Raw genomic sequence first — 144179 nt, forward strand, 5'->3', positions numbered from 1 at the left:
TTTTTTACAGGGTTAGGGCTTCAAAATTCAGTGAAGGTTGGCTAGTAATTACTTGAAAAAAAAAAAAAAAAAAGATTTTTCAGGGCCAAAAAAGTCAATGTGGGACCAATTTTAAAATATTTAAGTTTTACAAAAGTTAGACTTTAAAAAAATAAAAAGTTGATAAACTACAACTTTTAGGAAGCATGCTTAGAATTCTTACGGCTAGATTTAGAGTTTTTCGGCCAAAGGGGTGCGTTAGCTACGCGTGTTTTTTTTCCCCTGCACCTTTTAAACGCTGGTATTTAGAGTTCTCTGAAGGGCTGCGTTAGGCTCCAAAAAGGGAGCGTAGAGCATAATTTACCGCCACTTCAACTCTAAATACCAGCGTTGCTTACGGACGCGGCCATCTTAAAAAACGTGCTCGTGCACGATTCCCCCATAGGAAACAATGGGGCAGTTTGAGCTTGAAAAAAACCTAACACCTGCAAAAAAGCAGCGTTCAGCTCCTAACGCAGCCCCATTGTTTCCTATGGGGAAACACTTCCTAAGTCTGCACCTAACACCCTAACATGTAACCCGAGTCTAAACACCCCTAACCTTACACTTATTAACCCCTAATCTGCCGCCCCCGCTATCGCTGACCCCTGCATTTTATTATTAACCCCTAATCTGCCGCTCCGTACACCGCCGCAACCTACATTATAGCTATGTACCCCTAATCTGCTGCCCCTAACATCGCCGACCCCTATATTATATTTATTAACCCCTAATCTGCCCCCCCAACATCGCCACTACCTTACCTACACTTATTAACCCCTAATCTGCCGACCAGACCTCGCCACAACTATAATAAAAGTATTAACCCCTAAACCGCCTCACTCCCGCCTCAAAAACCCTATAATAAATAGTATTAACCCCTAATCTGCCCTCCCTAACATCGCCGACACCTAACTTAAAGTATTAACCCCTGATCTGCCGACCGGACCTCACCGCTACTCTAATAAATGTATTAACCCCTAAAGCTAAGTCTAACCCTAACCCTAACACCTCCCTAAGTTAAATATAATTTAAATCTAACGAAATAAAATAAATCTTATTAAATAAATTAATCCTATTTAAAGCTAAATACTTACCTGTAAAATAAACCCTAATATAGCTACAATATAACTAATAATTATATTGTATCTATTTTAGGATTTATATTTATTTTACAGGCAACTTTGTATTTATTTTAACTAGGTACAATAGCTATTAAATAGTTATTTACTATTTAATAGCTACCTAGTTAAAATAATTACAAAATTACCTGTAAAATAAATCCTAACCTAAGTTACAATTAAACCTAACACTACACTATCAATAAATTAATTAAATAAACTACCTACAATTATCTACAATTAAATCAACTAAACTAAATTACAAAAAAAAACAAACACTAAATTACAAAAAATAAAAAAAGATTACAAGAATTTTAAACTAATTACACCTACTCTAAGCCCCCTAAAAAAATAACAAAGCCCCCCAAAATAAAAAAATGCCCTACCCTATTCTAAAATAAAAAGTAAACAGCTCTTTTGCCTTACCAGCCCTTAAAAGGGCCTTTTGCGGGGCATGCCCCAAAGTAAACAGCTCTTTTGCATTTAAAAAAAATCATACAATACCCCCCCCAACATTACAACCCACCACCCACATACCCCTAATCTAACCCAAACCCCCCGTAAATAAACCTAACACTAAGCCCCTGAAGATCTCCCTACCTTATCTTCACCACGCCGGGTATCACCAATCCGTCCAGAAGAGGGTCCGAAGTCTTCATCCTATCCGGCAAGAAGAGGTCCAGAAGAGGCTCTGAAGTCTTCATCCTATCCGGCAAGAAGAGGACATCCGGACCAGCAGACATCTTCATCCAGGCGGCGTCTTCTATCTTCATCCATCCGGCTCAGAGCGGGACCATCTTGAAGCAGCCGATGCGGATCCATCCTCTTCTTCCGGCGACTCCCGACGAATGAAGGTTCCTTTAAGTGATGTCATCCAAGATGGCGTCCCTCGAATTCCGATTGGCTGATTGGATTCTATCAGCCAATCGGAATTAAGGTAGGAAAAATCTGATTGGCTGATTGAATCAGCCAATCAGATTCAAGTTCAATCCGATTGGCTGATCCAATCAGCCAATCAGATTGAGCAAGCATTCTATTGGCTGATCGGAACAGGTGTCGGCGATGTTAGGGGTAGCAGATTAGGGGTACATAGGGAGGTTGCAGCGGTGTGCGGTCGGCAGATTAGGGGTTAAAAAATTTAATTATAGTGGCGGCGATGTGGGGGGACCTCGGTTTAGGGGTACGTAGGTAGTTTATGGGTGTTAGTGTACTTTAGAGCACAGTAGTTAAGAGCTTTATGAACTGGCGTTAGCCTATAAAGCTCTTAACTCCTGAGTTTTTTCTGCGGCTGGAGTTTTGTCGTTAGAGTTCTAACGCTCACTTCAGCCAAGACTCTAAATACCAGCGTTAGAAAGATCCCATTGAAAAGATAGGATACGCAATTGGCGTAAGGGGATCTGCGGTATGGAAAAGTCGCGGCTGGAAAGTGAGCGTTAGACCCTTTCCTGACTGACTCTAAATACCAGCGGGCGGCCAAAACCAGCGTTAGGACCCCTTAACGCTGGTTTGGACGGCTAACGCAAAACTCTAAATCTAGGCATTAGTTTTTTTTTTGTAGTTTTTAATTTTTCTTTAAAGGGACATAAAACCCATTTTAATTTCTTTCATGATTTAGATAGAACATAAAATTTTAAACAACTTTCTAATTTACTTCTATTATCCTATTTTCTTCGTTTTCTTGTTATCCATTTTTGAAAACCAAAAATGTAAGCGCAAGAGTGTGCACGTGTCTGCAGCACTATATGGCAACAATGTTATACATTAGCAGGAGCACTAGATGGCAGCACTATTTCCTGTCATGTGGTGCTTCAGGCATGTGCACGAAACCTACCTAGGTATCTCTTCAACAATGAATAACATGAGAATGAAATAAATTTGATAATATAAGTAAATTGAAAACTTTTTTTAAAAATTGTATTCTCTATCTGAATCATGAAAGAAAAATTTGGGGTTTAATGTCCCTTTAAGTTCCTGAATAAGGGTCAGATTACAAATGGAGCACAAATGTTTGTGCCCGAGTGATACGGGGTTTATCGCGGGTGTTTGCACTCATCGGGCTTACTGCTGGTATTACAAGTTGAAAGAAAATGTGATCGCTAGAGCACAGTCACGATTTACACTAGAATGATGATCGCGTCTTCAGAGCTCTGGTTAACTGTTTCGCGAAACATAAAAGTTACACAAAACACATAAAAAATGCATTACAAAGTACACTTACATTTAAAATAACACTGTCTAATAAAAATGATTAAAAAAATTATTGCACACAAAAGATATAAAGGCTCAAAAATATGAGATCTCAGGTTTTAGAAAAAAAAGGCTGCAAAGGGTTTTAAAGGGGCATGAAACCCCAAAAATGTGTTTTGTGATTCAGACAACTTTCCAATTTGCTTCTATTATCTAAATTGCTTCAATCTCTTGGTATCCTTTGTTGAAGAAAATCATATATAGGTAGGCTCAAGAGCAGCAATGCATTACAGGGAGCTAGTTGCTGATTGGCGGCTGCACAAAAATGCCTCTTTTCGGTAGTTCACAAGATGTCTTCAGAATGCTCCCAGTAGTGCATAGCTGCTCCTTCACAAAAGGATACAAAGAGAATGAAGCAAATTGGATAAATTAAGTAAATTGAAAAGTTGTTGCATTTGAATAATGAAAAATAAGAAAAAGAAAAATGTTGGTTCCATGTCCCTTTAACATAGACAAACATACATTTACATGTCTAAAGATGTATACGTATGTGTGTATATTATTATTAATATATATATATATATATATATATATATATATATATATGTGTGTGTGTGTGTGTGTGTGTGTGTGTATACATATGTATTCATATGTGTATATATGTATTTACATATACACACATATAAACACATAAATACATATGTATAGACATATTTGTGCATTGGAGCCCTTTGCAGTTAAGCAGATGAATACATGTAAAAGCATATTAATGCAATATTCAGTTCCAGGAGCCCAGCCAGCCTAGAAGAGTTTTCCTGGTCACAGATCAGCTCTTCTCTTACAACATACAACATAGCAAAACAACTAAGATACAACATAGCAAAACAACATATAGCAAGAGTCAGTGAGATCCCATAAGCCATGAAATGGCCAAATCTGATGTAAAAAGGAGTCAGCCAGTCAGTAGGGGGGCTGGGGGTAGCCTTGGCTGTCTGGTATCAGTGACGCTGCATTTTTCGCTTGTTAGGTTAGTGTGATAGCGAAAACCATTTATTTTCCACTCGGAATTTGAGCGCAACCCGACAAGCTCCAAAAGCTTACTTCTAGCGCAATAAACACTTGAGCAGAAGCTTTAATTTGCACTTCACTCGTAATCTGGCCCGAAATGTTTAATTTTTCTCACCTAAACTATGTATCCTTTGATTTTAATTAACGTTTAACTATGACTTTTATGGGTTTTTACTATGATGATGATTGGTAATACAGGGTTCAGATTTCACATGACCAGAAATCTGAATCTGTTTGCATAAACAATTTAACATAAAAATAAATAAAGTGTGTGTGTGTATATATATATATATATATATATATATATGTGTGTGTGTGTATATATATAAACTTTCTCTGTTCCTATAGCATTGATTTACCTCAGATAATTTTCTATAAGAGGTACATCAATGACATTTTTCTGATTTGGAGAGGGGACATGGATAGTCTACAACAGTGGTACCACAGATTTAACAACACAGACACAACAGTTAGGTTCAAGATGACAAGTAGTGATTAGCAAATAGAGTTTTTGGACCTTTTGATCACCAAAGACGTAATGGGATTACAGACATCACTGTATTCAAAGCCGAGTGACTGTAATTCTTTGTTAATGGCTCATAGTTGTCATCCCCCCTCATTGTTGAGGGGTATCATCAAGTCCCAGTACGTTAGGGCTATTAGGAACAATTCTAATAGAGAGAAGGGGTGTCACAGGTATGTGAGATGCAGCATAGATTTGCCCAAAGGGGGTATCCAGCTGGTACCCTGGATGAAGTCAAGACACAGAAAAAGAAAGGTGAAAAACAGCAGGACCCTGTAACCAAAATTATTTTTACAACCACCTTTGCCCCCAACACCTCTTAAGTTGGACAGACACTAAGAGAGAAAATTGGCACATCATGCTCTCAGACCCAAAACTGAAGTTTGTACAGAATGCACGTCCGTTGGTTGTGTACAGACGCAACACGAATTTAAGGGATCTTTTGGTCATCTTGGATCCAATACAAATACACAGACAGTGATCGGTTTCACACAAAGAAGGGATGTTACCGATGCCCGAATTGCACCACATATAATGCTATAATAGCAACCAAGAAATTCAACCATCCACATGGAAATAAAGTGTATACAATCAACTTCCCCATAACATGTACCACGACGTTCGTGGTTTATTTGATCATCTGTCCGTTTGGACTACATTATGTGGGAAAGACCCAAGGCACCATACAGGAGAGGATGGCGAACCACCGTTCAGCCATCAGAGCAGCTTTAAAGAAAGGAGAAGCGGATCAACCGGTGGCACGCCACTGGGAAACAGCGAAACATACAATAACTGCAATAAGATTGATCTTGATCGACCATATCCCCAAACTAACAAGAGGAGGGGATAGAAACAAACTACTGCTGAGGCGGGAGGCTCAGTGGATGTTCCGATTGGGGACTTTACATCCGAAAGGACTGAACTCTCCACCGGACTATAGTGCTTTGATATAATGTGATGGTGTTATTGGGATTGAGAGGGCTGTGGTTCTCTATTTGTGTTGGTGGTGTCTGTCACCTGTAGGTTGTGTACGGGGACCACCGTGTACACACTCCCACCGGAGGGTGGGGCTGTGTGCTAGTGTGGATTGAAGGGTACGTGGGAGACGACAGGGATCACATTGTGGTTCATGCCGTTCCCTAGTGTCTCTCTGCCTGAGACCTGCGTGTAGGGTGACGGTCATTAACTGTGCACATGGGGACAGCCTGGATATTCTCATCTCTAGCAACATTGAATTACAGTGATAGTAAGATATAAGAGCAATCGGGTTAATGAAACATTTAAAATATAAAACATATGGTTTTAATATATATGTTTGTTAAACATATGTAACATTATGTGAAAAACAATACTTAAGTGCATCATGTAGACTAAGGTAGAGAAAAATGTACACATCGTGTCACAGAGACACAGGCAGATGTGTAATTGTACATAGTGGATATACAATTCACATGTTATGGGCTGACAAGGGTTCCTATTTATAGATAGGCTGTTTGCTTTTTGCTATGTTTTATCACCATGGTTGTATTATTGACACATAACACCCTGTTTGTATGAGTGGAGTTTTAGGGTACCTGTTCAGGCTATGACAAAACAAATTAACACTACACGGCATGCTTGGCACTGAAACACGAGTGATGCTTAGTCACCGGAACCGGAAGTGATGTAACTTCCGGTGGCGGTCTTAGGACACGTAAGCGTTGGAGAGCACGGAGGTAGGCATGAACGATGTGAGCGTGGTCTATTACAATGATCATGACTCTATGGACACATGGATTAGATTACATTAAGGCACCATATTGGATTAATATATTAAGTAGAAGAGTGGCACAGTGTATGTTTGTTACGGCATACCGGAAGTGGTTGTTTAACTTCCGGGGGTGGTTGAACACACAGCGTTATGATGGACACTATGTTTGATGATGTCTATATGTGGTGAGGATGTCTATATGTGTTGAAGATACAATGAAATGACACAGAGTATATACACAATGCGATAATGTGTGGGTGTTTATATGTAGGGTACTATTGGTACTGGAAATGTATATTGAAAATTTTGATTAAAGCACTTCCGGGTCACGCATGTTAAACTGGAAGTAGTGTGATTTTGGCGCTTTTTCTGAACAGGAAGTGGGAGGTGTTCTTGTATATGTTTGCTTATTTAAGGTGCAGTGTGTTTGTACACTTTATGTTCTGAGGAAGGGGAGGTTTACTCCCCGAAACGTCAATAAATTTGACCCCTGTTTTTAAAAAAATCCTGGCTGGTTCCTGCTTTGTTGAAGATTGTTTATTACACAGAACCTTCAGGTGGTTGGCTCATGGAGGGCGGATTCACATTGTGTGTTATGTATATGTATATATATATATATATATATATATATATATATATATATATATGTGTGTATATATATATGTATGTGTGTATATATGTATAATTAAGCAATTGCAATTATATTCTCAAAGTGTATCTTGTCACTTTAACAGGGGACACACTTATTTCTGAATATACTGTACTTCATATCTAACTTATACTCATTTAATTGTTTTTTTTTCCATTACAGAAACTTGTCGAAAGGTCTTTTAAAGATATCACCGAACATAAAATGAAAAAAATCATTGTAGATTGGCTTAAACAAGCACACACAAGAATTGTTTGTTGTCCTAGGTGGGTAGTATTGTTTATTCTTGTTTAATTCACCTGAGTCATGTATTTTCAAATTATTTTATTTCTGTTTATACAACAGGTTTATATGGATATTATACAGCAGAAGAGTTTTTTTTTTTTTCACTTCCCGAATGCTCCTCGTGATGTGTGATATGTTTGTCTTTTTACATAAAAACATATTGTTTAATTTGTAGATGCTTTTTGCTACAGCACTGGAGAGCATAAAGAGAGCAGCCATGTTGGAGTTATCTCTGTGCTTGGATATGGCTGACCTTTTGACAAGAATGTTCCATCTAAACAGGGGTGCTTCTTTGTGACATAATTGATCCTGGTGGATGGTTGGATTTTATGGCATTATCAAGTAATGTCAATTCAAATTTTAATGAATAAGAAATCCTGTCAAAAAAGAGCCATCCCTGTCATAAGAACAATAAGTTATCCACCCATATTTAAGCTCCAACAGGACTGCTCCATTTGGTATTTTCAGTTCTTCAGTAACATGCAACTAATGGTTAAACAATTAAGGCTAGATTATAAGTGGAGCACTAAATTAGTGCTCCACTTGGTAATACCAGCGCACAATATTATCATATGCTGGTATTACAAGTTAATTGAACACGTTCCCATTGTTAGGAAGCATTGCACTCACGAGACCGCGCTTCCATAGGCTCCTATGGGAGCCTCGTTTTGTTGCTCTCATATCAGAACCTCGCTCAACGAAGGGGATAAGTAGCGCAGCATTTTTAAATATATATGTGTATGCTTATATACACATTTATATTAACACATAAATATGTATACATTATAAGCATATACAGTATATATATATTTACATTGCTGTCTGTGAGAACACACAGTTCCCATAGGCCACAATGTAAAGGCACTTTTCAGTGCCTTTTTTTCTAATACTACGCTCCCACCAAATTTAAAGCCCCAAAACTGCCTAGTGAAGTTGTTATTTTTTTATTTTATAAAAATCCTAGACTTTTAGAAAATTAACCAGAGATCGGATCTCCGCTTAATTTACTGAACGCTAATTGCTATCCACTTGTAATGGCTGTTTAATTTTTCGCTCTCCCGCAAATGGGCAATAATTTATTGCCCCACTTGTTATCTAGCCCTATATGTTTCTTTAAATAAGCAAACACTTCACATTGTATTATGGCATTGTGGACGTGAATAAAACACTCCCTTCGAAAATGGTTCTCTAATATATCAGATCCCTTTAGGAAGGACCTCTGCTCCTTAACTTCTGCTGCTCTATAACTTCTTTGCCACCTTTTAGGTGGCGGACTGCAATTATCCCGATCCGATCTGGATGTTTGACACCCTCTGCTAGCGGCCGATTTTACCGCGAATGTGCAGGGGGCAGCATTGCACAAGCATTTCAATAGAAATGCTTGTGCAATGTTAAATGCAGACAGCGTATGCGTAACGATGTCAGGTGGACATGATTCACTACAGCGAATCATGTCTGCCCGGCATTTGATAAATTTATCCCCATATATGTATGATAAGGACTGTGGAAAATTAAATTAATGTGAGAAATTAATCTGACCATATATATATATAAAAAAAATATTTTGTATTCTTCACAACCTTGAAGTTGAAATACTGCTATGTGTTAAACCATCTGTCAAATTCACTTTTTTTAGATCTAGAAATTATAGTTCTGCTTTAGGCTAAACAATTGAGACAAGGTGCTCACATTTATATACATTTTTTTAATTTACAGGCCGGTGCCAAATTTAACATCATAGCAGAGGACATCATCTTATATTTTGATTTCTGTTAAAATTATTGTTTGTCTTGTAACTTAGGCCGTTATTTTTTAACAATGCCATGTTTAAAATGTTATAATCACTGGAAAATTTGCAACTAATACAAGTTTGAATTACTTGTGTAAGAGTTAATGCTGTTTTTGAGTGATTTTTAAAACCCTTTTTAATTAATATTTTTTATATATTCATATAGTATTGAGGTTAACCCCTCACATTAACCATAAAGGCAAAAATGAATTCAGTTCTGTAAATGTATGAAATCAAGAAAAAATTTATATGATTGTCAAAGTTTACATTCAGGCTTGGTGATTTCCACACAACTTCAGTTAGTTGTATACAATTATAATTGTTATTATATAACTAACAGAAATAGATAAGGTAATAATTGTAAAACTAATATTCAGAAACAATTAAAAAATAATCAAGTAAAAACATTATTTTCCAAGTTTTAATATATTAAAGCAGGGCCCAATTCATACAGCGGGTTAGATTCCAGACCCCCACCAAAATTGCTGTAAGTAGAAGAAAGAAACATAAACTTCTTTATTTGTAAATGCATATAAAAACATAATGAGATGTTTACATTTTCATATAATATGTGCACAATAAAACTAGGCCTTATACATATCAGTACACACAATGCTGTCAAAAAACACTGAAATAGAGGTAGAAGCATTAAACATATCGAACATGGGCAGAACTGACAATCGCTGTATAAGCAGAATGCCTTAAAGCCTGTCCTACTGTAACTGAGATAATGATATTTGTGTTATAACACTAATATTAGAATACTTCAAGTAATATATTACCTGACATAGTATATTCTCTCAGATAATATATAGCTACAACTCTGAAATTAATTAAATTCATACAAATAACTTACATAAACTAACTTTTAAAGAAAAAAAACGTTAATATTAACAAATTATTAATTTGTAATTATTTACACATATAACAGTAAACTTGCAGTGCTCTTATGGCAGACACTTGTGACAGACACTGCACTTAATTGTGACATACATGTCAGAGATTTGCCACAGACTTAAAGCACTCTTACTATTGAGTTGTCTGAGATTTGCAACAGAATTGCAGAGCCCTTGCTATCAACTTGTCAGCATATTAAAGGAGACTTGCAGAGCTCTTGCTGCTGACTTGTCAGAAAATTGCAGGAGACTTGAAGAGCTCTTGCTGTTGACTTGTCAGAAAATTGCTGCAAACCTGCAGAGCTCTTGCTGTTGACTTGCCAGAAAATTGCTGCAAACCTGCAGAGCTCTTGCTGTTGACTTAACAAATATTTGCAGGAGACTTGCAGAATGCAGAGCTCTTGCTGTTGACTTGTCAAACATTTGCAGGAGACTTGCAAAGCTCTTGCTGTTGACTTGCCAGAAAATTGCTGCAAACCTGCAGAGCTCTTGCTGTTGACTTGCCAGAAAATTGCTGCAAACCTACATAGCTCTTGCTGTTGACTTAACAAATATTTGCAGGAGACTTGTAGAGCTCTTGCTGCTGACTTGTCTCAAAATTACAAATTACCTCTTGCTAGAGACTTGCCATGCAAAATTGCTGCAAGTTGAAAAAGCGTCAACTAGAACTTGTGCAGCAATTATGCTGCAAGTAAACACACTTGCCAGTTCAAACTTGCAGCAAGTTAAGCAGACTTAAAGTGAAAATTTGCTACAAGTTTGTGGCAAGTTATCCTTGCTATCTGTGAGAGGGTCTACCGCTCACTTTTTGGCAGACTCGTAATACCGGCGCTATGCAAGTCCCATTGAAAAAAGAGGATACGCAGTTTACGCAAGTGGATTTGCGGTATTTCCAAGTCTGGCCAAAAAAGTGAGCGGTACACCTGTACATGCAAGACTCGTAATACCAGCGGGCGTTAAAAAGCAGCGTTAGGACCTCTTAACGCTGCTTTTTAAACCTAACGCTCAACTCGTAATCTAGCCGTTAGCTTTTTTTTTTTTTTTAAAGTACTGTTAGGATTTTTTTATTTGAATTGTAATGTAGTATTTTATTATTTTATGTAATTAAGGAGTTAATTTAGGGGGTGTTAGGCTAGGGGGCTTAGTTATTAAATTAGTTATTTGTGTTGTGGGAGGTTGGCAGTTTAGGAGTTAATGGGTAAATTAGGTTTAATGCGTTGTGGGGAGTTGGCAGATTAGGGGTTAATATGTTAATTAAATTTATTGCGTTGGTGGTGGATGGCGGTTTAGGGGTTAATAATAATTTAATTTTCAATGTGAGGGAATGGCGGATTAGGGGTTAATAGATGTATTAGGTAGTTTGCGATGTTGGGGTTGATAATTTTATTAAGTTTTTTTTTTTTTCCTTCCGAATACTTCGTGCGGGCGGTTACATTTTTTTTTAATACTTATTGCGGGCGGTTAGGTTTTTTTTTGTAATACTTATTGCGGTCGGCAAGGTTTATTTTTTTAATACTTATTATGGGCGGTTAGGTTTTTTTTTGTGTAATGCTCCACTTGCCTTTGGTGCATCCCGGTGGATTCCGAAAATGGCAGGGTGGTGAAAGAATCCACCTGTGGTGGATTTTTTCACCACCCTGCCATTTTCGGAATCCACCGGGATGCAGCTTTGCTGCATCCAGGTGAATTCTTTTGGCTGCGCGTGCAGCCAACATTCTTTTGGCTGCCTCGCGCAGCCATCATTACTTTGAGGATGCGTGCGCAACTGGCAACGGTGACGAATGCGTTAAACACGATAATAGTATAGATTGGTTGAACCAAACTGTTATAGCCTTTTGATAATGCCGGGATCCGGCAAACATGTTAAGGAGGGGAGCGGGCTGGTGGGAGCTCTTAATTGTTTTATATACTTGCAGCATAAATCTGCTTTCAATGACTATATGTTCACGGAATTAGTTTTGTTTTACAGCCGTATGGATCAACTAGCATTTACCTTTGATCAGTAATATATAGCAATATATTGCGTATAACTGCAGAGTCTCATAGAGTGAATCACTATTTATTCGCTGGTGTATATAAGCACGATGGTACAACCTAGCTCAGCAATACCACATTTGATAATAGTTGACTGGTAGAGATTATCGCAATGCTAAATCCAGCTTTAAGTTACTACTAAGGGAAGGAAAATTAGCACTAAATCCTCCTTTTTGCAATCGACAATAATGCCCAGAACTGCATGGTAATATAGCAGGCAACAACTCAGCTACCTTCCAATAGCATTTTAATTCAGCATAATAAGCTTAAAGGGATACTAAACCCACAGTTTTTTCTTTAATGATTCAGATAGAGCATGCAATTTTAAGCAACTTTCTAATTTACTCCTACTATCAATTTGTCTGCGCTCTCTTGCTATCTTTATTTGAAAAGCAGGAATTTAAAGCTTAGGAGCCAGCCTATTTTAGGTTCAGAACCCTGGATAGCACTTGCTTATTGGTGGCTACCTTTAGCAAACCAATAAGCAAGCGTAACTGAGGTTCTTAAACAAAAATGGGCCAACTCTTAAGCTTTACATTCCTGCTTTTTAAATAAAGATAGCAAGAGAACGAAGAAAATTGATAATAGGAGTAAATTAGAAAGTTGCTTAAAATTGCATGTGCTATCTGAACATTAGAGAAAAAAAATTAGTTTAGTGTCACTTTAACAGCAAGCTATAACAGTTTGGTTCAACCAATATTTTCATAAAATATCAAAGCTTGAGACGATTAGTCTATTAATTAATGTGAAAAATAGACACAATAACATCTTAAGTTGTAATGAGAACCGATTGAATTATCTTAGAACTGCAATTTTATTTATCTTTCTAAGCACCTTTAACGTTCAAAATGTAACAATATCAAAATTACATAATTGCAATATGTACTCTACAATTTATATACTGGGCAGATTGCCAAAATTGGAAAAGATACTATAATACATTTGCTCAAATATATTAAAGCAGTTGTTTATAAACCTGTAGATACTATCAAGCAAGAGGATAAAACCATATTGTAACATTCAATCATCTCTCACTGTTATGTTCATTTAAAGTTGGGATTACTTATTATTAGCTGCTTTATAAAATTAGAACAGGGGCTTCATAGTACTGGCAACATTTCTTACAGAATCTCACAAGCACAGAGAGCTTTATAGAATCGGTCCTATATCTTTCAGGGCCCAAATCTTAACAACTTTCAGAATGTAGAGAAATCATCAGCTTAGTACTTAGTGCCCGATTCTCAAAAACTCACCAGCATGGAGAAAAATAATCCTCTTATTTTACTGAACATTATATTATATTTATGCTTCACATAAAGAATATTAGTGTACACAGTTCCCAAGGTAAAAAAATACCATTAGAACAATCTCTGAGGGACCTTTTAATTCTAACAAGTGTTCTGCAGGTCCCGAGTGGTACTTTAACTGTGTGTTTAACTACATTACTGGTAAACTATTGTGATACGCACACACACACACACACATATATATATATATATATATATATATATATATATATATATACTGTGTGTGTGTGTGTATATATATATATATTAGTTTGATCTAGTGTTGTATGTACTGTTTTTTAAGTATCATTGAATGTCCGAATTTGGTTTTGCAATGTGTGGCAGTTAAGTAGTCATTTACATGTATCTATCTATTAAAAACTAGGGATATTAAATGCAAAAATTATGTTCATACTTAGCCCTAAGCTTAGGGTCTTTTATAAGGTGTAAACTTTCCCATTACAGACAGTAACAACTTAACCAACCATAACCTATATAACCTTTAACTAAATGAAAATACACACAGAGAAATGGAGGTAGCACCAACGTGATCACATTTATTAAATAACATAAACTGCCTAACTCTAAACTTCTCTTTCAACTTGATAAGCTGAACACAAAATAACTTTCTGCAAAGCCTTGAGAGTGGTATTCTAATGCTTGTAATGTCAACTACCCAATCTCTAAATATCCTCATTAAACCAGCTTGAACTGATGTGCTATTAGCCGTCCCTATCCAGATAAATGTAGAGCAATACAATGATCATCCAACCCAGCAGCAGCCACCCCTCAGTTTAAAACCCTACAAACCTGAAACTTCAAAGGGGCCATACCATCCTTGTGAATCTAAAATTGTGATGACCCTTGCATATGCACCCTTAGAAATGACAAAATTAACTCCACAAATCACATCTCCTTAACCCTAGGAAGGAGCTGGCCACCTCGGTGAACAAATGAATATATTGTCTTGACCTAGGTGTATCCCCCCACAGCAGGATTCCATTGGAATCCCTCAAAAACAATTCCTAAACATGTAGATTGGTGTTCAAGTTTCTGTTATCGTGACATCTGCACCCTGACTCAAGTGTCCCTTTTAGTCAACTTCCTATTAAAAACCATACCCATCGGGATAACCTTACAAGCAAAGTTTAACAGGCCAAGTAAAGACTGAAGCTCACGCAATGCCAGCATATTGACAGCACCCGCACGCCTAACAGCTACTAGCATCCACTGCACCTCATCACTGGGAAGCCTACACAAACCCACTGTATCAATCTCAATACCTAAATATGTCAAGCAAATACAGGGGCTCTGTGTCTTCTCCTCAGCTAAGGCCACTCAAAATGTAACAAAAAAGAATGCATGATCTCTATAAGCCGCTCATATTCAGACGAATCAGGGGGGACTTACCAGCAGCAATGTAGGAAAGAGCTAAACTCCTCAAAGAAAGCACAAGACACAGAGCACACCTTGGGCAGACATGATCTATTGTACAATAGAACCAACCCCCCACCCCAAAAAAAAAATTAAAAATTTTTTGCAGCCCATTAGCCAGAAGGACTCTGAGGGAATAGGCAGCAAGCAAAAACCTATGCAATGTCAATTTCCTTCTCAAGTAACTGATAGTAAACCAAGCTGATGTCCGGATCAATCGCATCATTCACCGACCTTCCCTTAGTATAGTATAGGTGTTAAATCAAGGGAAATTTCCCCTTCTCCTTCTTTGGCACCACCCCAAGAGAGGAGATCACTAAATCTAGAATGGAGGGCACCGAAATTGGCCTCAAATTTACCCTGATCCTTCTTTGGGACCACCCCAAGAGGGGAGACCACCAAATCTAAAACAGGAGGGCGCAGAAATTGACCTACTTTCCTGCCTAATGCTAATTCCTTCTATAATTTCTTCTGCACTATCTGTGTGAACTTATAGGCTGACTTAAGATTCCTATGTTTGACAGAATTTACCCCCCTACCAACAATGGGAATTGTGAACCCCTCTTCAATCCCAGATAAAATAAGCTTTCCTATTAGGATATGATCCCAACCACAGCCTAAGGGTGTCCACTCTCAGGGGGGTGGGTGTCCTTTGATGCAGCAGCTCCCTTTGTGCATCCTTTGCCTCTTGATCCATCCTTCTTATGGGGACAACCAACCCTAGGAAGTGTCCAGTGCAGAAAACTCACCACCACTTGATGCTGGCACTGAGTCTCCCGACATAGAGGGAACCACATCTTGCTGCACCGCTGCTGCTTTACTTTGATGACTGCCATGCCACCTCCACTCACATAGGGAAACACATCATGCTGCTCTGCTGCAGCTCCACCTACATGCGCCACCAGGCTACCTCTACAGGAACCCTGAAATTGAATAACAAAAGGGGGAGCATCAGGTTTAGAAGGGATTGGGAGACCCCCCCCCACATGTTGCAACATTCTCCCACTGTTGCAGAATTACTGCAGATAATCCCAAGTGAGCCCCCCAACAACAGTTTAACCTACTGCAGAAACCCCTTGCCTTATATACTGGCACCCACTTGACATGTGCAATACGTTTCGTCAGAATTTAGTTTTCATCAGAATTTCGGCTGATTTGGAGATTCGGATCAATCTGAATTTCCGAATCGGCAACATAATGAAATTAACGAATCTAATAAATTAATTAACGAATTTTCGCATCTATTCATTATTTCGGATCCATTTGCATTCAGATTCATTGGCTGGATTGTGAAACATATTTGTAAACTTGAACATAACCCTGATCCTTATAGTTACATGATTCAAATGAAGTATACAGTTTACCTTTATTATTAAGCATGCATCTTTCTCTTAGTATCATTTGTTGAAACTTTCCCTGAGAGCATATCTATGTAGGTTCGGGAGTGTGCAATGTATGGCAGCAGTTTTTGCAACAATACTCCTGTTATAGAAAGGAGTTAGGCTTCAACTAAGAATACTAATAGAAATAAGTAAATATAATAGATAGATAGATAGATAGATAGATAGATAGATAGATAGATAGATAGATATGTTGGAGTTCTCTTTTTCTTGCACTCTGTAACTGAATTATGAAATGTAAGTATTACTTCTGTGCTACTGGATACAAATAGAAACACATTTATATCAGTGTTTGAAGCTGCAGGTGAAAGGTCACTAATGTATCCAAACCATAGAGAGATTCTTAATGGAAAAATCCAAGGTGCCATTATATTTGTTTAAAATAAAACAGGTAAAAGGGATGAACGCAAACTTACATGCAAAATGTTTATTTTTTTCTGACTAAAACACAAAATTCTTTACAGATCAAATTTTAAAGAAAAATGTCCATTCAAAAGTAGGCAAAAAATGCATGTATGAAGTGTTTATTTAAACATCAAGTGCATTAAGTTATTTAAATATGCCATAAGCAAACATTTCCAAGCAAACTTAACTGAGTTTCATTCTCCAGATTCATTAAAGGGACATTAAAATTCCATAAAGCAGTCATAGTATAAGCATACCATTTTAGAGCACTATATGGGAGCAGTATTTGCAACAATACTGTATATATCGTCGTTGAAACGTGCATGCTCCTGAGCCTACCCATGTATGCTACAGTGTAAATAAGCAAAGTATATCTATAGACATAATTAAATCTGACAACAGAAGTACATTTTATTTATTTTTAATTGTATGATAGGTCTGAATTCTGAAAGTTTAATTTTGAATTCCATGAGCATATAATAGTTGTTCTAAAATGGGTCTCAACAAAAAAAAATGTTTTTTAATAAAAGAAAGGCAGACAAAATAAAAAAGGATGATTCAGATTCTTATCACCAGCTTCTCAATTTATTTTAATTATTAACCAGTGAAATAGGGTGCAGAAATTGGCATCACAATTCCACTCATTGCTGGAAGAATCTACAGACGGTGCTTATGATAATAGTTTTTATAAGTATATATGAGGTGTGTCTAGTGATACAAACATAAAAACTTACACTGTACCCAGTACTGAGTCACAGAACTTTCCCAGCCTTAAACCCCTCCTCTCTCATCTCACAAAATCTCCAGAATGAGAGCTGTGATGATCACTGCAATAGAGAAGCAACAGGATAAAAGATCTGCCAGCACAGGGCAACAGGATGGGATAACAGCTGCGCCTGGAGGGACAAACACTTCCTATTGTGGAGAATATTAAAGGCAGTAATAATAAACAAAGCAAAAAAAAAAACAGCTTTATAAAAAATAAAAAAAACAGCAATGGATTTTCTAATGAACAACATGGATAATATTGTAATATCGGATGTTATGTGGATCAATCAGACTGTGGAGGATGAGTGGCGTTGGGTAAGAGCCTGTGACTATAAAAAGGTGTCAAAAATACCATCCAATTATCTCTATGAGGGGATGTTTTATCTGTTAAAAATGTCAGTATACTGCTTTTAACATATTTACTTGTTTAATGAGAGCAAAGCATTTGTTTGAATAGCTAATTTATATGTCCATGCTTGTACAGAAATAATGCTTATTATACACCAGCATAATATTTATTCTAATGTGACAATTGCATGTTTGCACAGTTGGAAAAAACATATCTGAGGTCAATAAAAAATACAGGTTAATATTTCTATAATGTTTTTCTCTTTTTAAGCCAAAATAAAAATGTATTGACGAGTGGAAATGTCAAGGTCTGGAATGCACCAAAAACCTCTTTAAAAATAATATTCTGAAGACCAAAGGGGGTACACATAGCCCTCATCAGACCACTGTTCTACACTGAATCAAAATAACAACAGTTACAGCACTGACAGCATAAATCTATAACACAAACATAAGAAAATGACACATTGCACTTTACCTGAGCTCTCTTCAAAGGACAAATTAACAGTAATACATAAATTACTGAAACTGCGCAAGAATAATTATTTATTTATTTGCACAGGCATTAGAGAGACTGTCTACTTAAATAGATAGTATTTTTATATTTTTAGTGTATTAGGTTGAATACATATTTTATATTTTAAAGTTTATTTACAGTTTGCAAAGTTATACAGCTAACAGTTTTAGATTTTTTTTATAGAAAAGCAAAAGGTGTGCATGTTTTCATTTAGCACCAGATTGTAGAACATTTATTTGCTACTAATATGTGCAGCTCAGATTTAATTATTTGTACTTGTGCTCAAGTAGATTATGCTGACAAACTTTACAAAAAAGTAGATCCACTCCAAATAAAATCTAGGCACTGCTGTATTGTTGAGGATCATTGTTAAAGTGACATTCTCAGCTAAAATGTCAGTTTATTTTCCAAGTTGTTTGTGAGGGATTGTGTACCATAGAGGTAAAATAAAATTACAAAACGTATATGATTTGTTAACTATTGCTTTAGATTACATTTAAGTTAATGATTAGTGAAAAAAAGTCTCATTTTGGTTGTGATACACCTGCAGCACATTGTAAGGCCTTTTTGTGCCAATGAATGTAACAGAAATGGGTCAGAGGCAAAGCAAAAACTTCTAGATAAATAGCGAGAGAAATGACCTAACACATCTCTCTAACCTCTGCAACCCACAACATTTTCAACAATTCCTGTTATATAGTGGAATCACTAAGAAAGTACTGGGGAGATTATTTAGAAGGTGCATAGAGGTAAAGGGACTGAAGAAGCCATGTATCTAATATAGTTCACTGGGCCAGATTCACTAACAGTCCTCTCTACAGCCTCTTCAAATCTAGTATTTCCAGTTTATACTGTTGGCCTTTCACAAACATCAACTCTCTGTAAAATAACATGGGAACTACAGAGATTGGCCTGATAGTGAACATTCTACAATATTCTAAGAGATAAACATTATATACATGTTCTCTGCTCAGTCTCACCAATATCTATGTCATTTCATGCAATAGATTAAACAAATAATTGAGATATCTGTACGTCTAGCTGCATAGAATAACAATGTAACTGGTAAAACTGAAAAGAACTGGGAAACTGGTGATGCTGGAAATATTTGTGCCCATATGAGTTTGCAGCCAGCCTAACTAAAGAGAAGACTGGGGGAGAATGACAAACAGCCTCTATATACAGTGTGGCCAGTACTATAGAAATATATGTAACAGGGCTCAGTATATTTTCATTACACTTCTATTTTACATGTTAATAATTTAAGATATTTTTTGTCTCCAAAGTCTCTCGTTAAACGTTGGAATCTCGGGGATCCTAAAAGAATATTTAACCCTAAAACGTCTTACAAAGCATTGCTTGATTAAACTTGTGTCCATGTTATCTATTGTCTTTCTGAAAGAAAAAAATATGCTTCACAAATTGAATATTGATCCCTTTCTCACAGCCCTCCCCTGATAAGAAGCATTTTTTTCCACAAATCCGCCAATCTTATGTTGTGGGATTAGGTTAAAACCGAGCTATATACACGCAATGCAAACAGTTCTAGCGAGAAAAGCCCTTTTAATATTCCCAGAAGTTCACAGAAGTTCACAGAAGTTCACGTTCACCTGCTGCATTCCTGCAAATGACTGGTTGCTAAAAAAGCTTTCTTGTGCAATTTCTTCACTCTCAATTTTTCTTTTCCAGATATATATTAAAGTCAAGTGGATACAGTTTGCTACAGCTATACTAAGGTATAATCATATAAAAGCATTTTAGTTTTTTCTTTTCAATCATGTCTTTTATACACTGCTCATATAGATTTCAGCTTATTACTATTATTATTATTTTTTAGCTACTTTACTCATGTATTTATAATTTCACACTAGTGAGTGTTTAGTAAATGTAAGTTTAATCCTAGGGGTCAGAGAAAAAGGGGATTTTTTTCATCTAAGGTCTGAAATGAACGAGTTTGCTGCTCAGGGGAGGGGCTTATTCTGTCTATATATGAACACTATTTTATGTCTTCTGGCTTGTGGAGATTTATTAACTTTGAATGCATAAAAAAAATAGAACCTTGTTTTTAGAAATGGGGATAACTGAATTTACTTCGACGTTGTTAATAAATATGGATCCTCCAGCTGCTAAATTTTAAATTGACATTTACAACAAATGCCCCTAATCATGCGTAACCGCCGTAACGTTGCTACTTTTTTTTTTTTTTTAACCCAATGCTGTAATAAATAAAGGTATTTTTATAATTTGAAAGCTGCAGGATCCAATTTTTTTCATGATTTATATATAGCGCTTGGTCAGCATCCTCCGAGTCCTGCAACAATACAGTGTTGTCTCCATATTGTCATTTCTCTGAAGTTGTAAAGACTTTCCTTTTACTTCTTTGTAGTGGTAATAGTATATGAACTTTTTTGGTTCTGTTTAATTTTTATGGCATATTTGTTGCAAATACTAATGCAAAGTGACCTTATACATAGATTGCATTTCGCAACAACAACAATGAAGTTCTTTAAAACTGATTATTGATTCAGTATATTGAGGACAATATATTACATTATAACTATATATATATATATATATATATATATATATATATATATATATATATATATACACACACACACACACATATATATATATATATATATATATATACACACACACACACATACATACACTATATACATACACTGACTATATACATCATACACTCAAATAATGTGCTATTTCAGAGAGTAAAGTAGATTATAGATCATGTCCATGTTACACAGTAGGATGACTAGAAAGGCAGAGAGATAAGTAGCTGATCAATATAAAAAGTCAGTCTAATCTGATTATATGGTCTCTAAAGATGACATTACTCACTCTGTAGAGAGCCTAAAGAATGTGTTAATAATGATAAAGTATTTATAATATTAGAAGTAGAACGTCAGAAGAGAGAAGCCATTGAGAATTAGCAGCTCTGAAGAAGTGGGAGGTGGTTAAAGTTTTTTTCTTCAACAATAAATCTGTAGTAAGGATCAACCAGCACTGTATTTATTATTATTATTATTATTATTATTATCATCAGGTATTTGTAGAGCGCCAACAGATTCCGCAGCGCTATAAACATAGGCGGAATACAGGATACATTTATGGGGATCAAATGGGTAGAGGGCCCTGCTGAGTGTTGCACTGTTGTAGTTGGCTCTTGTGAGGGTGATCTACAAACAGCTGGGCTCATAGGCTTACATGCTAAGGGGTTCGAGGAGATAGTTATGGAGTTAGAAAGGTTAGTGTAGGTTGTATGCGTCCCTGAATAGTAGAGTCTTTAGAGAGCCGAGCGTTTGAAGCTTTAAAAACTAGGGGAGAGTCTTGTGGAGCGAGGCTGTAAAATAAACACTTGTGTGATGTCACTATGAAGTAGAAACATGCTGTACAGTATATCAAGAGCTGTGCTAGTTTAGGGAATATAGCAACTGACACTTGTTGTTAGTGTCTTGTTTCAAGTTATATTAAAGGGAAATGAAACACAAACATTTTGTTCATGATTCAGATACAGCATACCATTTCAATCAGCTTTCATTCTCTTCGTATCCTTTTGTTAAAGCATCATCAATGCACCACTAGGAGCTTGCTGAACACATTAGGTAAGCCAATGAAAAGAGGAATATATGAGCAAGCACCAATCATCAGTTAGCTCTCAGTAGTCCACTGCTGCTCCTAAGACTGCTAGATATGCCTTTCAGCAAAGGATACCAAAAGAACAAAGCAAATTAGATAATAGATATAAACTGGAGAGTTGTTTAAAATTGCATGCTCTATATGAATCATGAATCTTTCATTTTGACTTCAATGTCCTCTTAAATATGTCAAATGACATTTTTTCTTAGTCTCAGACCTTATACTGAAATGAAGTAGGAAAATTGCTGCTGTGCGCCTGGCTTGTGACTATAAGCTTGTTTTTTCATTGGCTGTGTGCTGTATTACACAACCTTGGGATTAAGCAAGTTTTTATTTCCCATTAATGTGTTTTAAAAATACTATCAAAATAAATGGCAAAAATATTTATTCAAGACAGATTATAAATTCTGACTGAGACTTGCAGTAAGGAAACAGGAAACTTTTCCAGTGACAAAAAATAAAATAGTATCAAATACGACACAGATACAAGATAGCCTGCAACATTGATGTGTTTGCTTAAGAGTGTATTGAGTTTTTGTTTCCTTTATCTATTGTCATTTTGTTGAAAACAAGTTGAACAAATATATTGTTAGACTTGAAATTCAAAACTGACACGTCACACATAGCCCAAGACAACCTGCTAGGGAGTCTATCACTGATGCAGCAAAGCGTAACGTTCCAGGCACCTGTCATGACACTAATATATAGTGATTATGAGGCAAACTGCAGGGGTGACTTCGGTTCATTCCTATTACAAAAGTTCATGATCCACCCCAGTCTTCATAGTGGTTTTAGAATTGGAATAACCCTGGGCAATTGTAAATGGACGTCAATGACCAGTTTTTCTATTGATGACTATAATTATGATTACAATGATAACTCTGCACACTTTGCCTTTGTAAACCTCAATTTGTCATAAATCAACCTTAATTCAGAAACAATGCAGAGGAATACGTTTAACATATTAATGTATCTAATTCATTTATAGTTAGAATGACCTGCTAGCATTATTAAATTACATGAACTAAATGATTAGACCCTGCTTTTGTTCTGTCTCAGCTGAGTGCATCTCTGTCTCTTTTTATATTTATGCAAATTGCTCTTGGGTCTCCCTAAGAGTAAAAGGGGAAACCAGACGTGGACTCCTTGCACACATGCCCTTAGAGAGATGCGACTGCACCTCACTGACGAGGCCCACAGAAGGCCGAAACGATTGTCTGGGGTTGTTGTTTCTCTTGTTCAGAGAAGAATTGCCTGGTATTTTGGTGCTGGACTGTCATTTGGCAGGGTCAGACTGATATGCTACAGGATATTTTTTCTCTGTGAAGGGGCATAGTGTGCTAAAAGAGTATGCACCCTGAGTGGCACCCTAAAATAAAATGAACAGGCACGGAAGTTTTTCTAGCTTTTGTTCTGTCTCAGCTGAGTGCATCTCTCTCTCTTTTTATATCATGTGACAGCCATCAGCCAATCACAAAATGCATATACATATATACTGTGCACTTTTGCATATTAGGAGCTGGAGCCTCAGAAAGTAGTGTTTATTTAAAAAGAATGCACACGTTTTGATAATGGAAGTATATTGGATTTTAAATTTTTTATTGTATGCTTTATCTGAATAACTCAAATTATTACTTTTGTGTCTCTGGGAAACTTCACTAAGGAGAGAGAAGTTAGCAGGGAGTGTGCTTTTAAAATGATTGATAACATTATTGCAGCCAAAACAACAGATTATTCTGCTTTAAGCACATAGTACCTTACAGTCACCCTTATTTTCTAATGCAGGTGTTTTTCTTTTAGGGTAAAAAGAGTTTTGCATATTTTCACAATCTTGTCACCTTTTTGTTTGTGAGAATTCCCCCCCAAAAATACAGTTGTTGCAGAACAATTTTGTTATCATTTTTATTGCAATTAAACAATACATTTTTTTTATGGAGTATTGTTATTTCAATATTAAAATGATTAATTTTATACAATTTTAAAATGAAGTTTTTTTTTGTTAGCTCTTTTATAATGTATGCATCGCCTTCACATACTTAAAAGCATGAACACGCTTTAATGAGATCCACTTTTCTCAAGGTAAAAACAGACATTATAGACTTGGGAGAGGGGCTTCATAATACTGACTAGATTTATTAGAAAATCTCACAAACCCAGAGAGCTTTAGATAATTTAATCCCCCAGAAAGGGATTAATCACATAGTTAAATTACTGCTAGTTAGCTGCAGAGAACAGCTGGTCCTCGACAGACACAGCCAGTGATCCAATCTGCAGTGGCAGTTACACAAATTATAGCATGTCGTTTTTGCACTTAAATGTCCCTTTAAAGCATTACCTTGCGTTATGGCCCTAAACTTTCTTCACTTTGTACAACATTATATATAATATATGTATGCCCTCTAGTAAAGCATCTACAGTATCTGCTTTAGTGTACCAGCATATAAATCTTGTTTGATGTATGTCCTAAACTCAGGCTTGCTCATGCTCAGTATCTAAAATGTAACTGCAGACTTTACAACAATTAATATATCAGAGAACATTATTATGTATTTACAAGATTCTTTTTTTTCCTAGTATTATAGGTTCTGTAGCAATTATTGGCTATGCAGTATTTCAGAATGCTGTGAGATCTCCAGAGGTAAGTACTATATGTATTATGAAAGCGTAAAACATATTTTTGTTGTTGGGATTTAACTAAACAATATGCAGCATCCTGTGCCCAGTATTAAAAGACTTACATACAATGCCAAATTGTGCATTCCCCCCTATAAACTGATGTCCCTGTGTTGAAAATAAATAAATAAATAAATAAATAAATAAATAAATGTGTGCTTCTTGGGCAGTGGCACAGTGGATGTGTCATGCAGAAACTTTGACTAACTATAGTTTTAAAATAAATGTTTACAAATGTAACATTTCTCATTCAAAACATATTAGCATATTTAACTGTGTTCTTTAATATGTAATAATACATCATAATCAATCAATTTATATATACTGTAGTTTAATGATCCTGTTGGATTTAAAAAAAAAAAAAAAATAGAGCCACTTACAACTTCCCAAACCTCCCAACCTTCCTATGTGTTAAGAGTATGGCTGCTGTTCCTGCTGCAGCTTCCCCCTGCTTGGTTCCTAGGGACTACCTGACTCCACCCCCAAAATATATTCCAAACCGAACCTTTGAAAGCCCCACCCAATCCTCCTATTGTAGCTCTACCTCCACTAAATACAAATCCCCTATACAGGGGTGTAACTACAGGGGTCTCAGAGGTCTCATCTGATACTGGGACCACATTCCTTGACGGCCCATCTTACTAAACAGAGGTGACCCCTTGCAAAACAGGGCTCACAGTGTATGAAAAGTGTATAGATTTGCCTTTACAAATATGGGGGTAGAGATTCCTGTCACCATATTTGTACACAAATGCTGCGCAAGTGCATACTCTGGTGTAGACGTAACCGACAGAGAAGCATCTCAAATTCTGTGAAATATGGGCGTCTGCTATTATTATTAATGAAGTATGCTGCAGAATTACTATTAGGAGTTTGTAGTGCTTTGGAATGGTACTGTTGAAATGGGGGTCCCTGTCACAGCTTTTGATCTGGGGCCAAAATGAGGTCTAGTTATGCCCCTGCTCCCAAAGTTCCCTGCTGGTAGGACTGCCCTTCTGTAAGATCCTGACTAGTAGCAGCTACAACATCGCAGACTGAGAAAATCTGTGCTTTATAACGCAAGATGAAAAATAAATATTGACATTATTATATTATTATACGGAAATATCTGAGATAAAGTGACCTAAACATCAGGCTGGGGTTTAATAATAGTGTCATGTGGATGCACACATGAGGTGCTGATTGCTGCACTAACACAAATGATGAAGTTTACTTAAAGTGACTGTAAAGTTTCATGAATGAGTGCACCTTTTTTAAAAAAAATACTGTTAAAAACAGGGGCACTTTTATTCATGAAACTTTACATTGCAGCTTTTTTTTTAAAGTACCTTTTTCTTCAGCAAAGCTGGACTGGCGATCCCGTGCCCAGAGCTTAGGGTTGCCACCTGTCCCTTAAAATACAGAACACTTATAAATTACACATGCTGCAGGGTTTGTAGGGAGGAATATGAATAGTGCTGTCCAGAACCACAATACATGTTCCTCCCAGCACACCCTGCAGCATGTGAAACTCATAAGTGTCCAGGAAAACATGGCTGAGGTGGCAACCCTACCACAGCTCCTCTGTACTTACGTCAGCAATGACAAAACCGGCTTCCTCTGATCATGGCGGTCTATCTCGTGAGGCCATGCCGTGATTGGAGGAAGCCGGTTTCCTCATTGCTGTGCTAAGTACAGCATTAGTACCGGGTGGGGGATCGCTGGTCCAGTTTTGCTGAAGAAAAAGGTATTTAAAAAACGCTGCAATGTAAATATTCATGAATGAAAGTGCCCCTGTTTTTAATAGTATTTTTAAAAAATGGGCACTCATTCATAAAACTTTACATTTACTTTAAAGGGGCAGTCAACACCAGAATTTTTGTTGTTTAAAAAGAAAGATAATCCCTTTATTACCCATTCCCCAGTTTTGCATAACCAACACAGTTATAATAATACACATTTTACCTCTATAATTACCTTGTATCTAAGCTTCTGCTGACTGCCTCCTTATTTCATTTATTTTGACAGACATGCATTTTAGCCAATCAGTGCTCACTCCTAGGTCACTTCACATGCATGAGCTCAATGTTATCTATATGAAACACATGAACTAATGCTCTCTAGTGGTCAAAATGCATTCAGATTAGAGGCAGTCTTCAAGGTCTAAGAAATTAGCATATGAACCTCCTAGGTTTAGCTTTCAACTAAGAATACCAAGAGTACAAAGCAAAATTGGTGATAAAAGTAAATTGGGAAGTTGTTTAAAACTACATGCCCTATTTAAATCATGAAAGTTCTTTTTGGACTTGACTGTCCCTTTAATATTGTGCACAGAGGACAGCTACTAATCAGTGTACTGGGTGCCAATAAAAACAAGATAAAGAAGCTTCTATTTGTGCACTTTGCTTGGTATGTTGTCTTGCAATAGTATATGTTTAAGCAGAAAGCTTAAACCTAATCTGTATGCTTATTCAAAATAATATAAAACCGCACATAAATATAATAAAGCAGCATAGTTTCATTATGTATCCATGTAAAGATCTATATTATAATGTGTCAAGTCTGTAATCTGTTTGCTAACAAATGATTGATATTAACAGCAGAGTAGACACACAGCTAGTATATATTGCAGCTTATCTAGGGTAACTCCGTATTCTTCTGGGAAGTGTAAGTGACATAAAAAGCAAAATAAATATTTCAAAAGGCAGCTCTATTACATTTGAGGATTTTTTTCTTTTCTTAAAGATGTCATTTAATTTTGGTTAATGCTACATAGTTAACCATATAAAGCACCTCCATCAGAGGTAAAACCTTAAAGGGACACTGAACCCAATTTTTTTCTTTTGTGATTCAGATAGAGCATGCAATTTTAAGCAACTTTCTAATGTACTCCTATTATCAATTTTTCATCATTCTCTTGCTATCTTTATTTGAAGAAGAAGGCATCTAAGGGTTTTTTTGGTTCAGTACTTTGGGCAGCACTTTTTTATTGGTGGATCAATTTATCCACCAATCAGCAAGAACAACTCAGGTTGTTCACCAAAAATGGGCTGGCATCTAAACTTGCATTCTTGCATTTCAAATAAAGATACCAAGAGAATGAAGAAAATTTGATAATATTAGAAAGTTGCTTAAAATGTAATGCTCTATCTGAATCACAAAAGAAAAAAATTGGGTTCAGTGTCCCTTTAAGTGTATCTTGCAGTACTTTGCAAATTCTATGGAGAGATTTAATTGTATATTGCTCGTCTCCTTATGGAGTTAAAAGGGTCAATAAACACCTTGAGCTTTTTATATATAATGATTAGTTATGTATAATGAAACAACTTTGCCACTTTTTTTCATTATTTATTTTAGCTCAGAAAATTGAGAAATCTCTAATCATCCAAACTTGCAATGCACCCTGCTGACTTCTCAAGGCAATATCCATAGATATGAGCATGCAATTTTAAGCAACTTCCTAATTTACTCAGATTATCAATTTTTCTTCATTCTCTTGCTCTCTTTATTTTAAAAAGCAGGAATGTAAAGTTTAGGAGCCGGCCCCTGGATAGCACTTGCTTATTGGTGGCTACATTTAGCCACCAATCAGCAAGCGCTACACAGGTGTTAAACAAAAAATGGTCCAGCTCCTAAGCATACATTTTTCAAATAAAGATACCAAGAGAACAAAGAAAAATTGATAATAGGAGTCAAATAGAAAGTTGCTTATAATTGCATGCTCTATCTGTATCATGAAATAAAAAAATTGGGTTTCATATCCCATTAATACTAACTTTATGACCATGGCTAGCCTTGTCTGCACACTAAAGCTCAGATTGACTCCTCCAAATAAGGCAAATTATGGATGGAGTTTGGCTTTGTGCAGTAACAATGATATTAATTTGTTTTAAAAAATTTAAGACATGGCTAATATGCTATTCAATGGCAACTCAACAGAAATGTCTTGTAAATACAATCTGTTTACTGTTCCTTTAAAGATGTTTATATATAATGTTTAGTTATCCATAAGGAAACAACTCTGCAATAGATTGTCTTTATTTATTTTGCCCTGTTGGTTGTTTCATGTAATTAAGCTCTAAAATTGGATCAATTTCTAATTTTTAGAATTTGAAAATGTATCCTGCTTACTTCTCAAGGCTAACTCTGCTACATATCTTTCCCGAATCGGATTTATCAGATAACAACTGCAAAACAGTTAATTTTATACTAACTGTATGACTGTGGCTTGCCTTGTTTTTGGACTAAAGCCCAGGTTGCTTCCTCCAAATAGGGCAAATGGTGGGTTGAGTTTGGCTGTTGCAAAGTACAAGTTATTTACTGTTCCTTTAATCCTTAAAGGGGTAAATCAACCTCAAAGTCTTACTCTTTAGCCATAAATCTTAATCACATATTTTAAATCAGCACCATACCTGCAATGCTTTCCTTGTCCTGAGCTAAATATAGCTGCTAAACCAATCATAATGAGCATATAAGTGTAGCTGGTGGTCACTGGGTGGGTTCAGTTCTTGAACAGCAGAACCTTTCTGCTACAGAGCTGATCAAGCAGTATACATATATATATATATATATATATATATATATATATACACAGACACACAGTTCACACACATATATATAGTGCTAAAGTTTTAGGCAGGTGTAAAAAAATGCTGTAAAGTAAGAATGTTTTCACAAATACAGAAGAACCTAATTCAAAACAATGTTTGGTATGACCATCCTTTGCCTACAAAATAGCATTAATTCTTCTAGGTGCACTTGCACAAAGTCAGGGACATTTTTAGGCATATGCTCAGGTGCATGATTAAACAATTCTACCAAACAGATGCTAATGATCATCAATTTAATATGTAGATTAACACACAATCAGTAACTGAAACAGACGAATACAACTGGGTGAGGAACAGCGGGACTCTGTTAATAGGGTGATGTTGCTGAAGACAGTTTAAAGGGGCAGTGTACTTGAAAATGTTTATTGTTAAAAAAGATAGATAATCCCTTTATTACACATTTTCCCATAATGCATAATCAACACTGTTATATTAACCCTTTGAGTGCTAATGACGGCTCTGAGCCGTCGCAAATTTTCCCACTCAGGTGCTAACGATGGCTCAGAGCCGTCATTAGCACTCCTCTACCTTGATGGAGGTCTGAGGACCCCCATCCACTCCTACGCTGGGGCTTCCCTCCCGGTGATGTCATATGCAATGATGTGATGATGTCATTGCACAACTTTATTTAAAACTGACAAAGGAGATGGGGGCATGCTGCTTAGATGCCTGTAATTGTCTACCCTTCCAATAGTATAAGTCTTTGGGGTGTAGAGTAAAAAAAAAAGGTAAAAAAGTAATAAAAAAAAAAAAAGGATTTGGGGGTCTCTAAATAAATAATGAGCAAAATTGCCTAGGGACCCCCAAAATACATTTTATACAAATAAACTTGTTTATTTTTGAAAAATAAATACCGGTTTAAGTATTGACTAAATAATCACCATGGTAACGAGCATTACCACAGTGATCACCTAGCTGAGAAATGTCGCATTCCCTTTTACAAAACGTACTGATATTATATTTGTAATCCCATGATCACCTGGATAATGTGGTTTCAAATTCATAAATGGTAGATGAATGCTATTTAAAAAAAATAAAAAAATAATAATAATAATATTTTTAAAATCCAGTTTTTTAGCATGAGTGGAAAATGAATAAAACACCCTCTTTATGCAGCTCTCTCCATCTTTCAAAACTTCTGTATTCTTACTGCAAAGAAGCTTATTTTTTTGCAATAAAAATGATATATTTTCTAGCTACATCATTTATAATTTATTTTGTAAAGAGAATTTTGGCTAAGGGTCTCAGTGCTGAGGTAGCAGCTGAGTTCTCTATGAACTCAGGCTCTGATTTCTTCACTGATGATGCATATGGTATAAAAACTAAATATTTCTAGAAAATACACACCAAGCTGCATCAAATGAAGGGCCACATGTATTGCTAGCACAAAAATAGACAATTTAAAGGGCCATAATACCCAAATGTTTAAACACTTGAAAGTGATGCAGTATAGCTGTAAAAAGCTGACTAGAAAATATCACCTGAATATCTCTATGTAAAAAAGAAAGATATTTTACCTCAAAAGTTCCTCAGTAGCCACCTCCCATTGTAAAGGATTTCTAAGCAGCATTTTAGCGTGTCTGTCCTGGGACATCTTAGGGGATGAGCCTTGTGCACTCTCATGTTATTTCCCTATTCAGCTTACTATGAAATCTCATGTCTCATGAGATCACAGTAAAATAGTGAGGAACAGGGAACAGCTGAGTATAACTTTTTACACAGAACTTACTCTGCTGAGCTGAGGAGATTGTGAGGTAAAATATCTTCCTTTTTTACATAGAGATGCTCAGGGGATATTTTCCTGTCAGCTTTTTACAGTTATACTGCATCAGTTTCAAGTGATTTAGCATATGACTATTATGTCCCTTTAATAATAATTGGAATATGGCTGCTAAAAAAATAATTTTTTATGCAAAGCACCATATTGCATTAATTGTTGCACACCTCAGTTATGTGCTAGAGATACATGAAGCCCCTCATTTGATGCACCAAAGAGTGTACTTTCTACAAATGTTTGCTTTGTTTACCATATTTTAATTTTCCAGTGGCTAGAACTGTTTAATTGCAGACATGGCAATCTTAAAATCGTCTAAAAAAAAAAAAAAAAATCAACTTTTATGGGTTATGTCTGCAATTAGACAGCTGTAGAAAACTGGAAAACTAAGATACATTAAATAAAGTACACATTTTTGGAAAGTACACCCCTTGGCACATCAAATGAGGGGCTACATGTATTGCTAACGCAAAAATAGACAATGTAATAATAAGTGGAATACGGCTCTTTGCTTAGAATTTGTTTTTTAAGCAATGCAACGTATTACATTGCTGCACACCCCAAATTCATACAAGAAATACTTGTAGCCCCTCATTTGACGCACCAAGGGCTGTACTTTCTGAAAATATTTGCTTTGTGTACCCCATTTTAATTTTTCAGGTGGCTAAAACTGTTTAATTGCTGAAAACAGTACAATAAATTTGAAGATGCTGTTTTTGATAATTTATCAAATTGACATGCCTGCAATAAAACAGTGAAATGTTCTTAATTTCTCCTATTTCAGACAGGTTACTTACTACAAATATTTATCAACACAGGTTTTGATGATAAAGCTTAGAAAAATAAAATTACATTCTATTATTTATTGAGTCAGGAGTAAAAAATACACTTTTTTCACATTTTATGCACTATTTTTTAAACCTGATGACACATACACATATAATAATGATGTATTTTGAATCTGCTGGGTCTGCTGAAAAAAAACAATATATAGTTTGTACACACAAACTTTACTTCTAAAAGTGTTTAAACGTGAACTGCAACAAAAAGCTCAAAACCAACTTAGCACGCAGGTGGGAAATGGCTTAGCAGCCAAAGGGTTAATGTACTTTTACCTATGTGATTATCTTGTATGTAAGCCTCTGCAGACTCCCCCCCTTAGCTCAGTGCTTTTTACAAACATGCATGTTTGCCAATTAGTGCTGGTTCCTGCATAACTTCATGGGAGTGAGCACAATGTTATCTATATTGCAAACATGAACTATTATTGTCTGGCTGTGAAAGGCTAATGAAATGCACTGAAAGGCAGCCTGCAGGGAGGTTTAGAGTTTATAAAGTATATTAATATATTCTTGGTTGTGCAAATCTTGGGAATGAATAGTAAAGGCGTTATCCTTCTTTTTAAATAATAAAAAAGTAGCCTGTCCCTTTAATGGCACACTAGACACAAATTATAAACTACGTGATTATAAACCTTCATATATATAAGAATACTTTTGCAATGAAAACTGCAGCTTTATTTTGTCAAATGAGTATACTGTTTTATGTTTATTCTTTTCACTGATTTCCCTGTCCCCCGGAACAAAACCCCCCTGCTAACCAATTACTAACTAGAATTCATATATTGCATATGTTTGCCTTTCATAATTGATGATGTGACTCCATAGAAGCTTAGGGAGGGAAAAGTAAACAAAAGTTTGCATAAATTGCCTTGAAGTATTAACCCAAGCCTCCCTGGGAGAAAGAGAAACAAACACAATTTTCAGATGTATTTTACAACAAAAGGTGCAAAATAAATAATGAATGTACAGTATATTGTAATAATGTTTCACTTGCAATAATGAAACATTTTATGCATTGATGAAATGTCATCCTTTAATGTCAAAAGTCTTACACCATAGCAAGACTGAGCACAGCAACAAGACACAAGCTAGTTATACTGTATCAGCAAGGTCTCTCCCATACAGAACTTTTAAGGGAGACAGTGGTTTCCAGATGTGCTGTCCAAGCTCTTCTGAAAAAGCCCAATGAAACAGGCAAAGAAACAGGAAACTTAGTGCAACAGATAAAAGACACATCATGCTTACTCAGAAGATGTCCAGCAGTGCCATTAGCTCAGAATTGGCAGAAACCAGTGGGGCCCTGATACACCCATCTACTGTCCAGAGAAGTCTGGTCAGAAGTCGTCTTTATGGAAAGCTTGCCGCCAAAAGTCATACTTCTAACATGGAAACAAGGCCAAGTGGCTCAACTATGCACAAAAACACAGGAACTGGGGTGCAGAAAATGGAAGCAGGTGCCCTGGATTGATGAGTAAAATGTTGAAGTATTTGGCTGTAGCAGAAGGCAGTTTGTTTGCTGAAGGTCTGAGAGCAGTAGTAGAATGAGTGTCTGCAGGCAACAGTGAGGCCACATGGTTCAGGTTCCTTGCAAGTTTGGGACTCTTTTTCTGCAAATGGAGTAGGGGCTTTGGTCAGAATTAATAGTCTCCTCAATTATGAGAAGTACAGACAGATACTTATCCATCATGCAGTACCATCAGGGAGGCATTTGGCCTCATATTTATTCTGCAGCATGACAACGACCCCAAACAAATAACCAAAGTCAGGGAGGCATTTGGCCCCATATTTATTCTGCAGCATGACAACGACCCCAAACAAATAACCAAAGTCATTAAGAACTATCTTCACCATAAAGTAGAACAAAAAAATCTGTCTGGGATTACATGAAGAGACTGAGGCAACTGATGCTGCGTAATTCTATAGAACTGTGGTTAGCTATCCAAGATGTTTGGAACAACCTACCTGCCGAGTTCCTTAAAAAACTGTGTGCTAGTGTACCTAGAAGAATTGATACTGTTTTGAAGGCAAAGGGTGATCACAACAAATATTGATTTGATTGTTTTTACTTTTTTCACTCAATTTGCAGTTTGTTAATTGATAAAAATTAAACTATTAACATTTCTTTTTTTGAAATCATTCTTACTTTACAGTAGTTTTTCTCACCTGACTGAGAGTTAGATTACAAATGAAGCACTAATTTATTGTGCGCCCACAAACAGGCAAATTTGCCTGTTTGCTGGCGTGCAATAAATAACCAGCCATTACAAGTAGGCTTATGGTACATAATACTATACTAGGCAGATTTAAGGTGATAAAGATTGGCGGATGTGGGGTGTTAGAAAAAAAAACGGCACTGAAAAGTGCCTTTACTTTGTCGTCTATGGGAATTGTGTGTTCCCTGTAAATGTATATGCTTATTTACATATATATTTATGTGTCAATATGTGTATATACACTGCGCTTAGGTTCTGTGCCATGTCTGACGGCATCAGAACGAGGCTCCCATTGGAGCCTATGGAAGCCCTCTCTTGTGAGTGCAATGCTTCCGTGCAATAGGAAAGCCAGGTCACGTTCGCATTGCACCTAACTCATATTAGCGTGCGCTGGTATTAGTTGAAAGCAAATATCACTGTAGCGTAAGCGATATTTTGTCCTCAACTGGTAATCTGGCCCTAAAACCTTTACATACAGTACTGTATGTATATACGGTATGTATATATTTACGAGAGAGAGAGAGAGAGAGAGAGAGAGAGAGAGAGAGAGAGAGAGAGAGAGAGAAAAAAGAAGAAGAAGAAAAAAAAAAAATATATAAATAATTAATTTCCAACAAGTGCACTCTCATTTCATCTAGTTGTATCTAAATAAGTACAGCTACCCAGCACTCACTCTAACAATCACTCTTTATTGTGTGCCTTTTCGTGGAGAGATGAGGAAGGGGAACATCTCTCCCGAATAAAGAGGGATTATTGGAGTGAGTGCTGAGTAGTTTTACTTGAAAGTGAAAATGCAGTTAAGGTCACATGAGCTGAACGAAACAAGGGAGGAAACAAGACAGAAAATACCCAACCAGAGAGTTAAAGGTACATTATTTACTAAAACATTTCTGTCACGCAACTAAAGAAGAGCAACAATAAAACAGGTGAAAACATTTTTTTGCACTTGAAAAAGGTTATTTGAAGGTTATTTAAACTTCAATTAATTCCAGCATCAAATACGTGCTGCATAGCAAGTTAATCATGATCATTTGTATTTTCTTTGTTATTTATGTAAGTTATTAGTTACATCAAAGCACATTGGTTGCTAGTGTTAGTTTATATTATTTAGTAATGTTTTCTTTTAAAAAGGAATGTGACATTCTGTTCCACAGTGATTAAGATAATCTCTAACTTAGTGCTGAAGTAAAAAAAAATATTCTAAAAATATGGGAAATATTAATTACATCAAAGTAGTTTGAAAAAAGCCTGTAGGCCATCTCTTTGAAAATGTCCACAGCAATTGAAAAAACCCCCAAAAAAACGCATTTCATTAATAGATATTGATACTGAGTTCTTCACTTCATCTCCTTGTAATACTGAAGTTATTTACGTTAATATATGGGACAGATGATCTCAAAAAATCATATTTATTTATTTTAAATATCAGATACATTTATTTTTGCGTAAAAAACTGTTTAACCAATTGTTTTCTTCTTAACATACCGGTGCTTATCATTTTGCCATCTCTGATGAATTTGGTTTTGTGAACCTTTAAAACTCTCTATATTGAGCAAAAAAGCAATATTTTAATTTCCATTAAAATTCAAGTGTCCTTGATATCAGAAGTGTTATTTATTTATTTTTTATGATACACTTGCTAGAAAATGTGCTTTTGAGTTCTGAAACTGTAAATATTTATTGAATATGTTTGTATGCAGCACATTCATATAAAGTTAAGCGCTGAACAGTTTGCATCCTTGAAATGCCTTAAAATATCTTTTGTAGATCAAAACATCCTATTTCCTTACAACACAAACTACTTTAATGTTTAAAACATATTTTCTAAAATAATAACTAGTTTTTTTGTACATTTTATATTTATATGCTTTTTTTAGTATGTTTTTATTTTTATAAATCGCGCTATTCTAAAGTGAGCATCTTCCAAAACATTTAGTCAGCATGAGAGAATGCTGGCATGACAATAAAAGCTTTATTTTGATGCCAGGGTTTTCTGCGCTGAGGGGCTATGGTTTTGTCTTTTCTGTGGTATGCACTGCCAACTGGTGTGTTCTGCAGCTGTCCTGCTAGTTGCTTTGTTTTGCATTAAATGGGGGAAAAATATTGTGCCGTATCAATAAAGATTGTTTTTTTCAAAGAAGTTGCGTAGATGAGGTATGGGCAACCATTCATTTATGCATAGGAATAAGGGACATGAAACCCAAAATTTTTCTTTTGTGGTTCAGACACGACATACAATTTTTAGCAACTTTCCATATTGATTTTATTATCAAATTTGCTTCGTTCTCACGGCATTCGTTATTGAAGAGATACCTAGATAGGTAGAGTGCACATGTTTGTTGTACTTTATGGCAAGAAAAACTGCTGCCACCTAGCTCTCTTGCAGATGTATAACATTCTTGCTGCAATAAAGACTGCTAACTGCTGCAATAAAGTGCATGCTCCTGAGCACACCTCCCTGTTTTACTACAAAGGATACCAAGCGAAAATGTGATAATAAAAGTAAATTGGAAAGTTGATTTAAATTGTATTCCCTTGCCCTGACTGAATCATGTAAGAAAAAATGAGGGTTCATGTCCCTTTAATCTCTGCTTTATAAATGTAAAACAAATTCATATTGTTAAGATTATTCCCAATTTGTATCCCCCATTCCTCTCGCTGCTCCCTGCTTGTGTCCTAGTTTCACAAAGTGTTTTTTTTTCCATTTTTTATTTTAACTTTTTAAGTTTAATATAAATCTGAACATTGTAGTTTTCTGATTACTCCCAGAGAAGCTGAAGTTACATGGAATTCATAGCCCTAACCCCCCTACATGTTGCCCAGTGATTGCTTGATATCAATCACTAATTAGCCACAATATAGTATGTAAGATAAAAATCACTCTCAAAGTCCCTGGACTACAAAACCATGCACCATTTTTTCTAAAATATAAATATTACATGAAGACTTTTTGCAATGCACCAGATCATGTCTGGTGCACATATAAAAAATGTTCCTTTATTAAAGACAGTTATATTAAAAAAAATCATTATACAAATGAACATTTGATTTAATTAGCATACCCATATATTGTTCTAAAACCAAAAAATACTCTCAATAGTTACTTAACAAAGTATCTTTATTGTCTCCTCATCTAGGTTCGGCCTCTGTTCTACCTCAGCATGTCCGATCTGTTGCTGGGTCTCTGCTGGCTTATTGGGTCTGTTATGTACCGAACGTCAACCACCAATAAGTCATGCTACAATCTTCAGGTGGTTGGAGAGGTGAGAGACTCCTCCAGTTGTAAAGTAAAATGTAAAAAAGATTAAGCAATATAGATGTTCCCTTATCTCAGATTAAATACATAGAAATTTTTGAAGTGGAAGAGCAAGACATGCTGATTGTGGGCTATATCATATTACAGTTGTAAACTTAGCAACTGCTAATGACAAAACAAATCTTGCAGTCTATTAAACTAAACTAAACAAATGCTAAATAGAATGATGCAAGATTAGTCTGAGAATATCATGCAGATGTATTTTGTAAAGTTTCATCAGCTGTTTACATTTTGACAAAATAAGTGTAAAGTTATAGTGTCTATAAAAACTGGGAGCTGCCATGTTGTAATTAAGGTTACCTTCTCTGCTGTGGCCAATTAGGGACAGTTATAAATAGGTCAATAGAGTGTGCAGCCAATGGCTGTGTTCTACACTTCCATTTCTAACAGGAACTGAAAAGCTCACAATTACAGAATGGAATTACAGGAAAAGGGGGCAAAATAAATAATAAAAGTATATTGCAGAGTTTTTTTTTATGATTTATCATTTTATATTACCATCTCAAAGTGTTTAATGTCCCTTTAAGCTTTGTGTTGTGACTACCACTTGCTAATGTTACAAATAAAGTGTTATCTAGCCCTGTGATTCTAATCTAATATAGACACATTTTAATTTTTTTTTTTACAGATCTTTAAAATATTATATCAGATTTTGATGAAAACTTACTAATGCATTATTATTATTATTAATAATATTAATAATAATAATAATAATAATAATACAAAACATTATAGGGACACTAAACACAATTTTTTTCTTTAATTATTCAGATAGAGCATGCAATTTTAAGCAACTTTCTAATTTACTCCTATTATCAAATTTTCTTCGTTCTCTTGCTATATTTATTTAAAAATCAGGAATGTGATGCATAGGAGCCGGCCAATTTTTGGTTGAGAACCTGGGTTATGCTTGCTTATTGGTGGGTAAATATGATTTTCAAATAAGGATAGCAAGAGAACAAAGAAATATTGATAATATGAGTAAATTAGAAAGTTGATTGAAAATGCATGCTCTATCTGAATCATAAAAGAAAAAATTTGGGTTCAGTGTCACTTTAAGGTATTAGAAATAGGACCACACAATTTTAAATAATAATACAAAAATTAAGGGAGTAGAAATAGGACCACACAATTTTTAAGGGAAAATAAAATAGGGCCACACAAAAATCAGAAATTCTTAACATTACGCTACCACAACAAACTTTTCAAATGCTATCTAACATTTGCCCTCTCAAATTACAAACAAAAACACTAAAAAACCTGGACATCAATCTCTCCCCGAACAAAACTACTCTATTCAAAAACAGCTATATCACCCTCCTACACTCTATAAAATGGGACCTACACGCATGGATGACTAAACCAATCTCTTGGTGGGGGAGAATCCAGTGTATCAAAATGACCACACTTCCAAGAATACTATACATTTTACAAACACTCCTCCTGCCTCTCCTAAAATGGTACCCGGACAGGTTGCAAAAACACATCAATGCATTCATCTGAGGACAGAGTAGACCTAGGATAAACAAAGGTGCCAAGGGTGGGAGCGTTGTGTTAGACACCAACAAATCGGACACCCCCACACTGTCACAACTTAGACATACACAAGCATATCTTTGACTCCTGGGATACAATAGTTTCCTGTAGACCCCATATCACAGGCACTAAATCCCCCCTTTTCCCTATTCCCACTAATGTAGAAATAATAGGAGGCCTTGACAAAGGCCATTAACGACTGACAGAATGGGATACACATCACCACTAAAAGACTTTATTACTATCGGAAAATTTAAAGACAGAGAGGAAATTAGGGAAGTAGCTAATGGCAACTACACTGGCTGGCTTAAAGGGACAGTTTACCATAGAATTGTTATTGTTTTAAAAGATAGATAATCCCTTTATTACCCATTCCCCAGTTTTGCAGAACCAACACTGTTTTATTAATGTACTTTTTACCTCTGTGATTACCTTGTATCTAGGAACCTTCTTCCAGCCCCCTGATGACATGACTGTGACTGTTTATTATCTATTGTCTTAAATTTAGCATTGTTTTGTGCTAAATTTTAAATAACCCCCTGTGCCTGAACACAGTGTTATTTATATGGCCCACGTGTACTTTGTGTTGAAAAGAGATTTAAAAAGCATGTGATAAGAGGCAGCCCTCAAAGGCTTAGAAATTAGAATATGAGCATACCTATGTTTAGTTTAAACTAAGAATACCAAGGAAAAAAAAGCAAATTTGATGATAAAAGTAAATTGGAAAGTTGATTAAAATTAAAAGTACTATCGGAATAATGAAAGTTTAATTTATACTAGACTGTCCCTTTAAATACTTCCAATTGTCCCACTTCATCCTCACCTCCCTGCACAAAGTGGACTACCTAAGAAGTCTAACCCCATTTGAACAATTATGTGCCCAAAATGAGACAGTCCCACACTCCCTTTCAATATCTAGGAAACTGATACAAATGAACCAAGCCACACAACTCCCCACATTTACAACTAGATGGCAAGACAACCTAGGATCCCTAACAGATATAGATGACTGGGAAAAAAAATTCAAAGATACAAAATAATCGTCCACATCACAACAAATGTTAGAGGTTAACTTTAAAGTAATGATGCGATTGATGCGATGGTACCTTACTCCCACTAGACTACATTCCATATATCCAGGGGAGAGTGACAAATGCTGGAGAGGATGTAAAAATAGAGGCAAATACACACACATGTGGTGGAACTGCAACAAACTGAAACCACTATGGGAAGGGGTGGAAGCACACTTTAAAACCATCCTGACAAACAGTTTTATACTAACCCCTAAAATTGCCCTGCTTAAGGACCTGCCAAAATTCCCTTGCAGACTGAGACTAACACTATTTCAAATAGGTATAAACAGAATCAAATCATTAATCGCACACAAATGGAAGACCCCAGACATTCCAACACCACATTTATGGAAAATAAAAGTTACAGATCTACTGTCCCTAGAAGAATATGGTTATCTCAAAAGATAGAAACTAAATACCATACTAGATATAAAATTCATTTGGGAGGAATCCATTCAGGCAACTCAATCTATTGGGGGAAATGGAGGAAACGAGGTGGACTGACAAAACAGCTGAGGAGGTCCCGAGAGTTCCAACATACAAGCCTTGAACACTTTCTGGCTATTTTCACTTCCTCTTTGTTACTTACCGATCTCTCATATCAGTCTCCCATCTGGGTATGGAACCTTAGAAGAGCTTAAAAAAGTAGGAAGTTTGTTAATAGAAGTCTTTCATACATAAGCTAAAAGTAAACTGAAACCGACTTGAGCGAAATCCAGAAGTGGTACACCCCACACAATGGTGTCATGAAGGACTCTCTAGCATGCAGATAGGATATCAGACATGTTTAACTGTTAATGGTACAAAGTATACACTGAAAACAAGTGAGTACGAACCAACTTATTAATGTTATGTTTAGTTAATTAAAATAATCATCAGTTTAGTATGTTTCGAACAGGCAAAAAGCTATTACCTTAAAACCAATGTATGGAATGTTTAAACAAGTCTGTAATCTTTAAGAATTTCAATAAAAAGATGAATAATAGTAATAATAACAAAATTAATAATATTATTATTAAATGTACATGGAAGTCAAAATATTATTATTATTATCATTTATTTGTATAGCGCCGCCAAATTCCGTAGCGCTGGGTACAATGATAGGGGTATACAATGACAAAGATTTGTGATAAAATACAAAACATAACAAAACTAAACAAATCTAGCACAAGAGGAAGAGGGCCCTGCTCCGGAGAGCTCACAGTCTATAGGTTTAGGGTGCAGAGACATAAGGTTGGGCTAGTTTGTTACATCGGTTGTATTTGCAGCATTGAGTCAGGCAGTTCATGTACATGTATTAGTTTGGTTCGGATGCGGGATGGAGGAGAGATGGTAAGCCTCTCTGAATCGGTGGGTTTTCAAGGATCGTCTGAAGCTATACAAGGTTGGAGACAGTCTAATGGAGCGAGGTAGAGAGTTCCAGAGGACAGGAGCAGCACGGTCAAAGTCTTGGAGTGGGACATAGAGATAACAGGAGTGTAGAGACGTAGGTCAGAGGTTGATCGAAGAGGACGGGATGGGGAATATTTCACGATGAGAGAGGAAATATAGTTGGGAGTTAGACTGTTGAGTGCTTTGTAGGTTAGGGCTAATACTTTAAATTGTATTCTGGAGTGTATGGGGAGCCAGTGTAGAGACTGGCAGAGCGGAGCAGCTGATGTAGATCGTCGACTTAGGTGGATGAGTCTAGCAGAAGCATTCTTAATAGATTGGAGGGAGGAGAGGCAGTGTTTTGGAAGGCCATTTAGGAGTAGATTGCAATAATCAATGCGTGACAGGATGAGGGAATGAATAAGTATTTTTGTAGTTTTTTGAGTAAGGAAGGGACGAATTCTGGAAATGTTGCTTAGGTGTGAACAGCAGGATTTAGTAAGCGTTTGTATATGTGGGTTGAATGTGAGTTCTGAGTCTAGTGTGACCCCAAGGCAGAGGACCTGGGGTGAGGTGTTGAGAATAGAGTCTCCAACCATCAGAGAAATGTCAGGTGTCGGATGTCTCGAAGAGGGGGGGATAAGAAGCAGCTCAGTTTTGGACAGATTGAGTTGGAGGTAGTGTGAAGACATCCAAGAGAAAATTGCAGAGAGGCAGTCAGAAATCTGGTTGAGTAAAGAGGGAGAGATATCAGGAGAGGAAAGATAGATTTGGGTATCATCAGCATATAGGTGGTACTGGAATCCAAAGGAGGCTATAAGTTTTCCAAGGCAGGATGTATAAAGAGAGAAAAGCAAGGGGCCCAAGACAGAGCCTTGCGGTACTACAAATGAGAGAGGCATAGGATCCCAAGATATGTTGTTAAAGGAAACTGAAAACGAGCGGTTTGAAAGATATGATGTAAACCAGGAGAGGGCTGTGTCTCGGATGCCAAATGAATGTAGTATTTTTAGGAGGAGAGGATGGTCACCTGTGTCAAAAGCTGCGGACAGGTCAAGCAGAATTAGTAAGGAGTAATGGCCTTTTGCTTTAGCTGATAACAGGTCATTTGTTACTTTAGCTAAAGCGGTTTCTGTTGAGTGTTTAGGGCGGAAACCAGATTGTAGTGGATCAAGTAAGGAGTTAGTTGTGAGAAATTGAGTTAGCCGATTATAGACTAGTCGTTCCAATAATTTTGAAGCAAAGGGAAGTAAGGAGACCGGTCGATAGTTAGAAGGTGTGGAGGGTTTTTTAGGATTGGTATGATTGACGCATGCTTGAATGTGTCAGGAAATGTGCCAGCAGTGAGAGATTGGTTAAAGAGATGATTTAGGGTAGGGGTTAGTGAAGCAGAGAGAGAGGGAATAAGTCGTGAAGCAATAGGGTCAAGTGGGCAGGTTGTGAGATGAGCCAAGGATAGGAGTGCAGAGACTTCTTCCTCTGTTACAGGAGGGAAGTAGCATTGATTTTTGTTAATAGAAGGGGTGGGTAGGATCGCTGGGTTTGCGGGGTGCGAGGTGCAGATCTCTTTTCTAATGGTGTCAATTTTATTTTTGAAGTGATCAGCAATAATTTGAGCAGTGAGGTTGGTAGTGGGCGGGGGGGCAGGCGGACGTTGAAGGGAGTTAAAGGTTGAGAACAGTTTTCTGGGGTTGGATGCGTGAGATGACACAAGGGAGGAGAAATAGACTTGTTTGGCCAGACTGAGCGCAGAGTTGTAGGACTTAAGGATGAATTTATAATGTTGGAAATCAGCAAAGGTGCGTGATTTCCTCCACTGCCGTTGAGCAGCCCGTGAGCATCGCTGAAGATATCTGGTCTGTTTAGTGTGCCACGGTTGCCGTCGAGTGATTGATGTACGTCGAAGAGTGGAGGGTGCAGTTTTGTCAAGTGTTGATTTTAGTGCCGAATTATACTGTAGAGTCACGAGGTTTGGACAAGAGAGGGATGAAATGTCAGAGAGCAGAGGACTCAGTTGAGTGGAAAAGTCTGTGAGATCCAAGTCATTTAAATTCCTGTAAGGTATCAGTTTTTTGGGGGCTTGCAAAGATGTAGCAGGTAGAGTAAGAGAGTAAATTAATAGATGGTGGTCAGAGAGAGGAAAGGGGAAGTTAAGGGAGTTGGAAACAGCACAGAGATTTGTGAAGACCAGGTCTATGGAGTTGCCTTCACAGTGTGTGGGAGATGTTGTCCACTGGGACAGGCCTAAAAAGGGGGTAAGGGATAGAAGTTTAGAGGCAGCAGGCGTGTTAGGCTTATCAAGGGGTATGTTGAAGTCCCCTAAGATGAGAGAAGGGACATTAGAAGAGAGAAAATGTGGAAGCCAGGCTTCAAAGTGGTCCAGAAATTTTGATGCTGGGCCAGGGGGCCGATAGATAACTGCAATACGAAGAGCTATAGGGGAGAAGAGGCGGATAGCGTGAACTTCAAAAGATGAGAAGGAAAGAGAGGGGGTGAAGGAATGCAGTGAAAGGTACTGTGTGGAGACAGGAAAATTCCTACTCCTCCTCCTTGTTTGTCTCCAGGCCTGGGAGTGTGACTGAAGTGCAGGCCGCCATAGGACAGAGAGGCTACAGCAGTTGTGTTAGAGGAGGAAAGCCAAGTTTCAGTGAGGGCAAACAGGTTAAGTGAACGTGAAATAAATAGGTCGTGAATAGATGTAAGCTTATTGCATACCGAGCGTGCATTCCAAAGAGCCCACGAGAATTGGGGTGTACTAATAGAGGTGCAGTTAATGAGGTTTAGAGGGTTACGTGTGCAAGGTGTATGAGGTGTCATTTGAGGTAGTGATCTGAGGGAAGCAGAGGGTGGACCTGGGTTAGGCGAGACATCCCCAGCTGCAAGAAGAAGAAAGATGGTGATTGAAAGGAGATGAGAATGTGTCTTATAAAGACGAAAATAGTTTTTTTCATGATTCAGTTAGAGCAATACAATAATAATAATAAAAAAAAAAAATCAAATGAATCTTTATTCCTTGGCATCATTGGTTGAAACTTATTTCCATGAGAGCATACTGAGTAGTTTCATGAGCATGTAAGTGTCTTGAGCCCCTCATATATATAGCATTGTTGCAAACACTGCTGCTATATAGAGCTCATACATGTGCCTGCTCCTGAGTCTACCTCAGTATTCTCCTATAGAAAAGAGCTGAGTTTCAACAAAGGATACCTAGAGAAATAAGTACATTTGACAATAAATTAAAATTAAAAGTTTATTTAGCTAAAACAGGATTTTACCATAGTTCCCAATTATTCCTTCACCATAATTCCTTATGATTTACCAGATGCCATGGCAATAAATGGAAAATACCCCTCATTAATGTTAGCTCTAAATTGTAAACATCTTGGACTTGTTATTGAATTTAGCATGTGAGTTGTGTTGAATGTCGTCCAAATAAGCTATTTACACAGAATTTGTTATCGTCATGTTTATATCTAGTGCTTTAGATTCTCTGCAAGATTGTGTGTCATACAAGGTGTGCCGTAGGGGTATTGTCTTTCAAGTTCTAAATATATTTTGTTAACAGTTCTTAATACAAAGACAAATATTTGAGGTTTAACTGCCTGGAGAGAAACACCATTAGTTGATCTGACAATTCGTGATTTATGTCTACTTTACACTAGGTTTTATCCTGGAGGGCAATTTTTTTTTACATGTGTATAGAAATGATCAATGTCGGAAAATACACTTTCGTCTTTAGATGAACCTTACATTTTCCTTTACTGACCTGCACCACAATTTCTGAGTGATTATACCATGAACACAGTTCACTTGCTGACTGCTATTATCTCAACTGCACCCTCTGCGATCCAATACATCTATACATAATTCATACATTATATTTTATAAAGTGTAACCTGCTTGTGTGCACATTGGCATTTTTTGCTAAATTAGTTTCCAGTACATAAAACTTCCGTGGTGCCCACCCTGCTGGTCTGAGCTGTTTGCCTGAGGTCGCTTCTGAGCTAACTAGGCCTGTTGCATGCTCTCCAGTGGACTGGAAATATCATCATGACAGTTTTTAATGTGGTTGGGTGCAGCTACAAGGCAAAACAAAAGAAGGGAGCTGTCAGTTTCCTGTAGATGCTAAAATCTGTCATGTTTTAACTTGTAGAGTATTAAAGGGAGAGCAAGGTCAAAATTGAAATGTGCATGAATGCATTGAAATTGTAAATCTTATCTTATTTGTAATATATGTCCACTAGCAAAAATGCTCCTAGTAAATGTTATTACTGATTGTCAGACACATACACACGTATGCTGTGAGGGCTCGTGCACCACTCCTTGTCAGAGAGTCAGCAGTGGCTTGTATGACACCAATTAAAGGGACACGAAACCCAACATTTTTCTTTCATGATTCAGACACAGCATGCAACTTTCTAATTTACTTCTATTCTCAATTTTTCTTTTTTCTTGGTATCTTTTGTTGAAAAATCCCAGCATGCAACTGTCTGGAGCACTAGATATCAGCAGTTTTGTAAGAATGTTATTCATTTGCAAGAACACTAGAGGGCAGCACTACTTCCTGTCATCTATTGCTCCAAATGCCTACCTAGGTATCTCTTTAACAGGGAATACCATGGGAACAAAGCACATTTGATAATGTAAGTAAATTGGAAACTTTTTCAAACTTGTATGCTCTGTCTCAGGGCCTGATATTGAAAACCTTGCCGGCATGGAGAGAAATCACACAGAATCTTTGGTGTTTTTTTAGACCTTGTATTGTAACGTAGGAGTCTCTGTTTCACATAAAGGACACGGCATAGCAACATAAACGTTTCTCAAGATAACATTTGCGTTTCTAATTTTTTTTTAAGGCACTCGCTGTACCGACAGACTTCTTAGAATATCTTGCCTGAGCGGTGAATTTTTAAATATCAGGCCCTCTGCCCCAAATGAACATTTTTGGGTTTCATATCCCTTTAAGACTTCAAAGACACAATACACACCACTGCCAACTCTCTGAGTCTGAATGCTGGTGCACAGGCCTACACAGCATATGTGCGTATGCCACTGAAAAACAAAAATCTTTTACTAGAAACATGTCTGATAATGAAAGTATATTGCAAACTATTTAAAATGTAAATGCACCCACACACAGTGTAATCTTTACCTTTCTATCCATAATGATAGCAATAACACACTAAGAATGGACACAATGATTATTCTTAAAATGTACTGTTTAAAGTGCAAAAATGTGCAAAATAAAAAGTGCAATAGCAAAATACATTAAAGGGACAGCAAACTCAAAAGTAAACTTTCATAGATCAGACAGAACACACGATTCTATTTTAAATTACTTTCCAATTTACTTGTATTATCTGACTTGGTTCATTCTCTTGGTATTCTTTGTTGGAAACCATAACTAGGTAGGTTCAGAAGCAGAAATATACTGCTGATTGGTGGCTGCACAGATATGCCTCTTGTCATTGGCTCACTGTATGTGTGTTCAGCTAGCTACCAGTAATGCATTGTTGCTCTTTCAACAAAGGATAACAAGACAAAGAAGCAAAGTTAATAACAGAAGTAAATTAAAAGTTGTTTAAAATGATATGCCTCTTTAATGCAATATGATGTTAGCTAACCCAAATTTTTTCTTTCGTGATTCAGATAGAGCATGCAATTTTAAGCAACTTTCTAATTTACTCCTATTATCACATTTTCTTCATTCTCTTGGTATCTTTATTTGAAATGTAAGAATGTAAGTTTAGATGCCGGCCCATTTTTGGTGAACAACCTGGGTTGTCCTTGCTGATTGGACAGCACCAATAAATAAGTGCTGTCCATGGTTCTGAACCAAATATTTGCTGGCTCCTTAGCTTAGACCCTTATCATACTTTTATGACCATATGGGTGTACTCTGTGAATGTTTGTATAAGTCAGTTTAAAGGGACAGTCTACACTAGAATTGTTATTGTTTTAAAAGATAGCTAATCCCTTTATTGCCCATTCCCCAGTTTTGCATAACCAACACAGTTATATTAATATACTTTTTATCTCTGTGATTACCTTGTATCTAATCCTCTTCTGACAGCCCCCTGATCACATGGTTTTGTATTAATTATCTTTTGACTTGCATTTAGTACTGTGTTGTGCTAAATCTTAAATAACTCAACGGGGAAGAAGACACAATGTTATCTATATGGCCCACATGAATGTGATAAGAGGATGTATCCAATAGTTACATAATATGTATTGCACTGTATATACTGCAATTAACGCGATTACTAAACCTTACCATTTCATTATGTATTGTATGCTATATTAAGGGGAGCTTAAAGGGACAGTCTAGTATAAATTAAACACCAACGAAGAAGAAATCCCTTGTATGTTACGGTTCCCAGACCAAAAGAAATGTCCATTGAGTTAGGCACAATATAAGCACTGTAGTCAAAGATGCATATAACATTTCATACCTTTATTCGTGGTGTGTGAACAAACACTCTCTTCATACATATACGAGGTGACTACCAGGAGACACTGGCACTTGTGACATCTTTGACAAAGCGCCAGAAGGGCGTGAAACGCGTCAGATGACGTCACACTCCACCTACACCTGTGTCTCCTGGTAGTCACCTCGTATATGTATGCAGAGTGTTTGTTCACACACCACGAATAAAGGTATGAACTGTTATATGCATCTTTGACTACAGTGCTTATATTATGCCTAACTCAATGGACATTTCTTTTGGTCTGGGAACCGTAACATACAAGGGATTTCTTCTTCGTTGGTGTTTGTACCTGGGAGTGAGCAGCCTGGTCTGCAGGCCCAGGTTTGTGTCGGGAGAGGCGCCGACACAGTCTCCCTTTCTCGGCTCCAATCTTCAGACCTAACCGCTCATAGTTTTAAACTCTCAACCCATCATTATATATAGTATAAATTAAACTTTCATTATTCAGATAGGACTTTTAATTTTAATCAACTTTCAAATTTACTTTTATTGTCAAATTTCCATTTTTCTCTTGGTATTCTTAGTTTAAACTAAACAACATAGGTAGGCTCATAAGCTCATTTCTAAGCCTTTGAGGGCTGCCTCTTATCACATGCTTTTTAAATCTCTTTTCAACACAAAGAGACAGAAAGTTATTTAAGATCTAGCACAAAACAATGCTAAATTTAAGACAATAGATAATAAACAGTCACAGTCATGTGATCAGGGGGCTGGAAGAAGGTTCCTAGATACAAGGTAATCACAGAGGTAAAAACGATATTAATATAACTGTGTTGGTTATGCAAAACTGGGGAATGGGTAATAAAGGGATTATCTATCTTTTAAAACAATAACAATTCTATGGTAGACTGTCCCTTTAAAGGCACAGTCTACTTGACAATTGTTATTGTTTAAAAAGATAAACAATCCTTTTATTACCAATTCCCCAGTTTTGCATTATTAATACACTTTTTACATCTGTGATTGCCTGTATCTAAATCACTGCAGACTGTCCCTTATCTCAGGGCTTTTTACAATCTTGAATTTTTGCTCATCAGTGCTGGTTCTTGCATAACCATTTTCATTCTCCACACACGATAACCTATTCCCCCTTAGAAGTCAATGTAGCAAAAAAGTGGGGGAAAAACACCCAACTCGCCCGCAAACCCGAATGCATATTCTCACGTGTGCTAACCTGACATGAAAATATGAATATTTTCCCCTAAGGATATACATATCAAACTCCCAATTGTTTTTATGAGGGAATCTCAAAATATAAGACACTGTCTAAAACAATAGAAAAATTAACCTATTTTGTTTTGCAAGGTCATATACTCCTCATAGGGGTCCATTTATTAATGTGCGGACGGACGGACATGATCTGATATAGCGGATTATGTCCGCCGCACATCAATGTGAACTACTGGTGCAATACCACCCCCTGCAGATTCGCGGCCAATCAGTCGCTAGCAGGGGGTGTCAATCAGCCCGATTGTAATAGATCGGGCGGATTGCTGTCCGCCATTTAGAGGTGGCAGACAAGTTAAGGAGCAGCAGTCTGCTTCTTAACTTCCGCTTCAGCCGGAAGTGAAGCGGAATGGGTCGGAAGCAGCATCCGCTGCTTCTTAAATAGACCCCTTCGTGTGTGAGTCCTGACTATGACATGTAGTGATATCATATGACCCCCTATTTAAAATGAGGGCATTTGCCCTATATGAATTGTCTGAAATAATAGAAAAAATAACCTCTTTTTTTTCAGGGTCCAATCCTCCTCATTATACATCAAATGAGTGATGAGATATGTGGTGATATCATGTGACCCCCTTATTCAAATAAGAGAATTCCCCTCAATCAATTGTTATACATCTAGGCATTAGAGTATAGGAATTAGTATATTTAATAAAACGCAATAGTTTTTGCAAACCTTGCTGAGGAACTTGTCAATAGAAGTCATGAACACTTTTCACTGCTGAGCCATTTTATATATTCGTTTATATTTTTTATATTTATTTTAACAATTGTGCTGTGAATTAAATTAGTTATATCTGGGTATCATAGCTATACCTTTATTGTGCCACCCTAGGTAGGTTACTTGAAACACATTCTTTTAATAATGTATTGAACCACCATTACTTTGTTATAACAGAAGTAAGAAGATCTTTATATAGAGAAGACATACTACACTCAGGGGAAGTAACGTAGAGGATGATAAGTTCTCCTCCACACTGAGGGGTCGATTTAACAAATGTCAGATCATGTCCGCCCAACATCTCTAAATGCCGACAGCATACACTGTTGGTATTTAACATTTCACAAGCATTTCTAGTGAAATGCTTGTGCAATGCCACCCCCTGCACATTGGCCGCTAGCAGGGGGTGTCAATCATCCCAATCGTATATGATCACAATGATTGCTGTCTGCCAGCTCATAGGTGGCGGACGAGTTAAAGGGACATTGAACTCAAGTTTTTTCTTTCGTGATTCAGTATGTAATTTTAAGCAACTTTATAATTTACTCCTATTATCAAATTTTCTTTATTCTCTTGGTATCTTTATTTGAAATACAAGAATGTAAGTTTAGATGCTGGCCCATTTTTAGTGAACAACCTGGGTTGTCCTTGCTGATTGGTGGATAAATTCATCCACCAATAAAAAAAAGTGCGGTCCAGAGTTCTGAACCAAAAAAAAAAAGCTTAGATGCCTTCTTTTTCAAATAAAGATAGCAAGAGAACGAAGAAAAATTGATAATAGGAGTAAATTAGAAAGTTGCTTAAAATTGCATGCTCTATCTGAATCACAAAAGAAAAAAATGGGTTCAGTGTCCCTTTAAGGAGCAGCTGTCTTAAGAACGCTGCTTTTTAACGTACATTTCCGGCGAGCCGGAAGGCTCGCACGGAATAAGCAGCATCCGCTGCTTCTTAAATATACCCTGAGAATGTAAAGGAAGCGTTACTGATTAAAGCTTTCCATTTGAAGTGAATTTAATTAAAACTGCAGTGCTGTTATAGTTTAACTTATATTGAACTTTAACTTTTGTATACTAAAATTGTTTTCAGATATTTTAAGACTCACAGACATTGACAATCAGACAAAGGGCTTTTTGAATATTATGAGTAATTGATTGTAGACTCTCCTCACCTGTTTGAAAGAAACCCAAAAGTATAAAACAAATAAAGCTCACATTTATAGAGTAGCATATTGGGCTGTATTTTTTTTTCCTCATTGCTGGCTATGCAAAAAAACCTGTCAGTGATTAACACAGCTTTTAGGGCCATTTTTCCCATTAAGAATCATGCAAAGAACCTGATATTTCACACTGATCTCTCTATTATGTCTATGCAGCGCCAAAAAAAAAAATGTAAATTTCTGTGTGTGCAGAGCACTGAATCATCATCACGCACTGTGCAAGCTAGTCATGGATTGTGGGATCTGTCCCACTTCTTTATTTATATCTAGGTTTTCCTAGTTAAATTGGAACATTAAAGAGATATTTACATAGAATGTACTATAAAATAATTAATTATATGTAGTAAAATAACAGCAATATGCTTTTCATTTTTTATTTTGCCTTCTTTTCCTGTAATTTAATTCTGAAAATGGTGGGCTTTCTAGTTCCTTTCACAAATGCAAATGAAAACTCTGGACTTAGCACTGTTGTATTCCATACAGTCATTAGTTTCACACTGTACTGACTCACTCATAGGCTAGATGTCCCTAATAGGCGTCAGCAGATAAGGAATCCTAGGTTACAATATGGTAGCAACCAATGTTTATGGACACTAAAACTTTAGACTTATTTTTTCGATATTTAAGCAACTAGTAACTTTGAAGAGCACACCTGCATATTATTTTCATGCTAAGTTTTGCTTTGAATTCATTATTCTGTCTAGCATTTATTTAGTGTTTAATGTCACTATAAAGCCTCACACAGAACTCTGCCCCAAACCACCAGACTTGTAAACACCATTCCTATGAGCCTCAGCTACACTTAATGACAGCCAGATCTAGCCATCCTCGAACCTCTCTGACTCTGCTCTCGGAATACGAGTCTAAATTCTCCACGCCATTACATTTTTGGGAGTAGTGTGTTTACATACGTGTCCAGGAATGTGTGCATGCTTGCGTGATTGTATGTGTGTGTGCTTGCGTGATTGTATGTGTGTATGCTTGTATGATTGTATTTGTGCATACTTGTGTGATTGTATGTGTGTATGCTTGCGTGATTGTATTTGTGCATGCTTGCGTGATTGTATGTGTGTATGCTTGCGTGATTGTATGTGTGTGTGCTTGCGTGATTGTATGTGTGTGTGCTTGTGTGATTGTGTGTGTGTGTGCTTGCGTGATTGTATGTGTGTGTGCTTGCGTGATTGTATGTGTGTGTGTATGCTTGTGTGATTGTATGTGTGCATGCTTGCGTGATTGTATGTGTGTGTGCTTGCGTGATTGTATGTGTGTGTGTATGCTTGTGTGATTGTATGTGTGCATGCTTGCGTGATTGTATGTGTGTGTGCTTGTGTGATTGTATGTGTGCGTGCTTGTGTGATTGTGTGCGTGCTTTCGTGATTGTATGTGTGAGTGCTTGCGTGATTGTATGTGTGTGTGCTTGCGTGATTGTATATGTGATTGCATGTGTCTGTGCTTGTGTGATTGTATGTGTGCGTGATTGTATGTGTGTGTTTGTGTGATTGTATGTGTGTGTGCTTGCATGATTGTATGTGTGTGTGCTTGCATGATTGTATATGTGTGTGCTAGTGTGATTGTATGTGTGTATGCTTGTGTGATTGTATGTGTGCATGCTTGCGTGATTGTATGTGTGTGTGCTTGCGTTATTGTATGTGTGTGTGCTTGCGTAATTGTATGTGTGTGTTTGTGTGATTGTATGTGTGTGTGCTTGCATGATTGTGTGTGTGTGTACTTGCGTGAGTGTATGTGTGCATGCTTGTGTGATTGTATGTGTGTGTGCTTGCGTGATTGTATGTGCGCATGCTTGCGTGATTGTATGTGTGTGTGCTTGCGTGATTGTATGTGTGTGTGCTTGTGTGATTGTATGTGTGTGTGCTTGTGTGATTGTATGTGTGTTCTTGCGTGATTGTATGTGTGTGTGCTTGCATGATTGTATGTGTGTGCTTGCGTGATTGTATGTGTGTATGCTTGTGTGATTGTATGTGTGCATGCTTGCGTGATTGTAAGTGTGTGTGCTTGCGTGATTGTATGTGTGTATGCTTGCGTGATTGTATGTGTGTGTGCTTGTGTGATTGTATGTGTGTATGCTTGCGTGATTGTATGTGTGTGTGCTTGTGTGATTGTATGTGTGCGTGCTTGTGTGATTGTGTGCGTGCTTTCGTGATTGTATGTGTGAGTGCTTGCGTGATTGTATGTGTGTGTGCTTGCGTGATTGTATATGTGATTGCATGTGTCTGTGCTTGTGTGATTGTATGTGTGCGTGATTGTATGTGTGTGTTTGTGTGATTGTATGTGTGTGTGCTTGCATGATTGTATGTGTGTGTGCTTGCATGATTGTATATGTGTGTGCTAGTGTGATTGTATGTGTGTATGCTTGTGTGATTGTATGTGTGCATGCTTGCGTGATTGTATGTGTGTGTGCTTGCGTTATTGTATGTGTGTGTGCTTGTGTGATTGTATGTGTGCGTGATTGTATGTGTGTGTTTGTGTGATTGTATGTGTGTGTGCTTGTGTGATTGTATGTGTGCGTGATTGTATGTGTGTGTTTGTGTGATTGTATGTGTGTGTGCTTGCATGATTGTGTGTGTGTGTACTTGCGTGAGTGTATGTGTGCATGCTTGTGTGATTGTATGTGTGTGTGCTTGCGTGATTGTATGTGTGCATGCTTGCGTGATTGTATGTGTGTGTGCTTGCGTGATTGTATGTGTGTGTGCTTGTGTGATTGTATGTGTGTGTGCTTGTGTGATTGTATGTGTGTATGCTTGCGTGATTGTATGTGTGCATGCTTGTGTGATTGTATGTGTGTTCTTGCGTGATTGTATGTGTGTGTGCTTGCATGATTGTATGTGTGTGCTTGCGTGATTGTATGTGTGTATGCTTGTGTGATTGTATGTGTGCATGCTTGCGTGATTGTAAGTGTGTGTGTGCTTGCGTGATTGTATGTGTGTATGCTTGCGTGATTGTATGTGTGTGTGCTTGTGTGATTGTATGTGTGTATGCTTGCGTGATTGTATGTGTGCATGCTTGTGTGATTGTATGTGTGTTCTTGCGTGATTGTATGTGTGTGTGCTTGCATGATTGTATGTGTGTGTGCTTGCGTGATTGTATGTGTGTATGCTTGTGTGATTGTAAGTGTGTGTGCTTGCGTGATTGTATGTGTGCATGCTTGTGTGATTGTATGTGTGTGTGCTTGCGTGATTGTATGTGTGCATGCTTGCGTGATTGTATGTGTGTGTGCTTGCGTGATTGTATGTGTGTGTGCTTGTGTGATTGTATGTGTGTGTGCTTGTGTGATTGTATGTGTGTATGCTTGCGTGATTGTATGTGTGCATGCTTGTGTGATTGTATGTGTGTTCTTGCGTGATTGTATGTGTGTGTGCTTGCATGATTGTATGTGTATGCTTGTGTGATTGTATGTGTGCATGCTTGCGTGATTGTAAGTGTGTGTGCTTGCGTGATTGTATGTGTGTATGCTTGCGTGATTGTATGTGTGTGTGCTTGTGTGATTGTATGTGTGTATGCTTGCGTGATTGTATGTGTGCATGCTTGTGTGATTGTATGTGTGCGTGCTTGTGTGATTGTATGTGTGTTCTTGCGTGATTGTATGTGTGTGTGCTTGCATGATTGTATGTGTGTGTGCTTGCGTGATTGTATGTGTGTATGCTTGTGTGATTGTAAGTGTGTGTGCTTGCGTGATTGTATGTGTGCGTGAATTTGTATATATACGCATGTGTGTAAAAGCTTGGCCAAATAAAGTGAAGCAAACAGTTCTAAGAATTCTGGCTAGAGTAGCTTTGCTTTCTTCTTTAACAAAAACACTGCAATAGTTTAACAAAATGCTATATACATTTAAAATAAGCTACACCCAGTTGCTAACTGTGCCATTGAACAAGCTACTATTGAGCTGTGGTTCATTCCCTGTATGTATTTGTATATAAATGTAACGACTAAAGCCCGCATGTGTCACAAGAGAGCAGTATTTCCTTTGAAGTATTAGGTGTAGGTTGGGGACACATATTTTACATAACTTGTCACTGAAGTAACAGTTTAAATATTGTTTTCCTTCTAGATTCCCCTTAGTTACTGTTCTAAGCTTTTCATTACATTAACTGACATTTGACAGAGAATCAGGGCTGGATTGATATCCTTAACAGGGCTGACAAGGACAACTCTTCAAGCAAGGACACATTTTCCTCCCACAACAAAATTGTACTTATTGACTTTACTGCTTCTTGAACAAATTATTTAGTGATGACAAAACAACCTACAGCTAGCTGTTCTATCTATCTATCTATCTATCATCTATCTATTTATCTATCTATTCAAAGCAATTTTTGGGTTGAAAAAGCTTTTAAAACAGCGTATCATAGGGTGCAGATGAGGACAGGAGGAAATGATATTTTCAATAAGATCTCTCACAGTTACTATTAACATCATTTTAGTACTTGATAGGTCACCAATTCTTACCTATTAACCATCATAACCATAAAACATGAGAAGCAAAGTTTTATATAGTGTTAGATATTTATTTTTTACTCAAAGGAATTAGCAGATTATTTTGCCGCACAAATGCATTAATAACTTTTTTTTTCAATTCAGTCATAAAAACCTTTTCACAGGTTTAATCTATGTCATACATTTCACTGAAACACCTTGTAATATTGTAATATTCTTTTTTTTTTCTTTGCAGATGTTTTATGTGTCCACCTTTTTGTATACGTTAAGCTTTATTTGGCAGTTGTGGGATAACATAAAGGGATATATGAATGGCGAATTATATCAGGTCAGTTCATCATTTAAACTGGTAAGAAGTCTTACTCACTAAAGAAACACACTGTAACTGTGTGTATTAAAGGGATATGGAACCTAAAACTGTTCTTTTGGGATTCAGACAGAGCATACCATTTTTAAAAAAGTTTCCAATTTACTTTACTATTATCAAATTTGCTTAGTTCCCATGTTGATGAGATACCTGGGTAGGAGTCTGGATCACTATATGTCAATAAATAGTGCTGCCATCTAGTGTTCTTGCAAATGGTTACAATGTTGCAAAACTCCTGCCATATAGTGCTGTAGACACGTGCACACTTCTGAGCTTATGTCCCTGCTTTTTAACAAAAGATGCCAAGGGAACAAAGAAAATTTGATAGTAGACGTAAATGTTTTTTTCTTTTTTTTAAATTGCATTCACCCAAATATATTTATTTAACCCTTTGAGTGCTAAGCACTTTCCCACCTGGGTGCTAATATTTTCTAAGGTTTATTTATTTTTTTTGAAAAAACATTTTTTAACTTTTTTTTTTTTACAGACCCCCAAAACTTACACTGTTGAAAAGGTTAGACGATTACCTTTCCAACAGTGGGTCTTGGTGGTCTGTAGCTGCTTAGATGCCTGAGATACAGGCTTCTAAGCAGCATGCCCCCTCCTCCTATACTTAACATTGTTAAGTATAAATAAAGTTGCGCGGTGACGTCATCACGTAATTACGCGCATCACGTGAATCCCCAGCGATGCCTGTCACTCTACAGGCACGATCGCCGGGGTAGGAGCGGTTAGGAGCCCCCAGATCTCTCTCAAGGTGGGAGAGTGCTCATGACTGCTCTGAGCCGTCATTAGCACCAGAGTGAGAAACTCTGTGACGACTCAGAGCCGTCATTAGCACTCAAAGGGTTAAATCTAAACTATATGAGTTAACATGAAGCACCTAAATAGGATGGTAAAATAGTTAAAATCATAAAAACATCAAATAATAATAAAATAATTTCTGGTTATCCTGATACAATAAATAGCTTAAATGTGTTTTTGTTTTTCCATTGACTCCCTGAACTGCCTCTGTTAGAAGAGAACCTTATTTTTATTACGTTTTCTCCAACTCATACAAAGAAAGCTCAGACGTGAACATCAGGTGAATGAAAGTTCAGAAATATTTCATACCATGTAAACAGATATGACCTTTAAACCGTTTAATCAAATTAATTTGCCCAAAATATTATTTGGTTATGTATATTTTTTTCTGCATGTTTTTAATTAAGTGCCTCAAATTTCTCTGCTCTCCAGATATTCTCATATCATATTCTCCTTTGCATGTTTTTCCATATTTATCTTCATAACACAGATCTCTTTATTTCTAATTGTATATTGGAGAAAAACATTGTAATGCAGTTGCCTAAGCCTGTATTGTGCTGTTCTGTCACTCCAGACAATGTGGTGTAGCAGATGTCTGATATATCAGAACAGTTCTCAGCCTCAATGTATCTTTATTTCTGCAGGTATCAAACACAAAACTTTATGCTAGAAGAATAGCAACGGTTCTGTCCAGGTGAGTGATGTCATTAGTGTTATTGAATATAATGGAAAATTAGAGAGATTTGTCGAAAATTCAAATGGCTTCCTGAAGAGGACCTTGTTCTTCCAGCGTTCTACTGGACATTGTAGAGATCATGTTATAAACATTGGACAAAAACATGTTTTGTGAACAGATTGTGTAATGTAATGATTAGAAATAATTGATTTGATTAGCAGAGCAGCAACACTGCCTGATTATTTTATTTTTTAATTTATTTATAAAATGTTTTACCAGTAAAAAATACATTGAGATTTCTCTCATTCTCAAGTATGTCCTGAGGTATGCTAGCAATACATTATATATTGTGCAATACAAAGCTATGCACAGACACAAGGTAGGTCTTTTTATACTTTACGGTCTTTACAAGATCGATTTGTTTGTAAAGATAGAGAGGTTTTTCTTTTCAAGGATAAAATTGTTTGTCTTTGTGCAGCCAATTAGAATAGCTGTATGCTATATGTTGCATGATATAGAATATAGATTTTACTGCATTTGTAAAGTTAATGGAACTAAACATTTCCCGTCTTGTGACCACTGCCAGCAATCAGTATATGAGCTATAAACAGGAATTGCTTGGTACTGTGTAATAATTGTACCTGCATATAAGTGACACCATTTTTCAACATACCTGGAATAGTTGTGTTACAGCTGTACAGCAGTGACACGATTTATCAACATATCTGGCATAGCTGTATCTGTGTAAGACATTAGCACTAATTTGTGTGGAAGTATTATATTAGAAAAATGTGCCTTACAGCCAATGCCTAATAGTAAATATTTTGGCTCTGAGTCAATACATTTTTTTGTTGTTGTTGCAACATCAAGATTAAAAAATTATGTAATTTAAAAAAAAATTGGTACCCACCCCTAATCACAAATGTGAGTTGCGATTAACTTTTTTTAAAATCATAACGGCTCACCTCTTAGTGTATAGAACACGCTCCACTGTGAAGGATAGCAGCATCATGAAAAAGCAATGAACGCATAACTAAACAAATTAAAGTAAAAAAAACCTCCCTCAATAAAGCATAAAAAAGAGGCAAAATTTGCAGCTTTATAGGAGTGAGACACAATACTGAATAAAAATATATTAAATAAAGGGCTAAATATCGCTTTCATTCCATGCTAATGTGTGCTGCTATTACAAGTTAACAGCAATGCAAACGCGAGCTCACGTTCGCTTTGCTGGGAAGCAGTAATGGCCGCATATTTTTAAATATATATGTATACTAGCTGTTGCCCGTGGCTTCGCTCGCGTGGATTTTGTGATTTGGAAAAAAAATTGCGAAAAATTGTAAAACACGTATTTTTTATTTTTAAAGAAGAATCTAAATACCAATTTTTACTTCTGTAATATCTTCATTTTTTTAGATATAGGTATCCTCATAAATCACCCCCCCTCTTCCCCCCCCCCAACTGTATTCACAGGAAATGCTAAAACAAGTGTTTCTTTATTTTTAAAGCAGAATGTAAATACTAATTTTCACGTTTGTAACATCTTTGGTTTTTAAGATATAGTTATCCTCATTAACCCCCCCCCCCTATTTTGACCCCCCTTAAGTAGATTTTTGGGGAATAGTAAAACACATATTTCTTTATTTTAAAAGAGAATGTTAATACCAATTTTCACATCTGTAACATCTTTGGTTTTTGAGATATAGATATCTTCATAAATCATACCCCCCTCCTTTTGACCCCCATTAAGTGGATTTTTGGGAAATGTTAAAACATGTGTTTCTTTATTTTTAAAGAAGAATCTAAATACCAATTTGACACGTCTGTAACATCTTTGGTTTTTGAGATATAGGTATCCTCATAAATCAATCGTCGTCCCCCTTTGGACCCCCTTAAGTGGATTTTGGAGAAATCGTAAAACACGTGTTTCTTTATTTTTCAGGAGAATCTAATTACCAATTTTCATGTTGTAACATCTTTGGTTTTTGAGATATAGGTATCCTCATAAATCAGTCGTCGTCCCCAGGGCCGGATTTACATCTCAGGTGCCTGTAGGCACAAAAACCTACATTTTCCATTTTATGGAGATACACAAATACACACACCAATTGCAATATTTGTTGTAATGGAAGCTACACCAAAAATCAATATTCACTTGACTCAAATGACTCACTTGACTCAATTTCTATTATGTATAACATAAACAAATCATGTTAAACTTTTAATGCAAAATATTCTAAAGAAAACCCTATTTAAAGGGACATAAAATGTGACAGTGTGCTAGAGCATTTTATTATTGCACTAGTGCTTGCACAGAAGTGTGTTAGCCTCTTGCAAAAGAGTTAAACACATAGTCAATGTCAGTTCTGAGACAGCAATACGCATCTGTGCAGACTCATAGCACATGTTTACTTACAAGCCATTAGTGTATTGCTTTTCTGGAGATGACTTTGACTATGTGCTTAACATTTTGTTGGAGTTAAACACAGTTTTGTGTAAACAATAGCAATATTAAAACTAGCAGCATGCAAGCTCATCAACAACCTTTACAGCCAGTGGAAGAAAATATAAAACGTAGGTCTTTTTTCCACTACATGAAAAAAATCTTGTGAACTCTGATATTTTTGGTACAAATACACACAGATGTTACATTTATTTTGTTCTGAAATATAAATATAATATGATGTTGCTCTTAAAGGAAAAAATGGAATGTTGTAGATTATATGTAATCCAGGGGTCAACAAATGTGTTTAAAATTAGAAATGTAATTTACCCCAAAACACAAACATACCACACTTACTTGATAAAATAACAGATTAACATTTTTTAATGTGATGTGTGTGTATGTGTGTGTGTATATATATATATATATATATATATATATATATATATACATACACATACATATACATACATACAAAAACAAATATGCCATGTGAGTGGTTTACACACTAGCAAAATGCACTACAGCACATAACAAGTGAATACACTGCAACCCTCTCTGGTAGCCAAGGGGTTAAAGTGCTCTGCTTGTTATGTTGTCATTCTAGGCAGCATTAGAAGCCTTGTACAGTCCTAACCTGTTGTTCTGATTCTGAAGCTTTCATTCCTCAACAAAAGTATCTGCTACACATCAGCATGGAGCTTGGCTGTGTGAGGCAACAGAAGTACAGAAAATAAAAGTGAAACTAAACATCCCTGGCAAAAATGGGAGGGGTTTAGTTTTAATCATTGCCCTTCTCTCCTTCATGGCTCCCTCAACTGCTGTAACATATTCCCAATGAAACACTCGACTCTGTAAGTACCTGGCAGCACAATTCTTACTAAAATTAATGCCCTCACCAAAAAAAAAAATTATTTTTTTTTTACTGACAGGCAGGCGCCCCTCACTGCAAGGCGCCTGTAGGCACATGCCTACTGTGCCTAATGGGAAATCCGGCCCTGGTCGTCCCCCTTTAGACCTCCTTAGGTGGATTTTGGAGAAATGGTAAAACATGTGTTTCTTTATTTTTCAAGGAGAATCTAAATACCAATATTCACTTCTGTAACATCCGTAGTTTTTGAGAAATAGGTATTCTCATAAATCACCCCCCCCCCCTTTTGACCCCCCTAAAGAAGATTTTCGGTAAATAGTAAAACACATATTTTTTATTTTTAAAGGAGAATCTAAATACCAATTTTCAAGTCTGTAATATCTTCATTTTTTGAGATATAGGTATCCTCATAAATCACCCCTCTTTTGTCCCCCTTAACTGTATTCTCAGGAAATGCTAAAACACGTGTTTCTTTATTTTTAAGGCAGAATGTAAATACTAATTTTCACGTTTGTAACATCTTTGGTTTTTAAGATGTAGTTATCCTCATAAATCACCCCTCCCCTCCTTTTGACCCCCTTAAGTGGATTTTCGGGAAATTTTATAAAACATGTGTTTATTTTTAAAGAAGAATCTAAATACCAATATTCACGTCTGTAACATCTTTGGTTTTTGAGATATAGGTATCCTCATAAATCAGCCCCCCCTTTTGACCCCACTTAAGTGGATATCTTCGGGAAATGTTAAAACACGTGTTTCTTTATTTTTAAAGGAGAATCTAAATACCAATTTTCATGTCTGTAACATCTTTGGTTTTTGAGATATAGGTATCCTCATAAATCAGCACCCCCCTTAAGTGGATTTTGGGGAAATGGTAAAACACATGTTTCTTTATTATTCGAGGAGAATCTAAATACCAATTTTCACCTCTTTAACATCTTTGGTTTTTGAGATATAGGTATCCTCATAAATCAGTCATCGTCCCCCTTTAGACCCCCTTAGGTGGATTTTGGAGAAATGGTAAAACATGTGTTTCTTTATTTTTCAAGGAGAATCTAAATACGAATTTTCACGTCTGTAACATCTTCGTTTTTTGAGATATAGATATCCACATAAATGAATTCACCCCCCTTTTTCACCCCCTTAGGGATGTAATTTCCCAAAATCCTTCCTTAGTGGGTGCCTACATCATAAAAACAACATATCTTCCAAATTTAACATTCCTAGGTTAAACGGATTGAGCTGTGAGTTGATGAGCCAGTCATTAAGTCATCCTCATAAATCAGCCTCCCCCTTTTGACCCCTCTTAAGTGGATTTTGGGGAAATGGTAAAATACGTATTTCTTTATTATTCGAGGAGACTCTAAATACCAATTTTCACGTCTGTAACATCTTTGGTTTTTGAGATATAGGTATCCTCATAAACCAGTCCCCCCCCTTTGGACCCCCTTAAGTGGATTTTGGAGTAATGGTAAAACACGTATTTCTTTATTATTCGAGGAGAATCTAAATACCAAGTTTCATGTATGTAACATCTTTGGTTTTTAAGATATAGGTATCCTCATAAATCGGCTCCCCCCGCCTTTTGACCCCCCTTAAAGGGACATAATACTCATTTGCTAAATCACTTGAAACTGATGCAGTATAACTGTAAAAAGCTGGCAGGAAAATATCACCTGAGCATCTCTATGTAAAAAAGGACAATATTTTACCTCACAATTTCCTCAGCTCTCCAGAGTAAGTTCTTTGTAAAAAGTTATACTTCAGTTACTGCACAGCTACAGGTAAAAAAATAAAATAAAAATTGAAGAAATGAACTGCAGCCAATCAGCATCAATAGTGCTGAGATCTTGAACTCTTTTACTGTGATCTCATGAGATTTGACTCAACTCTCATGAGATTTCATAGTAAACTTCCTTAAACTGAATAGGGAAATAACATGAGTGTTCATGAGACTCACTCCCTTGCCTGTCCCGGAACAGACATACTGATTTGCTGCTTAAAGTCCTTTACAATGGGGTGTGAATACTTAGGACACTTTGAGGTAAAATATCTTCCATTTTTACATAGAGATGTTCAGGTGATATTTTGTAGTCAGCTTTTTACAGATATGCTGCATCACTTTCAAATGTTTCAACATTTGGGTATCATGGCACTTTAAGTGGATTTTGGGGAAATGGTAAAACATGTGTTTCTTTATTTTTTAAGGAGAATCAAAATACCAATTTTCACGTCTGTAACATTTTAGTTTTTTGAGATATAGGTATCCTCATAAATCAGCCCCCCTCTTTTGACCCCCCTTAAGTGGATTTTCGGGAAATGTTAAAACACATTTTTTTATTTTTAAGAAGAATCTAAATACCAATTTTCACGTCTGTAACATCTTTGGTTTTTGAGATATAGGTATCCTCATAAATCAGCCCGCTTCTTTTGACCCCCCTTAAGTGGATTTTGGGGAAATGGTAAAACACGTGTTTCTTTATTTTCAAAGGAGAATCTAAATACCAATTTTTACATCTGTAACATCTTTGTTTTTTTGAGATATAGATATCCTAATAAATCAGCCCCCACTTTTGACCCCCCCCCTTAAGTGGATTATGGGGAAATGGTAAAAAACGTGTTTCATTATTTTTCAAGGAGAATCTAAATACGAATTTTCACATCTGTAACATCTTCGTTTTTTGAGATATACTGTAGGTATCCACATAAATTAATTCACCCCCCTTTTTCACCCCCTTAGGGATGTAATTTACCAAAATCCTTCCTAAGTTGGTGCCTACGTCATAAAAACAACATACCTTCCAAATATCACATTCCTAGGTTAAACGGATTGAGCTGTGTGTTGATAAGTCAGTCATTCACTCATCCTCATAAATCAGCATCCCCCTTTTGACCCCCCTTAAGTGGATTCTGGGGAAATGGTAAAACACATGTTTCTTTATTTTTAAAGGAGAATCTAAATACCAATTTTTACGTCTGTAACATCTTGGTTTTTGAGATATAGATATCCTCATAAATCAGCCCCTGCCTTTTGACCCCCCTTAAGTGGATTATGGGGAAATGGTAAAAAACTTGTTTCTTTATTTTTTAAGTTTAATCTAAATACTAATTTTCATGTATGTAACATTTTCATTTTTTGAGATATAGGTATCCTCATGAATTAATTAACCCCCCTTTTTTGCCCCCTTGGAGATGTGATTTCCAAAAATCCTTCCTTAGTGGGTGCCTATGTCATAAAAACAACATACCTTTCAAATTTCACGTTCCTAGGTTAAACGGATTGAGCTGTGCGTTGATGAGCCAGTCATTCAGTTAGGATTAACACGTAAATATATATGTACAGTTATAAGCATATACATCTGTATTTACAGGGAACACACAGTTCCCATAGACCACAATGTAAAGGCACTTTTCAGCGCCGTTTTTTTTCCAACACATCACTCTCACCAACTTTAGACCCCAAAAACTGCATAGTAAAGTTTTTTTTTATAACAATTATAATGCTCTCTATTTTGAGTGCATTTTGGGCACTTTTAGAAAATTATCCAGAGATATCCAGCGCTAACTGCTACAGTGAGCTTGTGGTAGCAATAACCAGTCCCCTTGTAATGGCTGGTTAATTATTATTAACTGCCCATATGCGGCTGCGTGATAATTTAAAACTACACTTGTAATCTAGCTCAAAGTCTTTTAAGAATCCCGCATGATTAGCATTAATAAAATTGGTGAAAAATCATGACCATTACCTACCGATTGCTCCAGAATGCCAAGGCCATTCCAATTGTGTCTTCAAGATTGCAGAGACACCTTTTATTTTATCAAGTTAGACTATTTTACATAACAAAATATATTTGTGAATATGTTAGAAGTGCAAGCATTTATATGTTACTATGTCATAATCATGTTTCACAAATTTGTGGAGGTTGCTTTGCAAGACGTTCTTGTTTAATTTGCAAGGTGTTGTGTATGAGGTACATTACGGAACTATGGGTGTTAATATCAGGAGCACCCACTCTATCTATTAATTTCAAACATGTACTTGCCTTCACAGCAAGTCTGGTCAGCAACTTCACGAGTGTCTATGAATTTAGCCCAATGTCTTGAATAGATACAAGATAAGGCAAAATAAACAGCTGCTGATGGGCTTATTTACCCACAAATCGCTATCTGCTGAGGTCTAAAAAAACATTTTGTAGTACACACATATTTTCATGCCATGTTCTAGAAGACTAGCAGATCAGGAGATGCTACAGAGGATGTATAGTTTAATTTAATGAATAGTAATAAGTCAGTATTTAGAAATGAAAAGTGAGTGGCAATGGAATGATTTATAGTAAAAGCTATGCACTAGATAGCAATAAATACAAAGATGGCACTCTCATCAGTGTTTCTGTTAATCTCTACAGCTTATTAACTGAAGCCACTCACCTCCCAACTGTTTAGTTAATGACATAGGAACTGGGGATGCTGGAGAGAGCTGTTAATGAGTTTTACCAAGTGCTCTCCATAGTAAATGTTCTGTATGGTTGTTAAAACAATGTCTCCTAACCATTAAATAGTTTTGTGCACTCTAATGAAGGAACAGGAAGTTCATTTTACTTTATGTTTTTCAGTGCTTTCCTTATTGTGTTCACGATCCCTGTTCTGTATTTTGGAAATGCCATGGAATGCTATGGAAACTCCAGCCATCCACACGGGTAATTCTACAAACCTCTCCAGTCAAGACCTATATTATATTCATATCTTTCTTATGGTATTTTATTACATGGCACAATGGATATTAGATTACTTAAAAAGGGAAATTAACATTTTCTAACAATAGCAACAATTTATTTTTTTATAATAGAGTCATTAAAAAGTTTTTTTTGTTAGGTTTCTCTTTTCATTCTCCTCTTTCTTAATATATAAGAGTGATTTGGACTTCTTAATACATTATCCAATTTGTGAAAAGTATAGATATTAATAGTTGTAGGAAAATTAAGAAAATGTTAATATTTATAATAAGATTATATCCTTTGCAAATATAAACATAATCATTTGACAATTGTATAAACACCCTCTGACACGCACCTCCTGCCCATCCTCCACTAGTGGTCCACCTACCTTCTAACACACAAAATAACCTTCCCTTACTGTCCTCTCAGTTTAGATCTAGCATAAAGGTTTATGTGTAGGTTTGTGGCATTTATTTTGGCATAGGACTGGGTATTTGGAACTTGTGTTTGTTGAAGTATATACTTTCAATTTTTAAAAATGTGTTACATGAACAATGTGTTCATATTTGTATCAGAATAATCAAACTTTTACAGAATATCTGTCATTTATGGTGTGATATAAGAGGGAACTGGTGCCTTAGAATCTAGAAAGGAACGTTTTCTAGGAAGGTAGAACATAAAGAACACACATATGTGTAAATATTTATGTGCACATAAATGTATATAAACACATATTTTCTATCTCCAGAGCTGCGGTACAACTATGGGGGCAAAGTTTGTCCCTTCCTATGCCAACCTGTTTATGGGTTGGTGGGAGCTGTGCCACATCTATGGAGATGGGAATCCTTTCAAGCAAAACATATCTTTATACAAAAGATATATTGATGACTTGCTCATTGTGTGGGAGGGAGACATGCCAACCCTTAATCAATTTTTTAATTACATAAAAACTACTGATAATGTGATCTCTTTTACTAATGAAGTTCATTCAACTTATGTAAGTTATTTAGATCTCACGTTAGTGGGCAATGTATTGAAATCTAATGTTGAAACTAAGATTTACAAAAAACGATTTACAAAAATTTGTTATTACATGCCAAGAGCAATCCCTCACATACTTTTAAAGCAATTGCTAAGGGACAATATCTCAGAATTAAGAGAAATTGCACTGACCCCAAAACATATAATGAAGAAGCATTACAATTGGATAGAGACCTTAGAGAGCGGGCATACAATAACAGAGTAATAAAAGACGCACGGTTCTCTGTGGCACAGTTGGACAGAGATACTTTACTTAGGGATAAGAGAGCAATCAATCCCAGTGAAAACAAAATTAAAAATAAAAACAAAAATAAAGACAATAAAGACATACAATTTATCATGCAGTACTCTAATCATTATCAGGAAGTATGTGAAATAATTTAAAAGCATCTACCAATGTTGGCTGCAGAAGATTGCTTTGGATTAGATCCACAAAAACATGTGAGATTTACTTATAGGAGAAGAAAAACTTTGGGAAATATTGTCTTCCACTCTGTACCTACCAAAGAAAGTAAGCAATCCTCCTGGTTAGAGGTGAAGGGATTACATAAATGTGGTTTCAAGGATTGCAAGGCATGCAAACATGCCACATTGGGAAACACATTTAAATCCGTTACCACCGGAATAAGTTACAACATCAATAGCTGTGTAAATTGTAGGACAAAAGGGGTGGTATATCTTATTGAGTGTACATTATTTCACTTACAGTATATCGGCAAAACCCTAAGAGATGTAAGGTCACGTATAAGGGAACACATATCTAGCATTACCGTTGATACAGAATCAAGCAGAAAAAGAGAAGATAAGATACTACCAATAACTAGACATTTTATTGAAAAATGTACACGAAACAGATTCTTTAAGATGGACAGTTGTAGAAAAAGTCTCCCTCTCAGTCAGAGGAGGGACCTCAATAAAGTTTTAAGTAAATGTGAAGTGTATTGTATATGGTGTTTAAAAACTAGAACACCACAAGGCTTTAACTCTAGATTTGATCTTGTTAACTATTGGCAATAAAGTAGGTCCCTATTATAATATATAACACACTTAGATGTTATTTAAAGGATAAAGATATAATAAGACACACACACTATGATTTATTTAGGAATATTAATGAAGAAGCCAGCAAGCTATGAGACCAATTGTATAATTATCTAGTTTATCAAAAGGACTTGTTAATAATTTTGAGGTACAATATTTTATAGTATACAAGGCAGATGCTGCATTATACCCCTAAACCTATGCACTTAGACATGGACATTTAATGGGCTTTCTTGATAGATAGGATAATGCAAAACTAGACATAGAGTGTTGTTATTTTCATTTGCTTTATTTTATTATTATTATTATTATTATTATTATTATTATTATTATATCTTTTCTGCTCCCAATATGAGAGAAAGCAGTTTAACACTCAAGAATTACATTTATCCAGATTATCCATGTGGTGCTATAAACAAATATACATATTGATAAAATAGTAACACAGAGACTATGTAACTATTAAAAATACACAGATCGGTATATAATATCAATACAAGCCCTATAGTTAGGAAAGATGTTTTTGAAATAAAGGAGAAATATAGTTTTTTTTAAAAAACAAGGTTCAAAAATACTTTGAGGCAAAAGGGCAAATTAACTCTATAGTAAACGATTGTTTTAAAAATTCCAAGTTATGTTACATTGTATTTTACCCAAGAAAGAAAAAGGGTTAATTAACTCAAGTGCTTGTTAGAGATAATTGATTTTAAGCTGTTTGTATAAATTGTATTTAATTAATTAATATGCACCTGTATATATTGCTTGTATTCACGTAGCACCCCATCAGTCTATGAGTACGGCTCCAAGGGACTGAAACGCGTTAGACTGGGGCACTACCGTTTAACTCTGAACACTCTGGCTTGGATGCCGTTGTTTTTAAGGATTTTTTATTTAAGTTCTACCTTATATACTGGAAATTACGTTTGGACGTCTCTTCTTCTTTACTGTATATAAACACATATTGAGCCCTTTATATGCAGTATCATTTTTAATATGTTTTAATGGGTTTTTTTTGTAGAAATACTTGAAATTTGTATGTTCTTCACTTAGTAGAAAACTTTCTTTTTATTTTTTTAAAAAGCTGCCAGGGTGTCAGGATCAATACTATTCAGCATAAAGATAAATCCAATTATCCACACTCACTGGACCTGTAGCAAAAAAACTAAATTTATTTATACAAACATGTATGACGCTTTGAGACAAATCTCCCTTTCTCAGTCCAGTGAGCACAATCCAAAAAAAAAACCCACTGTAAAATATAGTGTCTTTTGAGAGTTGAAGTAAACCTTTATTATTAAAGGGACTGTCAACACCAGAATTTTTGTTGTTTAAAAAGAAAGATAATCTCTTTATTACCCATTCCCCAGTTTTGCATAACCACACTATTATATTAATACAATTTTTACCTCTGTGATTACCTTGTATCTAAGCATCTGCTGACTGCCCCCTTATTTCAGTTCTTTTGACAGACTTGCATTTTATCCAATCAGTGCTCACTCCTAGGTCACTTCACGTGCATGAACTTAATGTTATCTATATGAAACTCATGAACTAATTCCCTCTAGTGGTCAAAATGCATTCAGATTAGAGGCAGTCTTCAAGGTCTAAGAAATTAGCATATGAACCTCCTAGTTTTAGCTTTCAACTAAGAATACCAAGAGAACAAAGCACAATTGGTGATAAAAGTAAATTGGGAAGTTGTTTAAAATTGCATGACCTATTTAAATTATGAAAGTTTTTTTAGACTTGACTGTCCCTTTAATAGTATAGCGCAGAACTACATGAAGAACTCTGCTACCTGTGCACACACCTGCACTTATCAATCTTCAGATGTCAGTGCACCCAAGCCTGGTGCTTGACAGATAAAAGATAACTTAGAACTTGTAATATAAACACAAAATTAGAAGCACTATTGATTGCAATCGAGCAATGTTACAGCACAATAGGCAGTAATATTTGTGTGCTCCACTTGTAATCTAGCACAATAGCTTTTAGGTTACATTATGTGTATCATATCACCATAATAAAATACATACTTGATCTATGCTTGTTCAGTCACATCATTTTTTCTGGTTAAACAGTTAGTTACAATAAAAATAAAAGTAGATATTTATAGCATACAGGTTTAAAAAAGGTTCCCATTTACTTCTATGATCACATTTCTGTATTAGTGATCCTGCAAATGGATGACATTCTTGCAAAACTGCTTTCATTTAGTGCTCGAGACATGGGCAAGCGCCTGAGCTTATGTCCCTGCTTTTCAACAAAAGATTCCAAGAGAGCAAATCAAATTTGATGATAGAAGTAAATTAGAAAGTTTTTTTTAAATTGCATTCTCTATCTGAATCATGAAAAAATCATTTTCTAACTTCATTGTCTCATTGTGTTGCAGATGTCTAATGTTAAATGTCGGGTTCTCTGTTACAACAAATCTTGGCAATACAACAAATGAAGTGTGCACAGGAATACGCTACTACAGCACTGTCGGCTTCCTGGTCCTGTTCACCCTCACAGCCATCCCTATCATTGTATGTGATGCTTCCATTGTCCTCAAAATCATGCAAATCTCCACACTGCTTTATAATCTGTATGACAAACACGTCGGAAATCTTGCTATCCTGTCCTGCTTGCTGCTTTTTCTATAACTATTTAAAACACAGAGGCCTAGATTTGGAGTTCGGCGGTAAAAGGGCTGTTAACGCTCCGCGGGCTTTTTTCTGGCCGCACCATAAATTTAACTCTGATATCGAGAGTTTAATCAAATGCTGCGTTAGGCTCCAAAAAAGGAGCGTAGAGCATTTTTACCGCAAATGCAACTCTCGATACCAGAGTTGCTTACGGACGCGGCCGGCCTCAAAAACGTGCTCGTGCACGATTCTCCCATAGGAAACAATGGGGCTGTTTGAGCTGAAAAAAAACCTAACACCTGCAAAAAAGCAGCGTTCAGCTCCTAACGCAGCCCCATTGTTTCCTATGGGGAAACACTTCCTACGTCTGCACCTAACACCCTAACATGTACCCCGAGTCTAAACACCCCTAACCTTACACTTATTAACCCCTAATCTGCCGCCCCCGCTATCGCTGACCCCTGCATATTTTTTTTAACCCCTAATCTGCCGCTCCGTAAACCGCCGCAACCTACGTTATCCCTATGTACCCCTAATCTGCTGCCCTAACATCGCCGACCCCTATATTATATTTATTAACCCCTAATCTGCCCCCCTCAACGTCGCCGACACCTGCCTACACTTATTAACTCCTAATCTGCCGAGCGGACCTCACCGCTACTATAATAAATGTATTAACCCCTAAAGCTAAGTCTAACCCTAATACTAACAACCCCCTAAGTTAAATATAATTTACATCTAACGAAATAAATTAACTCTTATTAAATAAATTATTCCTATTTAAAGCTAAATACTTACCTGTAAAATAAATCCTAATATAGCTACAATATAAATTATAATTATATTATAGCTATTTTAGGATTAATATTTATTTTACAGGCAACTTTGTAATTATTTTAACCAGGTACAATAGCTATTAAATAGTTAAGAACTATTTAATAGTTACCTAGTTAAAATAATAACAAATTTACCTGTAAAATAAATCCTAACCTAAGATATAATTAAACCTAACACTACCCTATCAATAAATTAATTAAATAAACTACCTACAATTACCTACAATTAACCTAACACTACACTATCAATAAATTAATTAAACACAATTGCTACAAATAAATACAATTAAATAAACTAGCTAAAGTACAAAAAATAAAAAAGAACTAAGTTACAAAAAATAATAAAATATTTACAAACATAAGAAAAATATTACAACAATTTTAAACTAATTACACCTACTCTAAGCCCCCTAATAAAATAACAAAGCCCCCCAAAATAAAAAATTCCCTACCCTATTCTAAATTAAAAAAGTTACAAGCTCTTTTACCTTACCAGCCCTGAACAGGGCCCTTTGCGGGGCATGCCCCAATGATTTCAGCTCTTTTGCCTGTAAAAAAAAACATACCATACCCCCCCCCCAACATTACAACCCACCACCCACATACCCCTAATCTAACCCAAACCCCCCTTAAATAAACCTAACACTAAGCCCCTGAAGATCTTCCTACCTTGTCTTCACCATACCAGGTTCACCGATCCGTCCTGGCTCCAACATCTTCATCCAACCCAAGCGGGGGTTGGCGATCCATCATCCGGTGCTGAAGAGGTCCAGAAGAGGCTCCAAAGTCTTCCTCCTATCCGGCAAGAAGAGGACATCCGGACCGGCAAACATCTTCTCCAAGCGGCATCTTCAATCTTCTTCCATCCGGTGCGGAGCGGGTCCATCTTGAAGCATGCGACGCGGATCCATCCTCTTCTTCCGTTGTCTCCCGACGAATGACGGTTCCTTTAAGGGACGTCATCCAAGATGGCGTCCCTCGAATTCCGATTGGCTGATAGGATTCTATCAGCCAATCGGAATTAAGGTAGGAATTTTCTGATTGGCTGATGGAATCAGCCAATCAGAATCAAGTTCAATCCGATTGGCTGATCCAATCAGCCAATCAGATTGAGCTCGCATTCTATTGGCTGATCGGTTAGACTTAGCTTTAGGGGTTAATACATTTATTAGAATAGCGGTGAGCTCCGGTCGTCAGATTAGGGGTTAATAATTGAAGGTAGGTGTCGGCGATGTTAGGGAGGGCAGATTAGGGGGTTAATACTATTTATGATAGGGTTAGTGAGGCGGGTTAGGGGTTAATAACTTTATTATAGTAGCGCTCAGGTCCGCTCGGCAGATTAGGGGTTAATAAGTGTAGGCAGGTGTCGGCGACGTTGAGGAGGGCAGATTAGGGGTTAATAAATATAATATAGGGGTCGGCGGTGTTAGGGGTAGCAGATTAGGGGTACATAGGGATAACGTAGGTGGCGGCGCTTTGCGGTCGGAAGATTAGGGGTTAATTATTTTAAGTAGCTGGCGGCGATGTTGTGGGGGGCAGGTTAGGGGTTAATAAATATAATACAGGGGTCGGCGGGGTTAGGGGCAGCAGATTAGGGGTACATAAGTATAACGTAGGTGGCGGTCGGCAGATTAGGGGTTAAAAATTTTAATCGAGTGGCGGCGATGTGGGGGGAGCTCGGTTTAGGGGTACATAGGTAGTTTATGGGTGTTAGTGTACTTTAGGGTACAGTAGTTAAGAGCTTTATGAACCGGCGTTAGCCAGAAAGCTCTTAACTCCTGCTATTTTCAGGCGGCTGGAGTTTTGTCGTTAGAGCTCTAACGCTCACTTCAGAAACGACTCTAAATACCAGCGTTAGAAAGATCCCATTGAAAAGATAGGCTACGCAAATGGCGTAGGGGGATCTGCACTATGGAAAAGTCGCGGCTGAAAAGTGAGCGTTAGACCCTTTAATCACTGACTCCAAATACCAGCGGGCGGCCAAAACCAGCGTTAGGAGCCTCTAACGCTGGTTTTGACGGCTACCGCCGAACTCCAAATCTAGGCCAGAGTATGTTTGTTAGCCTTTTTGTACCCAGCATAACAGCGTTATCATCTTAACTGTATTGTATTACATAATAATAATATTCCATCACTGCTTTATTTTATAATTGTCTCCTTACACAGGCTTTTCTGTTTCTAAATTAGAACTTTTTGTTGGTGTAGCTAGACCAGCTGAATATGAAAAACTAATATATATATTTTATATATATATATATATATATATATATATATATATATATATTATATGTGCAAACACATCAGCACTAGAATGTAGTCAAAGTTAGATTATAACATTGCAGCACCCATGACTAGTGGGAGGCAGGGAATAATCTCAGTACTATGCTTGTAAAATATATTTGGGGCCAGATTATGAGTGGAGCGCTAACAGGCAAGAGCGATAAGAGGTTTATCGCGGGTGTTTGTGCGTGTCGGGTTTTTCACTTATATTACAATTAGAAAGTAAACGCAATCGCTTGAGCACAATTGAAATTAAAGCACTTCGGGTTAGTGCTTCCTCAGAGCTCTGGTTAACTGTTTCACAAAAGAAGTGTCACAAAACAGATTGAAAATACATTACAAAGCACAGTTACACTCATAATAACCTCATCTGCGGAATCTGTTGGCGCTTTATAAATAAAGAATAATAATAAATAATAATAATAATCTAAAAAAATATTTAAAAGAATATTGCACACAAGGGCTCAAAGATATGAGGTCTCAGGTCTCAGGGAATGGGCTTTAACATTGAGATACATAGATATACATGTCTAAATATGCATATGCATGTATATATGTATGACCCAGCTGTACAACTGGCACTGCTGATTGGATCAGCAGCAGTTTCTGCTCTTGGCCAGCAGTGCTCTGCGGGTCCTCAGTAAGATTTAGCTATGTGATTAACCCTTTTGCTTTGGTTAAACACATACAATTACAGCGTCACTCTAACATATAAGAACATGTAATTTTAACACTAAGGGCCCTTTAAAAGTAATTTAATTCATTAGAAATTTTGCTTTGAAACTTACACTATCCTGTACAAACAGGGTTACCACATTCCTGTTTTAAAGCTTTCTATGTTTGATCCTTGATTTTATTTTTACTTAGAGCATTTATAGTCTTAAAGGAACATTTAAGTCAAACAATGTGCTTTAATGTTTTAGAGCATGTATTCATGCTGTAATTCTATATATTTAGCTGCCACAAAGGGGTTAAAGATGTATTCCCACTCAGAAGCCGCAGGGAACTGCTAGACTCAAGCAGGAAACAGCTGGTGGTTGGCAAATTTTATGCAACTGCTGCTGCCAAATGGTTTGCTGGCTGTTTCCTGTTCAGGACCGACAGCTCTTTGCAGCTCTGAAGTTGGACTTTAACTATGTGTTTAATCTATTTACAGAGGTTAATCACATAGATTTTCAGTGTGAGTAGTGAAAATTACACACACTAACAAATTAGATCATTTTCTCACTACAATATCCATTTAGGGCTAGATTACAAGTGGATCTCTAATTTATTGCACACCCACAAACGGGTGATTTTGCGCATAATAAATAACCAGCCATTGCAAGTGGCTGATTATTGCTACTGCAAGCTCGCACTAACAATTAGCACTCAGAAAATTAACCAGAGATAAGACCACTGGTTAGTTTTTTAAAAGTGCCCGAAATGTCCTTCAAATAAAGGGTCTTTTAGTTTTTACGTGTCGGACAGCATGAGAACGAGGCTCCCATTATTCGTGTCTGCTTTGACATTGATGTGCCCTAACTTGTGATCACACCATGTTATTCTAGTTCTTAAAAGATAATGCATGATGTTTATTAAAGTATGCAATATAAAGCGTTTATTGTATTACATATTTCATATCTATGTCTTCTGTACTCTAAGACAGAATAGACAATGGCTTTACATAGATGCCTAATGAATCTTTATTTAGTGGCACAGATGCATCCCAAACACATAAAATATATTACGTATTTTGCAGATCCTGCTTAGAATTACCTACACTTTGTCTAAAACAGATCACCTTGAAGGTCAACAGCAGGCAAATATAATTATGATGAAACGCAGTATCCTGCTTTACTGTCTTGTGTTTTTCTTCTGCAGTATACCAGGTCAGTGCTTTATATAAATTCTTGTTGAATTATTCAGTCTTGTTCAGACAGGAATCTAAAATATACATTTATATAAGGTCTGTATATAAGGTCTGTATAAAAGGTCTGTATAAAAGGTCTGTATATAAGGTCTGTATATAAGGTCTGTATATAAGGTCTGTATAAAAGGTCTGTATAAAAGGTCTGTATAACAGGTCTGTATATAAGGTCTGTATAAAAGGTTTGTATAAAAGGTCTGTATAAAAGGTCTGTATAAAAGGTTTGTATAAAAGGTCTGTATAAAAGGTCTGTATAAAAGGTCTGTATAAAAGGTCTGTATAAAAGGTTTGTATAAAAGGTCTGTATAAAAGGTCTTTATAAAAGGTCTGTATAAAAGGTCTGTATATAAGGTCTGTATTAAAGGTCTGTATAATAGGTTTGTATAAAAGGTCTGTATATAAGGTCATAAGGTCTGTATATAAGGGCCGCATCCGACCCTCCAAGGGTTTTGGTGTAGGCTCTCAGTATCAAAATTGTAGAAGAATCATTAAATATGCATATTTGTACCAAATTTTGTAACTATACACTTACATTAAATTCATTATAGTAACTAATTTATTATTAATTTCATTTTAGCTAAAAATGTGGTTCTGATTTAATTTTATTTTTCAAAAGCATTATCTTTAGTGTGTGAGTGTAATGTAACCATCCAGTTGTGCCATTTGTGCACCAGGACACCACTAGCACCACAGCTTTCAGTTAACCCCAAGACAAACCTGGGTGCAAAGCAAATAGGGAAAATGACAAAACAAAATTATTAACATAACACATTAAAAGTATGGCACTCCCTTTCAAGCACACAGCTAGAGTAAAAGCAAAATGTAAGAGTTAGTCACAGCATTTAGCCAAATGGTGATATGCTCAGGCCCACGTCAAGGTCTCCTTATGTCTGAGGTTAACTGCCTGTGTTAACAATTGGCCAAAAACTAGTTAGAGCAGATATTGGTAGCCCTTTTTGGGAGGAAAGAGTTTTGAAGAACAGGAAAAATGGAACTTAACATGTTTTAGATGTGGCCAGTGTAATATCATTAAGGGTGACACAATTAGTCATCCATACTCTGGCCAGAAATTTATGATTATGTGGGGGGGGGGGGGGGGCAGCCATGGGTGTAAGTGAAATCAAAAAGTGCAGCCCCTGTGGAGATTTTATAAGATGTATAATTTGCGTGGGTTTATCTACTACAATAGCTTTACATTGAAATATCAGCCCGATTTGCTTGCTTGCCATTTTATAAAGTTATGGTTATCTACTGCCGATTTCCAGGATATGCTGCTTACTAGTGTAACTATTTGTTTTTCCTTGGTAATGTAGATACTTAGGGGCCGATTTATCATAGTCCAAATGGGGCCAAATATCCCTGTTTCTGTGTGAGCCTTCAGGCTCGCCTTTAAACAGGAGTTAAGCAGCAGCGGTCTTAAGACCGCAGCTCCTTAACTCGGCAGCTGCCTCTGAAGCTGCGACATCAATCCGCCCAATCGCATATGATCGGGTTGATTGACACCCCTTGCGATTGTCGACATGCGTATGTTGTCAACATTCAGCGATGTCAGGCGGACATGATACGCTACAGTGTATCATGTCTGCCTGACATTGATAAATCAGCCCCTAAGTTGTATCCCTTATGCCCCTATTTTCAGTACATATATGGTGATGCCAACCTTGCCAGAGGCCGGGGTAATGGAGCGTATTAACTTTAAAATACTAGATAGGGATCTTTTGATATTTCATTTAAATATCATACTATAATAATGTCTGCTGGTTCAGCTAGTATACTATGCCATATCGCTCAGCCAGTTGGACATTGATTTTTGTATTTCTCTCAATATACATCAAGTTATTTGTTTTTTCCCCTTTAAGAGCTAGTTAGAGTAATACAGTAATGGATTAATTCATGCCTTAGGCCCCTAATATTGCAGTACCTCACAAAGAGACTGTTACTTGTAATTAGATTGACCATTATTGAATCTCCACTTATATTAGTTTTAGGTAGAGGAAATAATTTAATATTTTTCCTTTAGCTGAGTTTCCCCTTATAAAAATCACATTGCAGGTGATAACAAATAACCTATTATAGCCTTGCGGCCCTTAGGTTTGGTTATTTGTGTCAACCCTTTGAAATCATTGACACCTCTTTTTATATTGCTCCCCGTATACATTTTTGTCAGACTGAAGGTTTACATGAGCATAGTGAAGAGCTATGCTTATCACAGAAGCTACTTGATTGGCAGACATATAGATTTACCATGTGAGACCCATGTGTGGTCTATTACATCTTATGGAGGTGCACAAGTACTCTTTTAGACAATTTTAGTACGAACACTTTCCATACATAAGTTCTTTCTTTAATATTATAAAAGAGAGGTTTTACATTTGAGACCCAAGAGTGGTCTCCTCTATTTCAAGTACTTTCTGTCGCTACAATAGTCTCACAGGTTTTTGAGGTCCATGAATGGCCTCTTGAGTAATTCAGGATAAAATAGTTAAATTAGCATATTGTGTGATTCTCTCCTAATTAAGATTTATCTTTCTTTCATGTAATTGGCAAGAGTCCATGAGCTAGTTACATATGGGATATACATTCCTACCAGGAGGGGCAAAGTTTCCCAAACCTCAAAATGCCTATAAATACACCCCCACCACACCCACAATTCAGTTTAACAAACTTTGCCTCCTATGGAGGTGGTGAAGTAAGTTTGTGCTAGATTTCTACGTTGATATGCGCTTCGCAGCAGGCTGAAGCCCGGTTCCTCTCAGAGTGCAGTGAATGACAGAGGGATGTGAAGGGAGTATTACCTATTGAATACAATGGTCATCCTAACGGGGATCTATTTCATAGGTTCTCTGTTATCGGTCGTAGAGATTAATCTCCTACCTCCCTTTTCAGATCGACGATATACTCTTATATACCATTACCTCTACTGATTCTCGTTTCAGTACTGGTTTAGCTATCTACTTTATGTAGATGAGTGTCTTTTGGTAAGTATGTTTTCTTTTATTTAAGACACTTTCAGCTATGGTTTGGCACTTTATATGTAAAGTTCTAAATATATGTTTTGTACTTATATTTGCCATGATTCAGGTTAATCAGTATATTTCCTTTTTGCAGACTGTAGTTGCGTCATCTATGATGCTCGTGTTTGTTGCAGACGTTCTTGGCGCCAAAAAATATTTTGTCAGTGGTGGGCGTCATATTTGGCGCCAGATTTCTGACCTTATTTAAGTCTTTATTTCATTTTGCTTCTGGTTTCCAGAGGCTTATTTTGTTTGCATTTTTTCCCATTCCTGAAACTGTCATATAAGGAAATTGATATTTTACTTTATATTTTGTTTTTCTCTTACATTTGCAAGATATCTCAAAACTGTTCCTGTTTCAGAAAACACTGTTGGATTCCTGCTGACTGATATCAGTCCTACCAAAGCTAAGTTAATTTATTTTAATGTTATGAATTTTTATCTTTAGCTATGGTTTGTATTAAGTTATCATGATTAACTTTTACATGCAGAGAAAATGTCCATCAGTATTAATGCATTGTCTATTGCTATTCTTTTAACATCTAATGTACAAGATATACTTGGGAATTTATAAGAATATTTTTTCTGATTCTATTCTGAAGGCTTTGTCTGCCATCCCGCCTTCTAATAAAATGTAAAGGTCTTTTTTAAAATTCTCATTTAGTTGATGAATTTTCAAATGACCGACAACATACTGAATTATCCTTCTCTGATGAGGATTTATCTGATTCAGAATATCCTTCATCAGATATTGACACTATCAAATCTACTTTTTATTGTTAAATAGAGTACATTCGTTCTTTGTTGAAAAGTGTTGATTATATTGGATATTGAGGAGACTAGTCCTCTTGATTTTAAGGCTAGCTAATATTTCAATTCTGTTTATTAACCTCCTGTGGTTACTTCAAAGGTTTTTTTTCCAGTTCCTAATGCTAGGGAATGGAACAGCCTGGTACTTCTTTTATTCCTTCTTTAAGGTTTTAAAATTGTATCCTTTGCCAGCAGTTAGTTTGGAGTTTTAGGAAAAGATCCCCAAAGTTAAATGGGGCTATCTCTACTCTTGCTAAACGTACAACTATTCCTATAGAAAATAGTATTTATTTTAAAGATCCTTCAGATGGGAAACTTGTATCTTAAAAAAATTAATTTATTTTCAGGTCCTTTTCTTAGGCCTGCAATTTCTTTGGCTGATGTTGCAGCTGTTTCATCTTTTTTGGTTGGAAACTTTAGCGCAACAAGTATCGGATTATGATTTGTTTAGCATTGTTAACTTGATTCAACATGCTAATAATTTCATTTGTGATGCCATTTTTTGATATTATCAAAATTGAGGTTAAAATCTATGTCTTTAGTTATTTTAGCTAGAAGAACGTTGTGGCTTAAATCTTGGAACGCTGATTTGATTTCTAAAATCCAGATTTCTATTTTCTTTCCTTCCAAGGTAATAAATTATTTGGTTCACAGTTGGATTCAATACTTTCAACTGTTACTCTGGGAAGGGAGTTTTTTTTGCTTCAAGATTAAGTTCTAAGGGTAGATCTTAAGCTTATATCAGTTTTTGTTCTCAGTAAGGAACATAAACCTAATTCTTCCCCAAGTAATATGTTTCTAATTAGAAGCTTTCTTCAAAATGGAATGAATTCAAGCCATTTAAGAGATCAAAGCCAGCCCCCAAATTCGCATGAAGGTGCGGCCCTTATTCCATCTTAGCTGGTAGAGGGCAGGTTAAGATTTTTCTAAAGTTGTTTGGTTCAATTTGGTCCAAACTTCTTAGATTGGGGTACAGAATAGGATTCAGAGTAAGACCGCCTGTGAGAAATCTTTTTCTCTCTCACATATTCCAGCTATCCCAGTAAAGGCTCAGACTTTCCTGAAGTGTGTTTCAGACCTGGAGTTATCTGGGGTATTCATACCAGTTCCGTTTCAGGAACGGGGTCTGGGGTTTTTGTTCAGAACTATTCATTGTCCCAAATAAAGAGTACCATCTTTCAGAATGGTGATTATAGGGTCTATTCTGCCTTTTGTTCGGCAAGAGCATTATTTGCCCACAGTAGACTTACAGGATGCATATCTTCATATTCTGTTTTATTTTTTTGTTTAAATAATTTTTATTGAGGTTAAAAATGTAATAAAACAGATAAGTTATTTTACAGATGTCATAGACATATACAAAGAAAGAACATATCCATCATATTATCACAATATATGGTCATATCTGTTACGTCACAATTATGCAAAAGATGTTAAACATAAACCTCATATTTTCTGTATTTGATTCTATATAATATCGTAGAAAGAATAAACATGTAGTGATGTACAATATACATAGAATATAAAGAGTATAAACTTTTTAGGCTTTTAAACTTTTGAAACCCAGAGTAATGTAAGAAACTAACTGCAAACTGTGGCTTACAATATATATTAAGCTAGAAGCTACCTGTGCCACCAGATTCTGGGTATTTAAGGAGGGGTTCATTTTAAATGCGGTATGTTTCGAGGGAAACCGCGCAAGAATGCTCCGGTATAATCACATAATACCAGAGTTCTACATATATAGGGGGAGGAGGAGGGGGGGAGGAGGGGAGGGGGGGGGCGGAGAATAGTCATGTATTTTCTTAGTTGGGAGTTGAAGCCTTTGAATATATATCTTCTATGTAGAAGCTCTCATGTTGAGCTAAGCTAGTGTAACAAATTAGAAGTGGAAGTGGCAGGGCATATAAAGCATAAATTTTGACGCCTGTCCTGGAAGCACATTGGAGTTTCAATAATAAAGTTATTGGTAGAGAAGCTATTACTATCAAGGGCGCAAGACAAACACATTTCCTCTAAGTTCATAGGTACTCGCCATATCGGCCGCGTACAGCGAGACCCCAAAGAGCCATAATTAACAAAAAGTAAACCTCTATATGGAGAGCTGGAGAAAATAGAATAACTGATTACTATGGTAAACTCATTGTTTCTACATAAGTGAAGACATATACAGTATATTGCCCTGTGTAACTCCTATAATGATAGTACGCAAACCACTATACTACCAAGTGCAGGCTGGATGCAGAGTTTATATCTAAGAATATATAGCATACATAACACCCCTAGGAGGGTTAGGCCTTATGAATAAACATATATATAAATATATGCCAGCATGTATAAAACCAGCTATACAACATTTAATAGAACCAGTAGGTTTATCACACTATATCTGGTTAAACACCTGAATACAGGAAATTGTGATTAGATACGAGTTAGTCTCTTGAATTAACCTAAGGTTAAGGCTGCTTCCAAATATGTACAGAATATTATTATGCGCAATAGCTCAAGATAGTAGTACAGGTGTAAATCCCGTGTGCTGAGTGCGGGCCCTACACCCAGTAACAGGAAAACACAAACTATGGTGTATAGATGATAATCTGTTAAATGACATCTGAACAAAGATTCAAGTGTATTATGTACATATGTATGTCGATATCTTAGCGAAGAAGTGGCCTATAGTCAGAGCATATATATTGCGAGATACACATTGCCCCCTAGAATATCAATGTTGAGTGATAACAGCCACACACACATATCTCCGCCCTAATCTCAAGGAACAAGGAACCCACTAGCCTGTATAGTTGTAAAGTAATATCAATCTGGAACAAACATAAGCATCCTACAAAGTATTAAGTATATAGTTAGTAACTAAGCATAAAGTAAGGAGACCAAATTACCCACTTATAGCTTAACCATACATAGATGTGCATTCAACGCTACCCAAATAAAATTTAAAAGTGCGATAAACAGTATTCTCAAACATCAATACCAAACATATTAAATATGTTTCCAGGTCCACTGTATTATAAAAGTCATTCAAATGATCAATTATTAGTAGGATAAATTTCCGGCTTGTAGATGCAAGTAGCTGCGTAGATCCGCATCAACTCACACTGTATACCCCTTGTCCAGAGTCCAAGCAGTTCTAAACAATAATATATGCAAAGTCCCAGTGTTTTGTAGACAGAGTCCAAGACATTGACAACTGAGAGCCATTACCAATGATCCTAATTTTTTAGCCTACTCCGGAACGGCTCTGGCTCTGACAGAGCACCACAGCCAGCAGAATCACAGGCCCCGTATTAGCAGCGTTGACCGACCGAGCCGTTTCACTTCTCAGATTTCCAGCAGGCGACAGCAGGTAGGTAATCTGCTGCATGAGGTGGGCCGCCACAATGCTCCTCAGAATGACTGCAGTGTCCAGACTCTGTATGTCTCGGGAGCATAGAATCTTTTCCTCCAGAGTAGGGGTCTCTCCGACACAGCCGGCCTCCTGAGCACACGATATAAGATCATCGTAGGTGCCAGCTTGTAAAGGGCTCCATAACTTCAACTGCCGATCTAAGTCAGGACTAGCTGAAACATCCTGCCCCACTGCCGCTGCAAGAGCCTGCGACAAGTTAGAGAAATGGGTTTCAATTAGGGCTTTGATTTCTTCGCCCCACGAGACCAGCGCCATCTTATCTTATGCCTCCACTTTGGCCGCTTCATCTCTCTGGTAAATCACAGTGATTAGAACTTCAATTTTCCCAGGCACATAGAAAAAGGAGCTTATATAAGTGTGGTCGGTCTCTGAGTAGCGTTGAGCTGCATGATATAGTAAATTTAGCCTCATTTATTATGTCCAGAACTAGGAGCTCTGTGCACTTGCAACCATCTTCTTCAGTGGCTAGCTCCGCCCCCTTCATATTCTGTTTTCATTCAGATTATTTTCATTTTCTGAGATTCTCTTTATTAGACAAGCATTACCATTGTGTTGCTTTTCCTTTCTGGTCTAGCGACAGCTCTAGGAATCTTTTCAAAGGTTCTTGGTTTCCTTATTTGGATGATATCGTGGTACTTGCTCAGTCTTTTCGTTTTGCAGAATTTCATATGATTCAACATTTGTTGTTTCTTCAAAGACATGGTTGGAGGATCATTTTACCAAAAGTTCCTTGATTCCTCAGACAAGGGTCACCTTTTTTAGGTTTCCAGATTGATTGTGTCAATGTCTTTGTCTCTAACAGACAAGAGACAATTTTTATTGGGTTCAGTTTGTCGGAACCTTCAGTCTCTATTATTTCCTTCAGTAGCTATATGCATGGAAGTTTTAGGTCTCATGACTGCAGCATCGGATTCAATTCCCTTTGCTCATTTTCATATGAGACCTTTCCAGTTTTTAATGCTGAATTAATGGTGCCGGGATTATTCTAGGATATCACATTTAATATCCTTGAATCCCAATATTCAACTATCTCTGACTTGGTGGTTAGAGCACCATCGTATAGTTCTATGGGTCTCTTTGGTTCATCCAACCTGGACCGTGATCAAAACAGATGCAAGTCTTTTAGGTTGGGAAGCTGTCTGGGGATCTCTGACAGCACAAGGGGTTTGGAAATCTCAAGAGGCGAGATTACCAATCAATATTTTGGAACTCCGTGCGATTCTCAGAGTTCTTCAGTTTTGGCTTCTATTTGAAGAGAGAGACGTTTATTGTTTTTCAGACAGACAATGTCACAACTGTGGCGTATGTCAATCATCAGGGTGGGACTCACAGTCCTCAGGCTATGAAAGAAGTATCTCGGATACTTGCTTGGGCAAAATCCAGCTCCTGTCTAATTTCTGCGGTCCATTTCCCAGGTATAGACAATTGGGAAGTGGATTATCTGTCTTCAAGCTTTACATCCGGGAGAATGGTCTCTTCACCCAGATGTGTTTTTTTCAAATTGTTCCGATGTGGGGACTTCCAGAAATAGATCTGATGGCATCTCATCTAAACAAGAAACTTCCCAGGTACCTACCCAGGTCCAGGAATCCTCAGGCGGAAGCAGTGGATGCATTGACACTTCCTTGGAGTTTTCAACCTGCCTATATTTTTCCGCCTCTAGTTCTTCTTCCAAGAGTGATTTTCAAAATCATCATGGAGCAATCGTTTGTGCTGCTGGTGGCTCCAGCATGGCCGCTCAGGTTTTGGTATGTGGATCTTGTTCGGATGTCCAGTTGCCAACCTTGGCCATTTCCATTAAGGCCAGACCTTATATCTCAAGGTTCGTTTTTCCATCAGGATCTCAAATCATTAAATTTGATGGTATGGAAATGAAACGCTTAGTCATAGAGGTTTCTCTGACTCAGTGATTAATACTATGTTGCAGGCTCGTAAATCTGTGTCTAGAAAGATTTATTATCGAGTTTGGAAGACTTACATCTCATGGTGCTCTTCTCATAAATTCTCTTGGCATTCTTTTAGAATTCCTAGAATTTTACAATTTCTTCAAGATGGTTTAGATAAGGGTTTGTCTGCAAGTTCTTTGAAAGGAAAAATCTCTGCTCTTTCTGTTCTGTTCCACAGAAAAATTGCTAAACTTCCTGATACTCATTGTTTTGTACAGGCTTTGGTTCGTATCAAGCCTGTCATTGAATCAATTTCTCCTCCTTGGAGTCTTAATTTGATTTTGAAGGCTTTACAGGCTCCTCCATTTGAGCATATGCATTCTCCGGACATTAAATTACTTTCTTGGAAAGTGTTGTTCCTTTTGGCCATCTCTTCTGCTAGAAGAGTTTCTGATTTATCTGCTCTTTCCTGTGAGTCTCCTTTTCTGATTTTTCATCAGGATAAGGCGGTTTTTGCGGATTTCGTTTAAATTTTTACCTAAAGTTGTGAACTCCAACAACATTAGTAGTGAAATTGTTGTTCCTTCTTTGTGTCCTAATCCTAAGAATTCTCTGGAGAGATCCTTACATTCTTTGGATGTGGTATGAGCTTCGAAATATTATGTTGAAGTTACTAAAGATTTCAGGAAGACTTCTAGTCTATTTGTTATCTTTTCTGGTTCTAGGAAAGGTCAGAAGGCTTCTGCAATTTCTTTGGCATCTTGGTTAAAGCTTTTGATTCACCATGCTTATTTGGAGTCGGGTAAATCCCCGCCTTAGAGGATTACGGCTCATTCTATTAGTTCAGTTTCTACTTCCTGGGTTTTTAAGAATGAAGCTACTGTTGATCAGATTTGCAAAGCAGCAATTTTTGCCTTCTTTACATTTTTTTTACTAAATTCTACCATTTTGATGTTTTCTCTTCTTCAGAAGCAGTTTTTGGTAGAATAGTACTTCAGGCAGCTGTTTCAGTTTGACTCTTCTGCTTATAATTTTAGGTTTTTTTCATTATAAGATTAAAACTTTTGATTTGGGTTGTTGATTAATTTTTCAGCGGAATTACCTGTCTTTAATTTTTATTCCTCCCTCTCTAGTGACTCTTGCGTGGAGTTCCACATCTTGGGTATTTGCTATCCCATACATCACTAGCTCATGGACTCTTGCCAATTACATGAAAGAAAGCATAATTTATGTAAGAATTTACCTGATAAATTCATTTCTTTCATATTGCCAAGAGTCCATGAGACCCACCCTTTTTATGGTGGTTATGATTTGTTTGGTATAAAGCACAATTATTCCAATTCCTTGTTGATGCTTTCGCTCCTTTCTTGTCACCCCACTTCTTGGCTATTCGTTAAACTGAATTGTGGGTGTGGTGGGGGGTGTATTTATAGGCATTTTGAGGTTTGGGAAACTTTGCCCCTCCTGGTAGGAATGTACATCCCATACGTCACTAGTTCATGGACTCTTGCCAATATGAAAGAAATGAATTTATCATGTAAATTCTTACATAAATTATGTTTTTTTTCTTATTTTCTGTTGATCACTCTTTATGACAGTGTACCTTGAAAGATTTTTCTCTTACATGCTTATTGGCTACTTTAGAATGTATTTTGGTGTATTTGATGTACTTTGATATGTAATTATCTTATTGTTTTATATTACCTGTACACCTGGTATAAAACCTCAAATAAATAAAAGTGCCCCCACCCATCGTTTATATCTGTGTGTAATTGTGAATCTGTGTCCATGAGTGTATAAATGTGCATGTTACATTGTGCTTAGGTGTCTGTATTTATATGTGGGTGGGTTTACATGTGCTTCTATAGGGCAATGTCAGTGTGTATATCCTGGTCTCCCTGGGTGAGCAAGTATTTGCATGTATGCATTTTGATATCAATATGAATGTCAATGTCTGTATGTCTGGGTGTCCGTGTAGCTTATACATGTGTATTTGTGCACAAGCATGCATCTGAAGCTGAATACATAAATACATTGGAAAGCTTAACAGTAATTTAGTTGTTACATGAAATTAAATCCTTGCATGTAGTAATGATTAAAAAAGAAGAGGAATTAAAACATTCCTGGCAGACACATAATGCTGCCCTGGAAATAAAACATGTCAAATATGAATTTGAAATATTATAATGCAGAATATGTGCTTGCTATATGACTATATAGGATTGTAGTGTCTTTCTGTGTTTCATGAATTAATGTATATATTTTCTTTATTGCAGCCTGTATTCTGATCGTAGAGAAGCTGATCAACAACAATACAAAAAGTGATTTCCGTGGACTATTGTATATGGCTCTGGTGCGTTATATCTTTACAGTTGTTTGTTCTAATTTCTGTTGATTACATATATTATGCAGTTTTCATCATTGAACAATGTGAGTTTTAGTATGAAAACACACAATACAACGTCTCTTTGAGTATTTATAATGTTTCTATTGGTTGCTTATTCTATTAAGTCCATTTTCTTCAACTATGGTGGCATAAGCAGCTCTATGACAATCATGGACCTATGCACTTTAATTTTCAGTATCTAGTCTGTGAAAAAAGATGAATGATGTAATTAAAATCACCTATGAATTATGAAGGGATCAGCATCCTTTTCCAAGCACTATCAAAACCACATGACCAGGTTGAAAAATAAGTGGTTACTAAAGATAAAGCACATTCTTTTTTCTAAAAGGCTTTTATAAAATCAGGTGGCCATATGAGTGTAATCAGCCAGCAGATGTTTGTTTTGATGAACTTTGAGAAGAACCTGAGGGATTATCAAGAAAGGAAGAAAAGCGTAAGCTCCCATTAAGGGCTACTTTTACAAAAAAATGTGTCTGGAACCAGGTTTAATGGATCTAGTAGATAACTGAATTAACAATCTAACAGAAAGTTGTTTTTGGAAGCAAAGAGGTCTATTGTGGATGTTTCCCATAACTTTTACAGATGGTGGAACACAGATGAGTTTAGTTGTCTGTCCCCCCCCCACACACACACACCAATTTCTTGCAAAACTCCTCCACCACATGATTGGATAATTGTGGAATATAATATAATTATTTTATATATAATGCTTTAACATAAATCTGGCAATACAAATAAAACTAATAAAGGTCTTTCATCATAATCACAAAAACCTCTGACTTTGTTCCACCCTATGGACTGTGATAACATCTAAAGGAGGAGTGCACATTATATGATATTTCTGTACATGCCATTGGTAATGTCCTCATCTGGAGCAGAATGGGGGTGTTCTAGAAGTGCAACTTTGACTATGTTGGATACTAGCTCAGATATTGGTAATGCACCTAGATCCACTGTTAATTCCCATACACACAAAGATCTAGGAAAATTTCACACAGACATACCTAAATTAATGTCAATTGTATTCAAACACACATAGATCAAGAGTAAGTTTATACATTTAAGTATTTTTTCTTTTCATTTTATTATTGATGATCTCACCGGTATATGTTTTCACACAAGCTGCTTTTTATTTGAAATTACATTTTGCCATTTGTTTTTCTCCGCAACTAATCCCGCAACATTTAACTACTATTAACAATTGACGGGGCAATGGAAAATGTTGTTTCTTATTTAAATTTCCATTTTAAATATAAACCTCACAGATTTGAAGTAGATGTTAGTCATCATCCTTGCAAGCCAAGTTTACGAGAGTAGCATGCAATCCAGATACATGTGAAAAATCCACTAATCCTTAGCAACATCTGGACTTTGTCTCACATTTGCAGAACATCTTTTTTGTGATAAATCTGATACTAATAAAGAAAATTAAATTTAAATAGCAAAACCACTGGCTATATTTGAACATTTTCTCTTAATTTCCTGCAGGCCTTTACTAAAGTATCCCAGGGATTTTTCAATTGCTTAGTGTATGGATGGACTCAGAATATGTTACATGTCATAAAGAAGAGCACCTGTAGTGATGCCGAAACGCAGACTCCTCTTCTAAGTTCCCAGAAGCGATTCTATTCCAGTACACAAACTACTACAAACGCCACAGCAGCCAAAATAAGCTCCTGTCTTTGATAATCAAGGTCTTTCAACATTCTAGTCACGTTTTCTACAGAGACTGTGTGATACCTAGAACTTGGAGAATGACAAATCTTATTTAGATTATATATACTTCAATACTATTGTATTGGACTGTATGTGTTGGAAAAGGACGTAAAATTTCTAATTCTACCTTGTTTACTAACAGGAAAAAAACAACTCTATTTTTTATTGGCTTTCATACTGGATAAATAAAACACAGACAAAATAGGTATGAAAAAAATACAGGATATAGAAGGTAATTGCTCACAGTAATAACAATTATTGTATGAGGAGTGTTCAAGATCAACAAATGGAATAGAACTTTACAACTGCCTGCATAATTAAAATAGAATATCAGCAAAATGTATTGTTTTTAAAATAATTTCACATATTTTTTACTTTATTCCAATTTATACAATGTCTTCTTAAAGGGACACTAAACCCAATTGTTTTTCTTTCATGATTCAGATAGAGCATTCAGTTTTAAGCCACCTTCTAATTTACTCCTATTATCAAATTTTCTTCGTTCTCTTGCTATTTTTTTTTTGAAAAAGCAGGAATCTAAGCTAAGGAGCCGGAACATTTTTGGTTCAGCACACTGGATAGTGTTTGCTGATTGGTGAGTACATTTAGCCACCAATCAGCAAGCGCAACCCAGGTGCTGAATCAAAAATGGTCCGACTTCTTTAGCTAAGATTCCTGAATCATTAAAAAGAAATTATAATTTGGGTTTAGTATCCCTTTAATTCTAGTGATAAATTAGTATTGAATCATGATGTCTCTAAATCATTGGCATTCTGATGGATTTTTAAAATAATAATATTTTTGTTTGATTTTTTTAGCAGAAAAATTATCTTTTGGGATTAATATTATAATATTCTGAATCTATAGGATTGTGTTATATGAATTATGAGTGAGGACATTTATATACAGTCTTTAGCATATCCCAATTTGTAAGCACAGACCAGACTTAATAACCCAGCCAATGACTATCCCAGGTTCAAGGATACTTTATTGTTGGGAGTCCCTAAAGACTGGAAATATGTACCAAGCACTTTCATTATATTGTTTTGCATAGCAGGAAGAACCTGACTACTATTATCTGTAAATTATACAAGTGCACAATTTAATTTTGTAAGGTTTAAAGCAAGAGCTGGATAATGGAACCATGTTGTTCCAAGGATTACTTTGACTATGTCACACTATTACATTATTTATGGTAGAAACATGGTAAAGGGAATTGTGGGATAATTCTTTTTCTATGGAAATGTTATTTATTTGCTGGTATTTGATGTGTTAGAATTTTTAAACTATGAATTTATGAAAAACCATTTTGTAACATCATTAGATATTTTAAAATAAACATAATTTCTTAACTAAAGGTACTTTTTTGTCTATTTATATCACAAAACAGGACAAATTAACCACAAAGTGCAATGGTGAGTGTGATGTCTTAACTGTAGTAATATGGAGCACTTATCAGTTATCAGTTAATAGTGGCTATCACATTTTAGCCATCAAAAAATAAATAAATTAATAAATAAAAATACAGAACTCTACACTTCATTTCAGCTTCTTTATTGCCTCTTAATCCAATATCACCTAATCTCGCAGTAGGTTTAAACACTTTCTCACTGGGTGAAATTATCATGCAGTTCTTTTAAGGAGTAATTGTTGTTGAGTTGTTTATGGCTTGTGCTCCTGAGAATGCACATTGATTCCTTAGTGCCCAATCAGTTCCCCTCAGAAAATCAGAGACATGATTTGGTTATCATATCATATTCTTGGATACCTGAGTATGTCATACTTAAAATTATTCATAAACCAAAGAAAAATTCTACTCCTCCATTGCAATGGCCCACATTCCCAGTGTTAAGATTATTGTTTCAGAACTCAAAAGCACATTTTCTAGCAAGTGTATCATGAAAAATAAATAAATAACACTTCTGATATCAAGGACACTTGAATTTTAATGGAAATTAAAATATTGCTTTTTGCTCACTATAGAGAGTTTTAAAGGTTCAGAAAACCAGATTCACCAGAGATGGCAAAATAATGAGCACCAGTATGTTAAGAAACAGGAAGCCAATTGGTTAAACATTTTTTTACGCAAAAATGTAAATGTATGTGATATTTAAAATAAATAAATATGATTTTTTGACTTTTAACTTCACTATTACAAACATCGCCGCCACCTACATAGTGTTAGTAACCCCTAATCTGCTGCCCTTAACATCACCGCCACCTAAATAAAACTATTAACCCCTAATCTGCCGCTCCCGATATCGCCGCCACCTACATACAGTTATTAACCCCTAATCTGCCGCCCTTAACATCGCCGCCACCTACATTACAGTTATTAACCCCTAATCTGCCACCCCCAATGTCGCCACCACTATACTAAAGTTATTAACCCCTAAACCTCTGGCCTCCAACATCACTAACACTAAATAAATATAGTGACCCCTAAACCTAACCCTAACGTAACCCTTACCCTAAGCATAACCCTAACGTAACCCTAAGCCTAAATCTAACCCTAACCCTAACACTCCCTAACTTAAATATAATTAAAATAAAGCTAAATAAACCTTACAATTATTACCTAAATAATTCCTATTTAAAACTAAATACATACTTACCCGTAAAATAAAACCTAAGCTAGCTACAATATAACTAAGAAGTTTGTATTTATTTTAACTAGGTAGACTAGTTGGTAAATAGTTATTAACTATTTAATAACTACCTAGTTAAAATAAATACAAAGTTACTTGTAAAATAAAACCTAACCTGCCTTACACTAAAAACTAACATTACAATAAATAAATAAAATTATTAAAATACAATTTTCTAACTTCCAAAAAAAATAAACACTAAATTACAAAAAATAAAAAACAAAATTATCAAAAATAAGCGGAAATAAGTCTTTATCCAGGAGGCCTCTTCGATCTTCATCCACCCGGCGAAGTCCTCATCCAAGCGGAAAGAAGTCTTCATCCAGATGGCATCTTCTATCTTCATCCATCCGGTGCAGAGTGGGTTCAACTTCAAGACATGTTCCCTTTAAGTGATGTTATCCAAGATGGCGTCCATTACATTCCTATTGGCTGAAAGATTTCTATCAGTCAATATGAATTAAAGGGGAAAAATCCTATTGGTTGTTGCAATCAGCCAATAGGATTAAGCTTTTATCCTATTGGCTGATTGGAACAGCCAATAGAATGATAGCTCAATCCTATTGGCTGACTGGATCAGCCAATAGGATGAAAGCTCAATCCTATTGGCTGATTGAAACAGCCAATAGGATTTTTTCCCCTTTAATTCCTATTGGCTGATAGAAATCTTTCAGCCAATAGGAATGTAAGGGACGCCATCTTGGATGGGTGGAGGGTTTTACTGTTGGGGGGGTCTTTGTATTTTTTTTACAGGGAAAAGAGCTGATTTCTTTAGGGCAATGCCCTACAAAAGGTCCTTTTATTGGTAGTTTATTGTAGGCTAGGGTTTTTTTATTTTGAGGGGGCTTTTTTTTTATTTTTATAGGGCTATTAGATTAGGTGTAATTGTTTTGATTTTGGATAATTTCGTTTGTTATTTTTTGTAATTTAGTGTTTGTTATTTTTTGTACTTTAGTATTTTTTTTTTTTGCAATTGTAGATTTAATTTTATTTAGTAGGGTTAGGTTTTTTTAATGTGTAATTTAATTTATTTAGGCCTAGATTTAGAGTTCGGCGGTAGCCGTCAAAACCAGCGTTAGAGGCTCCTAACGCTGGTTTTGGCCGCCCGCTGGTATTTGGAGTCAGTGATTAAAGGGTCTAACGCTCACTTTACAGCCGCGACTTTTCCATACCGCAGATCCCCCTACGCCATTTGCGTAGCCTATCTTTTCAATGGGATCTTTCTAACGCCGGTATTTAGAGTCGTTTCTGCAGTGAGCGTTAGAGCTCTAACGACAAGATTCCAGCCGCCTGAAAAAAGCAGGAGTTAAGAGCTTTCTGGCTAACGCCGGTTCATAAAGCTCTTAACTACTGTACCCTAAAGTACACTAACACCCATAAACTACCTATGTACCCCTAAACCGAAGTCCCCCCACATCGCCGCCACTCGATTAAAATTTTTAACCCCTAATCTGCCGACCGCCACCTACGTTATACTTATGTACCCCTAATCTGCTGCCCCTAACCCCGCCGACCCCTATATTATATTTATTAACCCCTAACTTGCCCCACACAACGTCGCCGCAAGCTACTTAAAATAATTAACCCCTAATCTTCCGACCGCAAATCGCCGCCACCTACGTTATCCCTATGTACCCCTAATCTTCTGCCCCTAACATCGCCGACCCCTATGTTATATTTATTAACCCCTAATCTGCCCTCCCTAACATCGCCGACACCTACCTTCAATTATTAACCCCTAATCTGCCGACCGGAGCTCACCGCTATTCTAATAAATGTATTAACCCCTAAAGCTAAGTCTAACCCTAACACTAACACCCCCCTAAGTTAAATATAATTTTTATCTAACGAAATAAATTAACTCTTATTAAATAAATGATTCCTATTTAAAGCTAAATACTTACCTGTAAAATAAATCCTAATATAGCTACAATATAAATTACATTTATATTATAGCTATTTTAGGATTAATATTTATTTTACAGGTAACTTTGTAATTATTTTAACCAGGTACAATAGCTATTAAATAGTTAAGAACTATTTAATAGTTACCTAGTTAAAATAATTACAAATTTACCTGTAAAATAAATCCTAACCTAAGATATAATTAAACCTAACACTACCCTATCAATAAAATAATTAAATAAACTACCTACAATTACCTACAATTAACCTAACACTACACTATCAATAAATTAATTAAACACAATTGCTACAAAGAAATACAATTAAATAAACTATCTAAAGTACAAAAAATAAAAAAGAACTAAGTTACAGAAAATAAAAAAATATTTACAAACATAAGAAAAATATTACAACAATTTTAAACTAATTACACCTACTCTAAGCCCCCTAATAAAATAACAAAGACCCCCAAAATAAAAAATTCCCTACCCTATTCTAAATTTAAAAAGTTACAAGCTCTTTTACCTTACCAGCCCTGAACAGGGCCCTTTGCGGGGCATGCCCCAAGAAGTTCAGCTCTTTTGCCTGTAAAAGAAAACATACAATACCCCCCCCCCAACATTACAACCCACCACCCACATACCCCTAATCTAACCCAAACCCCCCTTAAATAAACCTAACACTAAGCCCCTGATGATCTTCCTACCTTGTCTTCACCATGCCAGGTTCACCGATCCGTCCTGGCTCCAAGATCTTCATCCAACCCAAGCGGGGGCTAGACATCCACTGAAGAAGTCCAGAAGAGGGTCCAAAGTCTTCCTCCTATCCGGCAAGAAGAGGACATCCGGACCGGCAAACATCTTCTCCAAGCGGCATCTTCTATGTTCTTCCATCCGATGATGACCGGCTCCATCTTGAAGACCTCCAGCGCGGATCCATCCTCTTCTTCCGACGACTAGACGACGAATGACGGTTCCTTTAAGGGACGTCATCCAAGATGGCGTCCCTCGAATTCCGATTGGCTGATAGGATTCTATCAGCCAATCGGAATTAAGGTAGGAATTTTCTGATTGGCTGATGGAATCAGCCAATCAGAATCAAGTTCAATCCGATTGGCTGATCCAATCAGCCAATCAGATTGAGCTCGCATTCTATTGGCTGTTCCGATCAGCCAATACAATGCGAGCTCAATCTGATTGGCTGATTGGATCAGCCAATCGGATTGAACTTGATTCTGATTGGCTGATTCCATCAGCCAATCAGAAAATTCCTACCTTAATTCCGATTGGCTGATAGAATCCTATCAGCCAATCGGAATTCGAGGGACGCCATCTTGGATGACGTCCCTTAAAGGAACCGTCATTCGTCGTCTAGTCGTCGGAAGAAGAGGATGGATCCGCGCTGGAGGTCTTCAAGATGGAGCCGGTCGTCATCGGATGGAAGAACATAGAAGATGCCGCTTGGAGAAGATGTTTGCCGGTCCGGATGTCCTCTTCTTGCCGGATAGGAGGAAGACTTTGGACCCTCTTCTGGACTTCTTCAGTGGATGTCTAGCCCCCGCTTGGGTTGGATGAAGATCTTGGAGCCAGGACGGATCGGTGAACCTGGCATGGTGAAGACAAGGTAGGAAGATCATCAGGGGCTTAGTGTTAGGTTTATTTAAGGGGGGTTTGGGTTAGATTAGGGGTATGTGGGTGGTGGGTTGTAATGTTGGGGGGGGGGGTATTGTATGTTTTTTTTTACAGGCAAAAGAGCTGAAATTCTTGGGGCATGCCCCGCAAAGGGCCCTGTTCAGGGCTGGTAAGGTAAAAGAGCTTGTAATTTTTGTATTTTAGAATAGGGTAGGGAATTTTTTATTTTGGGGGTCTTTGTTATTTTATTAGGGGGCTTAGAGTAGGTGTAATTAGTTTAAAATTGTTGTAATATTTTTATTATGTTTGTAAATATTTTTTTATTTTCTGTAACTTAGTTCTTTTTTATTTTTTGTACTTTAGATAGTTTATTTAATTGTATTTATTTGTAGCAATTGTGTTTAATTAATTTATTGATAGTGTAGTGTTAGGTTAATTGTAGGTAATTGTAGGTAGTTTATTTAATTATTTTATTGATAGGGTAGTGTTAGGTTTAATTATAACTTAGGTTAGGATTTATTTTACAGGTAAATTTGTAATTATTTTAACTAGGTAACTATTAAATAGTTCTTAACTATTTAATAGCTATTGTACCTGGTTAAAATAAATACAAAGTTACCTGTAAAATAAATATTAATCCTAAAATAGCTATAATATAAATGTAATTTATATTGTAGCTATATTAGGATTTATTTTACAGGTAAGTATTTAGCTTTAAATAGGAATCATTTATTTAATAAGAGTTAATTTATTTCGTTAGATAAAAATTATATTTAACTTAGGGGGGTGTTAGTGTTAGGGTTAGACTTAGCTTTAGGGGTTAATACATTTATTAGAATAGCGGTGAGCTCCGGTCGGCAGATTAGGGGTTAATAATTGAAGGTAGGTGTCGGCGATGTTAGGGAGGGCAGATTAGGGGTTAATACTATTTATGATAGGGTTAGTGAGGCGGATTAGGGGTTAATAACTTTATTATAGTAGCGCTCAGGTCCGGTCGGCAGATTAGGGGTTAATAAGTGTAGGTAGGTGTCGGCGACGTTGTGGGGGGCAGATTAGGGGTTAATAAATATAACATAGGGGTCGGCGATGTTAGGGCAGCAGATTAGGGGTACATAGGGATAACGTAGGTGGCGGCGGTTTACGGAGCGGCAGATTAGGGGTTAAAAGTGTAATGCAGGGGTCAGCGATAGCGGGGGCGGCAGATTAGGGGTTAATAAGTGTAAGGCTAGGGGTGTTTAGACTCGGGGTACATGTTAGAGTGTTAGGTGCAGACGTAGGAAGTGTTTCCCCATAGGAAACAATGGGGCTGCTTTAGGAGCTGAACGCGGCTTTTTTGCAGGTGTTTGGGTTTTTTTTCAGCTCAAACAGCCCCATTGTTTCCTATGGGAGAATCGTGCACGAGCACGTTTTTGAGGCTGGCCGCGTCCGTAAGCAACTCTGGTATCGAGAGTTGTATTTGCGGTAAAAATGCTCTACGCTCCTTTTTTGGAGCCTAACGCAGCATTTGTTTGAACTCTCGATACCAGAGTTAAATTTATGGTGCGGCCAGAAAAAAACCCGCGGAGCGTTAACAGCCCTTTTACCGCCAAACTCCAAATCTAGCCGTTAATTTGTAGTTATTTTAATGTTAGTATAATAGTTTAGTATAATAGTAATGTTAGTTTAATTTATAGTTTAAACTTAGTTTTTTTTAATTTCCCAGGTAATTTTTTTTATTTTATTTTAAGATAGGGATCTTGTCATCTCAATTTAAAGTTAGGGGGTTGTTAGGTTTAGGGGTTAATAGTTTAATTTAGTTCTTCGTGATGTGGGGGCCTGGAGTTTAGGGGTTAATAGGTTTATTAAAAAGCAGTGATGTGGGAGGCCATAGGTTTAGGGGTTATTAACTTTATTTAGTGGCGGTGATGTTGGGGAGCGGTGGAATAAGGGTTAATATCTTTATTATAGTGTGGGCGATGTTGGGGAGCGTCAGATTAGGGGTTAATATCTATATTTCGGTTGCAGCGATGTCAGGAGCGGCAGATTAGGGGTTAATAAGTTTATATAGGTGTCAGCGATGCTGGCGGCAGCAGATTAGGGGTGTTTAGACGTGGGGTTTCTGTTAGGGTGTTAGGTTTAAACTTAACTTTTTTTTTCCCCCATAGACATCAATGGGGTTGTGTTACAGAGCTTTTCATTTCGCGATCACAAGTGTTAGTTTTTTTCTAACACTCTCTCCCCATTGATGTCTATGAAGAAAGCGTGCACAAGCACGTCAAAGCAGCGCTTGTATTTTGTGCGGTATGGAGCTTAACGCAACCATATTGCACGCACAAGGCAGCTTTTTAAAACTCGTAATGGCAGCGCTATGGAGGGTGAAATATCGCAACGTTTGTTGCGTTCGTTTCACACCCTTTATAGCGCAAAACTCGTAATCTAGGTAAAAGAGAATACAAATGATCATGATTAACTTGCTATGCAGCACATATTTGATGCTGGAATTAACTGAAGTTTAAATAACCTTCAAATAACCTTTTTCAAGTGCAAAAAATGTTTTCACCTGTTTTATTGTTGCTCTTATTTAGTTGCGTGACAGAAATGTTTTAGTAAATAATGTACCTTTAACTCTCTGGTTGGGTATTTTCTGTCTTGTTTCCTCCCTTGTTTCGTTCAGCTCATGTGACCTTAACTGCATTTTCACTTTCAAGTAAAACTACTCAGCACTCACTCCAATAATCCCTCTTTATTCGGGAGAGATGTTCCCCTTCCTCATCTCTCCACGAAAAGGTACACAATAAAGAGTGATTGTTAGAGTGAGTGCTGGGTAGCTGTACTTATTTGGATACAACTAGATGAAATGAGAGTGCACTTGTTGGAAATTAATTGTGTATATATATATATATATATATATATATATACACACACACACATACATACCGTATACACATACAGTACTGTGCAAAGGTTTTAGGGCCAGATTACCAGTTGAGCGCAAAATATCGCTTACGCTAAAGCGATATTTGCTTTCAACTAATACCAGTGCACGCTAATATGAGTTAGGTGCAATGAGAATGCGACCTGGCGTTCCCATTGCACGGAAGCATTGCACTAACGAGAGAGCACTTCCATAGGCTCCAATGGGAGCCTTGTTCTAAAGCTGTCAGACATGGCACAGAACCTAAGTGCAGTGAATGGGGTAAGTTGCGTAGAGATGGGCAGCAATTTTTTTTATAATCAAAGATTTTTATTGAGGCAATACAAGAAAAAGAAAGAGCATGAACACAATGTACATTTTGCATTACTTTGGAAATTTTTGCATACAAAACATTGTTTATCCATTGTATACTTAAACCTTGACATATATGAGAATAAAGAGATCTTAATTCAAATATTATATATGTATCTCACCAATCAAACACACACACAAAAAAAAATAAAAAAATATAGAAAACATTGTATGCATATACAAAATCAAAAATATAAAATCAAGCATTACCTCTTTTTTCCTTTTGTTTCCTATGTAGATGCATAATAAAATGATAGAATTTAAACATCCCGAGAAAATTATACTTTCTATAGAGTGGTATATTAATTATAAAATAAGTGTATTTATTATTTGAAGATTGACAAATTATAGGGAGTCATAACAAGTTGCTCCTATTAAATACACGTGAACGGGGGGCAAAGCGCCTCATTTTCTTGATAGACAGAAGACTAAGAGCAACTTATGGCAAAGCGATATCTGTGGCGGGTTAACACCGCTTATTTGTCCACCTAAAGTAAGAGTGGACAATAGCTATGAGGGCGGGGGACGGAGCTATGTATTCTATTGAAGTTTACAAACTTTCCAGGCTGTCATCATTATGACTGAACTCTATACATATGCTTAAGTAGAAACCTGCCCGCAGACCCTGGGCTTTAATGTATAATATGGATCAGATTACATTCTGGAACAGTCATTCTCACAGCAGAGTATCAGGATGTATGTCATATGAGATATAAGATAAATGATATGATACATGGTATAGAACGGGATATAGAGAGCTTCTAGAGGAGCTCCTCTCCTGGGGGAGATGCCATCTACCGGCGACAAGGGAAGAGGGAGTAGGGATATGACCCGCAGGCAGCAAGTACCGGCGGGAAAGGGAGGAGAGGAGTCTCTTCTGTGTTTTTTATGTATAATGCCAATTCCACTGGCCCGGCCGCAACCAGCAGAACAAGCTTAGATTAGCATACAGAACCCCTCTAAGTAAACATACATTATCCATATACACTGTAACATCCTGACATACAATTTGTATGTCTATAGTGAACTTTCTAACTTAGAATGATTTGGAAGTATATACCAGAATAGTATCTATGCAGCTAGGGAGTTCTTAGTATAAAATATAGGGGACTTCCAGGCGAGCCCCTCTCCTAGGGAAATACCAGCCATAGGTGATGTGGAAGAAAGGAGTAGGGGTATGACCCGCAGGCGATCAGTACCGGCGGGAAAGGAAGGGGAGGGGCTCACCAGAGACAGATAATCTGTACTAATTTTAAACTCAACGTAGGTAATATCATGTCCTAGGAACATGAATATAATAAAGTGTAAGCATAGCGTGACTCTGTAAACAGTTATGAGAGCAAAGAGTAGTAAATACATTAAGTGTACCCACTAGCGCCTAAACAAAAACACATCTTTGTGGGCGGATGTAGAGACAGACTATATCTTAGCTAAGTCTTTGAACTTGTGGTCAAAAGAATTGACTCTCTTAGATAAATATGTGCAGATAGATAATATCATTGGATTAACACTAAATTAATTGATCACAATATACTTAGGATTTTTAGATAAGAAAGAGATGAACATATGTATACAACATGTTTTAGACTCATGCAACCTGGAGAGAGGGAGGGAGTAAAAATTAAAGAATTTAACAAAAGTCCCAAACACGTGTATAACATAACATATCAATGGGCACATGAAGATAAACATTTGGGGTCAAATAAATGCAATAGGCTGTTCAAATATAAGGGAGCCATACTGAATAGTAGTGATATATACCAGATAAAGCCCCCAAGTTAGGCAATACATAGAGGGAACTATAACTTTCAATATATATTAGATCACTGTAGGCATCCAAGATACTTATCATGTACTTAGGATTAGACCATACCCATAAACAAGAGCAGAACAAAACAGTGGAAAAAAGGTACAACAAGTCTTTAAACGTAGTGCACATGCCAGTCTGGAACAGTTAAGTTTTCTTTCTCTGGGTAGTTCTATGTTCATACTGCACCTCTAGCCTATGCCGCTAGCAAAAAATATACAGGCAAGGTCCCCTGATACACCCCCGGTGCACCAAATAGCCTGATGATTTAAACGGCTAAGCTGCTTCAGTAGGATATGGAGGGACATCCAAAGACCTCCTAGTTGCTGCTCGTTGTAGGGAAAGCTTAGTATCCTCACAGATCTAGCCGTGAGCGCAGAAAACCACTGAGAAAGTTGAGGGACAATTTCTTCCATAGCCCATGAGAATAGCGGTAGGATTGCATGAGGCTTCAGGCCTCCGAAATTAGCAACAGCGTTCATCGATATTAAAGTATCCGGCTGCTGAATTGTCCCAAGTGTGCAAGCTGCTTCTGCACCCACTAGCGCCTCTGTAATGCTGGTAGCCGAAGAGTTCTCGTCAAACCCCTCCAGCTTCGTTTTGCGAGCTAAGTCAGACTCAGACTCCCTCCGCTGTGTGTAAGGAGAGTTCAAAATGCCTGCTGTCTGAGAACACCAATGAGGCCCTGCCACGGCTTCCCTGGCCGCAAAGGCACCAGAATTGGCATCGAGTCCAGTAGGGAGAGGTGAGTCAGCTCTTTCATGTAGAGCATCGATGCAAGCCGTGTGATGCCAGTCTAGCCGGGCAGACAGCGCTTCCAGTAGCAAAGTGATGGACTCCATCTGCGTTACAGACCTAGAGGTAATCTATTGCGCTAGAGTAGGCCGCCGTTTCCTCCAACTATCGTGATGTCCCCCGTAGTAGTGAAGGTTTCATCGCTATCACCCGGACCAGTCAGTGATCCTGAGCCAGCAAGGATATGTCGGGAATTTGTCACTCCTGGGTGCAAAGATTTATAGGTCTGTGGTAGCCTTAGGGCGTGTAGGGGACAAAATTAAAACAGTGGCAAGTGTTATCAGCCCTCCGCCATCTTAGACCTGCCTTCCCTGTAGTATACGGCCCAGCAATAGAAAGGTGGCAGGAGAGATGTGGCTATTAGAATTCTTGTTTACCATAATTCTATTGAAGTCCCAGTTGCATCTTAAAGACAATCTGCGCCCTTGATTACAGATTTATAGCCTCTAGATTCTATCATTTGTGGGAGCTCTGTGGAGATGCGTCCATTCTCTCTGCTAGTTAGCTCCGCCCCCGGGCAGCAATTTTAAATATATATGCATATGAAAATATACACATATTTCTCTTGTAAGGTGTATCCAGTCCACGGATCATCCATTACTTGTGGGATATTCTCCTTCCCAACAGGAAGTTGCAAGAGGATCACCCACAGCAGAGCTGCTATATAGCTCCTCCCCTAACTGCCATACCTAGTCATTCTCTTGCAACTCTCAACAAGCATGGAGGTAGTAAGAGGAAAGTGGTGAAATGTAGCTGTTATCTTGCTTCAATCAAAAGTTTGTTATTTTTAAATGGTACCGGAGTTGTACTATTTTGTCCCAGGCAGAAAAATAGAAGAATCTGCCTGTGATTTCTATGATCTTAGCAGGTTGTAACTAAGATCCATTGCTGTTCTCACACATGACTGAAGAGAGAGGTAACTTCAGCGGGGGAATGGCGTGCAGGTTATCCTGCTATGAGGTATGTGCAGTTAAGATTTTTTCTAGAAGATGTGAATGCTAGAAAATGCTGCTGATACCAAATTTGTGTAAGGTAAGCCTGAATACAGTGATTTAATAGCGACTGGTATCATGCTTACTTTCTGAGGTAATACTCTTTTATATTTACAATATAAAACGTTTGCTGGCATGTTTAAACGTTTTTATATATACTTTGTTGATAAAACTTTATTGGGGCCTAGTTTTTTTCGGAGTAGGGGAAGAATCAGCGCTAGTTATAACCTAAAGCCAAATACAAGTAGGGACCCTCTCAAGAAATCCCTTGGGTGTGTGGCTACAGAAAAGTGGAAGTATTGGCGCTTACAGCTAGGATAGATCTATATTTATATGAAAATACGAATAAATAATACAAAAAATATATATATATATATATATGAGCAAGAGATAATAAAGATATATTAAGGGGCTTCTAAGAGATTGCTTAAAATGATACAGCACTCAAGAAAAGATATCAAGAATTTAATATTAGTAAATAAATAAATACAATTGATAAAGAACAATGTCTAAAATATCAAGCACAATTACAATATAAAATTTAAAGGGAAGGGGTATGCAGGGCAGTAAAACCTAACTCTAAAGACTAGCTCAAACAAGCAGATTACAATAGAGAGGTACAATGTCAAGCAGAACGATTCCCTATTCCTAAATACACACGTGGATAAGAGATGGCCTCAGTGATGTAAATATAGCACTCGATAATAAAACACTGAATAATAAAACACTTAATAGTAAAACATTCAAATATAGAATCTGGACGTCCAGTATTAAAATAATAGGGATAAACGTGCAAAAGAAAATAGTCTAAAAGGGTTAAATATAAACAATGATCAGAATAAAAATGATCAGAGTAAATTGTCCCGTGAGAGCAAATATATATATAGGCTCAGTAAGCAACGATGGTATTGTATATCACCAGTATGTCTATTGGAGCTTAGTCTGTTCACTTTATGCTCTCAAATGTAGTTGATCTTGCTCATCGAGTATTGGATCAAACTTACACACATTTGAGAGTGGTACCTTAAGCTTTGTTAAGAAGAGAGAAGGCAGCTGTCTGTAGTAGAGTGGATCGATCTTTTCTGTCTCTATTCAGTAGTCGGTCTGTGTCCGATAACCGCCTCTTCAAAATCACAAGAGCAGTGTATCCAATAGCCAGCTTAGGCTTTGCTGGCGTCTTCTGTTTCTGCACGGCCAGCCACGTGATGTTGTGTCAGCTGTCAGGTAACGTGTAGCCGTATCAGCTGTTTTTACCGGTGTCCATGCACTCTCTGCTTTCAGTGAAAGCTAAGTCGGTATATTCAGAATTGGTGTGTTGAACAACTTCAACGCGTTTCTCCCCTTCCTGGGGCTTTTTCAAGAAGTGTTCACCTGTCTAAATATCACCTGGTAATTGATTCACACACCCACAGGACTTTTGACCAATGAGACACCTATGAGGTGTATATTAAGGAGCCCTAGAAGACAGGTGAACACTTCTTGAAAAAGCCCCAGGAAGGGGAGAAACGCGTTGAAGTTGTTTACTACCATCCACCTTGAGACATTCACATCACCCTCTATTTCTATCTAAAAGAGGAGTGGTGCTACTTTCCATTAAGAAGAGTTCACCCTCAGCTGTAAGCCTGGAAGGAGGAACTTCCAACACACCAATTCTGAATATACCGACTTAGCTTTCACTGAAAGCAGAGAGTGCACGGACACCGGTAAAAACAGCTGATACGGCTACACGTTACCTGACAGCTGACACAACATCACGTGACTGGCCGTGCAGAAACAGAAGACGCCAGCAAAGCCTAAGCTGGCTATTGGATACACTGCTCTTGTGATTTTGAAGAGGCGGTTATCGGACACAGACCGACTACTGAATAGAGACAGAAAAGATCGATCCACTCTACTACAGACAGCTGCCTTCTCTCTTCTTAACAAAGCTTAAGGTACCACTCTCAAATGTGTGTAAGTTTGATCCAATACTCGATGAGCAAGATCAACTACATTTGAGAGCATAAAGTGAACAGACTAAGCTCCAATAGACATACTGGTGATATACAATACCATCGTTGCTTACTGAGCCTATATATATATTTGCTCTCACGGGACAATTTACTCTGATCATTTTTATTCTGATCATTGTTTATATTTAACCCTTTTAGACTATTTTCTTTTGCACGTTTATCCCTATTATTTTAATACTGGACGTCCAGATTCTATATTTGAATGTTTTACTATTAAGTGTTTTATTATTCAGTGTTTTATTATCGAGTGCTATATTTACATCACTGAGGCCATCTCTTATCCACGTGTGTATTTAGGAATAGGGAATCGTTCTGCTTGACATTGTACCTCTCTATTGTAATCTGCTTGTTTGAGCTAGTCTTTAGAGTTAGGTTTTACTGCCCTGCATACCCCTTCCCTTTAAATTTTATATTGTAATTGTGCTTGATATTTTAGACATTGTTCTTTATCAATTGTATTTATTTATTTACTAATATTAAATTCTTGATATCTTTTCTTGAGTGCTGTATCATTTTAAGCAATCTCTTAGAAGCCCCTTAATATATCTTTATTATCTCTTGCTCATATATATATATATATATATATTTTTTGTATTATTTATTCGTATTTTCATATAAATATAGATCTATCCTAGCTGTAAGCGCCAATACTTCCACTTTTCTGTAGCCTAGTTTTTTTCCCCATGGCTGGCTTAAATTTGCCTAGAAACAGTTTCCTGAGGCTTTCCACTGTGTTACTATGAGTGGGAGGGGCCTAATTTAGCGCTTTTTTGCGCAGTAACTTTTACAGACTGAGACATCCAGCTTCCTCCAGGAGTCCCCTGAATGCTATAGGACATCTCTAAAGGGCTCTTAGGCTTTCCAAAATCGTTTGTTGGGGAAGGTAGCAAGGCTGTGGCAGTTGGTGTGACTGTTAAAAAACGTTTATATCGTTTTTTTGAACCGTTTTTTTTAACTAAGGGGTTAATCATCTATTTGCAAGTGGGTGCAATGCTCTGTTAGCTTATTATACACACTGTAAAAATTTTGTTTGATTTACTGCCTTTTTTCACTGTTTTTCAAATTCTGACAAAATTTGTTTCTCTTAAAGGCACAGTACCGTTTTTTTTATTTGCTTGTTAACTTGATTTAAAGTGTTTTCCAAGCTTGCTAGTCTCATTGCTAGTCTGTACAAACATGTCTGACATAGAGGAAACTCCTTGTTCATTATGTTTAAAAGCCATGGTGGAACCCCCTCTTAGAATGTGTACCAAATGTACTGATTTCACTTTAAGCAATAAAGATCATATTCTGTCTTTAAAAAATGTATCACCAGAGGAATCTGACGAGGGGGAAGTTATGCAGACTAACTCTCCGCATGTGTCAGATCCTTTGACTCCCGCTCAAGGGACTCACGCTCAAATGGCGCCAAGTACATCTAGGGCGCCCATAGCGTTTACTTTACAAGACATGGCGGCAGTCATGGATAATACACTGTCAGCGGTATTAGCCAGACTACCTGAATTTAGAGGAAAGCGAGATAGCTCTGGATTTAGACGAAATACAGAGCATACTGACGCTTTAAGAGCTATGTCTGATACTGCCTCACAATATGCAGAAGCTGAAGAAGGAGAGCTTCTTTCTGTGGGTGATATTTCTGACTCAGGGAAGAGGATGCAACCTGATTCTGATATTTCTACATTTAAATTTAAGCTTGAACACCTCCGCGTGTTACTCAGTAAGGTTTTAGCTGCTCTGAATGACTGTGATACAATTGCAGTGCCAGAGAAATTGTGTAGACTGGATAAATACTATGCAGTGCCGGTGTGCACTGATGTTTTTCCAATACCTAAAAGGTTTACAGAAATGATTACGAAGAAATGGGATAGACCAGGTGTGCCGTTCTCTCCCCCTCCTATTTTTAGAAAAATGTTTCCAATAGATGCCACCACACGGGACTTATGGCAGACAGTTCCTAAGGTGGAGGGAGCAGTTTCTACTCTAGCAAAGCGTACTACTATCCCTGTCGAGGACAGTTGTGCTTTCTTAGATCCAATGGATAAAAAGTTAGAGGGTTACCTTAAGAAAATGTTTATTCAACAAGGTTTTATCCTACAGCCCCTTGCATGCATTGCTCCTGTCACTGCTGCTGCGGCGTTCTGGTTTGAGTCTCTGGAAGAGGCTTTACAGGTAGCGACTCCATTGGATGACATACTTGACAAGCTTACAAGCACTTAAGCTAGCCAATTCTTTTGTTTCTGATGCCATTGTTCATTTGACTAAACTAACGGCTAAGAATTCTGGTTTTGCTATCCAGGCGTGCAGAGCGCTATGGCTTAAATCATGGTCAGCTGATGTTACTTCAAAGTCTAAGCTGCTTAACATTCCCTTCAAGGGGCAGACCCTATTTGGGCCTGGTTTAAAGGAGATTATTGCTGATATCACTGGAGGAAAAGGTCATGCCCTTCCTCAGGATAGGTCCAAATCAAGGGCCAAACAGTCTAATTTTCGTGCCTTTCGAAACTTCAAGGCAAGTGCGGCATCAACTTCCTCTAATGCAAAACAAAAGGGAACTTTTGCTCAGTCCAAGACGGTCTGGAGACCTAACCAGGCCTGGAACAAAGGTAAGCAGGCCAAAAAGCCTGCTGCTGCCTCTAAGACAGCATGAAGGAACGGCCCCCTATCTGGTAACGGATCTAGTAGGGGGCAGACTTTTGCTCTTCGCCCAGGCGTGGGCAAGAGATGTCCAGGATCCCTGGGCGTTGGAAATTATATCCCAGGGATATCTTCTGGACTTCAAGGCTTCCCCACCAAAAGGGAGATTTCACCTTTCACAATTATCTGCAAACCAGATAAAGAGAGAGGCATTCTTACACTGTGTACAAGACCTCCTAGTTATGGGAGTGATCCATCCAGTTCCAAAGGAGGAACAGGGACAGGGATTTTACTCAAACCTGTTTGTGGTTCCCAAAAAAGAGGGAACCTTCAGACCAATTTTGGATCTAAAGATCTTAAACAAATTTATCAGAGTTCCATCATTCAAGATGGAGACTATTCGTACCATCCTACCTATGATCCAGGAGGGTCAATACATGACTACAGTGGATTTAAAGGATGCTTATCTTCACATTCCGATACACAAAGATCATCATCGGTTTCTCAGGTTTGCCTTCCTAGACAGGCATTACCAGTTTGTAGCTCTTCCCTTTGGGTTAGCTACAGCCCCAAGAATTTTTACGAAGGTTCTGGGGTCGCTTCTGGCGGTCCTAAAGCCGCGGGGCATAGCAGTGGCCCCTTATTTAGACGACATCCTGATTCAGGCGTCAAACTTCCAAATTGCCAAGTCTCATACAGACATAGTGTTGGCATTTCTGAGGTTGCATGGGTGGAAGGTGAATGAGGAAAAGAGTTCTCTATCCCCCCTCACAAGAGTTTCCTTCCTAGGGACTCTGATAGATTCTGTAGAAATGAAAATTTACCTGACGGAGTCCAGGTTATCAAAACTTCTAAATTCCTGCCGTGTTCTTTATTCCATTCCTCGCCCTTCGGTGGCTCAGTGCATGGAAGTAATCGGCTTAATGGTAGCGGCAATGGACATAGTGCCGTTGGCACGCCTACATCTCAGAACGCTGCAACTCTGCATGCTCACTCAGTGGAATGGGGATTACACAGATTTGTCCCCTCTACTAAATCTGGATCAAGAGACCAGGGATTCTCTTCTCTGGTGGCTATCTCGGGTCCATCTGTCCAAAGGTATGACCTTTCGCAAGCCAGATTGGACAATTGTAACGACAGATGCCAGCCTTCTAGGTTGGGGTGCAGCCTGGAACTCCCTGAAGGCTCAGGGATCGTGGACTCAGGAGGAGTCACTCCTTCCAATAAACATTCTGGAACTAAGAGCGATATTCAATGCTTTTCAGGCTTGGCCTCAGCTAGCGACAATGAGGTCCATCAGATTTCAGTCGGACAACATCACGACTGTGGCTTACATCAACCATCAAGGGGGAACAAGGAGTTCCCTAACGATGTTAGAAGTTTCAATGATAATTCGCTGGGCGGAGATTCACTCTTGCCACCTATCAGCTATCCATATCCCAGGTGTAGAGAACTGGGAGGCGGATTTTCTCAGTCGACAGACTTTTCATCCGGGGGAGTGGGAACTCCATCCGTAGGTGTTTGCACAATTGGTTCATCGTTGGGGCAAACCAGAACTGGATCTCATGGCGTCCCGCCAGAACGCCAAGCTTCCTTGTTACGGATCCAGGTCCAGGGACCCCAAGGCAACGCTGATAGATGCTCTAGCAGCGCCTTGGTCCTTCAACCTGGCTTATGTGTTTCCACCGTTCCCTCTGCTCCCTCATCTGATTGCCAAAATCAAGCAGGAGAGAGCATCAGTGATCTTGATAGCGCCTGTGTGGCCACGCAGGACTTGGTATGCAGATCTGGGGGACATGTCATCCTTTCCACCATGGACTCTGCTGCTGAGACAGGACCTTCTACTTCAAGGTCCTTTCAGCCATCCAAATCTAATTTCTCTGAGGCTGACTGCCTGGAGATTGAACGCTTGATTTTATCAAAGCGTGGTTTCTCCGAGTCAGTCATTGATACCTTAATTCAGGCACGAAAGTCTGTCACCAGGAAAATCTATGATAAGATATGACGTAAATATCTTTATTGGTGTGAATCCAAGGGCTACTCATGGAGTAAGGTCAGGATTCCCAGGATATTATCTTTTCTCCAAGAAGGATTGGAAAAAGGATTGTCAGCTAGTTCCTTAAAGGGACAGATTTCTGCACTATCTATTCTTTTGCACAAGCGTCTGGCGGATGTCCCAGACGTTCAGGCATTTTGTCAGGCTTTAGTTAGAATCAAGCCTGTGTTTAAACCTATTGCTCCACCTTGGAGCTTAAATTTGGTTCTTAAAATTCTTCAGGGGGTTCCGTTTGAACCTCTTCATTCCATAGATATCAAACTTTTATCTTGGAAAGTTCTTTTTTTGGTAGCTATTTCCTCGGCTCGTAGAGTTTCTGAGTTATCTGCCTTACAATGTGATTCTCCTTATCTGATCTTCCATGCAGATAAGGTAGTTCTGCGTACCAATCCTGGGTTTTTACCTAAGGTGGTATCTAATAAGAATATCAATCAAGAGATTGTTGTTCCGTCTTTGTGTCCTAATCCTTTGTCAAAGAAGGAACGTCTATTACACAATCTGGACGTGGTTCGTGCTTTAAAGTTTTACTTACAAGCTACTAAAGATTTTCGTCAAACATCTGCTTTGTTTGTTGTCTACTCTGGACAGAGGAGAGGTCAAAAGGCTTCGGCAACCTCTCTTTCTTTTTGGCTAAGAAGCATAATCCGCTTAGCCTATGAGACTGCTGGCCAGCAGCCTCCAGAAAGGATTACAGCTCATTCTACTAGAGCTGTGGCTTCCACATGGGCCTTTAAAAATGAGGCTTCTGTTGAACAGATTTGCAAGGCGGCGACTTGGTCTTCGCTTCATACTTTTTCAAAATTCTACAAATTTGATACTTTTGCTTCTTCGGAGGCTATTTTTGGGAGAAAGGTTTTACAGGCAGTGGTACCTTCCATTTAAGTACCTGCCTTGTCCCTCCCTTCATCCGTGTACTTTAGCTTTGGTATTAGTATCCCACAAGTAATGGATGATCCGTGGACTGGATACACCTTACAAGAGAAAACATAATTTATGCTTACCTGATAAATTTATTTCTCTTGTGGTGTATCCAGTCCACGGCCCGCCCTGTCATTTTAAGGCATGTATTTTTTAATTTTAAACTACAGTCACCACTGCACCCTATGGTTTCTCCTTTCTCTGCTTGTTTTCGGTCGAATGACTGGATATGGCATTAGGGGAGGAGCTATATAGCAGCTCTGCTGTGGGTGATCCTCTTGCAACTTCCTGTTGGGAAGGAGAATATCCCACAAGTAATGGATGATCCGTGGACTGGATACACCACAAGATAAATAAATTTATCAGGTAAGCATAAATTATGTTATTTATGTGTTAATATGTGTATATACCTCACAGCATGAGAACAAGGCTCCCATTGGAACCTATGGAAGCGTGCTCTCGTGAGCGTAATGCTACCGTGCAATGCAACATAAGATCGCATTCCCATAGCACCTAACTCGTAATACCAGCTCACATTAGCGTGCACTGGTATTACTCAGTTTAGCGCAAATATCGCTTTAGCGTAAGCGACATTTTGCACTCAACTCGTAATCTGGCCCTAATTGTTTTATTGTCTATATGTGCTGGGAGACTTGTGGAGCAGTAAGAGTTCCTTTATTCAATACACACTGGTTTTGGGTTTTGGGTTTAATTCCTTTTTACCAAATGGTACATTTTACTCATATTTATTTTATTCATACTAGCCACACGCCGTATAGTGATAGCACTGTTAATTATTTCCTATTATATGGAGGCAAAACGTTTATTCTTGCAAAGGGTTAGTTAACTCTGTTTCCCAGTTTGCTTGATTAGCGCTACTGAGGGTAATCTGCAGCGCTAATTGGATTGCCTTATGCATTCTAACCAGTCAAATGCTGCACTTTCATCTTTTATGTTTAAGTTGGAACGCCTGCAAAATCCCTAAAAGGAGGTTTTATGTTCCTTAGGGATAAAATACTTTAAAGGGACAGTCTAGTCAAAATTAAGCATTAAGGATTCAGATAGGACATGCAATTTTAAACAACTTTCCAGTTTACATTTAGCACATTGAGCCTTTTTGTTTTCTGTGTTTCTAAGGTTATTTATCACTCTTACCCTGGGGATTAGTTAACCCTTTTTGTTTTGTTTTATTCACAAAAATAATAAAGCAAGTCTTTTCAATTTACTTTTTGGTGCTCCTGACAACATTTTTTCATTGGATAATTCGCAGCTGAGGCCACAGTGAGCACATTCAGTGAATCAGCACTTAATAAACCCCTTTTTTACTGCATGAGTACAACACCACACTGCGAGGACATTGTAACTCCTGAGAGAAGTTTTCTAACCACCAACAAGGGGCAGAGATTCGACGGCGGCACCACACTACTGGTTAACCAGCATCCTGGGGAGCAAAAAAGGACGGCACCCAAGAAGTAAGGAGGTGGTGAGTCATTTAACTAATTGAATATTCTGTACCAGTGGTTTATAAATGGAAAAGTGAACTTTCATATTGCACAGATCAGGGGATTTGGGGGCTAACCCTCTGAGACTGCACACAGAAGGAGTTTTCAACATACTATAACAGCAGTTTGTGGGAAAAGGGACTGACATATTTATACAATTAAATTAAATTATTTTACTGTGCGAGCACCCATTTGAATACGCACCCCCACATCCTTGTTAAAAAACGCCTCCTATATCAGTGCATTTTGACAGTTTTTCACAGTTAGGAAGAGCTAGTTCCTGTGTGCAATATAGATAACATAGTGCTCACTCCCGTGGAGTTATTTAAGTGTCGGCACTGATTGGCTAAAATACATGTCCGGCAAAAGAACTGATATAAGGGGGCAGTCTACAGGTAAAAAGTATATTAATATAACAGTGTTGGTTATGCAAAACAGGGGACTGGGTAATAAAGGGATTATGTTTCTTTTTAAAAAATTCAAATTCTGGAGTAGACTGTGCCTTTAAGCCTTCAGAGGTAAAATCCATTAAACATTTCAAGTTCATACCTTCTGTCAAAACTCCAGAGGTTTTTCCAGTTTCAGACATGATATCTGAAAGTATTACCAAAGAATGATCAAAGCCTGGTCTTCTTTTTAATGCTTTCCTTTACCTGCTGCTAGCGTTGACCTTTGGGAACTATTCGAAAGTAGGATGGCGCCATCTGAAATCTAGCAAAACTCACTACTATTCCTTAGCAAGATAATACTTCTTTTAAAGTACCTATGGACAGAAAATTGGAGTCTTTTCACAGAAAAGCTTTTCTTCAAGTGGGCTATAAGTTTAAGCCACCTGTCAGTATTGCTTTCATAGCTGCAACTTCTACTATTTGGTACAATAAATTATCTGATCAGCTTTCAGATGATTCTATTGATATTAATTTCTCTGTCGTCTCTGAAACTTATTAGGTCAGCAAATGCGTTCATCTGTGATGTTATTGTTGCCTTTATCAAAATCATTTCTAAGAATATGACATAATCTATTTTAACAAGAATAGTTAGCTTACATGGTCTCATGCATAGTTTGGACATACATCTGTTGTCATGGAAAGCATTGTTTCTTCTAGTTACATCATCTGCCAGGCTGTCTTCAGGACAAAATTTGACTTTTTACCAAAGTTGTGTCTTATGATAACATCACTTGGGAAATTATTCTTCCTTCTCTTTATCCTAATACGAAAAGTTTTAAGGAGTAAGATTTGCATACGTTGAATTTGTTAAAGGGGCATGAAACCCAAATGTTTTCTTTCATGATTTAGAAAGAGTATGCCATTTTAAACAACTTTCACATTTACTTCTATTATCTAATTTGCTTCATTCTCTTGACATCCTTTGTTGAAAAGCATATCTAGATAGGCTCAGTAGCTGCTGATTGGTGGCTGCACATAGTTGAATTGTGTGATTGACTCACCCATGTGCATTGCTATTTCTTCAACAAGAGTGAAGCAGATCAGATAATAGTAAATCGGAATGTTGTTTAAAATTGTATTCTCTATCTGAATCATGAAATAAAATGTTTGTGTTTCATGTCTCTTTAAGGCTTTAAAGTTTTACCTGCAAGTTACGAAAGCTTTTAGACAATCTTCAAATTTATTTCTTCTTTACTTGGGTCCACGTTAAGGTCAAAAGGCCACTGCAGTTTCTTTAACTTCTTGGCAAAAACTTCTGATTCACAAGACTTACTTGGAGGCTGGTAAGTCTCCTCCAAAATGCAGCACATTTTACAAGATCAGATTCCACTTCCTGGGTTTTTAAAAATTAGACTTCTGTTGAACAAATTCGCAAGGCAGCAACATGGTCATCCATACATACTTTTACTAAATTCTATCATTTTAATGTATATGCTTTCTCTCAAGCGGTTTTTAGTAGGAAAGTCCTCCAGGCTGTGTCTGATAAATAGGTGCCTGTCTTCTTAGAAAATTATTTTCTCCTGTCGAAAATTACTTGTAGACTCCAGTGCATAACTTAATTTATGCTTACCTGCTATATTAATTTATTTCATGGTGGTGAGAGTCCACAAGCCCAACCCATTTTTATTACTTTTTATTACTGTATTTATAGAACTTTTTCTGGCGAAAGTTCCATTTTTGCATCTCTCTTTTCCCTGCTTTGTCCTTTCCTACCTTTCATTTGCTACTTCTCCTTGCTTGACTATCCGTTAGACTGGCATACCAGTGAGGTGGGAGGGATGAAGTGTTTTGGGAATCTTTGCCTCCTCATGGCCAGGAATTGAATACCACGGGTAATGGATCGTGGACTCTCACTACCATGAAATAAATGAATTTATAAAGTAAGAATAAATTTAGTTTTTTACTATTTACTCAAAAGGCCAATACTAAGGCCCTGATGATCGAAAGTGACGTGAGGTGGGGATATATTCAAAAAGAATCCGTTACGATGTTGAGAAAGCAGGCAAAATATTCAAAAGGGCTGATTACTGTTTATAGAAAGCATCGCTGAGAGGCATTTTACCATACATTTCAGTGGGTGGCTATGCTTCTCTGATACTGGGTATATCGTAGTGGACCTACCCAACACAGGGCCCTGGGGCAAAAAAAAATGTTTTGCCCACCAAAGGTAACTCAATAGTAACAATATACATGTAGCTCTGTATAATGATTTTAAGTAGATAGATAGAAAGATTCGCAGCCTGCAGGAGCAGGAAGATTGTGGGTATATGATGTATGTATATCCATTGTTTAATGCATATATATTGTATAGTATAGTGTTAGAATATGTACAGTATGTAAACTTTAGGCGTGGTTGTACAAATCTTCTACTGTGTCCTTAGGTGTGTGTTTTTCACTTATTTGAAATATATTTCCATTATATTGAGAAGACGATTATTACTTCACAATATTAATATTTCATAATATTGCAATAGTGATTGCACAATCGTGTTTTACTTATAATTTTGCAGTTGAACTGTAGCAAACCTGTTCCTTATTAATATAGAACATGTCTGAAACAGTGTTATCGCTATATTAGAAGTAAAACATGATTGTGCAATTGAGATCGCAATATTATGAAATATTAATATTCTGAGTGCGAAATTGCGTTCTCAGTATAACGGAAAATTAATATTGTGATTACGCATTCTGAATATAATGTAAATATGAATATTTGTCAGGATCTGTTTGTTAGTTTACCTCTGTATTAGTTTACCTCTAGCGTATATGTTGTATATGTTACAGACAGTTAAACACTGGATGCCCTTAAGTGTGTAACTATTTGTGTTAATGTTGCCCCACTGACCATATACTCATATAACTGATGAGCTAATAAGTAATATGGGGCTTGTAATGGCGGAAGCAGTATTTGTATGGCTAAACTGCTATAAGAGGAACGGTACAACAGAGCTACCTAATAAAGACAATAAGTGTGGAAGTTTGGCACAAGAGGAACAGTACGGGTAGGCTGTAATTACTTTAAGTACATATGCTGCAATAGTTCGTTCATACAACCTGATCCCTGAATGAGCAGTGTAGAGCTGAGTGATCTGTGCAGTCGGCAACAGCTGATGACGTCACCCGCTGCGGCTGTCAGTTGAGTGTGTGACTGTGAGAGCTGCAGCGCAGAGCAGGGGAGAAGCGGTTACCCAGGAATTAGGTGAGTTAATCCGGAAAGGCTGCAGAGACACAGTTGCAAGTGCAGTGCAGATGAATCAGAGCGGCAGGCAGGTAGTTTGGCTTGGAGACTTCAGTCAGTGAGTGCTGAATGCACACGATAGACAAAATAACCTAGCAATGTGAGCATGAAAGGGAGGTGCTTAAATAGCACTTGGTGTGAGTTGAGAGGCAAAAGTTTAAAGGGACAGTACAGTGGAAGTAACCCTGAAAATATTATGCGAACGTGAAATTGCATTGTTAAAATAAGTAAAAAAACACGTCTAAGGACACAATGCAAGTTTTTACAATTACACCTAAAGTTAACATACATACTCTAACATTAATACTATGCCACATCCCCAGACATGACAAATATCTAGGCATTCCGTGGAAGTTTTGAGGGCGTAACCTGTATTTTAATGGGGAATCATTGCCTTGGGTTTCTAATATTCAGCCATATCAGTCTCGCCTGCTTTTTCAGTGGCAATATTTCCCAGTGTGATAAAACTAGTAAATATACAGTGAAACTGAATTTACAGATTCATAATCTGAAGTGTTACTACACAGAAAACATTTTTTATTTTCACAAATACACAGTTGTGTAAACATGCTTTAAAGACAGCCCCCACTGCCTACATTGCAGCTCTGTGGACTTTTGCTGAAGTTGCGAACCCCATTATATCCTATGGGAGACACATCGCCACACGTCAGCACAATGAGGTTCAGCCCAATTCTTTTTATTTTTTTATAATTTATTTATTTATTCTTTTTATGGTACAAGGTTTCATAAGGTACAATTCTCAAATGAAAAACATTAATTTTGTTTTGATAAGCTTCAAAAGTACCATGATATAAAAGAGGCATAAACAAAACAAAACCAACACAACAAGGGAAACAAAAATCAATACAAACAAATAATTCTTGCTCACAATGTAGATCAAAAAAGCCTCTGGTCATTTATCTACAGGTACAATAATGATAGGTGGTGATATTAGGTGGTTGGAGGAGGTAATCATCGCAGCTCCAGTCTTAAGTGGAACATATGAACACACTGTATGTAATGGAAGGGGACGAGGAGTGGATAGAGAGGGGGAAAAGGAAAAAGGATAGGAGTATCACAAAGCCCCGGGAGAGGAAGAGCCCTGCTCTATGGTTTGAGTAAGATTTTATTATTTTTTTTACATCTAATTCAGAGTAGTGGGAGAGGAAGTTGGTACATGGGTAGATTTCAGGGTTGATTCATCCCAAATGAATCTGGCCTCAGAGAAGAATTCTAACTTATTACTTGAGGTGGCCATATTGCTCCAGTGAGAAAAACTCACTTGTTTCATTTATCCACATAGTTTTAGTAGGAGTGATTGGTGTTTCCCAGTTTCTGGCAATTAGTAGCCTTGCACTATTAAGGCCAATATGTAGAACAAGTGTTTCAAGTTTACATGAGATTTTTGGCATGTCATTTAGTAACGCAGTATCAAGAGTGAGTTTGAAGTTGTCTCCCAATATTGACTGAAAATGGCATTCTACAACTTTCCATAGGGGTTGTACTTTGTTGCAGTACCACCACATACATGGTAAACTGCCACACTCTCTGCATCCTCTCCAGCACATTTGTGATGTATATAGATAAATGGTACTCAATCTCACCGGGGTAAGATACCACCTGAGAAGTATCTTATAATTTAATTCTACATTTTTTGGAGAGGAAGAGGATTTTCTTATTGATCGGAAGATTCTGTCCCAAGAGCTCTGTTCTGTTTGTCTACCTAAGTCTGTTGTCAGTATATGGCCAGGTTATAATACAATTTATTTAATAATTATTCTTTAAAACAAACCCCTAATAAAATGAATATACAAAACAATTATTAAAATCAATATTTTATTCCTAAATTCTTTATATTAGTTAAAGTTATAAACATATTGAATTATATTTATAGGAACCAGATTATATATCAAACTATACAAGCTTAAACTGTTACAATATTCTATACAAGGATCATAAAAATATACCTTTGCAATTTACCTTATTCACAATGGATTACATTAAAATACCACAATGAAATACCAGAGTATGGATCACTAACTGTATCAGTGCTTAGTTAAACAATATAACAAGATGCTTTAACAGCCAATTTCTCTGAGCTGAAATAAACTCGTTTTAGCTACAATTAAGGCAAATCCTAAAATATATCTATATAGCTGCAAATATGAATTACTTAGCACTAAATATTACTAGTTAAACTACACAGGACTATGAACATGAGCTTAAAACACAAATGGTGCCCTTTTAAAATTACTAACTGCAATCTAACTATAGCCTTTGATTTAAAATATTAAATATACTTAACAGTTTCTTATACTTTACCCAAATAAACAAATCAATGTTTCAGCTTCCATAACTTCTTGTTTCACCTCATATGAATAAAGGTATTGCAATATGGATAATAAAAGGTAGCCCAATTTTGCTTATAGTGACTGTGTTCCCAGGCACCAAAGTTATCAGTCAAAAAAACTTTGCAAACAGCCAGCCAGCCCTCTTCTATCCTCTTGCATGAGGTTATATCACGTGATAATCCCCACATTTTTTTATTCAAATCATTGGTGAAATTGGAAATGCCCCGCGGCATTCTTGAACTAGGGACAATAGGTGTTGGAAAACATGTGTCCTATTAGAGTTAGGTGCGTATACATTAACTATAGTTATTGGTCTGTTAAATATTACCCCTGTCAATATTAGGATTCGTCAGTCAGTATCAGAAGTGGAGTCAAGTAACTGGAAGGGTACATTGTGATTAAAAAAGGATCCCCACTCCATTTCTTTTTTTTTACTGGAGTTAAAAAAAAAACACTGGAAAGTCTCTAGATGAGAATTTGGGTACTGATGCTTTTGGGGAATTGTGTTTCCTGTATGAATATAATGGCACCTTTCTGTTTAGAGAACCATCTCAGCGCAACAGATCTTTTGGTGGACCCTTCTGTGTAATGATCTAGTACCCATAGTGATGGGTATGGGGGTATGCTATGACTAGCGGTGAGCAGGGTATCTTACCTTTGAGGTGATCTAAAGACTGGCAAATGTGCTCTTTCTCCCCAGGGGCTCAAAAAGAAAGGAAAAGCGCAAGCTGCGTGACCTTCTCTCCATTATCTAGGGCAAACTGCAATTTGTGATATATAAAAAGAATGAGCAAACAACAATAAAGCAAAAGAATAAAACATGAATAAAAAACATTTGTAAACCTTAAACAATACCCCAACCAGGGGTGTTTGAACAATGGACTAAGCCCACGAGAGAACCAAGTGGGGAATCCAATAAATGTCTGAGGGGGGTATAGCAGTGTTAGTAAACTGCTACGACTACATCCCGAGAGTCAACAGGTTGTAGAAAAATGTAGTCCTTTGGTGGTCAGGAACTAAGGGGAAGAAGGAAGAATTACAATAAGGGTTTATATAATGTTTTATAAGTGAACTAAGTCACTAAGTTATTCGGCCCCATTGGGTCTAAGTTGAAGTAGCAAAGAAAGGAGTAGCCCCGTCTCATGGTGGATCCAGGGTGAGAGGATTTGGTTGCTTAGAGGTATTTGTTGAAGTCATGCGTATTTTGGAAACAGTGGTCCACTGCTGGCATTGCGGTTTAGGTTGCGTGTTCATAGATTTCAGATTGTCGAAAGCGGTCTAATCTTCGGTTGTGGAATATGCAGCTGTGAGCAGAAATCCTTGAGGTCTTCCTAATCTCTGTAGGTGACTTCTTTGTTATCTTTGAGGACCTTCAGAGAGAAGAGGAAGCCCCAGCAATAAGGAATATTTCAATTTTGTAAGTGTGATGTGAGGAAGCCAACCTCCCTTCTCCTGGCTAGGGTATGGGACTGAGATCGGCGAACACTTGTAGAGAGTCTCAATTTATTTTGATTGGTGTTTTCTTCCTGGCTGCTGCCAGTATTCTTTCTTTATCTTTGAAACTGTGGCACCTAAGTACCACGTCCCTTAGAGGGGCTGAGGCAGGTGGTTTTGGCTTCAGGGCTCTACGTATTCAGTCCAAAGAGATGCTTACAGCCTCCTCACTATCCAGTAGAAGTCGGGATAAGTCCTGCATAGATTGTGGCAACGCTGCTGGGAGTATGGATTCAGAGATCCCTCTGATTCTCAAATTCTGGCATCTGTCACGGTGGTCTAAGTCCTCAACCTGCAGCTGTGTAATTTCAATGGTTTGCTGTTGAATTCGCATGTTAATCAGATTAGATGATTCCAACATTTCCTCTGCGTGTTCTTCAAGCTGAAGGACTCTATTCCCCAAGTCTGTGATGTCTTTTTTGGTGTCTGCTAGGCCATCTGTAATTGATTGACTGACCTAAGACATAAAGGAGGCAAAGTCCTCTTAAGTTGGTAGAAAACGTAGATCAGCCCTGGTCAGAGGGTGGTCATCATCAGATTGTGAGGGGTTCATGTCCTCATCATTATTGCTGATGTCTGACTGAGGAGATCTTTGCAATGGAATAGTGGTTGGTTCCACTGTTTTGAAATAAGAGTTTATTTTAGAACTTGATGATAAATTCATCTTGCTAGCTTTATTTGCTTTCAATAGGTGTTTGGAAGCCATAATAACAGGTTTTGAGTTTGGTAATAGGTGAGGAGGATTTTTGCGCACTTAAAGGAGCAGGTGTATGACCTATGGGTGTAGCCCTCTATCAGAGATCTGTGACAGGCCTTTATGAGTTAGTAATTTAGCCTTTTAAGGTATAAAAGCAAAATGTCCAGCCTACTCCACTTCTCTTTTTATTGATTCACTATTTACTGTAGGTAAATTGAAGTCTTCAACTGGAGCTGTAAAGTGGAGCTGTAAAGCGTGTAAATAAAATGAGGTTTGTGGATCATCAAAAGGATCGCTTAAGATATAAAGCCTCAGTGTGCAGGGTTGCCAGTGAGCTGCAGTATTAGTTTAATATGAGGATGCTCTGTTCAGCTGTTACATGCAGGCCACTGTTAGCTCCGTAGTGGAACACTCGTGTTTGTGTAGTGTTATTGCAGCTGCGTCACAGTGAGGCTTCTGATATTTTCCCTGCCATTTTTTTTAACCAGCCTGTGTGAATTTGCCGCTACTTGTGTCTTCATATAGAGGACAAGTGACACTCACCAGTTCCCTCGAAAATCCGGGGGATACCTTCCTTGGTAAGCAAGTTTAGATTTGCCTGACGAGGTGCCTGCTGTTGATTCTGTGTGCTGCAAGTTGCGCAGTTGGAAAATATGGCGCCCGCATGCTTCCTTAACTCTTTTTCTGTGTAGGAGTACAGATCCATTTACCGCTCCTTACGGGTGTACTTCTGCATCTCCTTGAGCTTAACGAGCCACTTTCTAGCAGTCTCCGAGTCTCCTATCCTAGGATTGTAGCTTCACAGAGCTTCAGTAGAATGCGGCCATATCAGGTCCCGGCCAGCTCCACTCCTCCCGGCCCAATTCTTTTTAATATATCAACAGACCTGCGAGCCTGGTGAACCCAAACAGGCAATTTCTTGTTGGTCTGACAATATTTTGAATATCGAGGCCTTAGAGAGAGCAATGGAAAATAAACATTTTAGTAACTCTCTATCATAGAGTCCAACTGGGAACATTATGTTATCTAAATCTTCTTGTTTACAAATTTTTGTAACCAGACATGTTCAGTGTAGGTGGGAAACAATAGGCATGTGTTAAACCAAATTGGAAATGAACTGCCGATCCTGAGCTGAGAATGGCTTTTGATTGGTTATGGAAACAGGAGACATCAGCATAATTTAAATTGTCAGTGGTAGTGGGACAGAGGTTTTTGTCTCTGAAATACCTGTTTTTGCCTAATGAAACCCTCTACAGTTATAATTAGCATTTAAATCCCTATCTAATTGGGCTTTGTTTATATATAGAGATATGACATGAGCATGTCTGTCCTTCTCACAGGCTCAGTCAGTTTAAATGGGTATGCTGTTGAGAACAATATTATTATTATTTGGAACACATTAAGGGGAAAATGTTACAGTATCATCAGTTAAAGTAAGATATCATAGCAAAATTTTGGCCGCTGTGTCCAAGGGTCTCTAAGCATGTGTTTTGGGGGTTTATTTACTGGAAACCTACATATTTCAGGAATTCTGCTGCCTGCTGCTGCCACTCTTGCTTCTTATCTTCCTAGAAGGTAAAAAATAAGAGTGGCACACTGGGCTGAGTTACAGATAAGGTTAAATAAAAAAAATATTTTTTAAAATATTTTAAAGTACAGTACACTAATCAATAAATATAAAGATAAATAGATACAGTGGGAATAAATCATTAAATATAAAAATATAGCATAGATATAAGAATTGATATACTAATTAAAAAATACTAATCAATAAATATAAAAATATAGCATAGATATAAGAATTGATATACTAATTAAAAAATACTAATCAAAAGAGTAATTTAATAAGCAATGCATAAAAATTTACAATACCTAAAGTGTTAAATCAAACAGCTATATAGACAAGTACATTCAAATAACATAAAAAAGATGTGGCCACATCTGATACAACCAATTAAATCAATCAAAAAGGAAGTTACTCCTAGAGTTAATAAATGTAGTAACGTAAAACTAAAAACAATTCATACAGATCTGAACTATAAAAAAGGCAACAGCAGCGTCAGTTAGAAAACTGATTGGAACAAAATCAGCCAGGAAAGTCTGAATCCTATACACTGGTCTGTGAGACTTTACTAACAAAAAACGTTTAGGCAGATGAGGATAATAAATTGTGGTCTGTAGCCAACATATATGTGATGAAGCAAACTGTCACTTAGCAAGTGTCCTAAGTATCTTTGATAGATCTTTAGCCAGATTCCAGAGTCAAAGTTCCTAAAGTGCAAAAAAAACGCTGACCGGTCAGTTTAGAAAATGCACCAATGTTGAGATGAGATAACCTGAACGTACCTGATAGACTTGATGGCTGTAAGCGGCTCCGGTGCTGTGTGGATGCTCTCGACAGAGCAATCAGCTGCGGGCACTACACGGCACGATGTGCTGAAACGCGTAGAATGACTTACAACCTGTGACTTACACAGTACCAACTTTATTATCCTACATCGAATATTTGAGAATATCACTGATTCTTTTCGAATTTGATGCGCTTTTCCATTGTTCGGATTGGTCAATCCAGTCAGGTGATGAAGATACGTACACGCTGACAGTGAAGATGCTGAGCCACGCTTGGGAGTGAAAGAATACTCAGCGTGTAGTGCCCGCAGCTGATTGCTCTGTCGAGAGTGTCCACACAGCACCGGAGCCGCTTACAGCCATCAAGTCTGTCAGGTACGTTCAGGTTATCTCATCTCAACATTGGTGCATTTTCTAAACTGACTGGTCAGCGCTTTTTTGCACTTTAGGAACTTTGACACTGGAATCTGGCTAAAGATCTATCAAAGATACTTAGGACACTTGCTAAGTGACAGTTTGCTTCATCACATATATGTTGGCTACAGACCACAATTTATTATCCTCATCTGCCTAAACGTTTTTTGTTAGTAAAGTCTCACAGACCAGTGTATAGGATACAGACTTTCCTGGCTGATTTTGGTCCAATCACTGTTTTCTAACTGACGCTGCTGTTGCCTTTTTTATAGTTCATCTGTATGAATTGTTTTTAGTTTTACGTTACTACATTTATTAACTCTAGGAGTAACTTCCTTTTTGATTGATTTAATTGGTTGTATCAGATGTGGCCACATCTTTTTTATGTTATTTGAATGTACTTGTCTATATAGCTGTTTGATTTAACACTTTAGGTATTGTAAATTTTTATGTATTGCTTATTAAATTACTCTTTTGATTAGTATTTTTTAATTAGTATATCAATTCTTATATCTATGCTATATTTTTATATTTATTGATTAGTATTTTTTAATTAGTATATCAATTCTTATATCTATGCTATATTTTTATATTTAATTATTTATTCCCACTGTATCTATTTATCTTTATATTTATTGATTAGTGTACTGTACTTTAAAATATTTTAAAAAGTAATTTTTTTATTTAACCTTATCTGTAACTCAGCCCAGTGTGCCACTCTTATTTTTTTACCTTCTATGTATTAGTCTTTAACTGTGTGTGAGGGATCACAGTTTATACTGGAGTTGGCTTTGAGTTATTGAGGTAGAAGTCCGGACCCACTACTCACTGCTTCTTATCTTCCTGCTCTGTGGTAGTCATCATTCATCAGTGCAAAATCCTCACATTTGTCCTCCTACCTAGGAGGTGTATTTTTGAGCTTTGTGTACTGTAATCAAAGTATACCTAGTTCAGTAACTTTGCTGCCTGCTGGTGCTTCCTTTTCTGCTCCTGCCCTTCTCTGAATTAAAGGGACATGACACCCACATTTTTTCTTTCATGATTTAGAAAGAGAATGCAATTTTAAACATCTTTCTAATTTACTTCTATTATCTAATTTGTTTTATTCTCTTGATATTCTTTGCTGAAAAGCATATCTAGATATGCTCAGTAGCTGCTGATTGGTTGCTGCACATAGAACCCTCATGTGATTGGCTCACCCATGTGCATTGCTTTTTCTTCAACTAAGGATATCTAAAAAATGAAGCAAAATAAAAAATAGAAGTAAATTGTAATGTGGTTTAAATTTGTATGTTCTATCTGAATCATGAAAGAAAGATTTTGGGTTTAGTGGCCCTTTAAGCCTCCAAGGATAACTAACTACTACGCATACCATATGAGGCAGGTGTTTGAGAAAGTGAGGAATGTGGGTACTTTAACAGGGGGGATTTGAAAAAGAATGAGAGAGCTGGGGGAAAAAGTAAGATTGTATGGAAAAGTTGGATTGGTGGGAAGTGAAAGTTATAGTGGGGGGAAAAGGGGGTATAGTGGGGGAAAAAGGTAATACTAGTGAATAATTGATATTACTGAAATTATCAAATCCTTTTTATCTCAATTTATTGTTTGAATTCTCTTTGTAAAAATTATTTTAGTCACTGAGGGTTAGATTATGAGTGGTGCGCTAACTGTAGTCACGGCAGAAATAGCGCCCGTATTATTTATGAGTTGAAAGTAAACGTGTTTCCTTCTGCGTAATCTAATACATTGGGTTAGAGCAACTTCAGAGCTCTCGTTAACTGTTACACAAGACAAAAAAGTTGCAAAATGCATTTAAAAGTACAGTTACACTTATAATAACATTTGTCTAATAAAAATATATTTTTAAAAAAAATATTGCATTAAAAAGTTATAAGGGCTCAAAGATATGAGGTCTCACCCTCTTTGAATTCTATGGTTTTATGTGTAAGTTCCCATGGGAACAGGGCCCTCAATTCCCCCTGTATTTGTTTTGTTAAACTTTGGTGTCTTTTATATTGTATAGTACTGTACTTTTATCTTTGTACCCATGGACAGCGCTGCGGAATCTGTTGGCGCTTTATAAATAAAGAATAATAATAATAATAATCAGGACATAATAAAAATCATATGGTTCTTAGCAGGTCTTGATATTAGGTAAATACAACCTTAGATGAACAACAACACACATTACATATTACACTGTGTCATGATGATTTATTTAACAAAATTAAAGCCAAAATGGAGAAGCCATGTGTAAAAAATTAGATACACCCTTACTGCTTCCATAGGAGATAAGAGGCTAAGGGGGGTAGTTATCAACGCGTCTACTTTTTGTGCCTTCGCCGGTTCAATACGCCCGCCTAAACTCGCCTACCATCGCTGCCGCGGACCTGCAAAATTTTGCCTAAGTTATCAATAAAGCTGTCAAAAAGCCGCGCACCAAGTACAGGGCGATGAGCAGCGGACTGTGAGAGTTATCACTCACCCGATCTCGCTGCTCTTCGGCTTTTTGACAGCTTTATTGCTAGCCTGTCACTAAGCACCCACACTAACTACACTGTTCTACCCCCTATACCGGCACCCCCGGAGCCCCCCGCAACTAAATAAAGTTATTAACCCCTAAACCGCCGCTCCTAGACCCTGTCGCAACTCTTATAAATGTATTAACCCCTAAACCGCCGCTCCCAGACACCGCCGCCACCTACATTATACCTAGTAACCCCTATCCTGCCCCCCCTATACCGCTGCCCTCTATAATAAAGTTATTAACCCCTATCCTGACGGTCCCGGACCTCGCCGCAACTAAATAAATAGTTTAACCCCTAAACCACCGCTCCCGGACCCCGCCACAACCTATATTAAACTTATTAACCCCTATCCTGCCCCCCCTACACCGTCGCCACCTATAATAAATGTATTAACCCCTATCCTGCCCCCCTACACCACCGCCACTGTAATAAAATTACTAACCCCTAAACCTAAGTGTAACACTAACCCTAAAACCCCCCTAACTTAAATATTAATTAAATAAATCTAAATAATATTTCTCTTATTAAATAAATTAATCCTATTTAAAACTAAATACTTACCTTTAAAATAAACCCTAATATAGCTACAATATAAATAATAATTATATTGTAGCTATCTTAGGATTTATTTTTATTTTACAGGCATCTTTCAATTTATTTTAACTAGGTACAATAGCTATTAAATAGTTATTAACTAGGGGGCGGAGCCTGAGGAAGCCAAGAAATTGCTGCTTAACTGTGGAGCTCCAGGCAGTACACGGTACATTGAGACTGCAATGAAGATATAGGGACAGCAGAGAAGGTCCCCAGTCCCCACACTGATAACCGGAATATATGAGGTGCAACTTGTGACCAAAAAAAGAAAGCTGAGAGAGGTTACGCCTGAATAAAAGGAGGATCAGAAGAGGCAGCACAGAAAGGGGAGCGCAAGATAATGGCGGAAACCCACGTGGCGCGACTGAGACCGCGGACTGCCCGATCGCCCGCACTGAGTAATTAACAGAAGAAAGGGGCAGATAACGGGTAAGACCGGACAAACGATGTCTAAGAGAAGCCATTAGGAGAGGCATGAAAGTGGGTTGCAAAGGCTAAAAGGTCACATAGCTGCGCTAAGTTGTGCAACAGAGAGCGACTTCAGCAAGGGCCCTGAGATATCAGCCCTTCTCCGGAGGGCAATAAAAGAGTTAACGCTTGCCCAAAAAATAAAGCTTAGGCTCAGAGATTTAGTCAGGAGAAGTGAACAACATATTTGAGAGCATCTAACACAATATAAACTCCTTTGCAGGAGTCAAAGCCCTTTAAGTTTAATATATAGCAAAACGGCATACTGTGAATGGCCCCTTTTCTCCTTCTTTTTTTCATCAGTCAGTCAGAGTGAGAGTGCAAAAAAACCAAGAGGGGTGTCATTCTTACAGAAGAAGGATATTGACTTTTGCAAATTATACAAAACGACTTAAAGCATATCAAAAAGTCTGACAACAGGGAGATCTCAACATGACATCCAAACGAAGCTCAAAAACTACATTAGGTGGAAAACAGACAACTGCTCCCATTTTTTTCAAAACTAACAGAGGAGACAAATCCCCAGAGCAGCAGTCACCTAGAGCAGATGAAGAGCAGGAATCTTCTGCAGGATACTCAAAAGAAACAGACAGGCTGACGCCACTAACAAAGGCAGACTTAGATAATCTGGTGTCAAAACAGGACATTTCCACAAATTTTGAAAAGCTTCTTGAAAAAATGGAAATGCTGCAGAACACTGTTGCTAACAGTCTGACAGAACTCAAACAAGAGATGGGAGAACTAGGAAACAGAGTGAACTCCCTTGAGGAAAGTGGGGAGGCCTTAGCGGAAGGGTTAAATGAGATTTCAAATCATACAAGTGCCCACCAACATGATATAGATGACATCTATGACAAATTGGAAGACTTGGAGAATCGGAGTCGCCGTTGTAATATACGGCTAAAGGGAGTTCCAGAGTCGGTGGCCCCGAAAGAGCTAAATTCATATTTGCTATCCTTGTTCCAGGGCATAACGGGCACCGAGGAGGCACACAGATTTCAAATGGAACGGGCACATAGGGCCCTACGACCCAAACCTAAAGGGGATGACCCTCCACGTGATATCATTATCAAGATGCTTAGATACCAGGAAAAGGAAGAGATCTTGGCGGCAGCGCGAAGAAATCCTACATTTAAACATCAAGGAAATGTGGTGCAGTTCTACCAAGACTTATGTACGAGGACTTTGCAAAGAAGGGGTGCACTTAGGCCCCTCACTACGCAACTACGGAAGGCTCAAATACCATATAGATGGGGCTTCCCGTTTGCGCTGCATATTACATGGGAAAATCGAATGTTAGCCATCAAAGATCCGGATGAGATGCCTGACATATGCAGAAAGCTGAAGATTGATTTACCAGCTCAACAACAGCAGCAACAATTATCCACAAGAAAGGAGGAGCAGATTAGACCACCTTTTCAGAAAAGATGGGATAAAGTGCCTGAGAAAAGAAGGAAGACATGAAACACCGGGAAAATGTTCAGAGAGGAAAACAAAGAACTGAAGAAACAATGGTGTTAAAAGAACTTTGGGGCTGATTTGAGCTATTTGGCGGGACTAGGGCCGTCATGGCCTGGAAGAAGAAAAGTTATGAAATCAGAGACATACGTAGATCATTAGACAGATGAGTATGGTTTCTTGTTATCCAAAATGTTTTGTTTCTTGTTTATGTATTTTTTCTATACTGTGTTGGATTTCCCTCTTCTTTTGGTTGTAAAGTGATAAGTATAGACTATATGAAGGACACAACAAAGACTCTAATAATTTCATGATAATTGTCAAAAGACAGTTTTGAACAAGTATAAGGGAGACAGGACAAAGTCATAGTGAGGCAGAAAAACGGTATAAAAGGTGAAGTGTCCTGTTTCAAAAATGTCTGGGGTTCCTACATTTAAATATTTATTGCAGTCTTAAATGTTATTAAGAATATATGACGAGTTAATTTTACTGCCTGTTAGGTTACTATGAGGCAATGTTTGGCTGAAAATGTGAAATGTACAGTTTATTTGTTCTGTTATTGTTTGTTGCTTAATGTTTTTAACCAGGAGGTGCCATTTAATGTTAGAAAAGGAGGGAATGACATAAAAGAGGAGGAAGATAGGGTTGGGAAAGCAGACTATAGCGAGATGCATGATCTTTACTATATAGCAGACATTGAGCTGAGAAGGGAAGAAATAGAATTAGGAGGAAGCTGGGGAAAGTATATTAATGCCACATAATTTTATTCTCCTCTCGCACAACGCGAGAGGCCTTAATACAGATATCAGAAGAAAGACCGCAATGTCTCAATACCTGAAAACAAACGCTAAGATTATATTTCTGCAAGAGACACATTTTGTGAAAGATAATATTCCAGGGTTTTGGTCACATCATTTCCCATTACACTATCATGCCACAGCAGAGTCTAAGAAAAGAGGGGTATCAATTTTGATACATAGATCACTGGATTTTGTGCTGGATAGGGTAACAAGAGATAAAAATGGGAGATACATAATAGTCCAGGGTACGCTGCAAGGCACGAAAGTCACACTATGTAATGTATACGCCCCCAACGAGTCTCAGAACTTATTCTTTAAGGAATTGTCTACACTACTCACTCATTGGGAAAAAACCAGATTAATTGTAGCCGGGGACTTTAATGTTAATATGTCCTCTTTTAATGGCTCTGAGACTCTGAAAATAACAAATAAACAACATAGACACAATAGCATAGTTAAGTCAGTTCGAAGTTCGTTGGAGGAGCATGGGCTAGTGGATTCATGGGAGGCTTTGGGTAACACAGAGCGTGAGTATACCTACTACTCACCAGCACACAAGACCTACACAATTCTCGACTACATTTATATCAGCCAAATTCTAGCACCAAATTTAGTGACAACGGGCACGCAGGCATGTGTCTGGTTAGACCACTCACTCATTTTTCTAGAACTTACGGGCCTCATAAATTTTGCTAGACAGCGATCTTGGACATACAACCCGACTTTACTGAAAAACCCTGAAATATTTGGTAGGATTCAAAAGGCACTGAAGGAATATTGGGAACTAAATGTAGGTTCAGTAGATAATCCGCTGACGACATGGGCAGCTCATAAATCAGTGTTAAGAGGGTTGCTAATAAAGGAAAAATCACTGAGAAATAAACAAGAGACAGCACTAGCTAGAGTACTACAAGGGGAGGTGGAACAACTCGAGAGGGAACACCAGCGCACGCTATCAGAGAAAACATATAAAACTTTAGTAGACAAGAGAAAGGAATTAGCTAAATTACTGAATGATGCATCAATTAGAGCTGCTTTGAGGCTGAAGGCCCATTATTTTGTGTTTGCTAATAAGCCAGACAGATATCTGGCGAGTAAATTAAAGGATAATAATAATTTTTTTTCCATTCCCAAGTTAGTAACACCAAAAGGGGAGATCACCTCGAACCCACAGGAGATATCAGATAGCTTTGCCCAATATTATGCACACTTATATGATGGGAATAAAGTAAGAACAGGAAACATAGATAACCAAATTTCAAAATTTCTAGATAAGGCGAATTTGAGAACTCTATCGAGTGAGGACTTGGAAAGCCTTAACTCAAAAATAACAAATAACGAAGTACTGGGGGTAATTAAAGACTTAAAAATAGGTAAGGCGGCGGGCCCTGATGGGTTAACGGGTGAATATTACAAACTTTTTAAGAAGGAACTGCTACCCCACCTGACCAATCTCTGCAATGGGATTATGGAGGGCTGGGACATACCTAGGGAAATGCTTCAGGCAAAAATTATTGTGATACCAAAGAGCGGGAAGAATACAAAACTTTGTCAAAACTATAGGCCTATATCCCTAATTAATCATGATATAAAATTTTTTGCTAAAATTATGGCAAATAGACTAAAGCGAATTTTACCCTCCCTGGTCCACCAGGACCAGGTGGGGTTTGTACAAGACAGAGAGGCGCCAGATAATGTTAGGAGAACGCTTTCTTTGCTGGACTATGTGAAGGTAAAGGGGGTTCCAGCTCTACTCCTGTCGCTCGACGCAGAGAAAGCGTTCGACAGGGTGGACTGGAATTTCATGTTTAAGGTGTTATCGGCCATGGGTTTCAGTGGAGCTATTATGCAGGCGCTAGGCAGCATTTATTCAAAACCGACGGCAGTGGTGGGGGCGGCGGGATATTTATCAAGGCAAATAGACATTCTGAACGGAACAAGGCAGGGATGCCCGTTGTCACCACTGATATTCGCAATATGTATTGAGCCTTTGGCTGCGTGTATAAGGAACTCGAGAGATATTGCGGGGGTACAGGTAGGGACTTCTGAGTATAAATCTATGCTATTTGCGGATGATGTACTGTTGACAATCACTAGGCCACTGAGTTCGCTGCCACACCTCTATCAAACTTTACATGAATACTCAGAGATCTCTGGCTACAAGATAAATTCTGATAAATGTGAGGCACTAGCAGTTAATTTACCTCCCCATACTAAAAAAACGATCGAGCTGAATTTTGAATTCGCCTGGGCAAAGAGCTCTATCACTTATCTAGGAATAAAGATAGGCGAAAATGTATCAGATTTGTATAACTTAAATTATATCCCGGTTTATAAAGCTATTAGATCATGGTATGGGAGATTAATGTCTATTAAAATGAATGTCCTACCCAGATTAATGTACTTGTTCAGAGCGGTTCCAATCAGTATCCCCTTACCGGAATTGGAGGCATTACAAACGGATCTCTTGAAATATTTGAGAGGAGCAGGGAGGCCTAGAATAGCATCACAATTACTACAATTGCACAGACAAGCAGGAGGAGTGGGGGTTCCAGACTTAGTGGAATATTATCAGGCTGCGAGGCTGGCACAGACGGCTGTATTAAGCAAACAAGATAGTGGGTTGGTATGGCCACAAATAGAATCAGAGATAGCAGGTAGTTCGAGAGCAGCGGACATTATCTGGGATTCAGTGGTAATAATTAAACGGGAGAACTATAGGTCGCCAATAACAATAGAGGCATTCAAGTTGTGGAATAGGACCGCGAAAGGACTGCGATTATGCAGCCCAGAATCAACGGCGAGACCTGTCAGGTTTCTACTGCCACAAAATATAAGAAAAACAGTAGACAAATGGGCGAATAAAGGGCTATACAGGGTGGCTGACTTCTTGCTGGGGTCCACGGTGCTCACGTTCAACCAAATTAGAGATCAAATAGAACCGGAACGGTTGCATTGGTTTGTGTATTTGCAGGTTAGGTCAGCAATAGTAACATACACGTTGCACAAACAGGACCAACGCCCTACAGAACTTGAGAAAATGGTAATGAAGGCAGATAGAGGGAAAAAGCTGATATCTCGAATCTACGTCTTAATTCAAAAAGCTAAACACGGGTCCAAATTAGAAGTGACTGAGAGGTGGGAAAGGGACACATTAGAAACTTGGGAGACAGAGGACTGGAACGAGTTGTTGTTGAACTCCTACAGGGGTCTGATAAGTGCAGACATGAGAGAAAATTGTATTAAAGTAATGTACAGATGGTACCTGACACCAGTAAGGACAGCCCATTATTCTATAACGCACAACGACAACTGCTATAGAGGATTTCAAGAAAGGGGCACATTTAAACATATGTGGTGGGAATGTCAGGAAGTCCAAACACTATGGGGTAGACTCTCAGAATTGATAAGCACACTGTTGGGGGAGAGAGTGACCCTTACAATGTCACAAGCGTTACTTCATGAAAAGGTGACACCTTTTAACACAACAATTAACAAACTCATCAAAATTCTTTGCACATGTCTGAGAATCTGTATAGCCCGTCACTGGAAAGTAGGGGTACCCTCATGGCAAGAGGTGGTGGGGAAAATTACAGAGACGTACACTTTGTCAGAATTAGCCGCTTGGTCACAGGGACAGCCAGAGCAGTTTAATAAGATTTGGTTTTACTGGGTATTGAGGTCAGAGCACCATCAGAGACAGGCAGAAATAAGTTAGCAGCAGAGTTGTTAAGAATAGGAGAAGTCTATTTAGGTCGGATATTGGAAACTAACCCAGGATAAATCCAGTACGGAAGGAGTTGAAGATAGGTACATACTGAGATATAATTTGAAGGTATTTAGTTTTTAGTACAGAAAACATGGCACCTCTTGGAGGGGGGGGGAGGGTGTGGGTAATAGTTGGGGAAGGGGATTACAGGGTTAGGCATCTCTTGAATGCAATATGAGTACAAGATGTTATGGTTTCCGAAAAGGCTAAAGGACATATTAGTGTATAATATCAGGAGGTAACATCATATGTAAACTTTAATGTGTTTGATGTGGAAAGCTAACTCTCAGAAGACACTTGTACAATTATGAAACTGTAAATGATGCTGTTTATGTTTACCTATATTATAATTAATAAAAATTATTTCAACATAAATAGTTATTAACTATTTAATAGCTACCTAGCTAAAATAAAGAGAAATTTACCTGTAAAATAAAAACTAACCTAAGTTACAATTACACCTAACACTACACTATACTTAAATAAATTATTCCTATTTAAAACTAAATACTTACCTGTAAAATAAACCCTAAGATAGCTGCAATGTAATTAATAATTACATTGTAGCTATTTTAGGATTTATATTTATTTTACAGGTAACTTTGTATTTATTTTAGATAGTTAGAATAGTTATTAAATAGTTATTAACTATTTAATATCTACCTAGCTAAAAGAAATACAAAATTACCTGTAAAATAAATCCTAACCTAAGTTACAATTAAACCTAACACTATACTATCATTACATTAATTAAATAAATTAGCTACAAATAACTACAATAAATTAAATAAACTAACTAAAGTACAAAAAATTAAAAAAGCTAAGTTACAAAAAAATAAAAAAAATAAGTTACAAACATTTAAAACATATTACAACAATTTTAAGCTACTTAACCTAATCTAAGCCCCCTAATAAAATAACAAAGCCCCCCAAAATAAAAAAAATGCCCTACCCTATTCTAAATTAAAAAAGTTCAAAGCTCTTTTACCTTACCAGCCCTTAAAAGGGCCTTTTGCGGGGCATGCCCCAAAGAATTCAGCTCTTTTGCCTGTAAAAGAAAAATACAACCCCCCCCAACATTAAAACCCACCACCCACATACCCCTAATCTAACCCAAACCCCCCTTAAATAAACCTAACACTACCCCCTGAAGATCATCCTACCTTTAGTCGTCTTCAGCCAGCCGACCCACCGATCAGATTGAGCCAATAGAATGCGAGCTCAATCTGATTGGCTGATTCAATCAGCCAATCAGATTTTTCCTACCTTAATTCTGATTGGCTGATAGAATCCTATCAGCCAATCGGAATTGAAGGGACGCCATCTTGGATGACGTCCCTTAAAGGAATATCCATTCGTCGGTAGTTGTCGGGAAGAAGAGGATGGCTCCGCGTCGGCTCGTCTGAAGATGGCTCCGCTCCGGATGGATGAAGATTGAAGACGCCGCATGGATGAAGACTTCTATCGGATGGAAGACTTCTTCAGCGCCGCCTGGATGATGACTTCATCGGATGGAAGACTTCTTCAGCGCGCCTTGGATGATGACTTCTTCCGCTCCGGATCAGTTCCATCGGTGGGTCTGCTGGCTGAAGACGACTAAAGGTAGGATGATCTTCAGGGGGGTAGTGTTAGGTTTATTTAAGGGGGGGTTTGGGTTAGATTAGGGGTATGTGGTTGGTGGGTTTTAATGTTGGGGGGGTTGTATTTTTCTTTTACAGGCAAAAGAGCTGAATTCTTTGGGGCATGCCCCGCAAAAGGCCCTTTTAAGGGCTGGTAAGGTAAAAGAGATTTGAACTTTTTTAATTTAGAATAGGGTAGGGCATGTTTGTAACTTATTTTTTTTATTTTTTGTAACTTAGCTTTTTTTATTTTTTGTACTTTAGTTAGTTTATTTAATTTAATTTAATTGTAGTTATTTGTAGCTAATTTATTTAATTAATGTAATGATAGTGTAGTGTTAGGTTTAATTGTAACTTAGGTTAGGATTTATTTTACAGGTAATTTTGTATTTCTTTTAGCTAGGTAGTTATTAAATAGTTAATAACTCTTTAATAACTATTCTAACTAGCTAAAATAAATACCAAGTTACCTGTAAAATAAATATAAATCCTAAAATAGCTACAATGTAATTATTAATTACATTGCAGCTATCTTAGGGTTTATTTTACAGGTAAGTATTTAGTTTTAAATAGGAATAATTTATATAAATATAGTGTAGTGTTAGGTGTAATTGTAACTTAGGTTAGTTTTTATTTTACAGGTAAATTTCTCTTTATTTTAACTAGGTAGCTATTAAATAGTTAATAACTATTTAATAGCTATTGTACCTAGTTAAAATAAATTGAAAGTTGCCTGTAAAATAAAAATAAATCCTAAGATAGCTACAATATAATTATTATTTATATTGTAGCTATATTAGGGTTTATTTTAAAGGTAAGTATTTAGTTTTAAATAGGATTAATTTAGTTAATAAGAGAAATATTATTTAGATTTATTTAATTAATATTTAAGTTAGGGGGGTGTTAGGGTTAGACTTAGGTTTAGGGGTTAATAATTTTATTACAGTGGCGGCGGTGTAGGGGGGCAGGATAGGGGTTAATAAACTTATTATAGGTGGCAACGGTGTAGGGGGGGCAGATTAGGGGTTAATAAATTTAATATAGGTTGCGGCGGAGTCTGGGAGCAGCGGTTTAGGGGTTAAACTATTTATTTAGTTGTGGCGAGGTCCGGGATTGGCAGGATAGGGGTTAATAACTTTATTATAGAGGGCGACGGTATAGGGGGAGCAGGATAGGGGTTAATAGGTATCATGTAGGTGGCGGCGAGGTCTGGGAGCGGCGGTTTAGGGGTTAATACATATATTATAGTTGCGGCAGGGACCGGGAGCGGCGGTTTAGGGGTTAATCAGTTTATTAGAGTGGCGGTGGGCAGTGTTCCCTCTAAGGCCAGTTTTTGTGTACGGCCCAGCAGTGAAACAGTTAATAAGAGAATAATACCTTGCAGTCTGCATTGTACAGTGTTTTCTAATTGCAGGGTGCGGTTACCTAATTAACTGTTTCACTGCTGGGCTGCACACAAAACTGGCCTTAGAGGGAACACTGGCGGTGGGCTCCGGGAGCGGCAGTTTAGGGGGGTAACATATTTAGTATAGCTTGCGGTGGGCTCCGGGAGCGGCGGTTTAGGGGGAATTACATTTATTTAGTTGCGGCAGTGTAGGGGGGCAGATTAGGGGTGTTTAGACTCGGGGTACATGTTAGGGTGTTAGGTGTAGACAGCTCCCATAGGAATCAATGGGATGTCGGGCAGCAGTGAACATGAACTTTCGCTATGGTCAGACTCCCATTGATTCCTATGGGATCCGCCGCCTCCAGGTACGCTGGGCCAGAAAAGTGCCGAGCGTACCTGCTAGTTTTTTGATAACTAGCAAAAGTAGTCAGAATGTGCCGCACTTGTGTGCGGAACATCTGTAGTGACGTAAGAATCGATCTGTGTCTGACTGAGTCCGGCGGATCGAAGCTTACGTCACTAAATTCTACTTTTGCCGGTATCTGGGGCTTGATAACTAAGGCGAATCAGCCTCGCCACAAATACGCTGCGGAAATCCAGCGTATTTGAGGTTGACGGCTTGATAACTACCCCCCTTGATTAACTGATCATCAGCAAGTGTGACCACCTCTATAAAAGCTGTCATTTTTAAAAAAAAAATCATTTATTTATATCAGAGCACAGAGTACATTTCAACAAACATAGTTTTACTCATTAACAAAATTCTTTATACAGAGGAAAACAACAACAAAAAAAACCCACAATTGGTTTCCTCCTATATTTGTATCTTCTATACAGTAAATTAGAGACATTGTTAACTCATTAATCAATTCTATAATCTAGGACTTTTATTATTGTACACTTGTGCCACCATTTTCTGTTTACCTAATAATAATAATAATAAAGAGAAAGGAAAAGAAAGAAAAAAAAAAGGAAGGAAGGGAGAAAATCCCGCTCATCCCACTCCGCATTACACCGTATTATACATATGGTCCAAGTTATTAATACCAATTGAGGGGAAAAATATTGTTCAAGACTAGGGTTCCAAAAGTATCTATTTTATGGAAACATTTTGTTAGCGAAAATTGTTTATTACTTGGCTGATATAAATTAATGTTAAGCCATTTGCTAAAAATTTTTTGGACCTGGTTATGATGTAGTACATTGGTATTTAATTGTTCAAACATAATTTGTGAATAAACTGCTTGTTTAAATAGTGTAATTGGTGGAGCTATCTTCTTTTTCCAGTACCTAAGAATTTGATTACGACCTATCATGATTAGTGTATCGATAGTCTTGGAAGACCTAGTGATATCCTCATTAGTTAAGAAAAAGATTTGATATATATCTAAAGTAAATCTCTCATGCAAAACCTTGGAAAGCCAATAAATTACCTTTAGCCAAAACTGTTTAATTTTTGGGCACAACCAAAAACAATGTAAAAGGTCAGCATTAGGTTTCTTGCATTTAAAGCAGTTTCCTAATTTGTTACTTGTCCATTTATCTAATTTTTTTGGTGTAATATATGAGTTGTTAATTAATTTAGTGTGTGATTCTTTCCAGGTGATGGGAATCATGGCCTCTCTTACACGTTTGATGCTAACTTTAATTTTTTCTAGCGTTATTTCCTGAAAGTGGGGCCTCCACATCTCAACTAGAGCTTCTAAATCCAATTATCCCTGTTAAGACATTAAAATTTATTTATTTATTTTTTTAAATATATTTTTATTGAGGTTCAGTTTAAGGCATTTACATTACATATGACAGAAAAACATAGAAATAAAATTTATCACAGTATGCAACCAGTGCAAATAAACAAAATAATAGATATACAGTACGTATTCATACACCAAGTACCATTTAATATATGACTCTTGCCTTCTAAATGATAAACCTTCTAATCAATATCTGAGGTCACTCTTGGGCCTGTAAGAAATATAAATGAAATAAATCAATAGAAGGTATTTATGTATAATAGGAGACCACTCATGGGACTCAAATAGGGAGCCTCAAGTTATTATTTTTTGTGTAGGAGGGTTTTAGGGAATATCAATGGCCGCTATATTAATACAGATATATTGTAGGTATCTTAGGAAAGTTTTAAGGAATCTGTGTTCCACTGCTTACTAAATAAACAACCAACTAAGGGAGGGCGGAGCTACTAATATGAGGGAGGTAATGATATTAAGCCATCAAGCTTCAGCTTAAACTGTGGAAGGTGGGGGTCCATTACTAGTGAAAATAACAGAAGTTTTACTTATAGGATTCTAGGCAGATTATAATCACCTGCAATGCTTAACTAAACATGTAGAAATACTTCCACTCAGACCTACATAAACGTTATAATTATATATAGCGAGCCTATGCACTTAGAATACAGAATGTGATATACAGAACACATAGCATAAACAATGTAAACAACAGAGCAACTTTAGTCATGAGTTATACATAGAACCATGATGTCAAAAGCCTATTAGAATATATACAAAACTTTACCCCAAAAATCTAGATCAGTAAGCACTATAGAGTTTCCCTCGTATGTAAAATATTCTAAATCAGGCTAAAGCTGTCCAAAAAGTCCAGGCCATAAATCAGGCCCCCCGGCCGCTGGAGGCGCAACCCCAGGCCCCTGAAACCACAGAGGTTTGTTATATCCGCACATCAAGCAGAATTAGTTCTATTGGTGAATATATGAATAGATTATCCAAAATAATATGTGTTTCTATGTGGTTAGAGACATACGGTAATATCATGCACATTGGGAAACTAGCTTGAAGTAACAGAGAAACTAGAGGGGTGTGGGCTAAATTAATAGGCAAAGTTCACCATATAAAACTACTACAAAAAGTAACAAGAGCTAATAGGACTTATAAGCAGTATATACCTTTTAATATCTTGTAATATAGCTAGTTTAAGAGTAACTTTCTTATATTGGAATCTAACCAAGGTAAGAAGACCCCAAGGAGAGAAAAACTATTTGGAAATCTTCAATAACTTTATGTAGTAATACAGAACAATTAACACTCTTTGTTATGAAAACTCACCCATCCACCAATCGCACCAGGTAACTAAAAAAAAAAAAAAAAAAAAATGCTCATGGTACATAAAAAGAGAGAATAAGAAAATAACATATTGTAAATAAACCAAATGTCCCCAAATCAACTTCAAGAAAAACTAAAAGAGTTCTGTGGATGTCCGTAAAAAGCGTATATCAGCTCATCAAGGTAAGCCTTCTCGAACTAACATACTAACCCACACCCGCTTTCAGAGGGGTGTAAGATCCTAGTTCAACGTTATGAGGAAAAAGCATCCTCCATCTTGCCAAGTGGCTCCAGCACACCAGTCCTGATAGTATTAGAGTTAAGTCGCCTGGAGTTACTGCACCGCTGCCTCGAGCTGCTTGTAGCCGTTCCTTTGCAGCTATACGGGACGTGGAAGAAGATGTCACTGCCCAGTTTTTGAACTCCGGCGCAGCTAGAGCGTTAGACCCGGGCAATGCAATCTCCCTAGCTGGTAGAATAACCTGTAGCAGCTCCCTAGAATTGCGTGCATGATCACCGAAGGCTCCGTGAGCATTCTTCATATCAAAGCTTTCTAGCACTGATGAAAACTTGTTAGTCGTCACTGAAGGGGATATCCAAAGGCAGGGTTGGTGATCTGTGATCGAGCAGCTAGGGCCCATAATAGCTGACCACATCTTATTAGCTTGGCGTGCTGAATTGAAAGAAACAGCAACTTGGTCTTGGGGAGCGTCTGCATCCCACGAGGTCTGATCCTGCCCATTTAGCGCAGTAATAGTCTGCCCTGTTTGAGCCGTGGCTATCGGCGCTTTTAAAGTTTGAGTCACAGAGCCCGGGTATGGAAACTTTCTGTCGCGATCGCTCAGCTGCTGATCGCTTCCTCTGTCTCAGCGCGGTAGCGCTTTCACTGGTTGCTTAGCAACCCTGTTCCTGTCGGCTCTTCCGATGACGTCAGGAGGCCTTCTTATTCCGGCGTCTCCTCTCATCGGTGCCTGTTTGTTGTTACTCGTGGGCTATGTGAGTACAAATTTATTCTTGTGATTCCTGAATTTGTGCCTGCTTATTCTAAACCCCTACCTGCCTGATAACACGTTGCTGGACACTGCTTACCTGACTACTCTATTGGTTAACCCCTACCTGCCTGATAACACGTTGCTGGACACTGCTTACCTGACTACTCTATTGGTTAACCTCTGCCTGCCTGATAACACGTTGCTGGACACTGCTTACCTGACTACTCTATTGGTTAACCCCTACCTGCCTGATAACACGTTGCTGGACACTGCTTACCTGACTACTCTATTGGTTAACCCTTACCTGCCTGATTACACGTTGCTGGACATTGCTTACCTGACTACTCTATTGGTTAACCCTTACCTGCCTGATTACCCGTTGCTGGACATTGCCTGCCTGATTACTCTATTGGTTAACCCTTTCTAGACAAAGTTTCTTCTCCTGACCCTGCTGTGTCATCTTCCAGTCTATTACTGTGAGTATATTATACTACAACTGTCGCAGGGTCAGGTCCTGGTATATACTCACTGTGCTAGGGTGTTATTAACCTCATTCTAGCATTTGGGTCTAACTATGGACTTTACCTATCCTGACATTACAAACAGGCCATATAATGGACTCTGGTGAGTTATCCAGAGCAGTGGCTTTACAGGGACAGCTTCTTGGAACCCACTCTGCACACCTGCAATCCCTGGATTCTAAATTGGATCAAATAACTGCTCTTTTGCATAACCTTTCTCCTCCTTCTCAAGCCACGGCAACACCTGTTGTTCCTGCGGCCAGCTCTAACCCTGCGTTTAATCCGCCACAACTTGCAGAACACTTCATTCCTAGAATTCCACTACCGGATAAATATGACGGCAATCCTGAAGACTGTCGAGGATTTCTTAATCAGTGCCGCCTTCATTTCAGAAATAATCCTCAGATGTTTATTTCCTCTTCCTCCAAGATCACCTTTTTAATTTCTCTTATGAAGGGTAAAGCCCTGGCTTGGGTTTCTCCACTGTTGGAAAAGGATGATCCTTTGCTCCAGGATTTTGACACTTTTGTATCTATATTTTCTTCTGTGTTTGATAAACCTGGTAGATCAGCGGCGGCTGAAGCAGGACTTTTAGATTTAAGACAAGGATCTCTTTCTGTAGCACAATACGCTGAAACTATGTGGAATCATGGGGCACTGCGTGCAGCATTTCGTAAAGGTCTTTGTGATCGTTTGAAAGACAAATTGGTTTATAGGGATCTTCCCGATTCTCTAGAAGATCTTATCAACCTATGTATCAAACTTGATGCTCGTTACTCTGAGCGTCTCCATGAACGTGACCGTAATAGAAGATCCTTTATCAGAACTTCCTTTCGTCCTATGCCTCATTCTCCAAAACTTCCTACTCCAAACACTTCTATCTCTGAGGCAAGTGAACCCATGGAGGTTGGTGCTATTAAATTATCCGAAGCTGAACGTCTCAGAAGGCGTAATCTGGGACTATGTCTTTACTGCGGTATTAAGGGGCATATGTTAAAAGATTGTCCAACTCGTCCACTAAAAGCCAGGGCTTAACTCCAGGAAGAGGGGCTGAGTTAAGCCAAAGTTCTTTTTCTTCCCTCAATCCCAAGCTGTTTGTTCCGGTTACTGTCCGCTTTGGCAACATCAAATTTCAGGCTCAAGCACTCATCGATTCTGGAGCTGCAGGAATGTTTATGGATTCAGAGTTTGTCAATGCTCTACGTATTCCTTTGCTTTCCAAGAGCCAAATAATTAAAGTCACTACTGTCAGTGGTCAACCTTTAGGTTCTGGTTTCATTCGATATTCTACCATTCCTCTTCTCATGTCTGTAGGAGTACTTCATTCCGAAACCATTTGTTTTGACATCATCTCTTCTCCTCAGTTTCCCCTCATTTTGGGACTTCCTTGGCTTCAACTACATGATCCAGTTTTTTCCTGGTCTAAAGGAGAGCTTGTTGCTTGGGGATCTTCTTGTTTCACTCAGTGTCTACGGAATGCTCCCAAAACTTCCAGTACTGTTGTGGCAGTCTTGGACGTTCCTGATTCTTTACCTGAACAATATCATTCTTTTTGTGATGTCTTTTCCAAAAAAGATGCTGAAGTATTACCTCCTCACCGGACCTTTGATTGTCCCATTGACTTATTACCAGGAGCACCTCTACCTAAGGGTAAAACTTACCCACTTTCTCGTCAAGAAAATGTTTCACTTGAGGAATATATCAAGGATAATTTGGCCCGAGGTTTTATCCGCCCTTCTTCTTCTCCAGTAGGGGCAGGTTTCTTCTTTGTGGAAAAGAAAGATGGAGGTCTTCGTCCTTGCATTGATTATCGAGCTCTAAATCAAATTACAATCAAGAATTGTTATCCACTCCCTCTCATTCCAGAATTATTTGATCGTCTCCAGGGTGCTTCCATCTTTACCAAATTGGATCTTCGTGGGGCATATAATTTGGTCAGAATTCGTAAAGGGGACGAGTGGAAAACTGCCTTCAACACTAGGTTTGGACACTACGAATATTTAGTTATGCCTTTTGGGTTATGCAATGCCCCTGCAGTTTTCCAACATTTCGTTAATGAAATATTCAGAGACTATCTTAATCAATTCGTTATTATCTATCTTGATGATATTCTGATTTATTCCCGGACTGTACAGGATCACATTCATCATGTTACATTAGTACTCCAGAGATTACGTGAGAATTTTCTTTTTGCCAAGCTTGAAAAGTGTTCTTTTCATCAAGAATCTATTCCTTTCTTGGGTTACATTATTTCTCCGTCTGGATTCAAGATGGATTCTGACAAACTGTCGGCTATCCTAGACTGGCCTAGACCTACTTCCTTAAAATCTCTTCAAAGGTTACTGGGGTTTGCCAATTACTATCGTAAGTTCATAAAGGACTTTGCTAACATCTCGGCACCCCTTACCGCTCTTACTAAAAAGGGTCAGGATTGCAAGCATTGGTCTGATCAAGCTGTACAGGCATTTGAATCTCTAAAGTCTGCATTTACTTCGGCTCCCATTCTTTGCCATCCTGTTCCGACTCTTCAATTCATTCTTGAAGTGGATGCTTCTCTGATTGCTGCTGGGGCAGTACTATCTCAGCGAAATCCTGTTTCTAGCAAGATTCTTCCTGTGGGATTTTTCTCCAAGAAGTTCAATAGTTCCGAACTGAATTATGACGTTGGAAACAAAGAACTGTTAGCTATTAAAATGGCTTTGGAAGAATGGAGACATCTGCTTGAAGGCACTGTTCAACCGTTTCTTATACTCACAGACCATAAAAATCTTCTGTATCTTCATACTGCCAAACGCCTCAACTCACGTCAAGCCCGATTGGCTCTGTTCTTCTCCAGATTTAATTTTGTCCTCTCTTATATTCCTGGCTCTAAGAATACGAAAGCAGACGCTTTATCTAGACAATTTCTGGCTTCTGATTCTACACTTCTGGATTCTGAACCCATTCTTCGCCCTGCTAAAGTTCTGGCTCAGTTATCTACGTTTCCTTTACAAGCGTTACAGTCCGCTCAAGCTTCTGTTCCTTCAACTTATAACATATCTCCTGGGATCTTATTTGTACCTACTGAATTCCGCCTAAAACTTCTTCGTTGGGCTCATGATAATGTTCTGTCTGGACATCCAGGAGTACGTAATACTTTGTGGAAACTCAAACAACATGTCTGGTGGCCTTCCATGGGCAAAGATGTCAAGGATTATGTTGCAGCTTGTACTTCCTGTACCTCAAATAAACAATCTTCATCATTACCTCTTGGGCTCTTACAACCTCTGCCTGTTCCGTACTATCCCTGGTCTCATGTTTCCATGGACTTTATTACAGATCTTCCTAATTCAGCCAGAAACAAGACCATATGGGTTGTGGTAGACAGGTTTTCCAAAGCAGCTCATTTTGTTCCTTTAACTGGATTACCATCGGCCCAGAAACTCGCTGAATTGTTTATACTCCATATCACCAGATTACATGGATTTCCTTTGGACATCGTTTCTGATCGAGGAGTTCAATTTGTCTCAAGATTTTGGAAATCTCTGTGCAAACAGTTTGGAGTTACCATATCTCTTTCTACTGTGCATCATCCTCAGTCCAACGGTCAAACTGAGCGGGTAAATCAATCTCTTGAGTCCTATCTCAGGCACTATGTTAATCATCAGCACTCCAATTGGTCGCAGCTTCTTCCTTTAGCAGAACTTGCTTACAATTCCCGCTTCAACTCTTCTTTACAGACTTCTCCTTTCAAGGCAGCCTATGGATTCGAACCTAGAACTTTTCCTATGTCTTCGGGAGGTTCTGGAGTTCCTGGAGCAGATCGTACAGTGAGAAGTCTCTGTAAACACTGGAAGAAGATTCGGGAAATCCTTCTTCTCTCCACTCAAAAGTATAAACGATTTGCTGATCGCAGACGCCGGAAGGCGCCCTCTTTTCGGACTGGAGACAAGGTTTGGATTTCCACCAGATTCATCCGACTCAAACAACCCTGTGCTAAATTGGGTCCCAAATACATCGGACCATTCAGGATTGTTTCCAAGGTATGTTCTACTGCCTACAGGGTGGCTTTACCAGACAACTTGAAGATTCACCCTGTCTTTCACGTGTCTCTTCTTAAACCAGCAGTCTCTAACCGGTTTTCCACCAAATGTAGAGTTCCCTCTCCGTTCCTTGTGGATGGCACTTCGGAATTTGAGATCAGTCAAATTCTTGATTCCAGATTAAGGGGTAACCGTCTGTACTATTTGGTCCATTGGAAGGGATATCCCATCACTGAACGTTCTTGGGAACCTGCTTCTCATGTCCGTGCCTCTGCTTTGATCAAACAGTTCCACGCCCAGAATCCTTCAAAGCCTGTTCGTGTTCCCCGGAGGGGTCCTTGAGGTGGGGGCACTGTCGCGATCGCTCAGCTGCTGATCGCTTCCTCTGTCTCAGCGCGGTAGCGCTTTCACTGGTTGCTTAGCAACCCTGTTTCTGTCGGCTCTTCCGATGACGTCAGGAGGCCTTCTTATTCCGGCGTCTCCTCTCATCGGTGCCTGTTTGTTGTTACTCGTGGGCTATGGGAGTACAAATTTATTCTTGTGATTCCTGAATTTGTGCCTGCTTATTCTAAACCCCTACCTGCCTGATAACACGTTGCTGGACACTGCTTACCTGACTACTCTATTGGTTAACCCCTACCTGCCTGATAACACGTTGCTGGACACTGCTTACCTGACTACTCTATTGGTTAACCTCTGCCTGCCTGATAACACGTTGCTGGACACTGCTTACCTGACTACTCTATTGGTTAACACCTACCTGCCTGATAACACGTTGCTGGACACTGCTTACCTGACTACTCTATTGGTTAACCCTTACCTGCCTGATTACACATTGCTGGACATTGCTTACCTGACTACTCTATTGGTTAACCCTTACCTGCCTGATTACCCGTTGCTGGACATTGCCTGCCTGATTACTCTATTGGTTAACCCTTTCTAGACAAAGTTTCTTCTCCTGACCCTGCTGTGTCATCTTCCAGTCTATTACTGTGAGTATATTATACTACAACTGTCGCAGGGTCAGGTCCTGGTATATACTCACTGTGCTAGGGTGTTATTAACCTCATTCTAGCATTTGGGTCTAACTCTGGACTTTACCTATCCTGACACTTTCCAGTACTCTCTTTCGGTATCGGACTACCTAAGCTACGGAGTATTGCTAATTCAAAGTTTTCAAAAAGTTCTTGTAGCGCCTGCATGATATCCTCCATTCTGGGAAAACACAATATAGGTTCAAAGCAGCATCCGTTGGTCTAAAAAATAACAGTCCCGTAGATACAAGTCT

General features: G+C 37.6%; 1 protein-coding gene across 1 annotated transcript; it reads left to right on the forward strand.

Annotated features, from left to right (window-relative positions):
• The first annotated feature begins 17688 nt into the window (after positions 1-17688).
• TMEM116 (transmembrane protein 116) lies at positions 17689-89856 on the forward strand. The gene is made up of 11 exons (XM_053699753.1): positions 17689-17928; positions 20168-20214; positions 24713-24776; positions 37367-37492; positions 55868-55960; positions 57448-57497; positions 65344-65490; positions 69983-70118; positions 75075-75204; positions 86653-86729; positions 88272-89856. The coding sequence occupies exons 1-11, from the start codon at positions 17842-17844 to the stop codon at positions 88467-88469; spliced, it is 1155 nt and encodes a 384-aa protein (XP_053555728.1). The 5' UTR covers positions 17689-17841; the 3' UTR covers positions 88470-89856.
• Positions 89857-144179: the final 54323 nt, after the last annotated feature.

The sequence above is a fragment of the Bombina bombina genome, chromosome 2, assembly GCF_027579735.1.
Source record: "Bombina bombina isolate aBomBom1 chromosome 2, aBomBom1.pri, whole genome shotgun sequence".
In the NCBI taxonomy this organism is placed as follows: Eukaryota; Metazoa; Chordata; class Amphibia; order Anura; family Bombinatoridae; genus Bombina; species Bombina bombina.

Coding starts and splice junctions, on each gene's coding strand:
- TMEM116 (XM_053699753.1), top strand. CDS start 17,842: ATGGATTTTCTAATGAACAACATGGATAATATTGTAATATCGGATGTT. Junction 20,215..24,712: donor TTTGCTACAGCTATACTAAG/GTATAATCATAT, acceptor TTTTTTTCCTAG/TATTATAGGTTCTGTAGCAA. Junction 86,730..88,271: donor GACTATTGTATATGGCTCTG/GTGCGTTATATC, acceptor AATTTCCTGCAG/GCCTTTACTAAAGTATCCCA.